The 144,179-nt window shown below is 37.5% G+C and overlaps 4 protein-coding genes and 2 long non-coding RNA genes across 8 annotated transcripts; 2 read left to right on the forward strand and 4 right to left on the reverse strand.

Annotated features, from left to right (window-relative positions):
* Window positions 1–45,234: 45,234 nt before the first annotated feature.
* On the reverse strand, window positions 45,235–49,423 carry LOC110688953. Of its 3 annotated transcripts, none has more exons than XM_021865703.1 (3): window positions 47,954–48,587; window positions 47,152–47,478; window positions 45,235–46,547 (listed from the first exon to the last, which is right to left on the reverse strand). In XM_021865703.1, exons 1-3 carry the CDS (start codon window positions 47,990–47,992, stop codon window positions 46,467–46,469), a joined length of 447 nt encoding a protein of 148 aa, XP_021721395.1. In that variant the 5' UTR covers window positions 47,993–48,587; the 3' UTR covers window positions 45,235–46,466. The 3 variants fall into 3 exon arrangements, with proteins under 3 accessions (XP_021721395.1, XP_021721393.1, XP_021721394.1); XM_021865701.1 differs by lacking the exon at window positions 45,235–46,547 and adding an exon at window positions 49,397–49,423 and having other exon boundaries at window positions 47,006–47,478; window positions 47,954–48,022; XM_021865702.1 differs by lacking the exon at window positions 45,235–46,547 and having other exon boundaries at window positions 47,006–47,478; window positions 47,954–48,022; window positions 48,337–48,587.
* A 1,190-nt stretch (window positions 49,424–50,613) lies between these two features.
* Window positions 50,614–52,066, reverse strand: LOC110689064. The gene is made up of 3 exons (XR_002504791.1): window positions 51,720–52,066; window positions 51,088–51,133; window positions 50,614–50,668 (listed from the first exon to the last, which is right to left on the reverse strand). It is a non-coding gene; the product is annotated as an uncharacterized LOC110689064 (long non-coding RNA).
* Window positions 52,067–62,977: 10,911 nt separating this feature from the next.
* Window positions 62,978–88,219, forward strand: LOC110688954 (shikimate O-hydroxycinnamoyltransferase-like). The gene is made up of 4 exons (XM_021865704.1): window positions 62,978–63,488; window positions 80,428–80,890; window positions 81,480–81,807; window positions 87,447–88,219. The coding sequence occupies exons 1-4, from the start codon at window positions 63,048–63,050 to the stop codon at window positions 87,637–87,639; spliced, it is 1,425 nt and encodes a 474-aa protein (XP_021721396.1). The 5' UTR covers window positions 62,978–63,047; the 3' UTR covers window positions 87,640–88,219.
* Window positions 88,220–88,851: 632 nt separating this feature from the next.
* Window positions 88,852–99,117, forward strand: LOC110688955. The gene is made up of 9 exons (XM_021865705.1): window positions 88,852–89,178; window positions 91,118–91,250; window positions 92,461–92,512; window positions 92,635–92,710; window positions 92,811–92,893; window positions 93,262–93,358; window positions 94,683–94,728; window positions 97,724–97,818; window positions 97,956–99,117. The coding sequence occupies exons 1-9, from the start codon at window positions 89,121–89,123 to the stop codon at window positions 98,255–98,257; spliced, it is 942 nt and encodes a 313-aa protein (XP_021721397.1). The 5' UTR covers window positions 88,852–89,120; the 3' UTR covers window positions 98,258–99,117.
* Window positions 99,118–100,950: 1,833 nt separating this feature from the next.
* Window positions 100,951–111,621, reverse strand: LOC110688956 (granule-bound starch synthase 2, chloroplastic/amyloplastic-like). The gene is made up of 8 exons (XM_021865706.1): window positions 110,882–111,621; window positions 107,361–108,024; window positions 106,104–106,168; window positions 105,581–105,658; window positions 105,381–105,488; window positions 104,387–104,431; window positions 103,230–103,403; window positions 100,951–102,336 (listed from the first exon to the last, which is right to left on the reverse strand). The coding sequence occupies exons 1-8, from the start codon at window positions 111,227–111,229 to the stop codon at window positions 101,380–101,382; spliced, it is 2,439 nt and encodes an 812-aa protein (XP_021721398.1). The 5' UTR covers window positions 111,230–111,621; the 3' UTR covers window positions 100,951–101,379.
* Window positions 111,622–123,517: 11,896 nt separating this feature from the next.
* Window positions 123,518–125,416, reverse strand: LOC110688957. The gene is made up of 3 exons (XR_002504717.1): window positions 124,969–125,416; window positions 124,178–124,410; window positions 123,518–123,851 (listed from the first exon to the last, which is right to left on the reverse strand). It is a non-coding gene; the product is annotated as an uncharacterized LOC110688957 (long non-coding RNA).
* Between the last annotated feature and the right edge of the window lie 18,763 nt (window positions 125,417–144,179).

A 144,179-nucleotide genomic window follows, 5' to 3' on the forward strand; every position in this document is an offset into this window, starting at 1 on the left:
TCCAAGGAGGATTGCTTTTAAGAGTTATATTCCAAGATGTGGATTATCGATCGTAGCAAAGTTCTTATGACAGATTGTTACGAAGCGTTCACAACTTTTCCCGAAATTGGATTTTGGCAAATATTCCGAGATACGGATTGTCGCTTCATAGTGGCAACATTTCCAAGGATGGATTATATTGTTACAAAGCATTGAAAACTTTCCCTAAATTGGATTGTCATACATCATACAAGTCTTGTGTTGGCAACTATTCCCAAAGAAAAGAGGATTGTCATCACCCAAAGCATCAACACCAAAATTCAAGCAGAATTAAGGATCAACAAGTAGTGATCTTTTCGAAGACTATCACGACGGAATTGGAGGCAGTTACTGGCGTAGCAGTTTTCAGGCGGTATTCTCTAGCTTGAAGAAGATCGTCAAAACAAACAGCAAGATGGCGTTCCCTTACTTGTGGAAGGTTGTCACAACCACGAAGCAACAAATCGGTTACCTTTAAAGACGTGTGCTCGACGGTGCAAGATACGTGTTTCTTAAATCTTTTATCTATTTTAACTAACGCTAGTTTGTAGGTATCGGCGTTACAATAATGATTTAGGATCGCAGAACGTTATGAATCAGTCTCCATCCCTATCGATACTTTGACTTTTGTTTTCGAAACTTGCGTTTCTCCAAACTCAGTCAAAGTAGGGGCTTCTGCAGACACCCATTTGTGTCTCCCAAAAACCAAACCCAGTGATGAGTACGTTTCACGTCAATCATAATCGAATGAAGTGAAATTGTGAAAAGTCTAGTGTTGCGGTTAGTTTTTATTTCTTTTCTTTCTATCTGTTTTTTGAAAACCTATTTTAAGAAAACGGCCAATATAGTTTGGTTTGGTACATAATAAGGGTCCAATAATAGTGTAGTTGGGTTGGGTTCAAAATGAGCTTTCCAACGATATATTATAAGCCCAATTTCGATGAATAATGAGGAAGTTATGGCCAAATTACTAAACTGGGTCCGGTTTTATATTTGTGTGCGGCCCAATAATCTAGAGGAGGGCCTAATATTGATTGATCATTCCTAATGCGATTAGAATTGATTATAGTTTTCTAGATTCATCTAGAAGGTTCTTTTCATTCCTAATATTATTAGCATTGATAAATTGACTTTAGTTGACTTTTTAGAGTTTTCATCAGAATAAAAGAAGTGTTTTTAAAGAAAATACGATTTTGCCTTTCTGTACGGCTAAATTTTATAAAATTAAGAAAACGCGTGGAAACTGGTTCCTAGTGTCTGACGACAGGACTAGCGCCTGGGGCTAAGCTTGGCGTCTGGCGCTAAACCTGGTGCCTGGCGCTAATGTCTGGCGTCTAGCACTAATTCATTTTATTCTCTTCGAAAATCTGATTTGTTTTTTTATCCATCCGGCTAATTTTCTCTATAAATAGCCTCTTAAAACCTCCGTTTTCAATCATCAACAACTATCAATTCTCTAATTCTCTTTAGTTTTCTCATACCCTCTTCAAGTCTCTCTTTCTTTTGTAAACTAGCTTTTGCATACTAAATTCCATATTCACAAGATCTAGAAACACCTAGCCAAATATGAAGTTGCCTTCGCCCTAGACGTGTAAGGTTTTAATTTTTGAGGGTTTGGTCCCAAATCTCTATTTCAATTATTTAATTTAATTGTTGGATTATTATTTTCCTTGAAGTTACTAACCCGTGTATTTTGTTATTAGAAAGAGATACGAGGCATCCAAGTAAGTGCTTTAATTGATTTATTGATATTATGATATAGAAATCATGTCTAGGTTGTTATTTTGATTCCTAGTATCATGTTAGGATGTTTTTCTTAATTTGATGTTTAGAATGACAACAATAAGTTCCTAGTATCATGTTTAGGGTAACAACTATAATTTCTAATATCAAATACGACCATTATGATTCCTGTGATGCTTCCTATTTTCTTTCTAATATTCTTGTTAGTATCATGTTAGGAATAAAGCATTGATCTTTATTGTTTAGTGACATGCTAGGGTTTTATTCTAATCTTGTTAGTATTTGTAGGGAATATTTCAAGCATTATCCCTAGCTTGAACCCCACTGTGATCATACACTAAAGTACGGTGGCGTCCAAAGGGAAAGAAGATAGAGCAAAAGAGTCACCAACAAGTTTTAAGAACTTGTAAACCGTTCACGAGGTGAAGGTTACATTCCTTAACGATCCAGGAGATCGTCAACTCCAATAGATCTGGAACCACGACTGTTAGTTCGGGGATGAAGGTACAAATCCAACCTAAAAGAGATTGGACCTGCCCTAATAATAGGCCTCTACTTTATTTTGATCGTATTCATGTGCGCTTTCTGACTAACATGCAATTAATGGATTTACCCTAAACCTGTTTAATCTATGTTGGTTGAATATTAATGCACAAATAAATCTATTATTGGTGATCAATTTAATTATAATCAAATTAACCAAAACAATATTATTAAATATCTTATTAAGCGAGATTACAAGTACCAATTCCCTTTACACATGCATAAAAGGCATGATCAAGCATTAACAATAAATATCAAGCAACATAATAACAATAATAATAACGATCATAATAATCATAATAATAATCATAAGAATAATCATGTTAAAGCATAATAATAGCAAGATCCTAGGCATGTTACTAACAAGATTAATATCAAACCCTAGCATGTCACTAAATAATAAAAATCAAAGCTTTAGCCCTAACATGATACTATCATGAATATTAGGAAAGAAAATAGGAAGCATCACAGGAATCACAATTGTCATATTTGATATTAGGAATTTTTAGTGGTTACCCTAAACATGATACTAGGAAGCATAATAACAACTAGACATGATTTCTATATCATAATATCAATTAAAATCAATTAAAGCACTTACTTGGATGCCTCTGCTCGTATTTCTTTTTAATAATAAAATACACGCGTTAGTAACTTCAAGGGAAATGTAAAACAAACAATTAAATTAAATAATTGAAATAGAGATTTGGGACCAAACCCTCAGAAATTAAAACCTTTCACGTCTAGGGTGAAAGCAACTTTGAATTTGGCTAGGCGTTTCTAAATCTTGTGAATGCGGAATTTTTTATGCAAACGCTAGTTTAGAAAAGAGAAAGAAATATTGAAACTAAAGAGAATATGAAAACTAAAAATAGTTCACGATTCTTGATAAGAATTGATGATTAAAAATGGAGGTTTTAGAAGGCTATTTATAGAGAAAATCATTCGGACGGAAAGAAAAATAAATCAGATTTTTGAAGAGAATAAAACAGATTAGCGCCAGACGCTGGCCATTAGCACCAAGCGCTAAGGCTAGCGCCAAGCATTAGTGCCAGGCGCTAATCCTATTGTCAGGCGCTAGAAACCAGCTTCACGCGTTTTTTTAATGTTGATAAAATGTAGTCGTACAGAAGGGAAAAATCGTATTTTCCATAAAAACACTTCTTTTATCCTGATTAAAACTCTAAACAGTCAACTAAAGTCAATTTATCAATGCTAATTAAATTAGGAATGAAAAGAACCTTCTAGAATAATCTAGAAGAATAAAACAATTCTAATTTCATTAGTAATGATAAATCAATATTAGGCCCTCCTCTAGATCATTGGGCCGCACTGAAATATCAAACCGGGACCAGTTTAGTAATTTGGCCATAACATCCTCATTATTCATCGGAATTGGGCTTATAATATATCGTTGGAAAGCTCCTTTCAAGCCCCATACAAATATTCTATTATTAGCACTTGCTAATGACCAAACCAAACTGGATTGGATTTTTCCTTAAAATAGGTTTTCAAAAACAAAGAGAAATAAAAGAATTAAATACTATCTGCAACACTAGACTTTCCACACTTGCACTTCATTCGATTATGATTCAACGTGAAAGGTTCTCATCACCGGGTTTGGTTTTGGGGAGACACATTTGGGTGTCTATAGAAGCCCCCACTTTGACTGAGTTTGGAGAAACGCAAGTTTTGAAAACAAAAGTCAAAGTATCGATAGGGACGGAGACTGATTCAGAACGTTCTGCGATCCTAAATCATTCTTGTAACGCCGATACCTGCAAACTAACGTAAGTTAAACTGATAAAAGAGTTAATAAACGCGTATCTTGCACCGTCGAGCACACGTCTCTAAAGGTAACCGATTTGTTGCTGTTGCGTTGCTGTTGTGACAACCTTCCACAATCTATGGAACATCATCTTGCTGTATTGATGTTCACTCGTCTCTGAACAATAGAGCTTTTTTTTTATATGACCACGCGTCTCTGAACAATAGAGCTTTTTTTTTTGGATATGACCACACGTCTCTGAACAATAGAGCTTTTTTTTGGATATGACCACGCGTCTCTGAACAATAGATCTTTGAATGATATGTCCACCCGTCTTTGAACAATAGAGCTTTGAATGATATGTCCATGCGTCTCTAAACAAAAGAGCTTGAAAGGAATGTCCACGCGTCTCTAAACAAAAGAGCTTGAAAGAAATGTCCACGCGTCTCTGAACAAAAGAGCTTTGATGATATGTCCACGATTCTCTGAACAAAAGAGCTTTGATACTTGAATGTTTGTTGCGATAATATTCCGAAGAAAACTTTTGAAGACCAACGCTTGTCGATCTTTAAAGCTCTCTTGAACTTAACTTCCGCTATGCCAGTACAACGGCGCTTTTGCTACTTGTAAACCATTATGTCGGTGCCTCTGCTATTGACGAACCAGTATGACGGTGTCTTGCGATGAGCCAATGTTTAGGCGCTTTAAGCTAAGTGAGACGATCTTTCGTCAGGTCGATCACTTATTGCGATTGTAATCAAGCCGACTACTTAATCATGTCAAATTGCTTATGGGGGCTAACTGGCGTAACAAGGAACCCGAAATTGCTGAAAGAGGTTAAAATAACTGCTCTGAGTCATTGAGCATTCTGTCACCGCTGCAATGCCTCTGGCGCTGCGTCTATTGCCAGACGCTGGGATCTAGCACCAGGCACTGAAATCTATTGCCAGACGCTAGATGTTGTAGTCTAGCAGTGGAGTAGGGTCTTCCCTATTTTTCTCTTGCTGCCGTTGGGATGCACTTGTATTTATCTTTAACTATAGGACTTTGCTAATCTCTTTAATTTTTTTAGGATTTACCTAAGGTTTAGTATCGCTTGACTTATTGACTTGACACAACTCAAGGTATAAATTTGATTCGCTGTGTTTGACTCGAGGTTGACTCGACTCGAAGTGAAATGATACGTGTGACTCATGACCCGTGTGTGCATTGTATTGTGATCGTGCGACTCAAAAATGCAAAAGAAAAACAAAAATTTCCCGTCATTTTTGTGGAGGGTACCGACTTTCTCCAGAAAAAGAAAGACGTGAAAAAAAAGAAGAAAGTGAAGTTTTTGAAGGTGCATGTTGAATGAGCTTAATTTGTTAATGTTGTCTCTCATAGTACAAGGATTGCAACATCTTAGACTATCCTAGTTGACTCGATAATGAAAGTATTTAGGTAACTTAGGTGCAGAGGCTAAGTAATTCATACTTTGTGATGCAATGATGATTGATGAGCGATTTAGACATAAAAAGGCATGCTTCAGCATTATGTTAAGATTTCATGACAAAGGGATCCTACGGGAAAGTATATTCTGTCATGTATCTGTGATGTGTGTGAAAGTGATACTAAAGTTAGGCCGCAAGAGCTAAGTGTGTGGGAAAATATTATTTCAAGAAGAGTCAAATGATGGTGACTCTTTAGGCTAGATAAGCTAATGATGTAAGGATCAAGCCCCCAAGTCTAGCTCTAAGTAGATAAGGATGAGCATTGGGGATCCCTTGATATGACCAATTATGAATGTAAATATGAATGCATGTTTATTACGGCCGCACCTCGATATGAGGTTGCCTACGTATCCGTTAGGAATCAGGCCGAACGTAGCTCTAGCCGAACCTTGCACAAGTGTGTGTATACCTAAAAAAGGTCTTTTTAAGGGTTATAATGTGGTTAGGTTAAAGGTTTGAAGAAGAAGGGTATAAAGGCTCAAGACCCTAGATAAGCCCCCAAGGTGTGCAACTTTGCTTTTAGAAATTTGTATTTTCATGCTTGAGGTTAAGCTCTTTTTTTTTTTTTTTTTTTTTTTTTTTTTTTTGCTTTTGCATTTTTTTTATATGTGTGGGCAATCCCGATCATGCGCTCTATCACTCACTTGGTATTCATGTTTCTCAGGCACGGTACCAAGAACTCGATAAGAAACGCAATCTGAGACGTGTTCAAATCAAAGACATGTTCATGTCAAAGACATTGGAACACTTTCTCTATTGTACACTTTTATTATTATTATTATTATTTTTTATTATTTGCTATTTTAATCTTTTGAAGTCACTCAAGCTTTTTTTTTGAAAATTACATAAGTTGCACACAATCCCATCCCAGAGTTAGGCAGATATGGGATGAAAAAATGAAGGGTCTATTGTTAGACGAGGCTCAAAGTGGTTTACCAAAAAAGGATTGTAAATTAGAAGGGTGAAAGGCAATATGATGTGGTTACAAGGGATGCCTCAAATCATTAGTGTTAATTGAGATGAACACTACAAGAGGGGGGGGTGAGTTGTAGTTGAGTTCCTAAATAATAATTTTGCAAATATAAAACAGAACAAAATAGGAACTTGCGATGCACACAGATTTTACGAGGAAACCTTCTAGTGCCCAACTAGAAGTAAAACCTCGACCCTACCTTAGGGATTTCAAACACAAATAATTCCACTATAATAGGGCAAACACCAAGTTACAACCTATTATAGTTCAGCCACTACTCTCAAGTTCCAGAATGAACTTGCTACAGAACAACACCTTGTTCTACCCAGTTTGAGTCCCACACTCAAACTCACTCGTACTCCCTAAGTACAGATCTTCCCGCTTCTCACCAGAAGCTCTCTCTGTATGCAATGATAAAAATACTCTCACCCTAATAAACCCGAAACCAAATACAAGAATTAACACCTAGTATATGATCGACAAGCTATGCATGAAACTCGAAACTAATATGACATTATGATAAGCTTGGCAAACTTACGCAACTATAGCTCTGTAAATTCTTCACGCATTAAACTCACAAAAACCTAGGCTCATGTTATTCTCTACTATTTATACGAGTATTACCTGTATAAACAGTAGGTTTACATAAAGATAAATAAGTAAAACTTAACTTATCTTAAAACACGGTTTTTTAATTAAATCCTTTGAAGAAAATCTTTTCAGAAAATAAGATACAAATATTGAATTAAAAAGCATAATATATTTTTAACAAACTGATTTTAAAAGATAAATATTTAAAGAAAATCTTTTTCCGATTTCTATCTTTTATCTTTTCCGACTTTAATTTATTTGCCAAGCTAACTGTCACGCTTCTAATAAGTTTCATGCATATCCTACTTAACATATTTAACAACGAATCTAGAAGATAAAATCTTAACTAAAACATTGATGCGCTGTACTCTTGTTCTGGTAGGTTTACTTGGACTCCACGCTTACTAAGTTCCTCCAAAGATCTTAGTCAGCAATCTTCAAGTTCCTGTGAAGGAACGTTCCTGTGAGGGAACTCAGTTCCTGTTAGGGAACTCTTCTTTTATATTGAATAACTTTCTTGATAAAGAACTCCTTCAAGTCTTCTCAGCTTTAGTTACTTCTTCCATCTCCAAGATCAATTTAACCTAGGCTGCACAAACACTTGAAAAGTCTTTATGAGATGAGTTTTCTGTAACTTAAGTTCCTCATCATCAAAAAATTTAAACATCAACAATTAGTATACCGTGTACTTAGTTTGACATGGTTTTTTTTTTTAATGCAATATAATGAAATGGTCATATATATGGAAATAAATGCTCATTTTATTAAAAGGAAAAAGGAAAAAAATCCTACAAAATAAATCTAAGGAGAATAAAAAAAGGTGCCTATGCTAGACTTATTGGGGAAAGGGTATATAAAAAAAAAAAAGATCATGAAATCTTGTCGTTGAAGCTTTCCTCTTGTCCCTTGGCTTATCACTTGGTGTTCTTGCCGACTGGAGGTATTGGAAGCCCGTTATTATCGATCAAATATTGGATTGCTTCCTTTAGCTTCCAACATCTCTCAGTAGTATGACCCCTACCTTGATGGTACTTGCAGCGTACGTTTGGGTTTCAACTAGGCAATCACTTCTCAAGTGGGGGATCTTGAATGGGTCCAATAGGAGTAATAAGTCCCTTTGCATGGAGTCAATCGAAAGCATCATCGTAGCTAATTCCAATAGGGGTGAAATCCTTTCTTAGTTGCTTTCTAAATCCCCGATAATCCATGGCTAAGATTTCATTAAGTTCGCTGTTACTAGAGTAGGTGTTTTTGGAAGAAGAAGGATAGACGTTCTTCTTTCCTTTACAACCACTGCTGTTATTGTTACTATACTTGGCCTTCTTGTTTCTTAGAGGAACATGGAGGAGACTTGAATAAATGAGGTCTTGAACACGATCTTTGAGAGCGAGACATACTTCGGTGGTGTGACCACGACATCTATGGTATCGGTAATAAGATTTTGGGTCTCAATTGGGATATCGTTTTTCAGGTGGAGGGTCTACTGGGACCAATGGGGTGAATGAGACCTTGATCGTGAACACAGTCAAATGCTTCATTGTAAGTCATTCCTATTGGTGTGAATTCTTCAATGGTCTGTTTTTCCTATGGCTTAGGAGCATTGAGTTTTTCATTAAATCCTTGGTGAGAATTTTGTTCGATAACCATCATCCGATTTGCTATTCCTTCTACCATATTCAAGAGCATGGCAATGACATCTTGCAGTTTTCAAACGTCCTCTTTTAGACTTGACGAGCTCTCCATGGTATTATCTAAGAAAAGACTTTCATCATCCTCAATCATGGCCACTTCATCAAGAGAGGTTATATAAGTTGTCTCGATCATGGGCTCACCTACAGGTGTGATAAGGAGTGAAGGATTGAAGGATGTTTGATCTTCTGCGATGGCTAGAATCTCGGAAGTTTTATTGTCATCAATCATATCTTGAATAGCTTCTTTGATTTTCCAACACTCCTCAGTGTTGTGACCCTTTCCTTGGTGATATTTGAAGTGCTTATTAGGATCCCACTTGGGTGGCCTGGCTTTTGGAACTGGATCCTTGATAGGTCCTATGGGCATGACTAGTCCTTTGTGGTGTAGTTTTTCGAAAGTTGTTTCATAACTCATGCCAAGTGAAGTGAACACTCTTTTCGACCTTTGGATTCGTGGTTTGGGGGTGATCGTAGCATGTACTTTGTTAATGGGAGATGAAGAAGAAGGATGGTCATTCTTCTTTCCTCTCGCACTATTATCTTTCAGAAGGTCATCTTTAATGTCAATGCCTATATTATACACAGCCTTGAAAGTATTCAAGTTGTGTTGATATTTTAAGTGCTTTGCATATTTTTCTTGAAGGTTTTTGATAAACATCCTTACAGAATCTGTTTTGGTAAGAACCTTAACCATATTAGCAGAAGTTTCTCTCCATTTGTTGAAAAATGAAGTGAACCCTTAGTTTTCTTTTTGTTTTAACATCTTAAGTTGTCAGTGGTCTGTTTCGTCTTGAATGTTGCCCTGATATCTATCTATGAAAGCGTTTGTTATGGAATCCCAAGAGGAGGTTTTCTCTTTGCCAAGGGAAAAGAACCATATTTGACAAACAATTTCAAGAGATAAAGAAAACAAGGAATGAAAGAATTTCCTATCGATCCCCTTAATGTAAATTATAGTTTCAAAGGCCCTTAAGTGAAGGTAAGTGTTGAGTAATTAGGTTTTTATGATTGTAAACTAATGATGATTATCTATCTAATGTGTTTGTTAAGTTGTGCATAGAAAGAACAAGTTATACTTGGAACAGGATATAAGGAACCTGAGCAATATATGATAAGCAATAGAGAAACAAGAACAATGATGAGTGTTATGGTTGATAAACATGATGATGGCTAAAGAACCATGAAGGTAACTATGTAAACAGGTGTTTGCATATGTTAGCTTCATAAGGTAAGTACACTATGCATACATGAGTTGTATATGTGTAGGAGTATTTACATAAGCTTTAAGTTTAATTAGTTCTCTCACTTGAAGTTTGTTTATGACAAACAAACTTCAATCTAATGTTTCTCTTAAGTGTTTATGTGAAGACAGGAACTGACTTAGGTGAAGTCAATGGGTTGGAACATAGAAGACTTCAAGAGGAACAAGAGAGAATTAATGAACCTAAAGCAGGTTCTCCCATGAGAACCAAACCACAAAGGAACCTGAAGGTATTCTCTAACAAGATCCAGAAGGAACTATCGGCAGGCTTTCCCACGAAAGCCGGAGCATGTTCCCTAACAGGTACATGAAGAGTTCCATGTTCCCAAACAGGTACATGAAGAGTTCCCTAACAGGAACTTAGTTCTCTAACAAGAACTATCTAAGTTCCCTAACAGGAACTTGCCCCGAGATATGTAACACATCAATACTACAAGATTCTAGAACAAGTGTTTCAAAGAAACAACATGAAGACGGAGAAATCGAAGTATGTCGCTCTAGGATTCATGTAAGTATGTTGGACATAAAAGTCAGTCTGGAACAAGCCTAAAGAACCAAGGTGAACTCATGATAGTCAATGAAATTAGAGTTACTGACTTGTCAGGAACTCAGAGACTGTCAGAGTTACGAAACCTAATTGGAACTTAGGTCTGCACGTCGTTAAAGGTCGCAGGTCGAATTTAATGATATATATTTATCTACCACGTGCATATCTTTTAAGGATTTGGTTTTACAGAATAAAGATATTTATTTTCTAATAAATCCTTGTGGAAAAAGATAAGTTATTTTTGGAAAATATTTTCAGCAAAATAAGTTTTAAATAAAATCTAATTTTATGGCAAGTATATCTTTTGTAAAAATATATGGTAATTATATCTTTTGTAAAAAGATATGGTAAGATATATTAGTATATTTGGAAAACATAAGATTTAGATAAAATCTGATTTTATGGTAAATATATCTTATTATTATTGATTGAATATATTCTTAACAAAAGATATATTTTTGGAAAACTTATTTTTGGAAAATATCTTTTATTTCTATCTTTAAAACTTATCTTTTACGAAAAGAATAATTTGGGTGTACTATAAATATGCTCATATGTATTCATTCAAAGTCGAGGCTGATGAAGCTTAGTGGTCGTGCTTAATGGTTTCATCCTTCACCACGAAGTTAAGTCAAACCTCCAGGTCGAAGTTCCAGTCAGGTTCCAGTTACAGTTCGTCCAGTAAGTTCCAGACAGATCTTGAAGTGTCCAGCATATTAGTTTTATCTCTTTATTCATTGATATGTATTTAGAGTTATTCTTTGAGAGCTTGTAATTGGGAAAAAGGGTTTTGAGTGTTTTATGTATTGGGGTGTGAGAGTTCGTGAGGATTCTCGTTATAATTGTAAGAGTGCAATGTGTAAGCTTCTAGGTGAAGCTGTGAGTCTTGTACTTAGGTGGTACAAGTATTTAGTGCTTTGGCAGTACGTGTAGTACTTTGGTGGTACGAGTGAATCTAAGTGTGGTACTTAGATTGGGTAGGTTAAGGTCCTATCAAGTAGCAAGTCCAATGAGGAACTTGTGAAATAAAGGTCCGTGTCTAATAGGTTGTAACTTGGTGTTTTCCCTATTATAGTGAAATGATTTGTGTTTGAAATCCCTAAGGTAGGGTCGAGGTTTTACTTCCAGTTGGGCCCTTGATGGTTTCCTCGTAAAATCCGCTTTGCATTGTCTAAGTTCCTAACATCAATCAGTTTTATATTCTGCGAAAAGTAGGCACTAGGAACATACTACAATTCACCCCCCCCCTCTTGTAGTATTTCATCCGAATTTACAATTGGTATCAGAGCCAATGCTCTAGATAAAACCGGGTAACCCTGAGGAGCAAGTTCCAGGCTAGGATGTATATTTACGAGAAATGCAGCAATTGGAACTCAGCCCGAGAATGTTCCCAACTCCACATTAAGACCAAAATCTTCTTGTCAAGTAGAAGTAATTCAAACATCAACATCTTTGAGGTAAGTGTTTCGTCTTTGAATTCTTTATTATATGCATGTTATTATGTGTGCGAGTTCCTTGCGGTATTTTTAGTTAAATTGTTGATTTTATTATTAATGTTTTTAAATCAATTTTGTGTAACCTCAAATCTGATTTGAGTATATTTAAAAATCATTTTTTCAGATTTATAAATTGATTTATTAATAAAGAATCTGTTTACTGGAAATAGTTTAAGGTACTTATTGTTTAGAATTATGCATATTTGGTCTTTTGGAACCTGGACTACCCTTGAATGGAAACTTAATTCTTTAGGCAAGGTAATAAACGAATATTTTGAATATTTTCCAAAGAATGACCTTATCATGTGTTTTTATTATTCTGAATATTTATTATGTAGACACATGATGTTTATTGTTAGTAAAGATAATTGGCTTAATCGTAGTTGTTTTAATTATGGATTATTGACGACTATTACTAACAAGAAGGTACCCAATATATATTGGGTAACCAAAGCCAAAAGGTGAATGATTTTGCAGGCTATGTGAGTGGAGACAACCTATTAATAATGGTGATACTTTGGTTGTTTGTATATAAGGAATTGTGTGCAAGTTCCTCTCACTAGAGAGCCTTTATAAGAGGTTTGTAGTAGGTGAAGCGATAATATGGAAAAGTGTGTAAGTCACCTGTACATTTCTCTATAAATATTGGTCATGTACTTTTGGTATATATTGATCCTTCACAAATTCCTATTAAAATTCAATTCCCAATTTCTATGAAGGTTATTAGTGAATGGATGTAAAAGAGAAGTTGTTTTGAAGCTTATAACATATATCACGACAAACTAACTTCTCTTCTAGTTTGGTGTTGGTTGTTAATGATTGTTTTGTAGGTTTGTCCATTGAGATAAATCGTTGCATAAAAGTTTGTTCCGTTAGAAACTTGGTGCTTAACTAGTTGGAACTTGATGAACTTGAATTGATAAAATAGATTTAGGATATAGGAATAACAAATCTTCTATATCAAGGTGCTATAGGAGTTAGTGTACAAGTTCCTGTTCAGCTTCTTATGCAAGTTCCAGTCAAGTTCCTATTGTTCAAAGTTCTTTGGAACCAAGCATAAATTCCTGTAACAGACTCTTATGAAGGATGATGAGTTAAGATGATTATCTTTGTCTATGTGTTGGAGATCCATAATTTCGTTTATGGAACGACATCCAAAAGGGAGTATTTTTACCGGAACTTTATGTTTTAATACTTTTATGCTTTAGGTTTTATCTATCTCTCTTGACTAACCTACTAACCTTTTGAAAGCACAAAAGAATTCTCTTGGGTTTTGATTTTTCAGGTTATATCTTCAGAATGAATATTTGAGGAACTTTGACAAGGTGTTGAAGAACTTGAGATTAAACCAACACGTTCCTCTACCCAAGATACAATGGTCAATAGGACCAGAAGGGCATGTTCCAACCTTATATCGATCAATAGGAACATGAACAGTTGAAGGTGCATAGTAGGAAGGAACTCGTAGTATCTCGACAGCAAGGTTCCAAAGGGATGATGATTGTCAAATCAAGATATTTCCTGCTATTAACCTACAATGGAAGAACTTTGACTTATAAGACTAACACATAAGGTAAAATTATTGCATAACAGGTGGTTAGTAAGTCAAGTTCCTATACCATTGTGAATATTTTTTTTTGTCGAGTTTTTGATGCACATTTTGGTGTTTTAAATGCTTGGAACTCTAGATGTTTTACGAAATAATTCTATGCTTCAAATTGTAAACATGTTAATCTTTTTATACTTGATAAACCTAGTAGGAACTGGATAATAGGTATATGTATACGTAAGTTCCAAACAGGTAAAGATTGAGAAGCATGAGGATTAAAACATGTTATATTCTCTTTCAACATCGGGTAGATGGTAAGCAACACTAATCCGTTGGATCTTAGTGATATGGATTTGTTTATCATGTGATATTTAGAGACTAATTGAAAGATATGTCTTGTTTATAAGTAATGAACGTAAATGGACACTTGGTTACTTTTCTTAATAGAAGAGATGATGAACTGTTTGTTGAAAGTCTTTTCTATCACAGGGTTTGTTTCTAAATGTTCATTATTTATGAAGTTATGGATCTAACAATGGAACCTAGTTCCAGTAATGTTTGATGTTTGTAGTAGGAACACAGGATTGACAACAAGTTTCCAACTTTGAATCATGAAAGACATGAAGAGAACAAAGTTATATGCTAATGGTCTTTGCAGGTTCTTTGGAATAGTTTTCAATGTCTCTTACTACATCATCAACACTAAAGCAATAGATCTTTTATTAACAAGAAACCCTATGTTCCCCTTAGGGATGTTTGATGATAGAAGTGCCAAGGCGATTTACCCATAAACGCCTAGATTAGTAAAACAAAAAGAGTTTACACTATCATGTTTGATGTGCAAAAAGTGAACATATTTTGAGACTAACAGGTTTGTTCTCATCAAGAAGGTTATAAAATATGAACTCACAAATTCTTGTAGAACTAACTGAGTTCCTAGTAAAGAAATATGTCACTAAGGATAACAGCAAGGGCTAGCTACACATGTTGAGGAACTTTTAGATGTTAAGTTCCAGCTCATGGAGCAAAGTTAAATGAACTCAATACAAGAAAGCAAGTTCCGACGAAGTTCCAGAGTTGAGATAATATTTGTTCCAACTAGCAAAATCTCAAAAAACTATGGAGCTACAGTGTCTTATATGCATATGTAACTAAGGCCGAGCCTCAAGATATTGAAGCATTTGAGGATGGAGCTTGAAGGTTAGATGTGTAACAAGAACTCAATGAGCTTAAAAGGAAGAAGGTGTTTGTTACATCCTGAACATATTCTAGAACACCTAAAAAGGGTCGGAGATTAAAAGGGGTGTTCTGGAAAAAGCTTGTTGAATAAGGCACATGATTGGAACAAGGCCATGTTGGTTCTTATAGGAAACAACCAATACAAAGGTATGTATTGTTTTTCAGGAACTTGTTGCTCGTATAGCTAGACTTGAAGGTAATTAAATATTATTTTATCTTGCTGTTTATATGGGATTAGAGTTGTACCACATGGATGTCATGGATGTCTTTTGTATAACTTTCTGTTATAGATGTCTATGTGGAACATACTCTAGGATAGATTGCTATCCAAGTTCCTTCTTGAAAATTGAGCTTTAAAATTGTCAATTTTTGTTTTCAAGATGGACTAAGGTTTTAGTTGTACTTATTTACATTGATTATATTTTTTGGTACAACTAACGAGCCTTTGTGCATTGGTTTTTGATGAATATATGATGAGAAAATATATTTGTAAGCATTAACCATTGACAATGGAACTTGAGTTAGAAGTGGAAGTTCATATTAGATTTGAGATCACCAAGGAACAAAACAACCACTTCAAGAAATCCAAGGTAAGCCATCATGTCAACCAATGTTTTAAAAGTTATATTTTTACTGGTTATAAACTACATAAGATATAAGTTCCTTTTCACATGTCGGCATTAAATGAATTGAATTGATATATTTTTGGTATGAATGCAATATGTGAATTTGTGAATGGATTCTCTTACGGTTTTGTCTTGACTTGTCATATTCTTGTATATTGCTTAATGGAACAAGACTTGATGAAACATAACCTGAGTATAAAGTATTTTTCCCCCTTAAGTTATGACAAGTTGGGGTTCCTATGCTTGTTAAACTTGAAGTAAAGAATGTGCGCTTATTGTTTATGTGTCACACTTAGTTCTGATGTTGTAAAAGACATACTCACTTGCCTAAGAGTATTAGAGGTCTCATAATAGAACTATGGGTGCTGTCAAACACGAAGTTCCTAAGTTTCCAAAGGAAAAATGGAAGAAACTTTGATGGAACAAGACAGGTAAGTTCCTAGACCGTTTGTACCTCATTTGTTTAAATTTCAGAGGAAACTAACCTATCTTTTAGCCAACTTTCAAGCATCCACACCATATTTCTTCGAATACAACATTATTCTACAACTTTTAGTTGTGTGTCCGTGTTGCGCTATACTTATTTCATATTTTCATATATTCGAAGATTCTATCGACCCTATTTCCTTATCTTTTCATATAGCCATACTTCTTATTCTTAATTCCCATGTGCTCTAAGTTTGTTCATCATTTATGGATCAATGAAACGTGAAGAATGGTGATTACATGTTAAGGGGGAAGTTGAAGAAAAAGAAAACAAATAAGCACTTGAAAAGGAAGAAGAATGGTAAGGAACTCAGGGGGAATAAGGTAGGAACCAAGAAATCAAAATGGTTCAAAGCTGGTTGTGGAACTCAAGGGTATGAGTAAGTATTATCTTCATTGATTTAAAATGTGTTATTCTAGGAAAGCACGCAAAACCTGTGTAATGACACCTTATGTTAAAAAAAAAGGAAGAAGAAGAAGGGTGATCCAATATTTAATTTCCTAGATATCTAAATATGAAGAATATTGACTATGTTGATGTCGTGTACTCGTATACTTGGTAAGCTAGCTAGTGAAGGAGCAATATTAAACGTTGAAGGAACTTGACTATGAAGCTGAAATCTGTTTAAGTTCCAGTAAGCAGAATGTTTCTCAAAGAAGTTGGTAGTTGAAGTAAGGGAACTTGGTTATCAATTAGCAAGATGAATATGTGTTGTGTTTAGTAGGAGGTTCAAGAGTATGAAATGAAGAACAAATGTGGTGAATCTTATCATCTCAAAAGGTCTAAACAAAGAGCACAAATTCCACTTCATGTTCCCCTCTACTTATTTTGTTCCATATGCTTCTTTAAATATCCTTTGAGCTTGCGCTTTCATTTGCCTATTCATGCAATCCATTTCTAACTTTTTAGCTTTGATCTTTACTTGATTTTTAACTTCTTATTTTTCAAGTTCAATTAAGGGTTTTGAAGTTGGGCCTTTGGATTGTGAGTTGGAAATTAGTGTGGAAATAGTATCCAGTTTGAAAAGTGAGTACCTTGAGGCTTTTAGGAACAACAAGTGTTTAACCATTATATATTTACTTATTATATGGTGGTAGGTGTGACATATGACTTTATGTGTGTGTAATTTACGGAAAACAAACTTGTGGGACAATACCCTTTTTGATAAAGACAAAAGGGGGAAGAATATGTATGATGCTTATGGTATGTAGTAGTTAAGTCAAAAGTTCTTACAACATGATCTTTGAAAGTATATATATATATATTGATAAGGATGTGTATTGCTAAGTTTCTAACTATGTGAAGTTCCTGTGTATGTTCCTAACTTGTTCTAAATGTTATTTCCTTGAAGAACTAAGGGGGAATAAGTGTACAACGATTTATATCCTTTAATGTGTGATAAGCATCATTAGTTTGTCATCATTAAAAAGGGGGAAATTGTTGAGTAATTTAGGTTTTGATGATTGTAAACTAATGATGATTATATATCTAATGTGTTTGTTAAGTTGTGCATAGAAAGAACAAGTTATACTTGGAACATGATATAAGGAACCTGAGCAATATATGATAAGCAATAGAGAAACAAGAACAATAATGAGTGTTATGGTTGATAAACATGATGATGGCTAAAGAACCATGAAGGTAACTATGTAAATAGGTGTTTGCATATGTTAGCTTCATAAGGTAAGTACACTATGCATACATGAGTTGTATATGTGTAGGAGTATTTACCTAATCTTTAAGTTTAATTAGTTCTCTCACTTGAAGTTTGTTTATGACAAACAAACTTCAATCTAATGTTTCTCTTAAGTGTTTATGTGAAGACAGGAACTGACTTAGGTGAAGTCAATGGGTTGGAACATAGAAGACTTCAAGAGGAACAAGAGAGAATGAATGAACCTAAAGCAGGTTCTCCCATGAGAACCAAACCACGAAGGAACCTGAAGGTATTCTCTAACAAGATCCAGAAGGAACTATCGGCAGGCTTTCCCACGAAAGCCGGAGCATGTTCCCTAACAGGTACATGAAGAGTTCCATGTTCCCTAACAGGTACATGAAGAGTTCCCTAACAGGAACTTAGTTCTCTAACAAGAACTATCTAAGTTCCCTAACAGGAACTTGCCCCGAGATATATAACACATCAATACTACAAGATTCTAGAACAAGTGTTTCAAAGAAACAACATGAAGACGGAGAAATCTAAGTATGTCGCTCTAGGATTCATGTAAGTATGTTGGACATAAAAGTCAGTCTGGAACAAGTCTAAAGAACCAAGGTAAACTCATGATAGTCAATGAAATTAGAGTTATTGACTTGTCAGGAACTCAGAGACTGTCAGAGTTTCGAAACCTAATTGGAACTTAGGTCTGCACGTCGTAAAGGTCGCAGGTTGAATTTAATGATTTATATTTATCTACCACGTGCATATCTTTTAAGGATTTGGTTTTACAGAAATTGTTGTTTATTATTTTCCTTGAAGTTACTAACGCGTGTATTTTGTTATTAGAAAGAGGTACGAGGCATCCAAGTAAGTGCTTTATTGGTTTTTATTGATATTATGATGTAGAAATCATGCTTAGGATGTTGTTATGATTCCTAGCGTCATGTTAGGGTGCTTTGATCTTCCTAGTATTATGTTTAGGGTAACAACTAAAAAATCTAATATCAAGTATGATTAAAAGTATGATGCCTTTTATGTTCTTTCCTAATATAGCATGTTAGTATCATGTTAGGGCTAAATATTTGATTTTTATTGTTTAGTGACATGCTAGGATTTGTTATTAATCTTGTTAGTATCATGCCTAGGATCTTGCTATTATTAAGCTTTATTTTTAAAATGAACATGATTATGATTATTATTATTATGATGATTATTATTATTATAATTATGATTATGATTATTATAATGTTTCTTGATATTGATATTTATTGTTATTGCTTGATCACACCTTATATGCATGTTTAAAGGTAATTAGTACTTATAATCACGCTTAATAAGATAATTAATAATCTTGTTTAGGGTTAATTTGATTATAATTCAAGTGGTGATCGCCAATAATAGATTTATTTGTGCATTAATATTCAACCAACATAGATAAACAGGTTTAGGGTTAATCCTATTGATTGCATGTTAGTCAAAAAGCGCACATGAATACGAGAAGAATAAAGTAGAGGCATGTTATTAGGGCAGGTTCAATCTCTTTTAGGTTGGATTTGTACCTTCATCCCCGAACTACCAGTCATGGTTCCAGACCTATTGGAGTTAACGATCTCCTGGATCGTTAAGGGGTGTAACCTTCACCTCGTGAACGATTTAAAAGTTCCTAAAACTTGTTGGCGACTCTTTTGATCTAGCTTCCTTCCCTTTGAATGTCACCGTACTTAAGTGTATGATCATAGTGGGGTTCAAGTTCGGGATAATGCTTGAAATATTCCCTATAGTACCTAAATAATTTTTGAATAGCTTCGTCTTAGAATGATTGTCATAATAAGGAGTAGTTATAAGGAAATGCAACACTAAGGGATAAAGTTATGTAAATTGGATTAAATGTAATATATATGAAAGTATTATATATTTGTCTGTTAGACTTTTTAAAGTAGAAAATTTTCGAGCGGTTCTTCTATTGAAAATTTTAGTAATTAGAGTTTGTAATCGATATGGAATGTATGAAATGAATGAGAATATCATATGTTTATATATTAAAGTTTATTTATTGGTTATTTATATATAAATCATTTTATGTACGATTTGAACGATTGTGTTTTACGCATTTAGTGTTTTACGCATTTAGTGAAATGACATTTATTGTGTACTGTTATTATCTTTAAATATTGTAGATACTAATTTATGTACTAATAATCTTTCTTTCCCTCTTCCCTTCCTCCTTTTCTTTTTCGAGATATATGCAGCTATTTATGAAATTCTAGTCAGGTAATTATGAGACATGCAAAGGCATATCTTTCTATATTCATGGCCCTACCAAATTTGACAAATCTAAGCGCGTGGTCTCCCAATTTGGTGAAATAAATTGACTTACTGCTCTCAGGAAATATTTTAGCAATTGAGCGTCTTTGGTTTATAACAATAATCACTAATTCTTGATACATGTTTATGAAAGGAATGGTGTCCTTCGAACAACTGTACTATTCCGTTAGTGGGTTCAGAATTATTAGAAAGCTAATATATTCAGTGAGGTCAAGTGATCGGAATGCCTGGGTGGAGGCCGCTTCCGATCAGTAATATTAATGAATAATTAATATTACAGCATAATCTTGACTGAACCCTTCGGGTCACACCCAAGCATTCAACAAACCGAACCGACGAATTAATTCGGAAGGAATTAATGAGTCGACCGAGTAATATTTATTTAGACGTCGAAAATTCGAGCTTAGAGCGTCGAAACCGAGCGTCGGAAGTCGAGTCGAAAAATAGTGAAAGACGAGACGAGAAATAGTAATAAATCAACAAAAGACCAAAATACCCCTAGCATCGGAATGCCCAAGCAAACCGAGTGCTAAGGGCGTATGGCCTAGCATGGTGGCTAGCATGCGCACCAAGCCGAGCCTAGGCTGGATGGTGCGTGCTAGCGCACCCATGCTAGCATCGCAAGGCTAGGCGCTGCCTAGTGCGTGCTAGCATGCTAGGCACAGCCTTGTGCGCGCAATGGCTAGCAAGCCATGCCGAAACAAGCTGCAGCAGCTAACACGCTAGGCGCGCCAGCTCGCCACAGCTAGCAACAGCATGGCTAGGCCATTGCTTGCTGCCTAGCAGCGCTGGCCAAGGCACAAGGCCAGCAGCAGCCCGCACAAGCATGCTGGGCTTGCTGGCCAGCAGCGCCTGGCAGCCCGCACGCGAGTACTGGGCCTGCTGGGCGTGGCTGCCACGGACAGCAGCACATGGCAGCCCACCTTGGCTGCCTTGGTGCCCAAGGGTGGGTGCCATGTGGCTAGTGGTCCTTGAGTGTGTGTGGAGTGAGGTGGCCGGTTATGGGAGAGGAAGTGGGGAGCAAGTTTGGTCCCCCCCTTCTCCAAGTGGTCCTCACCTAACCACTCACATGAGCTTGCCACTTATTGATTTATTACTAGCTTGATTATTAATTTTATTTTAGCTTTAAAATAAAATGGAAAAATCATACTATCCCACATTGATGGGAGAGTAAATGATACTCCCATCATTTCCTATAAATACCCAAGTATGGGCATTGGGAATGTTGCTTGAGTAAGAGATGTAAAAGGCATCACAATTAGTGAAAACCTTTTAACTCAATATAATTACTCGGGTTTTATTGGTCGGGTCTTGCTAACCCCAAGACATTGGACCTAGTCGGTTTTGTTGGTGCGGGTGGACTTCGTTGGCGGTCTCCGTGTGAGCGGGACTTGAAGCTTTCAAGTAAGAGCTCATTTTGGAGCGAAGCACGCGTCAAAGGTAATTAGCTTATCTTAATCTTGTGATTAATATAATTATATTTATGGTTTTATTTATTGCAAGTGCGGTCTTGTTTTTGGGTTTGTTTCCGCGGTGAGTCAGACTCACCAAACCCCAACAGCGGTATCAGAGCCTCGCTCGTTTATTTTTAAAATCATAATATTTTCAAGGTGTTTTTATGGCTTAATTTTTCTGGTTTTAAGTTGCTAATTAGATTAGTAACTCGTTTTTCCAATTTTTACCTCGTATTAGAGCTGTCTTCAGCTCCCGAACCCAGATTTCGACCCAAAAATAGTGAATTTTGGGTGGAAAAGGCGTTCTGGAAAAGGTTTTACCCTCTTAGGACTCGGTTTTTAGCCAAAAAACGACCAGAAATGCATTTTTCGAGGGATTTTTTGTTTTGACGAAAAATTTTAAGTCTTTCTAACCTTGAAAATTGATTGCATATTTATGGTGGTTATGAATTTGGTTCTTTCCTTTATTTATATGCAATTTTAGACCACTTTAAGCATGATTACTTGGTAGTAATTGGTGCTTGAAAGTTTGGTTTTATTTTTCACATAATTGCAAATTGATTGCATTAAGTGTGAAATTGTTATTCTTTGTTGCTTCCAAGTACTAAAGATTCAATATTTATTTATGATAAGTGATTGAAACTTTGAGTTACTAAATTCCATGAATTTTGGTTAAACTTTGTTGATTTAATCATTTTTTAGTTGATTGGAATCATAAAATTTAAAACTTGTGATTGAAATTGGTTTATCTTCATATTGGAAGATATAATTTTTCATGAAGTCACAAGTATTAAAGTTGGATTCTTTATTGAACTTATGTTCATTTTTTTCCAACTCCCTTTTATTTTGTCAAAATCTCAAGATTGATTTAAAGTGATTAAATTAATAGTGAGAATTGCCCTAATTTATTTCATTACACCAAGTTAAACCAATTTTATTAAAGAATGGTTCTTGGAAATAAATTTGGTTAATTGCTTTTGGATGAATTATTTAAGTTGGACTTGTAATTTTTCATTTTTCCTCAAAATTTATTCTAAAATTAATTTAGAATTGATTTATAATGTCACACACAAAAATCGATAATTTTCGAAGCATTAGCACGCAACACGAGGCCTAAGAGCCTCGAGCTAGCTCTCGGCCAGCTGGGCTGCTCACGCAACCCATATGTTCTTAGGTGCGTGGTGTTGTGTGTCTGTGTGTGCGAGGAAGGGCGTGGGCTGCTGCTCGCTGCCAGCAGCATAGCGCGCCAGCCAGCAGCAAGCAACAGCATGGCGCAGCAGCAGCATAATGTTGTGCGCACTGTGCATGCTGCTACGCTTCGCTGGGCTGGGCGTAGCGCATGGGAGCACAAGCAGCCCACATGCATGCTTGATGTTGCGGGGGTGCGCATGGGCATACTACGTGCTTGTTGTACGGTACGTACAATCCCATAATTGGCACAATAACCCCGGGTTATTAAGGCGATGCTATTTTAAAGTTAATTTTATCGTTGCTTAATATGTAAATAAGGGTATTTTTTGGACTCCAAGTCTTAGTGCTAGGCACTTAGACATTGTGGAATACGTAATTTTGCTTAAAATTGTCGTTTTAATTATTTTAATTATTTTGTTTATTTAATTAAAATTTTTCGAGGCTAGGCCTCGGGTTTTGAGCGACATTTGCAAAATTAATTTTGGCAAATATTGGGGTTCACCGACTTAATTAATTGGATTAGTTAAGTTGGATGCGGAATTTAGTGGGAGCGTCTCTAAGTTATTACCATAACCGGTTAAAACAACTTTGACTAGTTTAATTAGGCGTGTTAATTGGATTAACCACCTAGATTAGTTACTAGTTCTCGCACGTTTTATGCATTTTTACTTGTTTATCGTTTTAAAATGCATGGGCCATTCACAGATAGTGAATGGATGAATGGAATGTAAAATTCTCTCACAGGTTTTATGAAATGGCAACTAGTGGGGCCCGATTAGGATAGAAAATACGGACTGTGATCCGTGATGTATTTTTGTAAATCTAAATACGGTCTGCGAACCGTTGAGTATTTTTGCACCTTAATATTTAGATTAGTCCTAATCGTAGATACTAGCAATTGTAATATTTTGGTCAAGTCTTGAAGACAGGGTTCTTAGAAGACAAAGCCATAAAGTTGCAAATGAAGACCTTTTGAAGACTTGAATATCTCAAGGGGTCATGCTGTTGCCAAATGCATCTCTATTTATGTTTTCGATATATATTTATGTTTATATATATATGAATTATATGTTAGATGCATGTTTAGGATTTCGAATGTTGAGATGATTAATTAAGTTCACTTAAATCAACCAACATAGAAACCCTAGGTCCCTAAAATATTGAGTAAAACTTTCCATTCCAAAACACACTTACCAACCGAACGAGGGTAGTGGTGGGCTACGCCAAAGTGAGGCATCACTACTTCTCCAAGGAACGTAAGGCATACCGGGTATGCAAGGTGGTTTTGGTTATACTCAACAATATGAGTGATGGAGTCCTAACATGTCGTGGCAAAGTGAATAAATTGTTTAGAGAGCATTGGATGCGACGATTTATTCAACCAAGAGTGGCTTGGAGCCATTAGCAAAGCGTTGCTTACCTTAGGAGATTGAGTTTTAAGACAAGCCAAAGCATGCTTAACCACTCTTTGTTTCTTTGGATCTTGGAATCGACTTATTCTCACCTAAAAAGGGGACAATCTTTAATGTGTGAATAAGACATTTTAAATAAGTTTGATTAAAATGCATGAATTCAATCTTATTTAAGTATAATGAATGGTTTTTTATTTCAAATTCTTTCAATTGTAGAATCATGTCTTCAAATAACTCAAACAACCAATTCTCGTTACGCTCAATTCTCGACAAGGAGAAGCTGAGTAGGCCAAATTTTCTTGATTGGCAAAGGAACTTGCGAATTGTTCTCATGCAAGAGCAAAAGGAATATGTCCTTGATGAGGAAATGCCCAAGGCTCCCAATGAGGAGGTGACTCAAGCTGCCCTAAATCGATGGCAAAGTGCCAATCGAGATGTCAAATGCATCATGTTGGCCACAATGTCTCCTGAGCTTCAAAAGACTTTCTTTGAAAAAGAGACGGCTTTTGAGATCATTTTTGAATTGCAGAATATGTTCCAAGAGAAGGCCCGAACTAAAAGGTTTGAAACCCACAGGCAGATCCTTGAGAGAAAGCTCAAGAAAGGAGAGCCACTCAGCTCACATGTACTCAAAATGATTGGATTTTTTGAAAACATGGGAAGGCTTGATGCGGGGTATTCAACCGAGATGGCAATTGACATCATTCTCCACTTGCTGCACAAAGGCTATGATCAGTTCAAGATGAACTATAATATGCACAACATGAAGAAAACCCTCACTGAGCTTCATGGTATGTTGAAGCAAGCTGAGCAAACGCTCAAGGATGAGGGAAAGCATGATATGCTCATGATTAAAAAGGGCAAGCCGTTCAAATTTTCGGGCAAGAAGAAGAAAGGCTTTAAGGGGAAAGGTAAGAAGAAAACTTTTCCGCCAAAGTCTAAAGCTACCAAGGATAAGAAGGTAGCGTCTTCTAAATCTGATTTCGAATGTTTCTACTGTAAGAAGAAGGGACATTGGAAGAGAGATTGCCTCAAGTTCAAGGAAGATAAGAAGAACGGAACCGTTGCTTCTGAATCAGGTATATTCGTTATAGACTTTAACTTCACTAGCTTAACATCATGGGTATTAGATACCGGATGTGGCTCACACCTTTGTTCCAATTCTCAGGGACTAAGGAATGCTAGAAGGCTAGAGAAGGGAGAGATTGAACTCCGGGTCGGCAATGGAGCCAGAATTGGTGCCGTATCCGTAGGAACTCTCAGTTTGTCTTTGCCCACCGGGCTAGTTTTGGAACTCGATAATGTTTATTATGTTCCTAACATTACCAAAAACATTATTTCAATTTCGGCGTTGGACGCCAAAGGTTTTGAATTTCGAGTAAAGGACAAAGAATGTTCGTTTTATCTCGATAATGTTTTATATGGTATTGCACATTCTGAAAATAGCCTTTATGTGCTTTCTTTAGACAAACAAGTTTATAATGTTAATAATGATACCAACAGAGCTAAGACCATAGAGTCAAATAAGACTTACTTGTGGCATTGTCGTCTTGGCCACATCAACATCAAACGCATCAAGAAACTTCTACAAGAAGGTGTTCTTGACTCTTTCGATTTAGAATCATTTGAGAATTGCGAGGGATGTATATTAGGCAAGATGATTAAACAGCCATTCTCCAAGTTAGGAGAAAGGGCAAGTGACTTATTTATACCGATGTATGTGGACCAATGAGCTCAACCACAAGAAATGGACATCGATATTTCATCACTTTCAAAGACGACTATAGTAGATATGGCTATGTCTACCTCATGTCGCATAAATCTGAATCATTTGAAAAGTTCAAAGAATTTCAGAGTGAAGTTGAAAATCAGCTTGGCAAGAAAATCAAAGCCCTTCAATCGGATCGAGGTGGTGAATACTTGAGCCAAGAATTCGATGACCATCTGAAAGAAAAGGGTATACTTTCAGAATTGACACCTCCAGGAACTCCACAATGGAACGGAGTATCCGAAAGGAGAAATCGAACCTTGTTAGACATGGTACGATCAACAATGGGTCTTAGTGATCTTCCTATCTCTTTCTGGGGACACGCACTTCTAACTGCGGCACTAACACTGAACCGTGCTCCATCAAAAGCTGTAGGAAAGACTCCATATGAATTATGGACGAAGAAACCTCCTAGGTTATCTTTTCTAAAGATATGGGGATGCGAAGCATATGTCAAGAAATTGATTTCTGACAAACTTCATCCCAAATCTGACTAGGTTTACTTTATGGGCTACCCAAAAGAAACCAAAGGGTATTACTTCTACAACAAATCGGAGAACAAAGTGTTTGTTGCTCGCGATGGTGTCTTTTTGGAGAAGGAGCACCTTTCCAAAATGACAAGTGGGAGGAAAATCGAACTCGACGAAGTTCGTGAGGATGAGCAACAAAATCATAATGACAGTCAAAGTGCTCAAACAGCATCTGTTGACGCAGGTCAAAATGATCAAAATGTGCAAAGTCGAACCGACAATGCAAATGCTCAATCCATTACCCTACTAGGTCTCAGAGGCTGAGATCTCAACCTGATAGATATCTTGGTTTAGTATTAACCGAGAATCAGGACATCCTGATTATGGATGGAGATGAACCGGCAACCTACAAGCAAGCTATGGCAAGCACCGACTCTGCTAAATGGCAAGAGGCCATGAGATCTGAAATGGATTCCATGTTTGAAAATCAAGTCTGGGACTTGGTTGACTTACCCGAAGGTTATACACCTATCGGATGTAAGTGGATTTTCAAGTTGAAAACCGACAAAGATGGAAATGTATTCATTTACAAAGCTAGATTGGTGGCAAAAGGTTACAAACAAGTTCATGGTATTGATTACGATGAAACCTTTTCACCAGTCGCAATGCTTAAATTCGTTCGAATCCTTCTAGCGATTGCTGCATATTACAATTATGAAATATGGCAGATGGACGTCAAAACCGCCTTCCTTAATAGTTATTTGGAAGAAACTATGTATATGACACAGCCTGAAGGTTTTGTCGACCAAAACAATGCTAGGAAAGTTTGTAAGCTTAAGAAGTCCATTTATGGATTAAAGCAAGCAAGCAGAAGTTGGAATCTGCGATTCGATGAAGCCATCAGTAAGTTTGGTTTTATCAAGAATCCAGATGAATCTTATGTTTACAAGAAGGTCAGTGGGAGTGACATCGCCTTCCTAGTCTTATATGTCGATGACATATTGCTCATTGGAAACAGCATTCCGTTGTTAGAGTCTGTAAAGGCCTGGCTTGGAAAGTGCTTCTCAATGAAAAACTTGGGGAGAGGCTCAGTACATACTAGGCATCAAGATCTATAGGGATAGATCGAAAAGGATGATTGGATTGAGTCAGAGTACTTATATTGATAAGGTACTTGCTCGATTTGGCATGGAGGAGGCCAAGAGAGGTCACCTTCCAATGTCACATGGCATAACCCTAAGCAAGAAGCAGTGTCCACAGACACCTGATGAGCGGGTAAGAATGAATCAGATTCCATATGCTTCACTTATTGGATCGATCATGTATGCCATGATATGTCTAGGCCAGATGTATCGTATGCCTTGAGTGCTACGAGCCGTTACCAATCAGACCCAGGAGAAGCGCATTGGACTGCGGCCAAAAATATCCTAAAGTACCTGAAAAGGAACAAGGATAAATTCCTGGTGTATGGTGGTGCAGAGGATTTAGTTGTGGAAGGTTATACCGACGCAAGCTTCCAGACAGACAGAGACGATTTCAAATCGCAATCTGGATATGTGTTCTGTCTAAATGGAGGGGCGTTTAGTTGGAAGAGCGCAAAGCAGAGTACAACTGCAGATTCTACAACTGAAGCCGAATACTTAGCAGCTGTTGAAGCAGCTAAGGAGGCTGTTTGGATTCGTAAGTTCGTTGGTGAACTTGATGTTGTACCCTCTATAAAGGGTCCAATAGCCCTCTATTATGACAACAATGGAGCTATTGCTCAGGCCAAAGAGCCTAGGGAACATCAGATGGTCAAACATGTCAAGCGGCGATTTCACATGATTCGAGAATGGAAATCAGAGGGTGAAATAAGAATTTGCAAAGTTGGAATGGATGACAATGTAGCCGATCCACTTACTAAACCTTTGCCTCAAGTGAAGCACAACAAGCACGTTGAGGCAATGGGAATCAAGCATATAGGAGACTGGCTTTGATTTCCTTGTTTAGTGTTTTAGTTAATTTTGAGAAAAATTAATGTAAGACGCTAAGGAAAACCACTCATGTTTTTGAGTAATGTAAAATTTCATGCAATATTTTATTACTCCGTTATGCTATTTAATTGTGGTTTAGGATTAAATAATGAGTCCATTCGATTCTGAGAATATTCAAAATAGGGTATCAAGACCAGTCTTGGTAAGGAAACACCTATTAAGTGAACATTGAATATTATAATCGAAAATTATCCCTAATCAAGGTCATTTAAACTATGGACGATTAATGACCAATTGAGATTAGTGTGTAGTCTGATTTATAGCACCGTTTCATGTGCTACAAGGACATGATTGTCATAAATCATTTGCACAGGTATTGGTTTAGAACCACATTAGATCGACCTATGAGAATACTTTAAGAAATTAAAAATTTGTCATAAATATACTTCTCATTATGGCTATTGGAACCTATTTCCTCGACCATGAGTATTGTGAGTTCTTTTGTTTGAGTACTAGTTCGCTTTGATGTTGTCAAACGTCTACCGTAATAGGGGATTATAACGGCAACACTCGGGCGACTAGGTCCTCTCGGTAAGAGGAGCTACATTACAAGACTGGGAATGTCCCCCTACTAAAATAGGGAAGATGTCTTTGTTGTATACAAGGCCTCTCGTAGAGCGAGACTGTAAAATGCATGGCCGTGCTCGGATGGATTTTATAAATCATCTGTTTATTGACAGTCGGACTCGGAATCGGGAAACACTTCTGGACGTAATAAGGATGACAAAATAAATCTTACCTTATAGTTCATGAAGAGACATTAAGAGACATAGGAAAAAGGTTGTACACAAAATGTGCACTTGTCCGGAAGGACAAGTGGGAGATTGAAAGGAATGGTGTCCTTCGAACAAGTGTACTATTCCGTTAGTGGGTTCAGAATTATTAGAAAGCTAATATATTCAGTGAGGTCAAGTGATCGGAATGCCTGGGTGGAGGTCGCTTCCGATCAGTAATATTAATGAATAATTAATATTACAGCTTAATCTTGACTGAACCCTTCAGGTCACACCCAAGCATTCAATAAACCGAACCGACAAATTAATTCGGAAGGAATTAATGAGTCGACCGAGTAATATTTATTTAGACGTCAGAAATTCGAGCTTAGAGCGTCGAAACCGAGCGTCGGAAGTCGAGTCGAAAAATAGTAAAAGACGAGACGAGAAATAGTAATAAATCAACAAAAGACCAAAATACCCCTAGCATCGGAATGCCCAAGCAAACCGAGTGCTAGGGGCGTATGGCCTAGCATGGTGGCTAGCATGCGCACCATGCCGAGCCTAGGCTGGCTGGTGCGTGCTAGCGCACCCATGCTAGCATCGCAAGGCTAGGCGATCCCTAGTGCGTGCTAGCATGCTAGGCACAGCCTTGTGCGCGTAATGGCTAGCAAGCCATGCCGCAACAAGCTGCAGCAGCTAACACGCTAGGCGCGCCAGCTCGCCACAGCTAGCAGCAGCATGGCTAGGCCATTGCTTGCTGCCTAGCACTGGCCAAGGCACAAGGCCAGCAGCAGCCCGCTTTAAACAATAGATTAAGTTCAATTTTAATTTGCTTGCTGGGCGTGGCTGCCACGGACAGCAGCACATGGCAGCCCACTTTGGCTGCCTTGGTGCCCAAGAGTGGGTGCCATGCGACTAGTGGTCCTTGAGTGTGTGTGGAGTGAGGTGGCTGTTTATGGGAGAGGGAGTGGGGAGCAAGTTTGGTCCCCCCCTTCTCCAAGTGGTCCTCACCTAACCACTCACATGAGCTTGCCACTTGTTGATTTATTACTAGCTTGATTATTAATTTTATTTTAGCTTTAAAATAAAATGGAAAAATCATACTATCCCACATTGATGGGAGAGTAAATGATACTCCCATCATTTCCTATAAATACCCAAGTATGGGCATTGGGAATGTTGGTTGAGTAAGAGTTGGAAAAGGCATCACAATTAGTGAAAACCTTTGAACTCAATATAATTACTCGGGTTTTATTGGTCGGGTCTTGCTAATCCCAAGACATTGGACCTAGTCGGTTTTGTTGGTGCGGGTGGACTTCGTTGGAGGTCTCCGTGTGAGCGGGACTTTAAGCTTTCAAGTAAGAGCTCATTTTGGAGCGAAGCACGCGTCAAAGGTAATTAGCTTATCTTAATCTTGTGATTAATATAATTATGTTTATGGTTTTATTTATTGCGTGTGCGGTCTTGTTTTTGGGTTTGTTTCCGCGGTGAGTCAGACTCACCAAACCCCAACAGTTTATTAGGATTTAATTAATAGGTTTATAATAATTCTAAGTTTTATTAGCTTAATTAATTTTTATCTTCAAATTTGTTTTCTAATTACCATTAATAGGATGTTCTTGTGTTGTTTTTGGAAAGAAAGTTAAGGGCTTTAAACAATAGATTAAGTTCAATTTTAATTTGGTTGGTTGATTAAATATGTATTTTTAATTGTGCATATGTAAACATGAAATGCATGATAATGCATTTTCTTTCTTATATAACTACTTAATGGCTTTTAAGAGTACTAATTAATAATCTCTCTCTCTCTCTCTCTGTCTCTCCCCCCCCCCCCTTCATTTAAATTCTTTCTGACTTTATCTCCCCGTTCCTTTTTTATTAAGCGGCTTGGAAATTATAAGTTCACTTTCTCACATTTCACTCATCTTTCCTTTATTGATGGCCCAAACTCTTTATCTCTTTCTTTCTTCTGCCCTAATCCTTCTTGTCCTTGTTCCATTCTAAAAACAAGGCTTTTAAAACTATAGATTGTACTTTCTCGCTCTCCTTTTCCCCCAACATCTATCTTTCTTTCGTTTTCACCTAAGCATTCTATCTCTTTCAGCTTCTCTTTATCTCCCTCTTTCTTTCGGCCTCTCTGATCTCTCTCTATCTCTTTCTCTCTCACTTTCACTCTCACTCTCTTTCCCATCCTCCAATCTCTATTTAGCACTCTATCTTTATTTGATCTTTCGACCTCCTATATCTCTGTTGGCCCTTGTTCTCTCTCTATCTCACTCTATTTTCCCAACCCCTCTCTCTCTCTCTCTCTCTCTCTCTCTCTCTCTCTCTCTCTCTCTCTCTCTCTCTCTCATTTATCCTAGATCATTTTTCTCATCACTTGGCTCCTCTCCCCCATCTCTTGGTTCCTTTCTCCTAGCCCTTCTCTGTCCATCCTTCGACATGCCCTTTACTCTTAGCTCATGGGGTGCCTTTTCTCTTTCCCTTATAAACAACCTTTTCTCTCTTTCATAGCAGCTTTCTCTCTCAGGCCCTCCCCACCCCCCCCCCACCCTCTTGTGACCTTGTCTTCTATCTCTTTTTAGCACCTTCATATCTCTCTCTCTCTCTCTCTCTCCCTCTCTCTCTCTCTCTTTGTGTTGCCTTCTCTATATATCTATCCATTCTTTCTCTTTCTCCTAGACTTTTTTTCTCTCACGATTTTTCTCTTCCTCTTTTCCTGCCCTTTTCACTCTTGGCTCCCTCCCTTTTTTTTTCTCTCTCTCGACCCATAGCTTCCTTTTCTATCCGCCCTACTTTTTTCTATCCCTATCCTCCTATTTCTTCCTTTCTATCTCTCTTCCTCTCCTCTCTCGAGTCTCTCCCACTCAATTTTGTAGTCATAAATTTGTAGCTCTATTATTGTCAATTGTTCTCGTAAGGTTTTTCAAATTATATTGTTGTTTAGTAAATGTGAGTCGAATTCATTAAAATGGTGGTAATTAATTGGTGCAATGTTACATGTATAAAGTAATAACAATGCTTTTGATACATGTTTATTACATTTTAATTATAAAATTTATGATAATTATAAAGTATGTTCACCTAATAATTATCCTTAAGATTGTTTCCTATTTAACATTAATAAGTTGTTCTTTTATAGTTTTACAAAAGAGCTTCTATAGGTTTGAATAATAGTATGTTGACTTTGAATATAATCAGTTAATTAAACATGTAACTCTAATAGTACTCAAACTAAACAAAGCTTCTTTGAACTTTTTCATGAGAATTAAGTAGGTTGTAGATTCCTTAAATTTATTATTGAGGAATGAGGATACATGTGTAATTTGGAGTTAGAGAGAGAGAGAATTTAGTCGGGAATTACTTCCTCCGTTTTATTAGTTGACGTTGTTTGACTTTTACACTATTCACACAACACAATTTAATTCGTTTTTGTGGTTTATAAATACGACAAAAAATATTCATGTGGGATCTTGTTTGAATAGTTTCAATGTATATTGTATTAATATTCACTTTTTATAATTTTACAATGTTGCAAATTTATTTAGAGATATTAATAGTTAAAAACATGCGTTGGCAAACGTGGTAATAGAAAGGTGTTATAGGGATGGAAGGAGAAAATGTTGGGATTGATATCAAAAGACATTATTAGTACAAAAAAAAAGATAACTCATAAAAAAAGGGTAATATTGTCAAAAGTATTGAAATAGGTTTTTAATTTTGCCTTTCCTAAAACAGAATGCAGACTTTGTAATATAAGATAAAGGAAGCAGTACTTAAATTAGTGGTTAATTAAATAAGTCTCATTGTAACCAAGCTGAGCCAATTTTGAGTGATTCCAAAATTAATGCTATTGTTAATGACAGTAATAATTAGTTAATGATTACAAAATTGTCACTCTTATTTAAAATAACTTTGTATATGGGGTATATTTCAACCCTATTGGACATTCTAAGAAACTTATCTTTCCTGTTTGCTCCTCGAGGCTTATTTCAAAGCTTGCAACAAATATATCCGCCACTTTGTGTACAGGGACAGTCTCTAAAAGAGCCTTTAATTAGTTCTCAACCATTTGTTTCTGTCATCATGAAAAAGTAAGTTTAGTACCTTACCATGCATACATGTGAGAGAGAGAGAGAGAGAGAGAGAGAGAGAGAGAGAGAGAGAGAGAGAGAGAGAGAGAGATGAGAGAGAGAGAGAGAGAGAGAGAGAGAGAGAGAGAGAGAGAGAGAGAGAGAGAGAGAGAGAGAGAGAGAGAGAGAAGAGAGAGAGAGAGAGAGAGAGAGAGAGAGAGAGAGCAAATATTAAGACAACAAAGTTCTTCATGATTTCATTCATCCCATGTAGAATGAAACCAAAGAGCCAATAACCAATCTATCTACATTTTCTGATAATATTATGATGCTCTATATTCTAATAAGTTTGAACAACCAAAGTATATCATATACAAATAGAAAAAAAGTCGACAAATATAGATATGTTCACATATATATATAGGCTGAATAAAATCATCACAAAGGTATGATATAAATTCATCCAAGAAATGATGGTTGTCATAATATGCAACCAAGGTTTGCTAGCCCAGCCCTACCTAATCTGGTCAAAGTGCCAAAATCAAACACCAATGATGCTCATTTGCAAGCCCATTTAACTTGGTGATGCATGCATTAACTCAACCAAGAATAGGTTTCATGCGACTCTCAATGCCATGAAGACATTCTACTTAACCATGTTCCTCTTTTCATATCTTTGAAGCTATGAATATATACTTCTGATTAACTAAATATATCCAAAAATACTTTCCTACCTTGTAATTAAACATGGCAGCATGACAGAATGAAGAATGATGCATCCATGTTCTTAGCAGTGATAGGATTGAAATGATATAATGTAATGAATGTATAATCAATTCGATTCTCTTCAAGTGCAAGCCTCACCTTTTGGCTATCCACAGAGAAGGGATGATGATATAACTACATTGTATCATCAATATCAACTCCAAGGATGTAATGTAGGTAGTATCTCAAAACTTATCCGGTCAATTAGGCAATAACAAACTTCCTGTTCAATAACAAAGGGACAATCCATCACCCAAATAAGAAACAATACACAGCTAAAGGGTTTAATAAATCTTAGGACATGGAGTTCTGAATAGTTCATAAAGTCTGACATTTCATTGAACATTTTAGGCTATATATAACTATACTTGTAGACACTCAAATGTGTCTCCCCAAAACCAAACCCAGTAATGAATACCTTTCATGTCATTTGATTATCGAACAAAGCGAAAGTGTGAAAAGTCTAGTGATGAGGGTGTTTTTATTAAAATATCTCTTCTTTCTGTTTTTGAAAATATTTCTTTTCTTACCTTATTTATGAAAAATGAGTATTCCAGTTTAGTTTGGTCCATGATAAGGGTCCAATAATGGTGTAGTTGGATGGGGCTTGAAAAGATCTTTCCAAAGATATATTATAAGCTCAATTCCGATGAGTAATAAGGAAGTTATGGCCAAAATACTAAACTGGGCCCGATTTGGTTTTTATATGCGGCTCAATGATCTAGAGGAGAGCCTATTATTAATTATCATTCCTAAAGCTATTAAGATTGATTATAGTCTTTTAGAATACTCTAGGATGTTCTTTTAAATCCTAATGGAGTTAGGATTGATAATTATGTTTTAAAGAGTTTGAAATTGAATAAAACTACTCCCTTTTAGAATCCTTGTTTTGTACGAAGTGGAATATATTCAGATTTTATTTTCATGCCTCATAATCTTTATCCAAATTTTATATGGTTGTATAGATCTTGAAATTATCTTTCCAATGATATATTATAATATTAAATCCGAGCTATGAATGGGATACAAAACTCTATCCAAAACTGACACCCTTCCACTATTTCGGTCATATCTTTTTATCTACAAAATATTTTAAACTGATTTTAATTGGGTTGGAAAGTAGACTTTAAAAGCTTTCTACTTTCCAATGACATATTATATGCCTTATTTGGACTTCTAGATCAAAAGATATAATAAAAACAAAATCCGCAAAAACTGCTATCTACCGAGTTCTATTTCGAGTCGAATTCGGATTCTTTTCTTCATTTTTCGACTCTCTTTTTTCTTTATAAATAGAGGTCATATCTCCTTTTTTTTAATCATAAATTCTCAACAATCACCAATTTCCATCAATTCTTATTCTCTTCTCATCAACTCTCATCAAGAATTTCTTGATTCTCTCTCTTTTTCTAAACCAACCCTTTTTACAAACACAATTCCTCATACATTAGCACTAGACATACCTAGCATTTTCGAAGTTGCCTTCGCCCTATACGTGAAAGGTTTTAGTTTCTGAGGGTTTGGTCCCAATTCTCTATTTCAATTATTTAATAATTATTATTTTCCTTGAAGTTACTAACGTGTATATTTTTTTATTAGAAAGAGGTACGAGGAATCCAAGTAAGTACTTTATTTGTTTTCATTGTTATTATGATGTAGAAATCATGCTTAGGTTGTTATTATGATTCCTAGTGTTATGTTAGGGTATTTTGATCTTCTTAGTATCATGTTTAGGGTAACTCTAAAATCAAGTATGATTAAAAGTATGATGCCTTTTGTATTCTTTCCTAAAATTCATAATAGTATCATGTTAGGGTTAAAGTTTTGATTTTTATTGTTTAGTGACATGCTAGGGTTTGTTATTAATCTTGTTAGTATCATGCTTAGGATCTTGCTATTGTTATGCTTTAACATGATTATTATTTTTATAATTATTATTATTATTTATGTTGCTTGATGATTATAATTATTATTATTTTGATTTATTATGTTTCTTAATGCTTTTTTATTGTTACTGCTTGATCACATCTTTTATGCATGTTTAAAGGGAATTTGTACTTGCAATCACGCTTATATAAGATAATTAATAATCTTGTTTAGGGTTAATTTGATTATAATTCAAGTGATCGCCAATAATAGTTTTGTTTGTGCATTAATATTCAACCAACATAGATTAAACAGGCTTAGGGTTAATCATATTGATTGCATGTTAGTCAGAAAGCGCTCATGAATACGTTCAGAATAAAGTAGAGGCATATAGTTAGGGTAGGTTCAATCTCTTTTAGGTTGGATTTGTACCTTCATCCCCGAACTATCAGTCATGGTTCCAGACCTATTGGAGTTGACGATCTCCTGGATCGTTAAGGGTTATAACCTTCACCTCGTGAACGGTTTACAAGTTCCTAAAACTTGTTGGCGACTCTTTTGCTCTAGCTTCCTTCCCTTTGGACGCCACCGTACTTAAGTGTATGATCACAGTGGGGTTCAAGCTAGGGATAACGCTTGAAATATTCCCTACAGTTTTGGGCAACTCCGCTGGGGAGGATTTCTATTTTAATTCCTGAAATTTATTTCGGCAATGATTTAGAATGAGTGGATGAGACTCGAAAAGTTCTAAGTATTTCATGTGCGTAATTTTGATTAACATTATTTTCATATGCATAAAAAATATCTCATTGGAAAGACCATCCATAATGAGTTAAAAACATAGGATTTTTACATGTAGGAAATTTGAGGAATCTTTCACAACTAGAATCGAAATAATGTTGCTCGAAACTGGAAAATTTTATCGAGCACAGAAAGCTGCTGAGGCATGTAGGAACTAGCATCAGTAAACAAAGTCTAGCGCCACTTATTTGACTTTAGTTCCAGGCGACAGCTTCTATCGCCAGGCGCTAAAGCCAAATTGTGGCGCCGGTCTGTGTTTGTTGGCGCCAAGTTCTTCCAATATCGAGCCAGAAATATGTGTTCTAATTTTGACCAGTTTTTAGCACTGTTTGCTCGATCCTACTTCCTGATTGAGTTTTTCTCACTTTTCTGAAACCCATATGTGTTCTACATATGGACATAACCCCTGGGAGTTCATGCTCCATCTACCTGATTGAACGCTCTGAGCAACAAAGGGTACATCCGAGAATGTTGAATTCACCAAACCATGGAAGCGAGTTTTTCTAAATTCACGGTGTCCCATCCACTCGCGCCAACCCTTCACGGCTAGGCTCCGCGTGGTGCATCCGGACAATTATCCATGTACCCTCTATTGACTAACCCATATCCCGAACTTTAGAGAACTAGAGCCATGTTTAGGTTGCAAACTCATTGCATCATATTGTGACTACTTGTGCATTCTTTGCTTGTGCATACTCTGTGTTTTCCTAACCGTTTGTTTGACATGTTATTAAGCCTAAATAAACTAGTTAATGATTAAAGGACTTTTTTTAATTAATTAATTAATTAATTTGAGCTAATAAATATGTCTAAAATCGAGTTATAGTCCCTTTAAGTCAACCCGGATTTTTATTCCCGTATACTACACAAATGTCAACTTGTTTTGGTCATATCCGGAGTTATAGGAAGAATTACGAGTCGTACAACTTATGGATCTGTATCCCCGAGTTTTAACTTTAATTTGGCGTTGGTTTCATCCTAATCAGAGTCACAGATCCAAAGTTATGACTAAAATACCACAGTCTGTCCAGTATAATGCATATACGTGAGGTCTTAACTTAGTCTTTGCTTGAGTCTAGTCACATAGTCTAGCCACATGGTCATGACACGAGCCTTAACATGTCACTTGCACTCACTATAAAGCACTTCCCACTTTGAGTATATATCACCATGACCATGTCTTAGGTTCATGCATGAGTCGATTTTTTCCGTCATTTGAGTTGGGGGTACATTCTATTCCTAATTTTCCACATCTCTCCATCTACAGGCTTTCTCCATATCACCACCCTCATTTTTCTACCTTCTTCTATCCATTGCATGTTGAATAGAGTTTGAGTCAAATAATTAATAGTCGATATCCCTAATTTCCCTTTCCACAGTACTTGGTCAAGGAGAGAAGGGCGATTAATCAAGGACAACCTCCTTATTCAAGTCTTACTTTTTGATAAACCGATTCGTCAAAAGAGGAAAGCTAAAAAGATAATGGCAAATCAAGAGGAAGTTAATGAACTTAGGAGTCAATTGACTGACGTGACTGAGGCGTTAAAGGCTTTAACCCTCAAAATCAATGCCCTATGAAGCAACAACAGATAGACCTCATGCAAGAAATTTTGAGCAAGTTGTCTAGTGACTACAAGTTTCAAGGCATTAGCTCATAAGGGGTCTCGGTGGACAAAGATCTTCTTCCGCAGAAGTTCAATGCCAACGACATCCCAAAATTCAAGGCAACTGACAACCCTTATTTTCATCTAAGTGCTTTTGAAACAATAATGAGTATTAAGGGTATTGATAAGAAAGTGTTTCCCTCTATATATTCTCTATCTCTTGAAACCGTTTGTCAACAATGGTTCTTCTCCCTTGACAAAGAGAAAACCTCTACTAGGGAGTCAATAGTGAACGCTTTCATTGATAAGTACAAGTGCAATATTCAAGTTAAAACCGATTATAGACAACTTGAGATGCTAAAACAAAAAGAGAATGAATGCTTTACTTCTTTCTTTAATAAATGGAGGGAAACTTGCGCTAAGATGATTGAAGTGCCCACTGAAAAAGAATCTGTGAGGATGTTTAACAAGAATCTCCAAAAGAAGTATTCGAAGCATTTAAAATATCAACACAATATGAATACTTTCAAAGTCGTTTATGACATCGGAATTGAAATCGAAGATGACCTCGCAAAGCAAAAAGCTACTAACAATAGTAGCCACGGTGGCTAGAAAGGAAAGAAGAACGATAATCCTTCTTCTTCCGAAAACGCCCACTCTAGTAATAATGTTAGTACCTTTAACCATAATGGTGTCTTAGCCATGGACAATCAAGGATATAAAGAGAAACCCAGGAGAGAACTCACACCCATTGGAATGACCTACGATGCTGCTTTCGACCGTCTCTACGATTGAGGATTAATCAAACCTATTGGCCCTACCGAGGACCCAACGCCAGAAAATCGATCTTCGAGATGGAATCCCAACTCCTATTGCAAGTACTATCGAGGAAACGGTCATACCACTAATGAATGATACAGGTTTCAAAATCTCATTCAAGATCTCATAGAAGCAAATAAGATCCCATTGCCTCTAGCTAGCGAGAAGACTGGGTGATGATGAAGCAAACAACACAAGACAAGAGGAGAGCTTCAACGACAAGATTTCATGTCCTCTTCTTTTTCTTTTTTATTTACCCTTTCTCCAATAAGTCTAGCATAGGCACCTTTTTATTCACCTTAGATTAATTTTGTAGATTCTTTATTTTTCCTTTAATAAAATGAGCATTTATTTTCTTGCATATGATCATTTCATTACATTGAATTAAAAAAAATAATAATAATCCATGTCAAACTAAGCACAAAGTATACCAATGATTTGAGGCACCCCTTGTAGCCACATCATATTACCTTTCACCCTTCAAATATGCAATCCTTTTTTGATAAACCACTTTGAGCCTCGTCTAACGATAGACCTTTCATTTTTCAACCCATATCTACCTAATCTTGGGATGGGATGGTGTGCAACTTATGCAATTTTCAATTTCATAAAAAGCTTGAGTGACTTCAAAAGATTAAAATAGAAAAAAATAAGTAAAAAAAATATATAAATAAAAGTGTACAAAAGGGCAAGTGTTCCAATGTCTTTGATATGAAAATATCTTTGATATGAACACGTCTCAGATTGCGTCTCTTATCGAGTGTTCGGTACCGTACCTGAGAAACATGAATGCCAAGTGAGTGATAGACCGCATGATCGATATTGCCCACACATAAAAATAAAATAAATAAAGCAAAAGAGATATGAGAGCTAAAAAAGAGTTAATAGCCTCAAGCATAAAAGCATAAAGATTCAAAAGCAAAGTTGCACACCTTGGGGGCTTATCGAGGGTCTTGAGCTTTTATCCCCTTCTTCTATAACCTTTAGCCTAACCACGTTACAACCCTTTAAAAGACCCTTTTGAGGTATACACACACTTGTGCGAGGTTTGGCTAGAGCTACGTTCGGCCTAATTCCTAACGGATACGTAAGCAACCTCACATCGAGGTGCGGCCGTAATAAACATGCATTCATATTCACATTCACACACCATGATCATATCAAGGGATCTCCTATGCTCATCCCTATTTACTTAGAGCTAGACTTAGGGGCTTGATCCCTACATCATTAGCTTACCTAGCCTAAGAGTCACCACTATTTGACTCTTTTCAATATATTTTCTCACACACTTAGCCCTTGCGGCCTAACTTTAGTATCACTTTCACACACCACACAAATACATGACCAAATAGTCTTTCCCTAAGGAACCCTTTGTCATGAAATCTTGACATAACGCTGAAGCATGCCTTGTCATGTCAAAATTGCTCATCAATCATCATTGCATCACAAAGTATGAAGTACTTAGCCTCCGTGCCTAAGTTACTTAAATACTTTCATTATCGAGTCAACTAGGATAGTCTAAGATGTTACAATCCTTGTACTGTGAGAAACAACATTTGACTAAGCTCATTCAACATGCACCTTTAAAAACAAAACTTCGATTCTTTTTCGTATCTTTCTTTTTCGGGAGAAAGTCGGTACCCTCCACAAAAATGAAGGAATTTTTTTGCTTTTTTGCGTTTTTAAGTCCCACGAACACATTACTATGCACACACGAGTCATGTATGTACACATTGAGTCATGTCGTGTCATATCACCATGATTTGAGTCTAACACATGTGTCAAACACTTCGAGTCGAGTCAACCTTGAGTCAATCACAACGAGTCAAGTTTATACCTTGAGTCATGTCAAGTCAATGAGTCAAGCAACACTAAGTCTTAGGTCAACCCTAAAGAAAGATAAGCAAAGTCCTATAGTCAAAGATATAAATGCAGGTGCATCCTAGCAAGCGGGGACATTCCCGATTTTTTTTTTAAACCGCGAATATGACACAGGAGATTAGATAAGAGGAGTTACATTGATCGGTAAATTAAAGATAAAGAGCTTTAATTTACAAAAGACTTGAGCGGATTTGGTTGAAAGGAAACGACCAAGCTCAAAGTTCGGAGCAAAACCAAGCAGCAGCAGCAGCAAGAGCAGAATAGGGAAGACCCGACTCCAGCACCAGACAAACATCTGGCGTCTGGCAACAGAGTTCAGCGCCTGACTGTAGATCCCAGCGTCTGGCGACAGAGCCAATTCTTGGCGCCAACGATATTTTTGCAGCGACAGAGCTCGAAGCCTCTCAGAACGGTTATTTCGACTTCATACAGCAATTTCGGGTTCCTTGGTACGCCAATTAGCCCCTATAAGCAAATTGACATGGTTAGTAGTCGGCTCGGTTACAATCGTAGTTAGTTATTGACCTGACAAAAAATCGTCTCACTTAGCTTAAGCGCCTAAAACACTGGCTCATTACAAGCACCAACGTATCGGTTTAAAAGCAAGCACTTAAACGACAATATTTCCAAATATGGATTGTCGCGCATTCTTCTTAAATGACAATATTCCAAATACGGATTGTCGGGCATTCTTATTAAATGAAAATATTTCCAAATATGGATTGTCGCGCATTCTTCTTGAACGACAATTTTTCCAAAAATTGGATTGTCATCCCAACTGACAATATTTCCAAAAATGGATTGTCGTGCATCTTCTTCAACGACAATTTTTTCAAGATTGGATTGTCATCTCTGGCAAAGTTTCCAAGCGTGGATTATTGTGCTCCTTCTCTGTTTGGCAATGTTTTCCAAGTTCAGATTGTCAGCGCTGGCAAGTTTTCCGAGATTGGATTATCATACACCCAGTTCCCTATGGCAAAATTTCCCAAAGGATTATTGTAGGTCTCTATTCATCATAAATTTCGGCAAAGGTTCCTCAACGTGGATTGTCATTCATTTCAATAAGTGGCAAATTTTCCCGAAGTGGATTGTCGGTCGACTCTTTTTTGCAAATGTTCCAAGTCAAGGATTGTCAATTGTGGCAATATTTTCCTAAAAAGATTGTCGCATAGCGTTGGGAAATTTCCAAGGTGGATTGCTTTCAAGAGTTATATTCCAAGATGTGGATTGTCGATCGTAGCAAAATTCTTATGACAGATTGTTACGAAGCATTGACAACTTTCCCTAAATCGGTTTGTCATACATCATACAAGAGTTGTGTTGGCAACTATTCAGCAAAAGCACCGACATACTGGTTCACAAGCAGCAAAGCGCCGATGTACTGGCATAGCAGCATTAAGGATCAACAAGCAGTTATCTTTTCGAAGACTATCACAGCGGAAATTGGAGGCAGTTACAGGCGTAGCAGTCTTCAGGCGGTATTCTCTAGCTTGCGGAAGATCGTCACAACAAATTAGTTACCCTCAGAGACGTGTGCTTGACGGTGTAAGATACGCGTTTCTTAACACTTTTATCTGTTTAACTAACGCTAGTTTGCAGGTATCGGCGTTGCAAGAATGATTTAGGATCGCAGAACGTTTTGAATCATTCTCCGTCCCTATCAATACTTTAACTTTCGTTTTCGAAACTTGCGTTTCTCCAAACTCAGTCAAAGTGGGGGCTTCAATAGACACCCAAACGTGTCTCCCCACAACCAAACCCTCTCGGATTCCCATATTGGGAATTTTGTATTGCCATGTCTTCGATAACCTGTCCTGCGTCGTCCACATTTAAATTCATGAACCTCCCACTAGCTGCAGAATCTAGCACCAATCTAGAAGAATTTCCAAGTCCATTATAGAATGCTTGGATCAATTGCCATTGTGCTAGATTGTAGTGGGGGCACTCTCTCTATAGATCCTTGAACCTCTCCTAAGCCTCATATAACGTTTCGTCGGCCTCTTGAGAGAAGTTTTGAATAGCACTCCTTAGCACCGTTGTTCTCTCTGCAGGATAGTATTTATTATAGAAATTCAAAGCAAGAGTTTCCTAGTCAGTAATACCAAGTGCAGTTCTATTCAAACCATTAAACCATAATTTAGCTTTGCCACATAATGAAAAAGAATCTCCCTGATTTGGTCTTGCGTGACCCCGGCTTGTCTAATGGTGTTACAATATTAGCAGAAATCTGCGATGTGAAGATTAGGATCTTCACCCTTAGCTCCACTGAATTGCTTCCTCTCTATCGTAGTGATAAATTGGGGCTTGATCTCAAATTGAACTCCATCTAGAGCTGGAGTGGGAGTAAGGTGCGGGAAATATGTGAGCTTCGGTTGCGAGTAGTCACTGAGTTTCTTCTGGGCCGTCATCTCTGATTCTGAATCAGAAGGAATATCTGTGTCACTAGAATCAGAGGGAGGATCTCTTCGACTGTTGTCCTCCTCAGAACCCGCCAGAATTTGTCTATAGAGTTTCCTTTGCCTATGAAAAGAGCGCTCGATCTCAAGGTCGAATGGGATGTAACCTGATCTGGAACACCTGGGCATAAACAAAGAACTAAAAGACAAATATGAGAATTGCCTCAAAGAACTAACGTTCTCTGATACAAAAGGGGATAATCTAGACTACAAAAATATAATCAGAAAACAAAAATAAAACCGTTTCCCCGGCAACGGCGCCAAATTTTGACAGGGTAAAGTCGTATCCCCTGATCAAAAATAATTACCTAAATCCTCTAACTAAAGTAGATAGGGAAGTAGGGTCGAACTCCACAGGGAAACAAGTCTTTCTATTCCTAATTAATTATTATAGTCTAATTTATCTAAGTAACCAATATTTTTGTGAATAAAATCTAAACTACGAAGAATAAGGTCGAAAGAAATAAAGTAGGGGGAAAATCAAATATTAAAAGGCCTAGGGCATAGGTTCACTAATAAACAATATTCCAGGGCAAATCATAATAAGCAATCATCAAGCATTGGTTAATCAGATTATAAAGGGCTTTCGCTACGTATTATAATCACAGAGTTAATTTACCGGTATTAAATCTCATCTGTCGAATCTCGACTTAACCATTTATAAATTAATCCGCCTATTGAAACTAAGCCTAAACATCAATTCTCATCTGTCGAATCTCGAATTAATATTGCTAAACTCATACAATTAAATCTGGCCAAACCTAATTGCATAGCATTAAATCAATCAATAGGAAATCAACCAAGCTTTGATAATTAACAATCACAAAATTACCCCTTCATATCATTTATTAGATCCCCATAAACCCTAGAAATAAAACTACTCACGTATCATCATAACTAAACTAATCAAATAAATAAATAAAAGCATAATCAAATAAGTAAAATAGCTGAAATTAAAAGAGAAGAAATTGTTACCAAAAAGAAATCTGGATTAATGAAAATAATTAAGAACAAAAGTTGAGAGAGAATTTAGGAGAGAGAAATATTCTAAGTAGAGAGAGAAAGTCTAAGAAAAAAGGTAATCAAAAATTACGTACAAATCTCGTACTTAAACATTCCCTAAAACAAAAATTAAAACTAAACTAATCAGGTCCCATAAAAACACGCGCCCGATCGGGCGAAGGGCCGCCCGATCGGGCCCGCCTTTTTCTTTGCGCTCCTTCTCAGCAGCATCGCCCGATCGTGCTACACGCTCGCACGATCGGGCGCGCTATAAGCCACGCCCAGCACTAAGCATGCCGCGCCCGATCGTGCTAACACTTGCCCGATCGGGCCCTTGCTTCACTTTGAGGCTCGAACTTCGATTGGGCTTGATTTCTCGGCCCAATCTGGATTTCCTCTTCGGGTCTTGAATACTCGGTCCAAATACCTCGGAATCTCAATTACCGAGCCCTTAATCACCGGCTCGATGACTCTAACCGGCCTTGGGCTTCAAAGATGGTCGTGCACTTCTAATTCCCGTAGTCGCTCCATGAAAAACCCGAGAAAATGCTCCAAAGGCGCAATTTCCTACAAAACTCAACAAAGACTACGAAAACACTAGAAAACACAAATTAGTAATAAAAGTGGTTCGAAAGAGCCAAAAACACTGCTAATTATGACCAAGGGACGGAGGTAAATTACAATATAAAATGGACATATCAGAAAGAGCTCATGAATACGATCAGAATAAAGTAGAGGTCTATTATTAGGGCAGGTTTAATGTCTTTTAGGTTGGATTTGTACCTTCATCCCCGAACTATCAGTCATGGTTCCAGACCTATTGGAGTTGACGAAATCCTGGATTGTTAAGGGGTGTAACCTTCACCTCGTGAACGGTTTACAAGTTCCTAAAACTTGTTGGCGACTCTTTTGCTCTAGTTTCCTTCCCTTTGGACGCCACCGTACTTAAGTGTATGATCACAGTGGGGTTCAGGGATAATGCTTGAAATATTCCCTACAATACTACATCTAGTATAAGATTCAAGCAAATAATATAGTCTATATACAACTATACTACATCGAGTATAAGATACAAACAAATGGTTATGCCATCACATTGAACATTTTAGAGCTTTATCTTACTTTCACCACAACCTCGTCCATACCATAATAATAGCACAGCAATCTCAGGCAGATACTAAACATAATACATGAATTAGAGATATTTTTTAAACCACCCAAGTCAGGAAACCATGTTAGTTGTATGAAAAAATATAGGATGTTCATTGGTATGTCAATTTTAATCCATGAAGATCACATTGACTGGAAAACTGGCATAATCTCCTTTTAATTAATGAAGATCCTATGCCAAATCAAATAGAAAACTTTTAGCAATATGATATTCTACTTCTATCAAACTAATTACAAAAAACTAATTCACTTCTGCCAATAAAAAGGCATGCCTTTCTATAACTAAGTTCCTCCAATGATATTATCATCAAGCTTTAAACACAAAAATGCCTAGTAAAGCTGAATTAAACTCAGAATCAATATTAAAATAAATAAATAAATCCCCAGAAAATCCAACTGCAGAAAAAACCCAGAAATGAACAAAAATTTAATCAGTCTAACATTCAAATAAAAGGAAAAATCTAAATGAAGGGATGAACATTGAACCAATTAGAACAAGAGAGAGAAATCAGAAAGAATTATACCTGGGCATCGGATCGGGAAATTAACAAATTACCTTTCAAGTTACTTCAATGGAGAGGAAAGTTATTTTGCTTTAGTGGGGGGTTAGAGAAAGCTCTGAAGTAAAAATAAAAAAATAAAAAAGCAAACAAATATGAACTTCCCTGGCCATTTTTACAAGTAGATTCAACATAAGAACACAAAATTAAGAAATTTTGAAACCGAATATAACAACAGTGCAAAATAAACCCTAACTTAAGCATTACCAAAAATTATTGAATAAAAAACTTCTTCATCCATGTGTAAAATAACCACTCAAAACTCTCACTAATTCACTTACCAATCCACTAATAACACTTCAAACTTCACAAAAAAATTGCTGAGACACCATGAAAAATACGTCTTGATTTACCTCCGAATATTAGAACATCTCCATATTCTAATTTGATCTTATCAGCCTTTTCAGTATTTGCCTGATCACCATATAGCAGAGTCACCAATGGAGAAAGAAACAATAGGTATTCCTTTCCCAAGACTCTCTCGACTCTCATCCTTGTCCTGAAACAAGCAGATGAATGTATCAATCAAGGCAATGAGGTCCTAGAGCTTCACTTTGCTTGACATTATAGACTATAGAATCGTATAATTGTAGAACAAAAAAGCAAAGTTAATTGCCAGATAGGGAACTTACTCTTCACCTATTAAGGTGTTAGTTCCTTAACTTATTAAGCTGACACACACTTTGGCCCTGTATTATAGAGGCTATAGAGCATAAAGCAAGTCAGCAAACACCAATTTTCTAAATTTATTCTACCTTTTAGGAGATTAGGTGGTCATTACTTATTAGAGACTATGAGTAAAGAAGCTGGAGTTTTTTTACCAAACTTCAAAAGATGTTCTTTATTGTGTAATACAATACCCATTAACTTCAATTTCGGAGATCATTTACTTGTTTCTAAGAATAAACAAGATTCCATTTGACAGCAAACAAACAAGCAAGCAAACAAAAAAGGTCATAGCAACAGTAAGACAATTTCTAATAGGTATTATAGAAGAGCTGTCCAGATGTTTCTTCAACATGAAAGTGTTGGTTATCATACTCAAAGCTAAGCCATGTAATTTCAATACAAGAAAAATCAGATAAAACTTTAGAATTACAAACCTCATGTAAACTGAGCTGTCCAATTTGTGTATAATAATTTACAACTGGGGGAAGAATGTCTTCTACATTATTTGCCTTAGACTGTTTAGCTATAAGAGAGTGAGAGTCCTTGATGGCTCTTTCAACTAACATTAGAAATTCATGTGGAAGTGACGGTGGTTTTGCTTGATCAATTGGCCAATTTTTTACATATTTGCTGGCCTCGGGATCCCAAAACTGACCAAAACACATCAGGCTCAAATGCAACTTCCCTCCCTCACGAAAACGAGGCTCATAGAATCCTACAGGGCCCATTCCATGGTCACGACATTTCTTTAAAATGTTTGCCTACACAATACAGGATTTACCCATGTTAATATATTTAATTCCTTGTATTAAGTAAAATTTTAAAAATGATGCGGAGCAAATTCTGCATCAGAAGTTCCTCTCCTCCTCCATAAGAAAGGAATATTGAGTAGTGTGTTTGTAACACAACAAAAAGAAGTGAATTGACCTCATTTTAAATTAGAAGAATAGCAATTTATTATTTTTTGATGACCATGAAGAGTAAAATTTTAACCTTAGGAATAGTAACAATTTTATTAAAGCCAATGGTACAATACTACCCTATTGATCATTCAAACGGTTCTGATCATATTGGCCATGATTTTACATTCTTATAAATAATCAGGTTAGCAGCATTAGGTGGCATGGTATATTTACCTTCCAGTGAAAAACATAATTTCCAAATTTCAAAATATGGAGTGTTTCATCTCATTTAATGTGACAACAAAAACAAAGGAAGCTTAAAAAAAAGTGGCACCTGTTCGGAGGTTGAAAAGTAGCCCTTTAGTAGAACCATTCCAGATCTCAATCAATCAAATTGAAATTCCTTCAATTCCACAAAACAAAAACAAACATCAACAACAACACACAAATCACAATAAAGATAAGAAAATCATTACAGATATCCTAACATAAGAAATAGCTTTAGAATGCATAAACCACCCCAAATATTTGAACTAATTAAATTAATTCGAAAAAACTCCAATTTTAGAATGACAATACTTGAATCAATAAAACCCCTAAATTTAAAATGAACGGAACTAAAATATGGAAAACCCTGAAATTTCATCAAATTGAATTGAAAATTTCCCAAATGTACAGACGAACTAAATAAAGGAAACCATAAGAATGAAGAGATACCTTAGTAGCAAGTTGCTATGTAAGAGCCATTTGAAATCAGATTCAATCAAAAATTGCAGGAAAGCCCACAAATGAACCACCACATAAGCTACATTAGTTCGTTTTGCATTTTTATAAGGGTTATAGATTGAATCAAAACCACCTCATAATTCTGAAATAATTGTTCAGTCTTGTAGGGAATATTTCAAGCATTACCCCTAGCTTGAACCCCACTGTGATCATACACTAAAGTACGTTGGCGTCCAAAGGGAAAGAAAATAGAGCAAAAGAGTCGCCAACAAGTTTTAGGAACTTGTAAACCGTTCGCAGGGTGAAGGTTACACCCCTTAACGATCTAAGAGATCGTCAACTCCATAAGGTCTTGAATCAAATAAGGGTTCGGGGATGAAGGTACAAATCCAACCTAAAAGAGATTGAACCTGCCCTAATAATAGGCCTCTACTTTATTCTGATCGTATTCATGTGCGCTTTCTGACTAACATGCAATCAATAGGATTAACCCTAAACATGTTTATCTATGTTGGTTGAATTTAATGCACAAATAAATCTATTATTGACGATCACTTGAATTATAATCAATATTAACCCTAAACAAGATTATTAATTATCTTATTAAGCGTGATTATAAGTACCAAATTCCCTTTAAACATGCATAAAAGGTGTGATCAAGCAATAAAAATAAATATAATCAAGCAGCATAATAATAATCATAACAATAATAATAATCATGAATCATAAAAATAATCATAATCATGTTAAAGCATAATAATAACAAAATCCCAGGCATGATACTAACAAGATTAATAACAAACCCTAGCATGTCACTAAGCAATAAAAATCAAAACTTTAGCTCTAACATGATACTAACATGATATACTAGAAAGAATAGGAAGGATCACAGAAATAACAATTGTCATATTTGATATTAGAAATTATAGTTGTTACCCTAAACGTGATAATAGGAAGATCAAAACACCCTAATATGACACTAGAAATCATAATAACAACCTAGACATGATCTCTATATCATAATAACAATGCAAACAATTAAATCACGTACTTGGATGTCTCGTATCTCTTTCTAATAACAAAATACACGTGTTAGTAACTTCAAGAAAAATAATAATCTAAATAATTAAATTAAATAATAATTGAAATAAAGATTTGGGACCAAACCTTTAGAAATTAAAACTTTTCACGTCTAGGGCGAAGGCAACTTCGAATTATGCTAGGTGTGTCTAGTGCTAATGTATGAGGAATTGTGTTTGTAAAATGCTAGTTTAGAAAAAAAAGAGAATCAAGAAATTCTTGATAAGAGTTGATGATAATTGGTGAATGAAAACGGGGTTTTTAGAAAGCTATTTATAGAGAAAATCAGCCAAAAAGATAGAAAATCGAAACAGAGTTCTGACGCGCATAAAACTTGATTAGCGTCGACGCTGGCAATTAGCGCCCTCAGGCGCTAATAATCAGATTCACACGTTTTTGTTTTTATTATATCTTTTGATCCGGAAGTCTAAATAAGGCATATAATATTTCGTTGGAAAGCTCTTGAAGTCTACTTTCCAACTCAATTTGAAGCAGATTAAAATCTTTTGTAGATAAAAAGATATGGCCGAAATAGTGGAAGGGTGTCAGTTTTGGATTGAGTTTCATGTCTCATTTATATCTTTTTCGTTATAAATCGGATTTAATATTATAATATATCATTGGAAAGATAATTTCAAGACCTATCCAACCATAAAATTTGGATAAATATTATGAGTCACAAAAATAAAATCTGAATATATTCCACTTCGTACAAAACAAGGATTCTCAAAAGGAGTAATTTTATTCAATTTCAAACTCTTTAAAACATAATTATCAATCCTAACTCCATTAGGATTTAAGAAAACCTTCTAGAGTATTCTAAAAGACTATAATCAATCCTAATATCTTTACGAATGATAATTAATAATAGGCCCTCCTCTAGATCATTGGGCCACATATAAAAACCAAATCGGGCCCAGTTTAGTATTTTGGCCGTAACTTCTTCATTATTCATCGGAATTGGCCTTATAATATATCGTTGGAAAGGTCTTTTCAAATCCCATCCAACTACACCATTATTGGACCCTTATCATGGACCAAACTAAACTAGAATGCACGTTTTTCAAAAATAAGGTAAGAAAAGAAATATTTTCAAAAACAGAAAGAAGAGATTTTAATAAAAACATCCTCATCACTAGACTTTTCACACTTTCAGTTTATTCGTTAATCAAATGACGTGAAAGGTATTCATCACTGGGTTTGGTTTCGGGGAGACACAAATGGGTGTCTACAGCCTCCATTTCTGCAAATATAGAAATTAAAGCACCGTTCATAATCAAGGTACAAGAAATACAACGAAAAAAAGGGAAATGAACACAACCTTAAAGGAAGAAACAATGAAGGCCAACCATCTTCATGAAACAATTACTCATACATCACTCATACAAAAGAACACAAATAAATAAGTTTCAAACCGAATTTAACAATAATGGTACAATCGTTCAAATGTAACACTTCAGATTTGACAAAAAAAAAAGTAGCCTAACATCAAGTGAGCTTGTTTCTCAATCAATCAAATTAAAATTCCATCAATTCCACAAAACACAAACAAACATCAACAACAACACACAAATCACAGCACAGATCATAAATAAATCATTACATTTGAAATAAATAAATTAAAAACAAATCGACCATGCAATAATATTTGAGTTTCTTCACCTCAAACTCGAATCCACCAAACCTTGCTCCGTCTTACGCCTCCTGCCTATTTTAGAAAAACAAAAACAGAGAAACTGGAGGATGAGAAAAAAAAAACAAAACAAAAAGGAAAATAGAGGAGAAATAATAATAATAAATAAATAAAAAAAAAATAAAAAAAATAAAAAAATAAAAAAAAAAACAGACATTCATATATATTAAAGGTTAGATGAAAATTGAACCAATTTGAACAAGAAAGAGAAAGGGGAGCAAGGTTTTTTATATACTAACAATATAACAAAATCAACCCAAAAAACATAAATCACTCGTATTCAACCCAAAAAAAACCACCACACAATCGAAGAAGGCACTAAAATTCAACCCAAAAAACGAAAATAAATAGAACAAATAAACTCATTAAAAATCGAAAAACAATCGAACAAATAAACCCAAAATATCGAAAAGAAATCGATCAAATAAACCCCATTAAAAATGAAACGATTTTGCACAAATACACCCACAAAGATTCAACCCCAAAAAATTCGAAAACATATCAAAAACAACAGGAACATATATGCAAAAAATCCACGACAATCGAATAAGTAAAGCCCAAAAATTTGAAACTAAATCGAGAAAGAGAAACGAGATCGAACCTGATGAATGTGACGATCGAGAAATCGTCTTCCACAACCTCAGACTCGAAAAATCGAAATGCAGAGAAGAATCGAAGCACCATCGTCGAAAGGGATGATCGTCGTTGGTCTTGAGTTACAGAAGTTTCTCTCTCTAGGTTTCTCTCTCCTTGTTTTCCCTAAATACTCTGACCCTTTTTCCTTCAGACAGAGGGGGGAAGAAGGTGGGGAAGTCGGTGAGAGAGCAAGGGCCAAGTAAGTCGGTGGGAATAAGGGGCAGAATTGGCAATTCATTAATGTTGAGGGCAAGGCTGTAATAACACCACAAAGTACTATTCATAAGCTACAATAATTTGGTTTGCATTTTTATAATGGTTATATGGATTTTGACATACATAAATAATCCTGGGCACCGTGCCGTGCCGGGCCGCCGCGGGCCGTGTCTGGCGGGCCACGGGCTGGTTCGTGTCGTGTCGGTCGTGCCGGCGGGCCCAGGATTTCGTGTCGTGCCGTGCCGGCCATTTTCACAGGCCAGCCCACGGCACGGCACGACCCTCGTGCCTGGCGGGCTCGTGCCGCGCCGGCCACGTGCCGGCCTGCGGGCTGACTGCGCGGGCTGGTGCAGTTTTCATTTTTTTTTTTTTTTTTTTTTTTTTTTAATGACAACATTATAAATTAATAAGTTTATAATGTATATAAGTTATAAAATTATAATTATAAGTTTTATAAGGTAACTTATAAGTTATAAGTTATTAAGTTATGAATTTTATAATTATAAGTTGAATATTTATGTTTTATAATTTGTATATTCAATATTTATATTTATATATTTACTTTATACTATTACTTTAAAATTTAATGTTTATGATTTATTAGTAATTGGTATAATTTTATTTTATTTTAATATGAATTTACAAATTGTAACAAAACGGGGAAAAAAGGCAAATTGGACTTTGGATGTGAATAATGCGTACTTTATATTATTATTACTTGAGTTGAGAAAATTGTACAATGATAACAATGATAAAAACCATACAATGATGGTATTAAACAAAAATTGGAAAATGATAAAATTGATATTTTTAAAATCGTACAATATACAATAATTGTCTATTCTTCTTCTCCTTCTTCTTGCTCGTCTTCGTCTTCGTCTTCGTCTTCGTCTTCGTCTTCGCCTTCGCCTTCAAGGTCATCGGCTAGTTGCATAGATTGGGAACTAGCCGAACCCGAACCGGAAGCGGAGGTTCCTTCTTCGTTGTCGTTGTGGTCGTAAGAACGGTCTTGTGAGCGATTTTCCGCATCCAACCAATCTTTGAAACACACGCACATTTCTAGTGTTTCGGGTTTTAGACTTGTTCTTCTATCGTCTAAAACCCTTCCGGATGCGCTGAAAGCTCGTTCGGAGGCGACGGAGGAAACTTGGATAGCAAGAATGTCTCGTGCCATTGCCGCCAAAGTTGGATGCTTCGAGCTTTGTTGTTTCCACCATGCAAGGAGGTCGAGGCTGTTTATCTCATCGTCGTCCATGCCTTTGGTGAAGTCGTAACTCAGGTACATCTGCAACTCCGAGACGTCGCTTTGCGTTCTCCTGATTGATGAATCACCTGAAAACCTTGAAATCAAGTTAGTAGCTTGTGAAAATAAATGTTTGGCCTTCTTACTTACGTTTTTAGATGGTTGGGAAGGCCCTGAGCGAGGAACGGTGCCATATTTGGCTTCATAGACTCTATATAAAGCAAAAAACTGATCCTTCACATTAGTCTTATAGTTTTCTACATCATCGTCAAGAAACATGCATTGAAAGTAAATGTCAACTAACATAAATGTGTTTTCATACTTTTGCCTAGGATCTAATATGGAAGCAAAAATATAAATCAAAGGAATCTCACTATAATATTTACGCCACTTTTTTTCCATTGCTGGAAGATACTGATCATAATCACTTTGATCGCGATGATCAGCGAAAAGTTGGGCGAGTAAGCATGCATTAGAAAGAAAGTTTTGAGCACAAGGATTGTAAACAGTAGAAAAACAATACGTCATGTTATGTAATAACTGTAAAAATTGCATATATCTTTCACAGTTTTTCCAATCATCATCATACAAAGCATTTTGTGGAAATTTTTGGTTGTAAAATAATGTTAACGGGCCCTTGTACTCAATTGCCTTTGTTAACATGTCATAGGTGGAATTCCACCTAGTTGGGCAATCGGTTCTAATTTTTATTACCCTTATCTTTTGTTGTTTTAGAAAACTCTTCCATTCTTGGTATCTCATGTTAGAGCTATTAATAGACATAATAGCATCTCTGATTTTGCTGTAGTATGGGCCAATTGCCCGAACTCCATCCTGTACACATAAGTTAAGTACATGGCAAACACATCTAGTATGAAGAGCTTCACCGTCTAATAGTACATCGGTTAAGTTTTGTTTGATAAGATTAGCTGTGTATGTCATAGAGGTTGCATTATCAAAAGTCATAGACATCATTTTATCTCGAAGGTTGTATTCGTCTATTGCTTGCATTAAATGGTGAGCAATGTTAATGCCGGTGTGTGGGTATTCCAGCATTTTGAAATGTATTATTCTTTTTTGTAACATCCATTGATCATCTACCCAATGGCAAGTCACACATAAATAGTGATATTTATAACCACTATCCCAAGAATCGGCTGTTAAAGATACTCTACAGTTAAGGTTACTCAATTCGGCTTGTAACCGGACTTTGTACTCTAGGAAATTTTTCATTGCGGCGGAACGAACGGTTTTCCTAGAGATTCTTTTATGTTGGGGTTGTAGTGCTTTGTTAATGTAGGTGTTGAATGCGTCACTTTCCGAGAAAAGAAAAGGTTGTTCGGCGTGTACTATCATTTTTCCTAGTTCATCCCTATCCCTCTCATAGTTGTATGTAAAGCCGTATGGATGGAATTGGGAAATTTTGGGCTGGGTTGGATCACTAGCTGGTTTTGCACAAGCTTTCATGTGTCTAGATAAGTGTCCCGTCCCGTTTTTGGTAACTGCCGTGAATACACTATTACATGTTTTACATTTTGCCCATTGTTCACCATCTTTACTTAGGACAAAATAACGCCATACCTCACTCCTTCGGTTTTTCAAAAGTAGCATCTCAGTTTCGGTTAACCATTCATGATGTGTGTGATGGTTAGTAGTGGGACTAGTGGGAGTGGCAGTAGAAGGGGTAGAACCGGAGGGAATTCGGGTACTTTCTTGGCTACCTTGGCTAGAACAATAGTTTTGTTGATTACCGATATAATTAGGTGGAAATTGGTATGGTGGTAGTGGAAATTGGTTTAGTGGTGGTGCTGGAAATCCCGACGTATTATATGGCTCATAGCCCGGGGGGAAGTAAATGGGGTCATTGGTTTGACTCGTAATTTGGGGGCTCGTTGTATTTGGTGGTTCCCTAGAACTACTACTACGGATAAGTCGGCCTTTCCCCCTAGACCTAGATGATGGGTTGTTCGATGCCATAATTAACAATTAATTTTTTAATAAAAAGTGGTTAACTATAATAATAATAATTAATAACAATAATTTTAACAATAAAAATATCAATAATATTAATTAATAACAACAACTATAACAATAACAATAACAACAAAAATAAAAAATAACAACAATTGTAATAATAATAATAATTAATAACAACAATTATAACAACAACAATAACAATTAACAACAATAATAATTAAACAAGATTATTCTAATAATAACAATAAAACAATAATAAATTTAAGATTAGTTTAGATCTTACAACCGTGCTTCAACGCTCCACTAATTACGATTACGAACTTTTTAATTTTTTCCGATATTAGGAAAATAATTAGAGAATTTAAGAGAATAATTAGAGAATTTAAGAAAATAAGGATTATTAGAGATTTAGAGAATATAAGAGATAAGAAGAAGAGATTGTGATTTTGTGATTTGGGAATGAAATGGAGGTGAGTATTTATAGAATTTTTGGCAAAAAACTAGCCGTTTTATAGCCGTTGGCCCGCGGGCCGTGCCTGCGGGCCAGCACGGCGGGCCATGCCCGTGCTCGTGCCGGGCCGTGCCTGGGAATTCTCAACCGTGTCCGTGGCACGGCCCGTGGCACGGAAGTTGAACTTCGTGCCGTGCCGTGCTTGACTTCGGGCCGTGCCGGGCTGCGCCGAACGGCGGGCCGTGCCGGGCGGCACGCGGGCCAACCCGGCCCGTGCCCAGGTTTATACATAAATTTTATCGATTTCTTACACGTCATAACTTAAAATTATAATTACTTCGTGACTGCTCTTCTAAAAAACAAATAAAACAAATTAATAAACACGTAGTATTACTTTGATTACAAATTTTTGTATGTGGCTGGCCACATGGTGCGGCAAGGGTTACTTTTGTAGGGTGTTACTGGTTTTGTTAGGTGTTACTTGTATTATGGGGTTACTTATATGGGTGTTACTGGTTTAAATCAGGGATACTTATAGGGTGTTACTGGTTACTTGTAGGTGTTACTTGTATTCTGGGGTTACTTGTATGGGTGTTACTGATTTTGGTCGGGGTTACTTGTAGGGGGTTACTGGTTTTGTCAGGTTACTTGAAGGTGTTACTTGTATTCTAGGGTTATTTGTATGGGTGTTATTGGTTTGATCAGGGGTTACTTGTAGGGTGTTACTGGTTTGGTATGGGATTTTGGTCTAGAGTTACTTGTAGGAGTTACTCAGAATACAAGTAACACATACAAATAACCCCACGATACAAGTAACCTCATAATATAAGTAACACCCTACAAGTAACCCATACAAGTAACTCCTGAATACAAGTAACCCTAAAATACAAGTAATCGTGCCGCACCATATGACTTGCCGCACTGAAAAACCTCTGTAATTTGATTAATCAGTTTAAAAAATATATATTAAGGCTTTAATTTAATTTGTCATCAAAACTTTCAACCTATCGAACCCGACAACTAACCTTTGGGATATAGTAGATAGGAATTATCCAATTCCACTATGTTAGTTCATCAAATCATCTACGTCCAATAGGAAAAAAACTAATTAAGGTATCAAACAAAACTAGAATCACCTTAATAAAATTTTCTAGGTTGGTTAGTATATGGTAAGACGTTCATACATTCTTAAAGTATCACCAATAATCTTCCTCACTTTTTTGAAACTTTAGGCTTAATAATCCATCTCATTTCAGTAGGCTTTGCTTTGTTTTTATCACCCTAATTTGCTTTATCCAAGACTTTATATTAACGATACATGAAAATGAGCAAGAATTGATAATTAAGCTAATTGAAATTAATAAGGTAATAGCTAAAATTAATAAGGTAGTAGTTTGTCACGAAATAAAAAAGTAGTTGTTGATTGCATCAAGACATAAGGTAGTTCATTATTTGGATTATTTGGATGAAATTCATTCCTTTACTTAACTTCTTCCAAAAAAAAAAAAAAAAATAATTAATAGAGATGATTTAGAAAGGTAAATATAAAAATTAATTTTGATATGGTACTCCAAGTAACATTTATTTGAATTTAAGTCTCTTTTATCTGCTTTAAACAAGTTATGACCTGTTGGTAACATGTTTAAATATGGACACATTTCATCGTTTTATTGGTTTGACAATTTAATATTTTTTTAATGTTTTTAATTAATATTGAAAAAAAATTAAATAATATTAATTATTATTATTATAAAAAAAAACCGCCCACTATCATTTTTTTTTAGGAAAACCGACAGAGAAATATTATTAAAGGAGATCAATTTCCGCAAGAGTTAACAAACTCTGAGGAAAAGGACCGAGGCATACAAATTCATCACAGTTTCTAGTATCCCACCTAGCTACCATATGAGCTAGAGTATTCCCTGCCCGATTAACATGAGAAACGAAAAAAATAACTAAAAGGCGAAGAGTTAGCAATAGAATCATCAATCAAAAGGAAAAAAGGAGTAAGGCCAGCAGTCTTCTGTCTAACTCCCACAACCACCTTCAAAGCATCGCTTTCAAGCTCCACCCTTGAGTAACACAGCCTCCTAGCAATACACACACCGAAGAGCATAGCAGCAGCTTCAGCCTCATCTGCGGACCAACCCAGCCTCCCTTTTTTGACAGCAGCAGCCTAAACATTTCCCTGCTCATTACGCATCACCACTCCCAACTAGACATTGCTGCCTGTAGACACCTAAAAATGTCTCCCAAAACCAAACTCGATAATGAACAACCTTTCACCGCCATTATTGGTCGGGTTTAGTATTTAATCTTTGGAGTGCTTAAATCCATATTCAAATCCATATTTTCATTTCATAAACCAACTCAATTCCTAGCCCATTTCCCAAACCTTCACTTATTTTCCTCTTTTCGTGCCTTTAAATCCAAAATAATTCATTTCGTGTCCTTTAAAATCATTTATTTCGTGTCCTTTTTATAAAAACATTTAATCTTGTTTATTTTGGTCCATAATCTGGGTCCAATGATTGAATAGTTGGATGGGGATTTAAAAGAGCTTCCCAACGATATATTATAAGCCCAAATCCGAGTTATAACGAATAAGTTATGGCCAAAATATTAAACTGAGCCCAAACCGAACCTAAGCCCACCTTGCCTACGACCCAATGATCATGTGGAGGGTCCAAATTATTTAATCCTATTCCTAAATCAATTAGGATTAATTAGAAGCTTCTATAAGTTTCTAAAAGATCCTAATTATCCTTTTTGAAAAGATAAGATTAAAGAGTTTGAAATTGAATAAAAACTCTTTTTTTAAAAAGTCCTAATTTTATTCGAATTGAAAGACATTCAAATATAGACAGATATTATTTTCGTGCCTCATAGTTTTTATCAAAATTTTATATGGTTGGATAGCCCTTGAAATTATCTTTCCAATGATATATTATAATATCAATTCCGAGCTATAACGGAAAAGATATGAATAAAATGTCAAACTCTATCCAAAACTGACACCGTCTCACTATTTCGGCCATATCTATTTTAATCTGATTCTAATTGTGTTAGAAATTAGAATTCAAGATCTTTACAACTATATCTTATTCATCTTATTTCGATTTCTAGATCAAAAGATATGATAAAAACAAAAACCGCAAAACTGCTGTCTATCGAGCTTTATTTCAATTTAATTCGGGATCTTATCTTAATTCTTCGACCCTTCTTTTTTTTTCTCTATAAATAGAGGTCATATCACCCCTTTTCCAATCATCAACAAGCTTGATCACAAAATAATTCTTTTCTTCCTCTTTAGCCTACATATTAGCCATCCTATTCTTCCATAATACTTCCCCTAAGCACTCCAAGGAGTTCATACAATACCCAAAGTTCTATACTTCAACCAAGGTGTGAAATGTATAATTAACTGAGGGTTTGGACCAATTCAACTCTAATTTTTATTTAATTTAATTTCAATTTGATTTATATTTTTATTGAAGCTACTAACAGTTTACTCATGATGTAGCAATTCAAGGAAACGCGGAAAGTGGGTAATTAATCACGTACTTACTCTTATTATTTTATATTGTTATTATCATGATTAGGGTTATGATTTGATTTGACTAACGATATTATTGTTAAATGGATTCCAATATTAATTTTTATTATATTATTGTTATTATGATCACCACATTGCATGTTTAAAGGGAATATGTAATTGAAAACCACGCCTAATAAGATAATTTGGACAACCGGTTTAGGTTCCTTTTTAATCTTGCTGTTTAATCAACTGATCACCAATATTTTAGAATTATGTGTTGCATTAATATTAAACCAATTTGGCCTAATAATAGTTTGGAGCAAATTGAATCTTTGTTTTCATGCCTTTGAGATCGCAAGAATAATTTTTCACTATAAGAATCGAGTAGAGGTCAATATGGGCGAATGTGACTCCATGACTCACTTCGTACCATCATCCCCGATCCTCCTTTCGTGGTTCCGAACCATATGGAGTTAGTAATCTCATGGATTATGAATGGGGTGTAACCTTCACGGGTCAATCGTTGTTGCCTATCGTTGTCCCTTTATTCGTGGTTGCCTCAAATGATCCGTGAACGGTTTACAAGTTCCTTAAAAACTTGTTGGCGGCTCCCTACTTTGCTTTGTCCCTAATCATTGTCCCTAATCGTAATGTCAATTCTCACTTCCTATGAGTGCCAAGCATATTCACCACATGCTTTTAATGTTGGCGCACTTCGAACGACGCCTACACTGCCCACCATTGCATCGCAATTGATTTTCATAACTCCAGCAATTGGGCATCGCCATGAGTTATTTGTTGATGGAGCAGCTCGGTTTACTTGCGGAAGGACTTTCACAGCATAAATATTGTAGTCTTGAACCATCTTTGTCATCCCAGTTGCCACCATCGTAGGATTAAAAGGCTCATTCTCAAAAGTCGCTTTGTTTCTACAATGTCAAGCTGCCCAACATAGGGAAGCTAAGACTGTCAGTTGCTCCTTTGTGACTCTGTCATAGAGCCACATCAGTCTGGTGGTGAAGCTCTCACTCGGTGCTTGCTCAATTAAATCCTTGAAGTTGCTTGCAACCCATATCTCCTTTGCTGCCGAACACTCGAACATGGCGTGAAGAACAGACTCATCACCATTACCACAAATAGCACACATTTTGTCATCAATTACATGGCGATAAACCAATCTTTCCCGAACCGCGAGAAAACCTTTACAGGCTCTCCACAAGAAATGTTGAAGCTTTGGCGGTGCCTTCAAATTCCAGATTACTTTCCACACCTTTTCCCATGTATCACCCATATCAAAAAAATCCCCCATTTTTACTTAGCCAATACCCCGAACGAACATTATATTCTCCATTTTTATTTGGCCACCAAAACATGGAGTCAACTAGATTTCTATTTGACAAGGGGATTGATAAAACAAGAGCACGTTCATCAGCAATGAACGTGTTGAGCTTCAACATTCTAGCAGTTACACGAGTGGTCAATCAGATCAATGACTCGTAATTACATATCACTATCAACCGAGGGAGTTGGAACCAAAGAGGAAGTATTACCTGGTAACCAAGCATCACTCCAAACGTTAATAACGCTCCCATTTCCAACCTTCCACTTCAAGCCCTCCAACAACAAAGATTTAGCACACCACATACTCCGCCAAGCATAACTAGGATCACAACACGAACACATCACCACTCTTAAAATATTTTGCTTTTAACACCGAATGTAGCAGGGAGCCTGTATTATTATTATTATTATTATTATTATTATTATTATTATTATTATTATTATTATTATTATTATTATTATTATTATTATCATCATCATCATCATCATTATTATTATTATTTAAAATGAAAAAACCTTTTTTCACAATAAAAAAAAGAAAAAAAAAACCCACCCACCACCACGGCCAAGCCTAGCCACCTTCTCTCCCACCACCACTCACCGCCTAGACTCCCTCCGTCCCACTTGTGTCGGCTAGTCGGTCATCCCCACCCCTTCCTTTGCCCCGATTCGACACATCTCCCCTTCCCTTTCCCCGATTCACTCCCCTAACCCGAATGTTGTACCCCTCCCTTAACCGGAATGTCACAGCCCCTTCCCCTAGTTCCACTATAAGCCGTGTGCGACCCAAATTTGAAACCCCAACCCAAACCTGATATCCCATAGCCCAAACTACCCCGAATTCATTAGGGTTTAGGTTTCTGATTTGAGTTGGGAGTTTTAGACTCCGATAAATGATAGGGGGGAATGAAGGGGTTGTGTGTGGAGAATCGGGGAAGGGAAAGGGAAGGATAGAGTTGTTCGTCCGGCAGGCGTAAGGGGTAGATAGGTGGTTTGGTGGCGGTAGCTAAGGCTGGGGATGGAGTGGCTAGGCTGTTGGGAAGGATGGTGGTGGTGGCGGCTTTTTTTTTTTTGTAATAATGATAGTACTAATTTTTTTTTAAAAAAAATAATATTAATAGGACTTAATCAATTATTTTCTATTTAACAAAAAAAATTAATTAATCTTTTAGTTAAGATTTATTTAATTATTTAATTAAGAGTTGCATGAGAAATTAAGCATGATTAAAGTTTTTATTAGAATTAAAGTATATTGTTAAAGGAAAAAAAAAAAAAGAACCGGTCATATAAGTTGTAAGTAATTTATCTTGTTTAAAGTGGATACCCCACAAAATTTGTATTTTTAAAAATAATTAAAAGTTTGACTTGTTTTTGGCGGACCGCTCAAAGTTTGTATTATTTTTGATAATTTTTTCTATATAAAATTACCAAACCCTCAAATTATAAGAACTAATTGGTACAACCTTCTAAAAGCCTACTTCTTTCTTTCTTTTTTTTTGTTTTTTTAAACCTTCTAAAAATCTACTTCATATTTCTTATAACACTTTATTCTTAATTTTAAATCAGGGCCGGCTATGGGTCTGTGCAAAGAGACCCATAGCACAGGGCCCTGCAATGGAGAGGGCCCCCAATTAAAAAAGAAAATTATTACTGATATAAGAAAAATTAATGTCCAATGTGTTGTGTAAATGAAATTTGCTGAATTGATAGTAGACATATTCTTAAAAGATTTAGTCTTGGATTGTTGTGCAGGGTTCAAACCCCATGTCTCTCTTTTCTAAAAAATTTTGCCATTCTCTTTTTTTTTTAGCCTTTATTTTACTTTTTTTTTTCCTTTTTTTTTCTTATTTTTTGTTTGTTTAGTCATTAATTAGTCTAGGGAATTATGAGGCCAGGCCAGGCCAGTTTTGCTATTTTTTTTTTAATGTAATAAACAAACTAATCAAACTTTACATTTTAGGTTAATTAATTGATAAACATATTTATTCAAAAAAATTAATAAATATATATAGTTTCTCTAAAAAAATAAAAAGGAAATATATGGGTTAAACCTTAAACTTGTGAATGAAATGCTATCATCAAATTCATAAACTTAATAATACAAACATAAGTTTTATGTGTTTTATCATGTAAAAAAACGAAGACTAAAAGCAATGAGTTAAAAAACTATAAAGCATAATTTCATATTTAAAATTATACGTTCTAAAATCATCGGGGCCTAATTTAAAAATAGCACGGGGCCCCTAAATTGGTTGGGACGGCCCTGTTTTAAATTATACTACCTCCGGTCCAAATTACTCGAAACTTTGGGGTATTATTTGTGAGATATAAAATATTCCAAAGTTACGAGTAATTTGGACCGAAAATAGTATTTTTGATTGGATAAATCAAAACCTTATCCTTAGAAAGATGTTTATATATAGACCTATAGTTCTGGTAAGAAAATATAAACTCAACCTAATATCATACCTTTCTAAACTACATATCTTCCTTCTTAGCTTTCTCCTTTCCCAATATCTCTTAGCTAATGGATGTCCATAGACACTTCAATGTTTCGACGAAGGCTAAGCACATCGTGGCAGCGGCCGTGCCACTGCAGGATCACCGGCTACCCTTAACAAACTTGGACTTTCTGTTACCCCCATTAGATGTTAATGTTTTTTTCTGTTACAAAAATAGTGTTACTACGATACTTGATGACGAAGGGCAACAAAATGATACGTTCAAGTTTAAGGTGAGTGTACTAAAGAAAGCCTTAGCTGAAGCACTTGCGTACTTCTATCCCTTTGCAGGTGAAGTCGTTAAGAACTCCGGTGGCGAGCCGGAAGTTCTATGCAACAACCGCGGTGTCGAGTTTGTTGAAGCATTTGCGGATGTTGATCTTTTTGAGCTTGATTTGTATAATCCGGACCAAAGTATTGAAGGCAAATTGGTGCCTAGGAAGAAAGATGCCGTGTTCTCGGTTCAGGTCATTGCTTAGCCCCTATGGATTCACATTTTGACTTTTGATAATATTCATAAATTCTATAATCTGACTAGCTTTTGTGATTTGAAAAAAAAAATAGTGATCTGTGATTTTTATTATTCCCTTCATGTTTTTTTAAGTGTTACAGTTTGACCGACACATAGTTTTAGGCAATTAATTGACTTAAATAAAATAAGAGGTGAGTGAGATAGTTGGAGTATTAAAAAATTATAAAAGAAAGATAATGAAGTTAATAATTTGTTTATCTGATCCAAACGCTCCGGATGGATCCATCATATTGAGTTGGTTGGGGCTCGGGTTGGTGGAGAACAGGCTAGGCTAGTTAAGGCGGGAGAGCAACATAAGGGAATTAATTGAACACATTTCATATAAATAAATTGTGTAAATATAATTAAAATGTGATATTATAAAATTATAAAGGAAAAATTGTCAAGAATAATCCCAATTTTTCTCCGTCCGTCCAAAATAATCCTAACTTTTGATTATTTTTTAATAATCTCAACTTTATACTTCATCCGCCTAAAACAATCCCAAGTGACCGGTGACTCGTTAAACATGTAATTTTTTTTAAGGTTTAATTTTAGTTTTATAAAACAAAGAATTAAAATATTAATAGTATTATTAACTATTTAATAATAATAAAAAAAAAAAAACACTACATCCACTCAGCACCACCCAATCTCTCCTCCGGCCGGCGCCACCCCCTTCCCCCATCCTCTCGTCGGCGCCGGACCCAGCGAACAACGATTGGCGCCGCACCTACCCTCTCCCTGCCGTCATTCCCCACCCCCTACGATTGAAATACCTAGATGGAATCATCGATTTTGATTTCCAGGTCAGTACCATCGTTCGGGTTTGCCAGTTCTCGTTGTACATGGGGCTGCCAGAAGAAGGGTTTCATTCGGCGGAAGAGGTGACGGGGATTTCAATGACTGGTGGTGGGGGTTGTTCCGCTAGCTGAGCTTCTTGATTAAGGAGAGAGAAAGTTGAGATTGATTTGAGGGTATTGGAAATTACGATTGAGGAGCTTCGTGATTTGGCAAGTATCACCATTTTTTATTGCATCTGAAGTAGAGGGGGAGAGAGAGAGTGAAGGCAGTAGGAGTGGATGGTGGATTTTTTTTTTTAAACTTTTTTTTTAACTTTTTACAAAAAAACAAAAAATCTTTTTTCTAACCAATTGTAGGATGACACGTGTCCGGTAACTTGTAATAACAAATTAAATGACCGGTTGAGACTAATTTGGGCGGATGTTATACAAAGTTGGGATTATTAGAAAATAATCAAAAGTTGAGATTATTTTAGGCCAACGGAGCAAAGTTGGGAGTATTCTTGACAATTTTTCCAATTATAAATTAGGGAGAATAATCTAATATATATATATATATATATATATATATATATATATATATATATATATATATTGTGTGTTTTACATTCGATTCACCCTTTAAGCTAATCCGGATTCAGGGATCAGTGGTGGTTAGATTCCACTTCCCTCCCAATTTTTTTATAAGTACATTTTTTTATAAGTACATGACTATATATCTTATGAACTACAATTATCGATACTAGTTATATAAATCAAAGTGTTACAAGTAAAAAAAAAAAAAAGAAATATTAGAAGTATATATAAGTTGACATATAGGCCTTGTTTGGCAAGTGGTTGTTGGCGGTTGGCTGGTTCACTTTGCTTGTTTGACCAGCTGGTATGTTTGGCTGTTTATAATGACTTTTGAAATTGGCTATTAAAGCTGGCTGTTTATAAAAGTGTTTGGTAAATTAATTATTGGTAGTTGGTTGTGTATTAGATAATTTGTGGGTCAACAAGCCAAAAGCCAACAAAAAAAGCTACTCAAAGCAGCTTTTTCATTTTGGCTTAAAAGCCAGATTTTTCACTAGCTAAAAAGCCAATTACCAAACACATTTTTTGGCTGTTTGACCTCATACAAAAGCCAAAATCTAACCAAAAAGCCATTTACCAAACATGGCCATAATTTACAAATTTACATCAAAACTCTTAAAGAATATGGTACAAATACCTATAATGATTTCAATACATGATGCAAGAAATTTAAATTAGTAGACAATAAATTCAAGTAAAACTTTACTCCGTACAATTTAATCTTAAAAAAACAACTTTGTACGATTTGATATGGTGGAATTGGGTTATAAGAATATGGTATGATTTTTTAAGATATGGTGGAATTGGGTTACAAGAATATGGTACGATTTACATCAAAACTTTACTCCGTACAATTATTTGCACGAGTTTTCCTCGAGGAACATACACACGTTATTGATTAAACGTCAATCTCATAGATTAGAAATTGTACTGAAAAAGTGAAATTGCATAGTCCCCACGAGTAAGTATTACCCACTACCATGGTATATTGGTATGGGTAATGATTAGGGGATTTTTATCCACCAATCAGCATCCGACACGTGGGCCAGCCAGGCTTCGCCACGTGTCCTTCATGTAGGCCAATAGGAGCCTGCCACGTGTCATCAAGAGATTCGCCCTCCTTGGACCAATTGCAATGTGACACGTGTCCACCCATGCCAAGTGGGAAAACCGGCCAACAAGGCCCAAATCATTGTGGGAGGCCCAGTCAGCCTTAGGTTTAACCTAAACCTAGTACTGGCACGCATCCCAAGACATATAAATATGCCCATTAATCCTCATTAAGGGGGATTACGCACATTTAACACTCTCACCTAGAGAGACCCAATTACTTTTATTTCCGCATCAATTACTCCTTAATCAAGTACTAACTTGACCGTCGGAGGCGGATCTCCAATCATCCGGAGCATCCGTTTGTTTTGCAGGTACAGGCGTCCGGTTCTAGTCTCAGAATTGTAACTCTCCCGCAGGACATCAGAAAACCCCGAAACATTTTGGCGCCGTCTGTGGGGAGAGTACTTCTGAGATGACATCCACGTTTGTACCGACTCCTGAAGAGAGGCGTCCCCTGGACGACCCTCAAGTTTAGTCGGACCATGATACTGAGGAAGAATTTGAAGTTGAAGCTCACACAGCTTCAGACGGGACCCTAAGGGCCCGACGCACCCGTCATACCGAAAGGAGAGAACGGGAAAATCTTCAAACTGGACTCAGTGATCCAGCCGGCGCACCGCCTGTTCAGCAGCAGCCAGCTGATGGGTCTGCTCTCATTACAAGAAACGAACTCATGACCTTCATGAGGGGCTTCAAGGGAGAGATTCAAGAGTTGCTCAACAAGAAGCCGCCTGCTCTGGCCAAGGAGCAGTCGGCTAAGAAACCTTCCTCTTCAGGGAAGAGGAAGCCTGTTCAAGGGCGAGAGGCGACCCCTCATCCTAACTCTAGGAAGTGGGAACCGCCTGTCCTTGATTTCACAAAGTACCGCTTTCCTACTCCAGGAAAGAGGAAACCTGTTCGTCATATTCAGGCGGACGGGTCGAAGAAAACATACACAGATGCTCGGCTATTGCTAGAGTAGAAGAAGAATGATCGATTGTCAGAGTCGGCCTCTACTTCAGACTTCCAAGACAGTCTACGCAATACCTCGATGAGGTATACCCAGTCGCATCATGAGAGTCAGTCAGGCGGTACCTCCCGTCAGTCCGGCTTTCATAGTGACCAGGCGGTACCAAACTTACCATTTGTACCGCAACAACAATATTTTTTGCAGTCACCTCTGTTTGGAGGGCATGCAGCAAAGAATATCCAACCTATGGACTGGCAGCTACGGTTGCTTAGACTTGGGGAACAGCCGTCGGCCTTCTCCAAGGAAATTACTGAAGCCGCTCAGCCGACCAAAGTGAAAAATGTATTAGTAGGCGCCTATGACGGCACTACTAACCCAGAAGACCATTTGATGGCAATCACCAACCTGATTTACCTTCAAGGGTTGGATGATCCCACTTGGTGCAAGTGTTTTCCAGCGACTCTCAAAGGAATCGCACAACAATGGTTCGGCAACCTGCCGACTGGTTGTGTGAATGACTTTAGGACGCTTGCTTACTTATTCACCTCCAACTTTGCCATGAACATACCTGCGAAGAAGACAACCCTTGATTTAGGAACGATTCAGCAGGGCGAGAAGGAGGGGCTTCGTTCTTACATCAGGCGGTTTAACCTGATGAGAATACAGATTCAAGGGTTACCGGATGAGGTAGCCTATATTGACTTTTTCAGAGGCCTCAAAGACGGGTCGACATTCAAATTTGATTTGGTTCGAAAGAGGGTGGCGACTCTTCAAGAGGCCTTGATTGAAGCGGAAGCCTATATACAGGCGACTGATCTTTGTAGTACGGGAAAACAGTCGGACGGGAAAAGGTTCGACAAAAGAGAAGGACGACAGAAACAGTCGTCGAACAAAGATGAGAAGAAGAGAAAAGAGGTTTGGGCGGCTGATTCCTCTAAACAGCCGGCCCAGAAGAAGAGGAAAGAATTCAAACCATACTCCCCAAAGTATGCGTTTAACAAGGATAGCCAAGCTATCCTAAAGGAAATCAATGGACGGATCTCAATTGAGAAGCCGGCCCCCATGAAGGGTTCTGCGAGCAACCGGAACCAAGAAAAATTCTGTGATTATCATGAAGATGTTGGTCATCACACCAACGAATGCATCAGTCTCATGCGGTATCTGGACCGCCTGACTGAGCAAGGCGATCTTGACTCTTATATCAAGAAATCTACGGGGAACACTTCCTCGAAAAAGCAGTCGGCCAAAAAGAGTCAACAGGCCGACAGATCTGATACAGATGATGCAGTCGTCTACACCATTGCAGGCGGCTTCTCAAGAGGCGGCCCCACTATTAGGGGCAACAAAGACAATATCAGGCGGCTAGACGTAAATTCCGTTCACCAAGAACGGCCCTCCAAATATTCATTTCCTGAGATTGTCATCACTGAAGAAGATCTAGGAGGGGTAAGGGGGGCGCGTGACGACCCTATCGTTATTGAATGTAAAGTGGCCAACCAGAGAGTTGGCCGAATCCTTATAGATACCGGAAGCTCCTCAGATCTTATCAGTAGCAAATGTCTGTCAAAACTCAAATATCAGACTGATTGCATACATCCGACATCCCACCCTTTAGTAGGGTTTGGAGGAGGAGTCGTCCACCCAGTGGGACGAGTGGATTTACCCATCCGCCTAGGTGAAAAAGGGGAAGGACGACACATGGTAGTCCGGTTCCTGGTAGTAGAAGAACTCTCGGCCTACAACATGATTCTGGGACGACCAACCCTGAATAATTCCAAGGCTGTTATAATCCCATCTCTTATGTTGCTCAAGTTTGAGAGGGATGATGGAACAGTCGGGTCCCAAAGGGGAGATCAGAGGATGGCCCGAGAGTGCTATCTCTCGGATATCAAGCCCACTGTTATGGCCGCTGGGTCAAGTGGTGGAAAAACAGACCTTGACAATGTCAAGGAGAGTGCGCCTGTTCAAGAAGCAGGCGGCAAGAAGAGAAAGGCAGCCCAGACGGGGGCCGCAAGAAAATACAGAAAATAGCAATCATTGGCAGAGGAGCGGTCGGATGAATTCCGCCCTCAGCCGGCTGGTGAGCATACGGACCTGATCTTAGACGACTCGCGTCCTGACCGAACAGTCAAAGTTGGGACGACTGCTCTGAGAGTCCTGGGTGACGACTTTCACAAACTATTGAAAGAATACAAGGACATCTTTGCATTCGAAGTCCACGAAATGCCAGACATTAGTCCTGACCTGGTTTATGGATGAAAGATCAGGAGAAGACGGCCTTCGTCACTGATCAAGGGTTATACTGTTACACAGTCATGCCGTTTGGTCTTAAGAATGCCCCGGCCACCTTCCAGCGAATGATAAACATTGTGTTCTTTGATCAGATTGGGAGAAACGTCGAGGCATACATTGATGATATGATTGTCAAGTCTAAGCTTCAGATAGATCATCTGTCGGACCTCCGAGAAACTTTCGCCACACTCAGGCGGCACCATGTCATGCTCAATCCCAAGAAATGTGTATTTGGAGTTGAGTCTGGGAAATTTCTCGGATTCCTTATCAATCAGAGAGGAATAGAGGCGAACCCTGAGAAGGTGCAGGCGGTCATCGACATGCAGTCGCCTCGTACCGTCCGAGAGGTTCAGAAGTTAACATGTTGTCTGGCGGCCTTGGGAAGATTTCTAAGACGATCAGGCGACAAATGCTTATACTTCTTCCAGGCCATTAAGAAGAAGACAAGGTTTGAATGGGGGCCGGATGCTGAGGCGGCCTTCCAGAAATTGAAAGTTTACTTGCATTCCTTGCCAAGGCTGGTCAGCCCTTTGCCCAAAGAAGTACTCTACATGTACCTGGCCGTCTCTGATCATGCGTTAAGTGCTGTTCTTCTTGCTGAAAGAGACGGCTGTCAGCTCCCGGTCTACTTTGTCAGTCATGTACTGAAAAATGCCGAGTTGAGGTATCCCTTAGTGGAGAAATTTGGTCTTGCACTCTTCATGGCTGTTAAAAAATTGAAGCCCTACTTTTTGGCACATGCAGTCGTCGTGTATACAGATCAACCTATCAAGCGGCCACTGACCACCATGGAGTCGTCAGGCCGAATGATCAAATGGGCCATAGAAATACAGAGCCTCGAAGTTACTTTCGAGCCTAGAAAAGCAGTGAAGGGGCAAGCCTTTGCTGACTTTATTGTTGAGATGACTCGTCCCCCTGATTCTCGAGATCCAGACCAAGTCTGGAAGGTATATGTGGACGGAAGCTCAACTTCAAATGGTTGTGGAGCAGGCGTCATATGTCAGTCGCCAGAGGGCGACAGGTACGAGTATGCTCTACGCTTTAGTTTTCAGGCCTCAAACAATGAGGCAGAATATGAAGCTTTACTAGCCGGAATCCGCATGTGCAAGGCGGCAGGGGCACGAAAGATAGACGCCTGTTCCGATTCACAATTGATAGTGAGTCAGTATAATGGCGAATACGAAGCAACCCATCCGGCCATGATCAAGTATTTACAGGCGGTACGACAAGCAGTCGGATCCCTTGAAGATTTTCATCTGACTCAAGTGTCGAGATCAGAAAACAACCAGGCGGATGCACTTTCAAAATTAGCATCATCCGCCTCTTGTGATACTCCTCGAACTATTTTTTGGGAAGTAATGGAGAAGAGAAGAATCGAGGATGACCCTATTGGAATCCTAGACAGAAGCTCAACCTGGATGGATCCAATCAGGGCATATCTGACAGATGGTACCCTGCCGGATGATCATCACCAGGCGGCTGCGCTGAAAAAACGGGCAGCCAGTTTTGAAATGATAAGGGGAGAACTTCACAAAAGAGGGTACCTTCAACCCTACTTAAAGTGTGTTACTCCAGAAAAGGGACGAGAGATACTAGACGATCTTCACTCTGGTTACTGCGCTTCCCATATAGGCGGTAGGTCGCTTGCTCAACGGACAAGGCGGCAGGGCTACTTTTGGCCTACTTTAGAAGCAGATGCAATGGAGATGGTGAAAAAATGTGACAAGTGCCAAAGGTTTGGCAAACTAATTCACCGTCCGGCTACTGACCTCACTACCATTCATAGCCCACTACCGTTTGCTAAGTGGGGCATGGATATTCTGGGTCCCTATACGCCTGCTACAGGCGGAAGGAGGTACATACTTGTTGCAGTCAACTACTTCACTAAATGGGTGGAGGCGGAGGCTGTAAAGGGAATCAAGACGAAGGATGTAATTTCATTCATCTGGAAAAATGTCATCACTCGGTTCGGGGTTCCCATGTCTATGGTTTTTGATAATGGTCCCTAATTTGAGACGCCTGTTCTCAAAAGTTGGTTGGGTGACCAAGGAATTGCACACCACTTTGCATCAGTCGGCCGTCCACAAGCAAACGGCCAGGTAGAAGCCTTTAATAAAATCATCTCAGACAGTCTCAAGAAAAAGGTTAAACGAGCAGGCGGCCTATGGGCGGATGAATTACCACATGTTCTCTGGGCCATTAGGACGACTGAAAAAGGGGCGACTGGAGAAACTCCATTCCTCCTAACCTATGGTGCGGAAGCTGTTCTTCCAATTGAACACTACGAGCCGACTCTTCGAGTAATGCTATATGACGAAGAGGCAAACTGGGAAGCCATGCGCCTGGCATTAGACTCACTCCTAGAAAGGAGGGGCAATGTTGTCTTGCGCCATGAAATTTACCGCCTGAGAATGACCAGATCATACAACAAAAAAGTACACAGGCGTCCACTCAAAGTGGGGGACTTTGTACTTAGAAAAATGGAAGCAGTTGGTAGGGCTAATGAGTCTGGAAAATTAACTCCCAACTGGGAAGGACCCTACCGAATCTATGAAGAGGTCAGGGACGGTACCTATCGTCTGGAAACACCAGACGGCCAACCGTTGCCTCGAACCTGGAATGTAGATAATCTTAAGAAATATTTCTTTTGAATGATGTAAATAGTCGAGGGCTGTTTCATTCAATTTTGTACTAAGAGGGGCATGCCTACTGACAAACAGTCGGCTACTCTCCATGTTTAATTTTCATTCTTACTTAAGAGGGGCACGCCGCTTGTTCCACACAACCGGCTACTCTCCCAAAACACATTTCACCAAGAACTATCAAAGGCTCATGGCTGAAATGATCAGACCAGGCGCCAAGCCAACTGATCCAAATATAAGTTTAATTCGACCTGTCCCAACATTATAGCAGGCGTCCGACGGCATCCATCCGGATGAAATTTGTCGCAGAGAGCAGCTCCTTTTTGGGTGGAACATTGTTCTATAAAATCATTACACTACACCTATACGACTGTCTAACCAAGACAACCACGTAGCCGTTTCTCGGACAAGGATACCTCTCACTTAACTGACTAATCAGGTCAAACAAGTGTTCGCAGTAACCATCCGTGTCAACCAACCGACTGAACTACTTGGGATAAGAACAGTCGGTATCTTATGAGTTAATAGCCAACAAACATTGACGAATAAAGGGGAACAACCGGTACCCACCGCTTGAAACCTCTACTACTCAGTCACTCGGCGACTAGGTAACAATCATGTTTACTTGGTCACTCCTTAAAAATTTAGTATGAAACTAAAAAGGTGTTCATACAGCGCCTGTTCACACTAGATTAAATGTGGCGAGGAACAGTCGACCTGGACCGACTAGAGTCTCTAGCCTAAAAAAAAAAACAAACAAGGCAGGTAGGAAACCACCTTCCTACTTGGTTGAAGGGGATCTAGTCTTTAAAGTGGCCGACTGATCGCTTAGCCTGGAAACAGACAACTAGTCGTCCAGGGGCATAGGTGGCGTGACTAACTACCTCGTACCTGTCCGCAACTATCGGCCATGCAAAACAGTCGGTGTAGTATGCAATTGGATATCAGAGTTTCGATACGTAGCAAAGTCGAAACAAATTCGAAACGAAACAAATTCGAAACATTTTGGCAAAAAGGCGACCTAAAATAATGGTCGCCTGAGTTATATTAACAGCCGGCCAGAAGGACCGGCATAAATATTCATACCCCCGGCCCCTTGGCCGGGTAAAAGATACAAAAAGAAGCCGGTCATTAAGACTGGCAAAATATTCAAAACCCCGGCCCCCTGGCCGGGTAAACAGAAACAAACGGCACGTAGGCCGTAAAAAGAAGACATAAAGCTTAAGAAGGGGGCAGATCTTCAATAATAGCAGCTGCCGCCTGGTCAGCACTCTTTTTGCTAGACTCGGCTTCAGCTGCATCCTTCTTGATGCATCCACCCCTAGCGGCACAAGCGCCACTACCGGCTCCTCCTCCTCGAACGCCTCGTCCTCAGCAGCCGCCAGGATCTCTTGATTATATCTATCAGAACACTAGCGGTACGTTTTTTCCCATGAGGAAAAGTCGGCATTAGGGAAGCGGCAGCCCCAAGTCAGGCGCTGGATCTGAGCAGAGTCTTCCATCATCTCTCGGACCAGCTCCTTCTTTTCTTGCTCGGCCTTTGCCGAGAGCTCCTGAGTAAGACTCTTCTCCTGGGTCACCAGGCGTTCCTTAACGTGTGCCTAGGATTTCTCCAAGGTGTCGTATGAGGACATTTTTTGGCGAAGAGGTCTCAGCTCGACCTTGAGATTGTTGATGGTCGCCTCCAGCTCATTATTTTTCTTCTAGGCCGCCTCCAACTGAGCCCGGATAGCAGAAGTAGCCTACGCCTGATAATAAAGAATATCAGTTGTCAAAATCTCATTTTGGGCAATTTGAAACATTGTCTTATCACAGTCAGAGGCGACCATAGCTTTTGCAGCCTTTACCTCTTTGTTCTTCCTGTCAAGCGGCTTGCGAAGGCCGTTCACTCGGAGCAGGGCCTAAGTAAAAGGGAACAGGCGTCAGTTTTCAAACAAAAAACAAGCGTCCTGGAATTTAAATAACCAAAAATATGCTAAGTATACCTCAGCAAGGACCCCTGCAATCCCGTCTAGGTCAAGGGTGCCGACACCCCTGACCGCCTCCCTCTCAGCCGGAGGGACGACTTTGATCATAGACTTGTCCACCTCGACCAAGTCTGGCTCCTGAGGGCCGGCTGCATCAAGCATAAACAAACGGGTTAGACCTAGTAAGGAAGGGAGCAAGTCTAAATTCACAAGGACAACTTCATACTTCTAGGCGGCCTGATTGGAGTTTTAGAAGGAGTGGACGGTTGTTTCTCAGCCGCCGCATGTTTCCTGGCAGTACCAGGAGAGCTCGCAACAGTCGTCCTCCGGGTCTTGGAGTCTGGCTGTTGGGAAGAAGAGGTTCTTTGAGTACCCGTCTGAAAAAAGAAAAAAAAAACACTCGGTCAGTATATGCATAAACCCAACTCCAAAAAGAGAGTGAAAGGTTCGGAGCTCACCAAGGGCGCCCCCTTGTCGGGGGAGTCGGTTGAGGATTGTTGCATAATAGAGGCTCGCAACATGGCCGCCGCAGTCTTGGAAGCGGTGATCTTGCTCATGGCGTCCGCTACAAAGACAAGATACCAAGTTAATAAAAAGATAAACAGTAACTCATGGCAAAAAAAGAGTATTCGACAGGCCGGCTACCTCTTGAACACCGACTGCTAAGGCCACAGGCGGCCAGAAAGTACTCGTCATAGAGCCATTTGAAGCTCGGGACGCAGTGCAGGGGTACTTGCTCTCGTACCCCTGTAGTAGAGTCAACCCTCGACTCTACTTTAAAGAGTCCTTTATCCAGGATCTCTTTCTTGGCTTTGGGGGGAACAGGCGGCATGCTGCGGCCGCCTGCAAGAAGAGGCGGATCCCTGTTCCACCTGTTGAAGCGCTTGTTCAGCTCTGTGTCTGAACCTTCAATGATAAGGAAGGTGTTTCGCCAATCCTTCCACTTGTTCCCTTTACCTCTTGTCATGAGGTAGCCTCTGTGGCTCGTCAATTGATACCAGCCGGTACCGCCTGCCTTAGGGGTCAGGCTGAGGTAGTTCATGTGGGCGAAAGCCTCGAAGTTTGGCTCCACCCCTTGCAGTTCGCACCCGACCACATAGCCGAGTACGTTGACCCAGGAGTTTGGGGCTAACTGCCATAACCCCAACTCATACCCATCCAAGATCCGCTGAACAGCCGGATGTAGTGGGAAGCGCAACCCAGCCCTGATGGCCGCCTCGTAGCAGCCAAAGCAGGCGCTATCATAACTAGTACCAGCCGGCCAGACGACTGTGTCTTCTGGATCCGGCACGAAAACTAAAAAGTCGGGGCCCATTGTGTGGTTCGCAATAAAGCTCCCCACTCTCTCTTGCATGGCCGTGATCCGGCCCCGTGGGACAGTACAGTAGTAAGGGGTATTTTGCTCTCGGTAAGAGGCGGATGGCTCCGCCCAATTGTCCCCCTTCTCAATTGCGTGAGAAAGTCTCGCCTCTTGTAGGCGGTTGTTTTTCTCTTCCGTGTCCAGAGAAGCATGACCAGAAGAACTAGACTCGGATTCGTCCTCTAATGAGTCCGAAGAGGACGACTCCTCCCCTCTCCCAGAGGGGCCAGCCTTCTCTCCTTCAAAAGGAGTAGGAGAGAATGTAGACATGTCAACTGTAAAATGGGAAGGGGTCACCTTGACCCCTCCCTTAGAACTGTCGGCTGTCAAGCCGCCTTGGTTCACTTCCACATCTGGCGCCTGGTCAGATGTTTCACTAATCGGCACCCTGTGGGAGGATCCGTCTGAGTTCGAGATCCTAGCAGTTCTTTTTGTTCTGGCCATCATGTTCTGCATAGACACAGAGACAGTCAGACTTTGTATAAAGGGCAAAGATGGGTCCGGAAAAGGGCAGGCGACACTCCTAGTCCTAGATTCAGCCGTCCCCGGTGACCGGCTGATCACTAACCTAGGTCGTGTCGTGTGCTTCCGTGGTGCCATTTCAAAAAAGAATAAAATAAAGAGAAAATTAAGAGTAAGAGAACCGACGGTTACCTGAACGAGTGAAGTTGACGGAGTTCTGAAAATCCTGAGTAGCCGGCTTGTCAGAGCAGGCGGTAGGCAGAAAGAGTCCGGAATGTCAGAGCAAGTTCAGGGGTCCGAATGTTCTCTCTAAAAAGTTCTCAAGTGTGAAAATGACTGAAGTCAACACACCCTTATATAGGCAAAGTGAGAAGGCGAAGGGTCACTTTCAAAATTCAAAATTTGGGCGGGAGAATCTCTCGACCTTTCACCGAGTAACACCTGTAGCAGGTCGTCGCCTGTCACGGTGCGACACCTGTCACAGGTAACGCGTGACCAGTCACGTGCCACCTGTGAGGGGCAAATGATTAGGGGATTTTTATCCACCAAACAGCATCCGACACGTGGGCCAGCCAGGCTTCGCCACGTGTCCTTCATGTAGGCCAATAGGAGCCTGCCACGTGTCATCAAGAGATTCGCCCTCCTTGGACCAATTGCAATGTGACACGTGTCCACCCATGCCAAGTGGGAAAACCGGCCAACAAGGCCCAAATCATTGTGAGAGGCCCAGTCAGCCTTAGGTTTAACCTAAACCTAGTACTGGCACGCATCCCAAGGCATATAAATATGCCCATTAATCCTCATTAAGGGGGATTACGCACATTTAACACTCTCACCTAGAGAGACCCAATTACTTTTATTTCCGCATTAATTACTCCTTAATCAAGTACTAACTTGACCGTCGGAGGCGGATCTCCAATCATCCGGAGCATCCGTTTGTTTTGCAAGTACAGGCGTCCGGTTCCAGTCTCAGAATTGTAACTCTCCCGCAGGATATCAGAAAACCCCGAAACAGGTAATACTACCCAATACCACAATTTTTTTTTTCTTTTTCCTTTTTTTTCCCCTTTCCTCTTCATCTTCTTCTTTCCTTAAATCATTTTCCCCACCTCCATGGATACCTCCCATTGCCGGCCAAATCTCCGCCCACCGCACCTTCACCTTCGACAACAAGAAGCCCACCCACCCCACCGGCTACTACCTTGGTCGAAATCCAAAAACATGCAACTACCTCCATTAAAAATCACCGGAAACCACCCAAAAAAACATAACCGAAAAACAAGAGACACAAACTTATGGCTCTAGCCATTAAAAACAGTGAGTTCTATGCTGGAAATCGCTGAGTTCGGTTGAAATTGACGCCGGCAGTTTTTTGTCGGTGCTCAGTTATTATTAATTTCTATACTGTTATTATTGGTTTGTATACTGTTATTCTTGATTTTTACACTGTTATTCATAATTTATATACTGTTATTGAGAGGAGAGAGACTGCATTTTTACAACATGGGTAAATTTTACGTGAAATTACATTTTTGCCCCTGGTATGGGCCCAACGAGCCCATACCTGGTAGTGGTCTATCACTACTCTTGACAACACATGTAATAAGGGTCGTCTCTGAAAGCCTACAAAAGTAGGCCTCTTAAAATTTATTAATAACCATTTTTAAAATATTAAAGAAAAATTATTTGTAATAATCCTACCCTTTAAAGCGTTCGTTAAAAATTATCCTACTTTTGGGTTATTTTTAAATAATCTCACCTTTAATCTCAATTTTGTTCAAACGGTCTCAATTGATTAGTTATAGCAAGTTATTTGACACGTGTTGGCACCTAATTAGTCCAAATAATAATTTTTTTTTTTTAAAAAAAAAAGTTAAGAAAAATCAATAAATTTTAAAAATCACGTGCTGCATCCACCAGCCAAACCACCAACCTTGTCGCGCTAACCTCCTTTGTCCTTAGAATCTGGTCGCCAAACTTTCTTGTCCTAGGAATCTGGTCGCCAAACTCCTTTGTCCCAGGAATTCGGTCGCCGAACTCCCCTGTCCAAGGAATCCGGCCACGCGCGAACTCCCTTGTCCCATGAATCAGGCCACGTACAAACTCCCTTGTCCCACAATTCCGACCATGCCGACTTTTGTCGTCCTCCAATTTCAACGTCGCTAACAACTACCCCCATCCCCCAATTCCGGCCTCGCTAACCTCCCCCATCCCCAGTCCTCTGATTCCAGTCACGTTGAACTCCCCCACCCCGATTCCGCATTGAACCCAATTCAGATTTGATATGGTGGGTTTTCGAATGGTCTTTTTTTTTTTTGAGAACATGGGTTTTCGAATGGTCTTAAGTTAATGGGTTAATGGGTTCTGGGGTTGGGTTAGCTGCGTGGGATTTTAGTCGTGAGCGCAATCAGCTTTTAAGTGGCGGTGATTTCAGGTCTGGGTGGAATATAGTGGTGGTTCGAGTTTGGGTTTGGGTGGTGGTGGCTAGGGATGGCGATGGCTGAATTGGTGTGGCGTTGGTGGTTTTTTTTTTTTTTTTTTTTTTAACCAACCAAATAACGACACGTGTAAATTAAACTTTAAAAAAAACCTACACAACCCATTCTAAGTACAATGAGATCATTAAAAAAGATTGGAGGGTAAAGGTGAGGTTATTTTTAGTGGACGCCCCAAATGTAGGATTATTTTGGGAAATTTTTCCAATGTAAAAAACATGTGGCGACTTTTTTGTGCAAATTACAGAGCCAAAATGTCAGTAATATTACTCAATTGATATTGATATAAATAAAAAAAAAATGGAATAGACAATAAATAGATATTTATTTTTCCAATTTACTTGTGAATTGCCAGTAAATTCTCCTCTTAACACTAAAACAAGAATTATATTAAATGTTTATATGCAGCTCTCATGTAGATTTATCCTTAAATTAAATGGCCCATTGATGAATTGATGGCATTTCGCCAATAAAAAGAGAGATAACTAAGGGAGTTTTATTAGTTTTGGAACTAGAAACAAATGTCTAAAGTCTTAGTATTATATTTTGGAGAAACAGAAGAATATGAAGAGTTTGGTTTGAAAATGGTAATTACCAACTTTTACAAGGTAATTTGTATTTTTTTAAAATTAAACTAGCTTTTATGCTCGTTCAATGCACAGCTTCTTACTTGGTTATTTTATAAGTAGGTATACTTTTCAATAGTTGAAACTTTTTATATGAAAAACGAAGTAATTATTTCATTACTAAAACTTAAAAAGAAAAAAAAATGAGTGATGGTAGAACTCTTGAAGAAGAGGAAGGAATTTAGTTTGGTATATATACATAAAGATCATGGGATATGAAAATGACATATTGGTTTAAGTTATATTAAATCTAGGAGTTAAAAAGACATTTTTTTATTATTATTATTCATATGTTTATGTGATGTGTATTAATTGGTGCAACTTGAGTGGAAATAAAACACTTTATTTTTTTACTTGAATTTGCAAGTTATATAATGCATAATGACTTAAAAAATGAGAATTGACATGTATCATATGGGGATAATGAATGAGTAGTGACTAGTGATGACATGTATCATATGAATTTGTAGTTTATGTTTCTAGATACTAACTAGCATTCTGACCTGTTCCATGCACGAGTTATTACTTAGAATAGTTTCCTTATAATGTGTTGCTTATTTGTGTTGTATGAGTCAGCATTGTTTTATTGTACTTTCTATGTTTATATGATGTGGACTAGTAACTCAAATTTTTTTTATTTTTTTTTTACTATTACTTTATTTTAAGTTTAGGATATGAAAAGATTACGACTTTATTTTGGTGTAGTTGAAACATTTAATTTCCTTACTTATATTTGCAAGTTACGGAACGCATAAAGACATGATTTTTTTTTTTTTTTGATAAAGAAGGTGACATGTGGCATATGAGTGATTTGTGATGACATGTGGCATATGAGTAATGTGTGGTTTGTATTTTTAAATACTAAGTATAAACTAAGTATAGATATAGATATAGAAGTATAGATTATAAATTATAGATTTAATTGGTAACTTTCTTAATTTTGGGCCCTTGATTTTTTGGACCTTTTTCTAAAGCTCATAGAAAACCATGTAATAGACGGCCCTACATGTAATGGAGTGTTTGCTTTGAAGTTTTTATAAAAATGAAAAAACAATGAATCACCATGAATTCTTTTCTAATACTCCCCGTCTCGTAATATAGTTCTTATTTTTCTATTTTGGAGTATCAAATTGTTGTTTTTATTTCTATTTTTGAATACTATATAAAGACCATTATACCCTCATTTTTTTAACTTTATTCATTGCACTTTCTATATTACCCTTGAATTTTGCATATGCCTTGTACTTTTTTTTTCCACTTTTCTCTCTATAACTTTTGTCTATAATTGTACTTTTTACTTTTATTAATGTACTTCATCCACTTTCTCCTCTTATTTCTTAAATACCGTGAAAAAATATAAAGAAGAACTATATTCCATATTTGTTTGATTAAATAATCATTTCATTTAACCCAATCCATTAACACATACTTCCTTCATTTTTAAAAATATATTTTGTCCCACTTAAAATCTTAAGATAATGCAAATAAAACCTAATACTACATCATACAATATTGTTTTTCCTACACATTAATTTATTTATTTATTTTATTTTATTTTATTTTTATTTTTTTTTGACAACCTTGTTGTTTATACTTTATACTTGTATTAGGTGACCGAGTTGAAGTGTGGGGGAACATTAGTGGCTTGTGCATTTGACCACCGAGTTGCAGACGCCTACTCAGCAAACATGTTTTGGGTCACATGGGCCGAAATGGCAACCTTAAAGCCCATTTCAACAACACCTTATTTTCACCGATCTATTGTTAGCCCAAGAAGCCCACTTAACTACAACTCCACATTTGATGAAATGTATATACCCATTTCATCCCTCTCAAATTCAAATCCAAATCCAAATCCAAATCAAAATATGGACCCACTTATTACCCGAGTTTATTATGTCTCAAAATACCAACTTGATACCCTTCAATCATTGGCTCAAAATGAATGTTGCAAGAAAATTAGCAAACTTCAAAGTTTTAGTGCTTTTCTTTGGCAAGTTATTGCTTCTCATGCTTGTCAACTTGGAATGGATTATGTGAACAAGATTAGTAGGATGGGCATCGTTGTAGATGGTAAGCATGCTCCATTCATAAGTGCATACATTTCTCAATATTACTTCTGATCATAGATAATAATAATCTTATTTTTCAACCCCACATAATATTATGGTAAAACATCACCGCAAAACATTATTTGAAGTCCTAATATTAAATACTCTCTCCGTAACATATTACTCGCTATAAAGGAATATCTTATGTCTCACAAATAATACTCCATTGTTGCGAGTAATATGCAACGGAGGGAGTATTATACTTCCTGTGTTATTTTATAATTGCAACACTTCTCTTTTCATTTGCCGATACATGATTTCAATCGTTAATATCTTCAATTACCAACATGTAAAAATTATAAATATTTGATATTACAATAGTATAAATCGAGACGGATCTAATAAGATGTCACATGACTATATATTTGCTTAACTGTAAATCATCAAAACTATTCAAAAGTGAAACACATAAATAGTCTAAAAGTCAAATTGTTGCAACTAAGAAAAACGGAGGAAGTATGATATTTGACTTAAGACATGAAAATATGTGACTATTATTTCTGAATGAAGTATGTTCTAACCTCCTCTAATTCGCTTATTATTTAAAACAGGCAGAAATAGATTAAGCAACGAAGAAAGCAAGGAGAAAGCACAAGCTTTTAATTCATACTTTGGAAACGTGTTATCAGTACCATTTGGTGAGCAAAAATGTGGTGATTTAAAAGACATGCCAATAAATAAAATGGCAAAATTGGTGCATGACTTCCTAGCAAAATCAGTAACAAAGGATCACTTCTTGGGCCTCATTGATTGGGTTGAGGCACACCGCCCCGTGCCCGCCATGACAAAGATCTATTGCACCGAGGACGGTGATGGGCCGGCCTTTGTGGTGTCGTCGGGCCTAAGGTTTCCGGTCTCTAAAGTGGATTTTGGATGGGGCAAACCAACTGTTGTGCGACAGCGGAAGCAAAGGTCGAAAACAAACAAGAAAACAATAAAGAAATTCAATGCAAACAATAAGAACAACACCAAGAATTTACGTGGTTCACTATCGATGTGATAGCTACGTCCACGGGCACCGAGATCGAATGATTTCACTATAAACTGCAAAGATTACAAAGATGATTCTTGTATTTCTCAAGAACGGCTTTCACTCTGTCTCTCTTAACCCTAATACTGATATTAGGGAGGTTTTATATTAATCCCTAAAATAAAAGATACTTGGGCAAAAAGATAATAAAATAAGATAACCTAAAACCGCAAAATCCGCGTTCCGTATTTTTCCTTCTCCGCCCGGTCAGACCGGGCAAGGTCTGCCCGATCGGGCGCGAGAAGAAAACTCCATACGAATGCTTCAACGTATCCAACCCCCACCGCCCGGTCAGACCGGGCAAGGTCTGCCCGATCGGGCGAAGGCTCGCCCGGTCGGGCGAAGGCTCGCCCGGTCGGGCGCGAGAGCAGCTTCTTCAACGAATTTGCCAGGCACCTCTTCTTCTTCCGCCCGGTCAGACCGGGCAATGTCCGCCCGATCGGGCGGACAAAGCTACGAAGTACGAGTCACCTAATATACTTATCAACAATCTCCACCTTGACGAGAACTCGTAGTCAGCAAACGACCCCATCAAGACATAGTGAAAAAACATCTCAAGCCAAACCCGATGCAGGACTCATGCATAAGCCATACATCCCGATAAGTCTTCAACCAAGACCCATCACATACTCGTCTCCAAGTATAACAACTCATAATGCTCCACCTGCATCACAAGCCCCGGGCAAGCTCCACCTTAATGCCAACACACCTACACCAGGAGCTCCCCAACTTCGCCCCTCAGGGCCTACTACATCACGTAGTAATCAATATTTAGCAAGTCTAAGCAATGTTTAAACTTGCTAAACGGAACAGGCTTAGTGAAGAAATCAGCCGGGTTGTCAGCAGTCCCAATCTTCTTCACCTTAATCCTCTTGTCAGTACGCAAGAAATGATACCTGACATCAATGTGCTTCGTCCGATCATGGTGTACTTGATCTTTAGCTAAGCAAATCGCACTTAGACTATCACAATACACTGTAGCAAAATCCTGTGCAATACCCAGTTCACCTACTAGGCCTTTGAGCCAAATAGACTCCTTAGCTGCAGAAGTTAGAGCCATATACTCAGCTTCAGTAGTTGACAACGTAACTGATGACTGCAATGTAGACTTCCAACTAACCACAGAACCACCCAAAGTGAACACATAACCAGTCACAGACCTCCTGGTATCCACATCAGCTGCATAATCAGAATCACTGTACCCAGTGACCAAGCATTCCCTACCATTCCCGTACACAAGACCAATATCAGTTGTCCCTCTCAGGTAGCGAAAAATCCTTTTCACCCCTTGCCAGTGTTCCCTCCCAGGTCGAGCCATAAACCTGCTTACAACACTAACAGCATGCGCAATATCCGGCCTAGTACAGACCATAGCATACATCAAACAACCAACCGCGTTTGCATATGGAACTCTAGACATATAAGACAACTCCTCCTCTGATTGAGGTGACATAGACAAAGACAACTTACAACTAACAGTAGTTGGCGTACTTATAGGCTTCGATTTTTCCATCCCAAAACGAGACAAAATCTTTTCAATGTAGCTTTTCTGAGTCAAGAAAAGCTTACCTCTAGCCCGATCCCTGTAGATCTCCATACCCAAAATCTTCCTAGCTGCACCCAAGTCTTTCATGTCAAACTCCGAGTTAAGCATCTCCTTTAATCTAGCAATATCAGATTTATTCTTTGTGGCAACCAACATGTCATCAACATATAACAAAAGATAAATCATGGAACCATTATCCAGCTTACTATGATACACACAGCAATCATATGAATTCCTGTCAAAACCTTGTGAAACCATAAAAGAATCAAACCTTTTGTACCACTGTCGGGGGGATTGCTTAAGTCCATACAATGACTTTAGCAATCTGCAGGCATAGTGTTCCTTTCCAGGAGCTTCGAATCCTTCGGGCTGCTTCATCAGAATCTCCTCCTCCAAATCGCCATGAAGGAAGGCCGTTTTAACATCCAACTGCTCCAGCTCAAGATCAAAATGTGCTACAATTGACAATAACACACGGATAGAAGTATGTCGAACCACAGGTGAGAATATCTCAACAAAGTCAACCCCTTCTACCTGACTGAACCCCTTAGCAACTAGCCTAGCCTTAAAACGTATTTGCTCAGTTTCCGACAACCCTTCTTTCTTCTTGTAAATCCATTTACAACCCACAAGCTTCCTCCCTTCCGGTACCTTTACCAGTTCCCACACTCTGTTCTTGTAAAGAGACTGCATCTCTTCACCCATTGCGGCAAGCCATTGCGCAGACTCACTACAACTAATTGCTTGTTTATATGTGGCAGGTTCAAATGACTCTACATCATCAGCTACACTCAATGCATAACCTGTCATCGCATCAACACAGCAATTTCTTCCCTCCATCTCTTCAATCAATCTAACAGGCTTCTTGATAACTCGTTTAGGCATCTCAAGAATGGTGTCAGGTTGACTAGATGACCCCTGATTAGATTGCTCCACCTCATCCCCAGAGTTAGAATGAGTAGGAGTAATCTCAGGTTCAGGAGTACCCGGCACTGGAACATCAGCATCATCATCAATATATTGTACCCGAGGTAAATCAGCAATGGTAGACTGATGTACCTCAAGTACCCCATCTGTCTGTAATAAATTGTCTCCTTCCCTTCTCAAATCTGAAATCTCTGCATTTTTAATTGAATACATGGTGTTTTCATCGAAAGTAACATCCCTACTAAGAATGACCCGACCCTCCGAAGGTGAAAAAATTCTAAACCCCTTCACACCATCCCCGTACCCAACAAAACACCCCTTCTTGGCTCGTGGATCCAGCTTACCCTCAATAACATGATAATAAGCAACACAACCAAAAATCTTCAAATTCGAAAAATTAGGCAACTTACCACTCCAGATCTCAAACGGAATCTTGGAATCAATTCCAGAATGAGGACCCCTATTAATGACATAACAAGCTGTTAACACAGCTTCACTCCAGTACCTCCTCCCAAGCCCTGCATTAGAGAGCATGCATCGAACTCTCTCTAGCAGTGTCTGATTAACCCGTTCTGCTACACCGTTCTGCTGTGGTGTCTTCCTGACAGTATGATGCCGACCTATACCCTCATCTGCACAGAACTGATTAAACTCGTCTTTGCAAAACTCTAGCCCATTGTCCGTTCGTAGCTTCTTGATCTTCCTTCCTTGTCGATTTTCCACCAAAGCTTTCCATTGCTTGAAAACTTTGAAGGCCTCATCCTTTGACTTAAGCAACCTAAGCCATGTGTATCGGGACTTGTCATCAACAAATGACACAAAATAGTGGTAACCTCCCATACCTTCAACTCTAGATGGACCCCAGCAATCTGAATGGATGTAATCGAGCACTGCATCAGTAATGTGAGCACCCTTGCTGAACTTTGACCTGTGTTTCTTACCAAACACACAATGCTCACAAAATTCAAGGTTGGCAACCTTGACCCCGGATAGAAGACCCCTCTTGGACAATAGCTGCATCCCCTTCTCCCCCATATGACCAAGCCTCATGTGCCAAATCTTAGTCATCTCCTGGTGAGATACAGATGCGCAAACCGCAGAACTAGGCAGTGTAACACCCTCAAAAACATAGAGGGTGTTCCTTTTGATACCCTTAAGTACCAACTCAGAACCTCTGAAAATACACAACTCCCCATCTGAAAACACACCATTGTACCCCAATTCATCCAGGGTACCCAATGAAATCAGATTCTTTCCTAAAGCAGGAACATGCCGTACATTAGTCAAAGTTAACCTCCGCCCATCAACAGTCCTCAACCTCATGGAACCAATACCTGTGACCTTACATGGAGCATTGTTACCGACTATAACCATACCCCCATTGCGAGGTTCATATGTATCAAACCAATCTCGACGTGGACACATATGGAACGAACACCCCGAATCTAGAACCCAGTTATCAGATAAATCATCAGACCTAGCAGAACTGACTAATGCTAAATCTTCCTCTGAATTATAGCTCTCATTCGGTTTCTCTTCAACTACAGCAGCCTGGGACTTGTTTTTCCTCACCGGACAATTATTCCTAAAGTGACCCGGTTCTTTACAGTAATAACATGTTTTAGTAGTAGTTTTACTAGATCCATCCTTGCCGTTTCCAGCACCCGACCCAGCATTGTTCCCCTTGTTAAACCCCTTATTCTTTTTAGACTTTCCGGACTTAACAAATAACCCACTACCATTATCCCCATTATCACTCGTAGCTTTCATTCTGAGTTCCCTAGTATGAAGTGCTGCCTTCACTTCTTCTAAGGTTATAGAATCCTTACCAACAACAAAAGACTCTACAAAATTCTCAAAGCTAGACGGTAGAGATACAAGTAAAATCAACGCAGCATCCTCATCATCAATTTTAACATCTAAATTACGTAAATCAAGCAAAATAGAGTTAAGTTTTTCTAGATGTTCCCGTAAGGAAGTACCTGACTGCATCCGGAGGCTAAACAACCGCTGTTTCAGTAATAATTTGTTGGTCAACGACTTAGTCATATACAATGACTCCAGCTTCAGCCACAATCCAGCCGCCGTTTCCTGATCAGCAACCTCCGTGATGATTTGATCATCAAGACTAAGTAATATGGTAGAGTGTGCCTTCTCTTCCATAACTTCTAACTGCGAGTCAGTCGGTCCGTCTCCTGACTCCGAAGTAGTACTCTTTGGAGCCAACGGACGCCATATCTGCTGTTGTTTTAACAGAGCCTTCATCTTAATTTGCCATAGCCCGAAACTATTTTTCCCGGTAAACTTCTCAATTCTTATTGTTGAATCTCCTGCCATTGTTATCTTCAAGAAACTCTCCAAGGATTGAACCTGAGCTCTGATACCAATTGTTGTGCGACAGCGGAAGCAAAGGTCGAAAACAAACAAGAAAACAATAAAGAAATTCAATGCAAACAATAAGAACAACACCAAGAATTTACGTGGTTCACTATCGATGTGATAGCTACGTCCACGGGCACCGAGATCGAATGATTTCACTATAAACTGCAAAGATTACAAAGATGATTCTTGTATTTCTCAAGAACGGCTTTCACTCTGTCTCTCTTAACCCTAATACTGATATTAGGGAGGTTTTATATTAATCCCTAAAATAAAAGATACTTGGGCAAAAAGATAATAAAATAAGATAACCTAAAACCGCAAAATCCGCGTTCCGTATTTTTCCTTCTCCGCCCGGTCAGACCGGGCAAGGTCTGCCCGATCGGGCGCGAGAAGAAAACTCCATACGAATGCTTCAATGTATCCAACCCCCACCGCCCGGTCAGACCGGGCAAGGTCTGCCCGATCGGGCGAAGGCTCGCCCGGTCGGGCGAAGGCTCGCCCGGTCGGGCGCGAGAGCAGCTTCTTCAACGAATTTGCCAGGCACCTCTTCTTCTTCCGCCCGGTCAGACCGGGCAATGTCCGCCCGATCGGGCGGACAAAGCTACGAAGTATGAGTCACCTAATATACTTATCAACACCAACTTTCGGATCATACCATTTTCCATGGGGTGGTAGTTGTGGTTATGTGATGCCTATGCCAACTCCATTAGAAAATGGAGATTGGGTTGTGTACATGCACCTTCACAAAGACCAACTTGACTACATTGAAGCTCAAGTTCCCAATGTGTTCAAACCCTTTTATTTGGAGATGATTAAGTTCAATTAACCATGTCACTTAAGTAGAATTAGGCAATATAAATATAAATATGTACTTTTTTTTATAACATTTCACAAGGATCTTATAGGGGATTACATGTTGTAATAGGTATTAGGGGATGAAGTTATTAGATTAACCATCCTCAAAATTGTGTGTGTGTGAAATTGGATAAGTATGTATGTAGTATAGCATAATCTCGTATTAACACTTAGTTTCTCTTAGAAATGGATTGTTAATTTTTATTATTTATTTTTTTAAAGGTAATTAGAAGTTAGGAAATGTTCATTTAAGACTAAACCCTAACTTGTCTTAAAAAAAAAAAAAAAGATAAAATTTACCATCTTAAAAAGGTTCAGTATCTTGGTGGGCTGAGTTTGCATTCAATAGCATGATGCTTCTCTATGGATGTAGAAAGAGTTGACAATTAGATGATTTCAAAACAACTGTTTAACGTCCTCTATCCATTAGCAAATTTTAATTTTCTAAGGGCACCACTAATCTTTACCTTATAAAATATTAATGATATTTAAGTAAGTTATTATCTTCAGTGAAAAACACACATGATACTATGAGCTTTTGATAAGAGCAAATCATTATGAAGGGTCATAACTTTTGCATTAGAGGAGTGATCATTGGTTAATGTTAATCTAAGATTAAAAGAAAGACTGCATTTATTATTTCTCTTTTTTTTTTTTTTGAAACAAACGCATTTGTTATTTCTCAGATATTTAATCTATAAGCCTCAACAATAAGAAAACCCTTAAGCATCCTTTCAGCAGCTTCCATTGTTATTGTTTGGTGCTAGAAGCCCATATGCATTCCATTAGTCAACGACAATTTCTGTATACATATACGATAATCCTTTTCTTTAAGTTACTTCATTTGTTCTCTACTCTCCATTCCAAACTCCGCGTAATGACAAGCCTGACATAAATTCTACTGCGATCATTATCCACACGAGTAGGAAGAGCAATAGAATGAATTCCATTTCAGATACAACAACGTAAAATGATTCTGAAAATAATCTGTAATAACAAAAATGACTGCATCATAATATTAACTACTGTATATATATACTTCACACCAATTCAACGATAAAATATTAAAAAATACATTTACAACTCGATCATTAAACGGGCAATTCTTACATTCCACTCTTGACTTGATTGTATATTAACACTTACATAAGAAAGTGATGATGATCAAAATACAACCTAAACAACGGTTATATCATCGTCCTCTCATAATACACGCAATGCATTTTTATTTTTTATTTTTTATTTTCTATTTTTTTGCTTGTTCAAGTCGACTCCAACTTTAAGCGTTAGTACTTAGTAGTGTAAAACAGTAGGAGAGGAGAGAGAAACTCAATTCAACTCTGAAAACTTTGAGAGCGAAATACAGGTGACGTTGGCGTGCTTGGGTTGCTTAGGGTTTCGATTTTTACTCCGATTTCTTCATGAAATTGAAACCCTAAGTTTAATCTCATCATGGATTACTCTAATTCTGCCCAATTTGATATCTTTCATATCTACCGGCAATTCTGCGGTAATTTCAATTTCATAAAATCATTTTTTATTTTCTGGAATTTATACTGTTCTTTGTCGATTTTCTTGTTGCTGATGATTGGGGTTTTACTTGATGATTGTTTATGTTTCCATTATTTTGATGTTGATTTTATTGAGATGATTAATTCTGCTTAATTTGCTGATTGTTGGTTTGATTATTGATTTTTCTTTTTTAAAGAATTTTGGGCTGATTAGCGTTTCTTGAATGTTGCTGAATTTGTTTGCTCATCATGGAGGGTGAATTGGTGAATATTTGATTGTTTGGAAAATTGATTGGTTGAGTTAATCTTTTTGTCAAATGACATTCATTGGTTTTGTATTTTAAGATTCGCGGCATTTCTGAATCGTTAATCGATCAGAGTGAAGTGTTCAAGAGTGTTAAAATTACATAGGAATTTAGGGAAGTTTAAAGTATTATTTTTTATATTCTTCTAACGTTCCAAGAACTCTTCCGTAGTAGTCATTGATGGATTAGTGAAATCTTTCCGAATCTCTTGGTGCGATATACTAATTATCAACCAAGAAATTAAGTTATTGATGGATTAGTGGAATCTTCTGTAGTAGTTGTCGATGGATTAGTGAGTTCTCTCCGAATCTCTTGGTGCGTTATACTAATTATCAACCAAGAGATTAAGTTATTGATGGATTAGTGAAATCTTCCGAATCTATTGGTGCGTTATACTAATTATCAACCAAGATATTAAGTTATATAATATGTTAACTTCAAAATTAGTATACAAACCACAATGCTGCCATGAAGCTAGCCCACTTGATTGACCAAAGTATATCACTGGTTCTTTCTCTAGTGTGTAGTAGAATTTGGCATAAAAACAATTCAATACGGTATTTCTGTTTCGAATGGAAGCTTTGTTTTGTCATGCGGGAGGGAATATTCTAATCAATGATGTTTACGTGGAACTTTTATTATTACGGTGGGACAGCTGGGATTTTGGAGATAGTATGTGAACCTCAGTAAGGTTTAGTGGAATTTTGGACTGATTATCGTTTCTTGGATGTTTTTGAATTTGTTTGCTTATCATGGGGTTAATGGAGGGTGAATTAGTGAATATTTGATTGTTTGGGAAATTGATTAGTTGAGTTAATCTTTTTGTTAAAATGGCATTCATTGGTTTTGTCTTTTTAAATTCGCGGCAGTTCCAAATCGTTATTTGATCAGAGTGAATTGCTCAAGAGTGTTATCATTTTTTAGGAATTTAGGGAAGTTAAAAGTATTATCTTTTATGTGCTTTTAACGTTCCAAGAAATCTTTAGAACTCTTCCATAATATAATTTATTATATACATCCGGGTGCATCCAACTAACTCAATGTTAGTTTTTGCTCTTCATTTGATGATTGAATGAAAAACAATCATCAGAATGAGTACAAAATACTCATGGGTGTACGCTGCGCCCGAGAACAATCTCTCCTTCCATAATAGATATTGATAAATTAGTGAAATCTTCTGAATCTGTTGGTGAGCTGTACTAATTATCAACCATCAACCAATAGATTAAGTTGATGATATGTTACCTTCAAAATTAGTACACAAACCACAATGCTGCCAAGAAGCTAGCCCACTCGATTGACCAAAGTAAATTACTGGTTCCTTTTTCTAGTGTGGTAGAATTTGGCATAAAAACAATTCAATACTGCATTCCTGTTTTGAATGGAATTTTTTTTTTTTTTTTTTCCCTCTTTTCTTTTCTCCTGCAGGAGGGGATATTCTAATTTATGATGTTTACGTGGAAATTTTATTATTACGGTGGGACAGCTGGGGTTTTGGAGATAGTATGTGAACCTAAGTTCGTGACAGCCCAATCCATCTTTATAGAATGTGCAATGTTATTTATTCATAAGGGTTCAAAGGTTATTTATTGCTTCCAGCTTTTATTATTATTAATATTAGCTTGTTTGTCAGATATCAGATCAGGAAACGTATATTCTTGCACTGAAGCGAGCAACATGTTAGATAATGATTTAGAAAAGGCCAAGAATATACGGGAGGCAACATTCCATCTCTCAAAAATGGTGGAATCAAGCATGATTATGAGGTATATCTTACAGAGTCTTTAATCAATAATATGGAATAAAGTTGACTGAAAACATCCTTGCCCAAGCATGATTTGAACAAAAAAGATTATGAATTCTGTAAATTTAAAATGTGGATGCATTGTGTTGCATTTCTCTGTTAATAATATCTTACTCAGTTTTTGTAACTGTTTTTTTGTTTTAAATTAATTTCTCTGTAAATTAGTCATGAGCCAATATTTGTAACTGTTTTTTTTGTTTTAAATTAATTTCTCAAGTAAATATCTGAATATATGCTTTTGCTGGCTTTTACCTTTGAGTTAGATGTTAATGTTTGAGTCCTTGTAAAATTATTCCACTACTACATTTAATATCTCTTTAGCTGAATTGTGAAGGCCACTAATATGCTGAGTTTAGGAAAGAAATTGACGGTTGTCAAGGACCAGGGTGTACATTTGGTTTTTTTTTTTTTTTTTTTTTTTTTTTTTGGAAAAAAAATATGAAAGATGTCATGTTCTTTCATCACTGCAAATTGCCTAGTTCAGATGAGATTATGAATTGGTCTATTTCAGTAGAGCCTGAATACCAATTAAAGTAGATTATTACTGATTTGGGTCAAGAAGTTGATTGAAATAGCCTTTTTGCATTGTAGCAGCGATGATTTAAATATACTCTTCTTTATTTTAGGGTTGGAACCACTTTAGTGGCATTGAAGTAATGTTGATCTTGGTGTTGTGGATTAGATCATGGATTCGAGGGAATCATCTTAATTTTGTCGCTGGTCCTTTATGGTTGGGTGTTAGATAGTGTTAAGGGCTTGATATATTTTCTCTTTGCCCCTCAGGGAGGGATCATGGATGACACCTTACAGTCATCCTAATGGATATTCCTAACACAGAAATGATGCTGACATGCCAAATTTGTGTCTACCAAATAATTGGTTGAATATGAATGAATACTTCCACATGTTGAATTCTTGTCCAGTATTGTATCTATTTTCCTAGCGATACCAACAACGAAGGTTACAATGTTTCCAATGTGGGTCATTGGCTCAAGGAATGTATAAAAGTTGAATTTACTAATTGCTCTTTTGCTTCTACTAAGGTGAATTGGCTGCATTTCAATCAATTTGTTTTAAGTTCACTCAATGGTTTTGATTGCTTTTGTAATTCTGTTCACCCTAGTTAGTTATTCAATTATTTCCCTTATCGTGCTATAAACTTCTGCTGGCAGCTGTTCGATTTTGGCTGAATTATACAAGCTCATGTCCCGTTTAAATATAATGGTAAGATTTAATATTTGCATTAAATACACCCCCCAAATCTTAAAGAAAAGAGCACTTTATTGTCGTTAGGGATTGTTTTTAATACCTGCATATGATAATATATGTTTCTCTATTCTTTCTAGGGGGATTTTTCAGAATTTTCTAATTTCTATGATTTTGTATTCTTCATGTGTCGTGAAAGTGGTCAAAAGAACATCAGTAAGTACTTCTCCTGGTCCTTAGTTCCATATCATATTGTATTTCTGATGCCTTAACAGATAGAAGTATTCCTCGTGGATTTTCTTCTGTTGTCTTTTAGCTGTAAGAAGGGCAATAGATGCATGGAAGTTAGTCCTTTCTGGAAGATTTAGGCTACTTGATCAGTGGTGTGACTTTGTTGAGGTAGGATGATCTTGCTTTGACATTTTCGAATTCTAGATGTATAGATCATTCTCATCTTTAAGTCCAGTAGTCATTTTTGAGGTCTGTTATTCTGTGTGTCAGATTTACTGTGGTCTTGTGATGTCTAATGGAAGCTTATTCACTAATGTCTGTGTATATACTTAATTACTTTTGTTGTTAGTTGTTTAATTTGCTTGTCATTGTTGAAGATCTGCCGTGAAAAGAGCATGGATCTATGTAAATCAATGTACATTCTAGTATTTTACCTCCTGCTAAGCTTATTTATCTTGGGCTTGATTTTCTAATTCCTATTGGCATGAAAGTTGTGGATTTCATTTTATGTACTCATGTTAAATGGGTAATCTCAGAAGAACCAGAAGCACAATCTCTCTGAAGATACCTGGCGTCAAGTTTTGGCTTTCAGCCGGTGTGTACATGAAGATCTGGAAGGGTATGATCCTGAAGGTAGTGGTTTCCGGAATTCCTTATTTAGCTTAACTTGATTTCATTATGTTCAGTTTTTGAAGCATTATCAGGAAGAATTTATGGGGTTTTGTCTTTTCATGAGGCTGAGATTGTTAAAGTACTTTGTGTGGTGGACTTTACGTAGTTGTGTATTATCCTACATTGTGCTGCATAGTTATTAACCTTGTTACACATTCTATGTCTTAAATTAGTAATTCAGTTTCTAGTTATTTTTCTACGTTTATTAAAATTTAGATAAGATCCAAAGGGGTTCTTTTAGTTGTGTGAGATTGCAATCTTGGAGGCTTGTAAGGCTGTGATGGATTTACTGAAGCTGATACTCAATGGTCATTTGTTCAGTTGATGGCTTCACACTTAATCATACGCAGATTAATGGTTTTGCAATGTAAATTGGTAGCCGATGTTATTTGTATATGCTAGAAGTTTAATCTTTGAGTTGATATAGCTTCATATTTAGTGTTTAAGTATGATGATTTGTGACATTTAGTGTTATGGAAGTATGAACTACGAATGACTTGTTTAGTAATCAAGCAAATCTAATCACTAAGTTAGACAATACTTCTATATATGAAGAGAAGTTCTTCTCAATTGAGTTAGGATCTATTATGGGAATATTTCCGTGTTTAAATCTTATTTCTTAGATACCTTGTCCCAAATCATATGCCTAATTTTAAATTTATTAATTCACATCCGTTTCTTTTTAGCTGCAACAAATTTATTGATTCACATTTTAATCCCAAATTTATTGATTTACAACAATATACTACCTCCGTTTCTTTTTAGTTGCAACAAAGGCGTATTATTTGTAAGACAAAAAAAATAATCTTTTGTTGCAATAAAAAGAAACGGATGTAGTATTCTAAAACTTAAAAGCAAAGAACACACACTGGTTAACCCAAAAACTATATCAGAGTGAGAGGTTTATTTGATTTAAGCTATGAATGGAGGCTTCTCGAGCTCAGATTCTAGCGCACTGAATGATTCTCTCTATTAATGGTGGGAGAAATAACATATTATTTGGGTAGGAAGATTGTTGGAGGAATTTTACAGGTTTTGTTGAATGAAATTATTCTATGAAAGTAGTCGATCAAGGATGCAAAGTCTGTTTCCATTACTTACTCTACATAGAAATTATGACTAGGATTAATTAGAAAACAGTCGAGGCTAGAACAGTCTTATATTATTAGTTGGCTTTTCGTTTTCTATTTTGTTTGATAACTCTTGTTCATCAACATTAATAATTCGTATTTTTCAGAAATAAAGTTATATTTCAAAATAACTCTCTCGGCTAATTTATTTTCAGGTGCTTGGCCTACATTGATCGATGACTTTGTTGAGCACATGTACAGGTTTGATATCTATCTCAATATTTACTTTGTGATTCGTAAATGTGTTCTTTCATTCATTTTGTAAGTATGAAACAGTCACTTATATTATGTCAATTATGTGGTATTTGGGGCGTATTGATACTGGTGAAGTGGTGAAGGAGCTGGAGTTGCTATTGACTCCCACAAAGTTGGCTGGTACTCTGGTAGTAACGTAGTGGGTTTTGGTGTTATCAGACTATCAGTCTTGTAATTATACCATACAGCGCTGAATTATTTTTCCTCGTCTAAGACATTATGTTCCCCACACAACCCCAAACGTACTGTATTCTGTTTTTCATAATATCACTAGATTTATAGAGTTATGATGTGTTTTTATTCAGCTATTACAAACCAGTTGAACCTAGATGGCTAGATCGAAAGGAATCCCATTCTAAAGAAATACTTTCTTTTGCCTATATTAAACTTCAAAGTTGGAATTGACTCAAAGATTAAGAATAATATATAGAATAGAGAAATGAATATGGGTATAGTGAATATGAAAATTAAATTTACGTGCCGAAAAAGGGAGAATTCTAGGACAAGATGGTGTAGATTTTACATTTTCCTATTTTGAGATGCAAGTCACGTTACAAAATTTTTCTTTCTTTCCTTTTTTTCCTTAAAAATATTCTAAGTCATCATACAGTACCACAATGTAACATTGGTCGGTCAATTTATGAAATCATTGAAGGTTTTAGGCTATTTTTTATTAGGTAGTACATAAATTCTTCACATGGTGTGGCCAACAATGGCCCACTTCACATACTTCCTCTGTTTCTATTTAGTTGTCGCGTTCAATTTAGGCACACATGTTAAGGATATGAGAGAAAATGATGAAGCAAATGGGGTTACTAATAAATGCAAGGTATAACACTTACCCAAAATGGAAACATGTCAAATAAAAATAAACTTCCTAAAAAGGAATACGTGTCAACTTTAAAAAACGGAGGTAAGTTTAAGGCAGTAAATTAAGTAATAGGGGTCACGATGATGAGCAAATGGTTTACCTTGATGTATGTAGGTTACTTAAATGGTAAAAAGGGTTATTTAATAGAGTTATTCTTTCATTTTTTAAAACAAAAGAATAGGGGTTACTTGAATGGACAAATGGGGTTACTTATTCTTAAATTGCTTGATATTACTCGTATAATAAATTGGGTTACTTTATGGACAAAATGAGTATACTCTTATGAATAAATGGGGTCACTCGGTCACTCATACATAAATGAAGATTACTCTTATAAACCAATGTGGCCATACGTATAGCTAGATACGTACAAGGCTTACCGCATGGAAAATGTTTTTGGGTTGTGCTCCTCCCCTTTTCTTCATTTCTACATTTTGAAGCCTGTTCTTACCCTTTATCTCATTACTGTTGGCCACTTTTGCTGCTTGTGACTGTTGTTCGTGCCTCTGAATTTATTGGATTCTGCATGCATGATCAGATATGGTGACCATGCAGTGGCCCTGCAATCTTATTATTGTTCTACTTCCCACTTTTAGACGCCATTGTTTTCTTGCAACCTAAACTTGTCAATCGGCAAATTGGATATGTTAGTTCTAGACTGAGGATGGGTTTAGGGCATCATTTTTTCATTATGGTATTTATTGGAGTCTGTTTTACCCGGTTAGGGCTTATCGTAATACCAAATGGTGCTTTGTTACAAATTGCTTTAAATCGTCATTTGATGAGATTAGCAAATAGTGAGGATTCTGCCTTGGGCCCTCATGTACTATTCTGCAATCTTGCTTCCTTATCTTGATTACTAAACTTTTTGATTAATTTCCAAACTATTGTTTGTGTATGCTTAATAAAACTAAATTTGTCCCTTACGAATCCACCCCCCCCCCCCCACCTGGTGGTGTGTTAGCATACCCTTTAAAAATCATCCAATAATGTCCGCTAGTACAGACAATTTAGAAAAATATGTTATCCCCCACAACCATTCCCTTCCTTTTTTTTTATTACTACCTCCGATTTTTATTAGTTGCAACTTTGGAGTATTATTTGTGAGATATAAAATATTCCAAAGTTGCAACTAATAAAAATCGGAGATAGTATTATTATTTTATCATGAAAGATTTTTTGAAACATATAAGCTGTTGTGAACCAGATGTATTCTAGATTTGTTTCTTTTTTTTTGCCAGATTTGAATTAGGAATGTCGTGTGAAGATATAAGGAAAAGGATACTAAAGTGATTTTTAGAAGGTGGATGAGAATTTTGAGAAAATTGAGTGCATGTGTGTTGGGGGGGACCACACAACCAATACCTGGCTAGCTAATGGCTAGGTTTGCACAAAGGAGGTTGCCTAGATTTAGTTTGCCCAGTGTTGATGGTTGAGCTGTACCAATGGCCTGAATACCCCTTGTTATATCTTTTCTTGATATAAGTTTATATTTTGATGCAATTAATTACTCTATATGTTTTTTTAGCTGACATTTGCACTTGAATAGGAATGTTATAGAATTTCAAAGAGGGCAATTTGAATGGAATAGGTTAATTTACAGCAGGAAAGTTTATTCGTTCAGGGTACCGCCAAAAAGTTGCTTAGAGTAGGAGCTTACCTAATCTAAGATGATAAATGCTTTCTCGGGCCTTGTTCTTAGTCTTCTCACATTTGATTTATTAAGTTCAGCAAAAATAAGCAAGACAATTAAAGGTAAACTTGATATATTTTAGAAGTTCAGATCAAAGCTACCAGTGTCATCCCAAACCAAAAATGGTCAAATAAGATCTTCAGGTGAAATGAAGCTTTAATTAGAAGAATCATGATCGAATTTATCTACAATGCCATTTTTTAGTATATTCTTGGTGTACCATTCTATGGGTTTTCTTTGACTTATCTTTAATACCCATTATAGGGAGACTGGTTCATATAGCTCTTTTGACTCTTTTTTGTTGCTTATAATATCATTCAAAACTTTTTTTCCTCCTGTATATTTTTGCTCACCTTTACCCATTAAATGCTGTGTAGAATTACTGGATCCAATAACCACACCCGTCACAACATCACCTGTGATTGTGATGATCCTGAGGGCAAATCATCCATGTTCGAAGAGCCTCTTCCAGGTATAAATGCATTTGCAATCAGTATAAATTAATAATGAAATAGCCAAGAGACCCCCCCCCCTCCCCAAACCCAATTCCTCTTTTTATATTCCCTTTGTAGCTTAATCTCGATGCATTATTAATTGCTTGTGTTGCAGGATTAAAGAACTTGCCTGGTTTGAAGAGGAAATTCCGGCTGGACTTAATGGAAACTGATTTGGATATCAACTCCCTACCTGCAAAAATGAAAAATGCCAATATAAGCTGCAAGCGAAGGAAGCAGCCGCAGCCGCAGCAGCACCAGAGATGTGGAGACCATCCGACTGCAAATGGCTTAGATGAAGGGTTGCACACTGCTACAGTTAATCCATTGAGTTCGTCAAAATTTCTTCACACAGCTGAAGGCCGACTTTCAAAGGGCTTCTCTGCTCTTTTTTCATCTCCTGTGCAGAATCAGTAGCAGAGGGTATCATATACTTGAAGTACATAGTCATGATAGAGGGATGCCTTCATATTTTTGTCATATTCATATTAACGAAACTAGTGGCACTGGTACTGGCTATAGGTTTGTCTATGAGTTTTCTGGGATAGAATTTATTACCTTCACAATAGGCAAAATACTGAAATCTCTTAGTTTGCATTGTGGATAGTTCTATCTTTTCTAAATTTCAATTGGTGAACTTATGCAATTGGTGAAGGCCAGTGATAGCTCCCTGTTACTAGCAAGTCCCTCAGTTCCTCCCCAATGATGATCAAATCTGTGGAGACATGGCCTGGTGAAGTAATTGCAATACCCTGCCTGCTGTATGTTTTTATCAGAATTATACATTATACTACATCTCTTACATATTATTCGCCTCAATGTTATGATGGCATGGAAATTCTTGAGCTCATATTCATCATTGAAGATTCACATGTGGTGTCAATGCAAGCTAGAAAATAGAGGTCCCTGAAGCACGAAGACTGCCTGCTTGCTCGCCGGCAATTGGTCTTCTGCACTGCTGACAATACCCTTGTGTATTTTTCTTTCTTGTTATTAGGTTTGAGTCAAAAAGTTGTTATATTGTTCAGTCTTACAGTTAAGACTGGAGTGATATTTTAGTAAAATTTTTGGTGATGATAGTGAGTTTTTAGGAAAAAAGTTGTTATATTGTTCAATATGTTTTTTTTTTTTTTTTTTTTTTTTTTTTTTTTTTTTTTTTTAATCTCAAAGGATAAAACTAGGTGAGTAATCACCCTTTTGTATTAGTATTATTGCTTGTACATTAATTTTAGAGTTTTGCCTGAGGTAGTCCTTGAAATTCACTGCAGGCTGCATCATTTCGTGCATTTATTAGAAGCTTTTTATTTTATTATTTTTTTTATTTTTTTAATTTGGACAAAAGGCAAACAAAGATTTTCAGAAGTTGATCATCTATGTTTTGTTCACTTGTCAAGCGTTGATCTGTAGATTGACTCTTAGTATCACTTTTACAATATATATACTAATATACTAGTATATTTTCTTTACTACTTGGACATCATAAAACATAGGGGTGTCAAACGGGTCGTGTCAGGTTTGGGTTCGTGTCGATGTTAAACGGGTTGAAAAACCCTTGATCCAAATCTAAACCATTTATTTTAAACGGGTTGAAAAATCTTGACCCAAACCTAACCCATTTATTAAATAGGTTACACGTGTAACCTTTTACCCATATAATATGTAATAAACTATAATACCACATCCGTTAAATGTTATGTGCAACTTTGGAATATTTAATATCTCACAAATAATATCTCAAAGTTGCACATAACAATTAACGGAGGTAGTATTCAATTTCAAAATTAAAATACTACAAGAGTTTAAAGTTAGTAATTTTAGCAAAAGTACTATAGGAATTTAAATTGGTTGCTTTAGCAGCACAACCATACATAAGAATTGTCCCAAATTAACAGCCAAATTTTAATTTACAAAAGTTGGAATCTATTTTATTCGCCAAATTAACCACCAAAAATTACCTAAATGTATACATGGTGCCAAGGCAATTTACAAAAATACAAGTTTAGAATAAAATTTTTGTTCTTTTTTTTTTCTACTACTTAATTAATAGATTAAGCGTGTCGGGTTTGGGTTAGCGGGTTGTCGTTCAACCCATTTAAATAAATGGATTATGCGTGTCGGTTTCGGGTTGAAAATTTCAAGCCAAACCTAACCCGTTTAATTTCGTGTCGGGTTCGTGTTGACCCAATTATGTAAACGGGTTGAGAATACTTGACCCAAACCCGCTTATTTCTTGTCGGGTTATCGTGTCGTGTCAGCCCTAATAAAACATACTTCCTCCGTTCTATTAATATTGCAACAATGAACTTTTTCCACTATTCATCACTCTTGTTTGACCATATAATATGATTTATACGTTAAGCTAAATATAGTTATGTGAGATCTTATTGGATTCGTCTCATAAATAATTTCACAATATCAACTTTTTAATTACTCTTACACAATTATAGATAGGAAAATTTTTGAATTACCATCCGAAAATGGAACTATTTTCGAACTAACCACCCGTTTTTTTTTTTTTTTAAATTATCACCCCTTAAATTAAATAAATGCTCAAATTACCATTTATTTTAAAAATCCCCGCTTATTTTGATCCTTTTGACTGATTTTTTCCTTGATTTTTCTTTTTAAAAACGCTCTCCTTAACTTCAATTCACATTTTTCTCTTTGAAATTTGGTAGAATTTGGTGAAGAAAATGTGAATTAAAGTTTAGAAATATTTTTTTTATTAGGTGAGTAGTTATTAACGTCTTTTGAAAAAAACTTTTAGGAAAGTAGTGGGATAGGTTTGGTAGGTTCTTATACAAGTATATAAATATATAAATAAAAACTAAATAAATAAATTGAGGAAAAAAAAAAATTAGTATTAGAGTTTTGGAGCATGGTGGTGAAATGTTAAATTATAATATAGAAAATCATAATGTCACTACTCACCAAGTCACTAGTATTAGAATTATCATCATACCATGGCCCAGATAAGAATCATTAGCAACCAAAAACGGAAAACTGTCGTCTCCCATCTACTCATAGTGCTTCCCATCGCTCCACCACCTCACGTCACTATTCTTTCAGTCACCTTCCACTTCGCCGGAGCCAATTTGATACAAAAGAAAGGAAAAATAACACCAGTAGGGGATTAATTGATGTCAAGACTGAAGGTCTTAACATTGATTTATACAAGTATTACAATTTATTTATAGAACAATGGGATCAACTGACAAGGGCAAGCACTAGACTTATTCAACTGTATTTAATGTCTGCTATATGATGTTAGTTCTACAATAGACTAGTGAGCACATTACACCGCTGTTAGCCACTCCCATTTGTAATTTTCAGTCTCTAAAGATCTGAATACTCTCAGAATAAAAGATTGCAACCAGATACGTGGCGTGGAACTTGTATATTAACCAGAAAAATATTTACCTAAAACTCCATATATTCAAGTTCCTCCATGATCAGAAACAACCGCCTTTCACTCTGAAAGAGTGTTGACAGAGCACCTGGACTGAACCAAAGGGGTACTCCAATAGTAACCCAACAGTTTACCAGTGGTACTTGGCTGCAACAAGGACTTCCTCATAAATCTCGGCAGCATGGTCCCAACTAAGATCTTGTGTCATCCCTCGTGTTTGGATACCTTCCCAACTGTCTTTATACTGACGGAATGTCAATAAACAGTTGCCTAAAGCATGAATCAGGCGGTGTGCCTCGGCCCGATCAAATGTCCAGCCAAGACCAGAGTTGCTATATGGATCAAAAGGTTGGACAGTATCTTTCAGTCCACCAACAGCATGAACAACAGGAATAGTTCCATACTTCATTGCATATAGCTGATTAAGCCCACAAGGCTCAAACCTCGAAGGCATAAGTAATATATCTGCTCCAGCAGTGATCCTGTGAGCCGTCTTCACAGAAAACCCAACCCATCCTCTTACTTTATCTGGGTATTGGCTTTCAAATTGCTTGAGCATCTGTTCCAGATCCTGCCTCCCTGTGCCTAACATGACTAGCTGCACATCTAGGCCCATTAACCAAGGAATTGATTCTGCTATGATATCAACACCTTTCTGGTTATCTAGCCTTCCAATAAAACCAAGCAATGGAACATCATCTCGAACAGGCAAACCGAGCTCCTTTTGCAGAGCTGCCTTACACTGTGATTTGCCAGGTTTCAGAGTCTCAAGGGAATAGTTAATGTACCCGTCAGATTGTAGATGAACATCCAATTGTGGGTTCCATTCATTCACATCGATCCCATTCACTATGCCTCTTAATTTCCAATCATTCTCGCTGATAATCCCATCTAAACCCCAACCGCCTTCCTGAGTTTTCAGCTCCCATGCATACCCATGACTTACAGTCACTATGCGATCAGCAGCCTTGAGACCAGCAGCAAAGATATTGAAATGCTCTCCGCCAACTGGATCATACATCTTGAAGTAGTCAATGTAGTGTGGTGGAAGATCCACGCAGGAGAAATCATCTACAGGACCCCGACCCTGACAGTGAACAATTGGTTAAATAACTCAGAAGTCAATACAAAATCAGATCTTAACTCGTCTAGCATGGAAAGAGTAATGTTTAGCATTGTTTATAAGTGGACCTTGTTCATCATGACACACAAAGTCAAAGATGATGACATGTCTAGGGTTGGGTTGCAGCACATTTGGGCCAAAAGGAAGGAGCCACTCACATAATGATTTGTACGGAAAACTTCATGTTTCCACAAAAATAAGATGCTGCAAAGCAATCATCGTGAAGAACACGAATATGTTGCATCCAGCTTAGATATGAGAATTGGAGAAACCGATTAAGTTACAATATAGACGCTTCTAAATGCATATATGGATCATGGAATAGTTAAGGAAGCAGAAGGCCTATCTTATTTTTATTTTTTTTTCTTTTTTTTATTTGGATTACTCCTCTTTTCAAGTTTGCCAATGCATGTTTTCAACAATTAATATCTTTAATAATCTATAAGTAACAGAATATTTTTTAAAAATTGATATTTTGATATTGTACAATGATAGAATGAAAGAAGCAGAGTGTTTAAATAGTGTAATGATTAAAGTAATTTTATCTTAAAAACAGAGGAAGTATCAAATAAAGATTTTGAAATGCTTCCCAGAATGTGCAAAGAAACTTCAGTGAGAGAAGCCATATATTATGCAGCATTATTTTACACTATGTAATAGGCTTTAAATTCTCTGGAATAAACATCACCATGCAAACATTGCGACTGTTTTAAGATTGACAGAATTACAAACATTGAAAGAGGGTGGCAACAATGTATTGACAAGCAGAGGTATACAATATTACAATTATGGGTGCAGCTGTAATAATCAAACTTCAAAAAATTAGTTAAATTTCAAGCCCATCAATTACAGCATACCTGATGTGCTATGTTGTGGATGACAAGGACTGATCGTGTGTACATCATCAGGCCATTGTCACGATAGTATGCTTTCAAATACACTGGTAGCAGTGCGGTATGCCAATCATTTGCAATAAAAACCAAATTGCCATCACCATAGCACACTCCTCCACAAGGGACATGCCAAGGAACCTGGAAAAATCAAGACTCTGCTCATCAGAGTTATATACAATCAAAGGCAATCTCTGTGGATCAATCAGTTCCAGGAGAGGTTATGTAAACATTGATGTTACTAGACCTACCAACAAGAAAATCTTCACTTGTAGGCTGTAGCTGCCTTAGGTAATAGTGTGATACATTAGTGGTAGGCTAAATAGGTATCACGTGTCGACACGTTTTTAAGCATAAATAGTGAGTTTCAAGCTCAAATTTGAGCTAGGATAGGATTGGCAGTAAATAATACTCTATTCATCCCTCAATAATCACTAATACACACACAAACTACCTCTATTCTACATGTACCCACTTTTGTTTTAAGCCATTCTATCAAATTTTATCCTTCTTGAATCTTTCCATTCTTGGTAAACATTATATAATATTAATGGATCTCTCTCTCTCTCTCTCCCTCTCAAACTTACATTAAAATTCATATTTAACTTACTCTCTTTTCTTTGGATAAATAAACAAGCATGCTTTCCACAAAAGTTGCACTCTTAAAACCAACGGCACAAAGATCCATAATATACGTGCACACACATTAAATAAAAATGACTTACAAATATATACATAGAGCACAAAATTTTTCTCCAGACTCCAGACAGAAAAGATAGTGTTGCCATAGTTTAGTTAGATTCCATTCACTTCACAGTGTTTGTCAAGCTGAGTTTTGACAAAATTTAGTTCAAAGAGAAAAGAGAATATTTGGAAAATAGACAATAAAAACAGCTTAAGTGGAGTAATGGAAAAACCGCTTAGTGAGATCATGGATCATTAGTATCGCTAAGTGAAACTAACTGCAATGTTAAAAGAAAATTTCATATTAAATTAGATATATTACTTGCACCTCCAACTACTGCTTTATATAAGGTCCAGCTCACAATATGCGTATCCTTCATTACAGCCAAAACAGGAACAGCAGAAAATGAAAAGCGTAAAACAAGGCTATTGAATTATACCTCAACGGCAGCCTTGCAAAATAAAGCCATACGTTTCAAAATGTCCTACAAATACAGTGATATGAATGAAAATCAGGAACATCATATAACAAAGCAGGAAAATAATATAAATTCAACACAAATATCAGAAATGATTATTCTAACATTCAAGTAATTGGAAAACAGGGTCTAATTACTCTAATTAACCACTAACCAGAACACATTAACGGTGAGTTTGGATGGAAGGAAATGGAGGGAAAGGAAGGGAAGAGAAATGGAGAGATGAAGTATCTTTCATTTGGATAGCAAATGAGGAAGGGAGGGAATTGGAGGGGAGAGAAATGGAATGATTAAATTGTAGGAAATTGATCCCTCCAACAATGGAGAGATTTGGAAGGAAAATTCAACATTCTTCCCTCCCCTTCCTTTCCCTCCCCTCCTCTTCTCCTCCTCCCTTTCTTTTCCTTCCCCTTTATTTATCCAAACAAACTGTAAGTTCCATATGTGAAAGTTCTGGAAAGAATATCCAGTAACTGTCTACTTGAAAACATTTCTATGTACTGAAATAAAAGCTGCATGAGATAATTGATTGACTTAGAGACATAATGGAAAAATATCACTTTGGGGAACTATATGTCGTTGTTTATAAACATTCCTATGTGCTGAAACAAAAGCTGCATGAGATAATTGATTGCCTTAAAAGGCATACTGGGAAAATATCACTTTGGGGAACTATATGTCGTTGTTTATAAACTGACTCAAACATGCATGTCCAATTGTTTACTGAAGTAAAACCTTCTTATTGTGTTCATATTCTTTATCTTAAAATATTTTGCATGGTTGTATGGATCAGTAAGCAATTAAACAGCTGTTGTGAAACTGAATTAGAGGGCATTAATGCAGAGGATGAAATAAAATACATAATAGAATCCATCTCTTAAAAACCTTAAAAGTACACACCAAACACTAGAAAGTAAAATTTCATGATTGTCTGAAACAGCATCAATTTCTTTACCTGTCTACTACCCCCATATATATCATTCAGATGACGAAACATTGGGGCTTCAATAAATACAAAGTCCACACCATCAATGTATGTCTGGAAGTAATTTACTTCTATGTCCTGCAAAAACCATAATCAATTGAGTTGAAACAGCATAAGAACTAATTGCCATAGTTTCTGAAGGGCAGGCTACAGCTTATCCATATTTCTACCTGGCCATCCACCCGATATCTCCTCATCACTCCCGTATGGTGAGTATCAGCATAGTCACCATATCGAGGTGTCACAACCTGAAAAGTAAAATAAAAAACTTTAACAGAAGTATAAAAAAAATAAAAATAAAGGATTGAAAAATAATATCCGAGATATGTAATTTTCTACAAAATTTACACTTCCACAGACGCAGGCATGTCATTATGGAGTATAACTTGTTGAATTTCCAAGTCTGAATGGAGCTTCTTTAAGACCAAAACATGAGACAAACTACCCCCGCTTGATAGAATGTATGAAAGGTCATAGCTCATAAAATCAATCTATAGAACTGAAAAGAGTTGAGTCTAGAATAGTATACACTCTACAGTAACTTCTGGAATTGAGAATTTAAGGTTAGAGAAAAGAACCTTCTTCATCAACTGAACATAGTCCTAAAACTTCAGCACAAATTTATAGAATTAGAATTAGTTTCAATGAAACATCCAATACATTTTACGAGTCAGAGAAGGAGGATTGTCTCACCATTACTCGATGCCCACGCCTAGCCAAAGCTTTTGGCAAGGACCCAGCAACATCTCCAAGACCACCTATGAGAACTCATTGCAATTACTTTATGCAGCCAAAAAACATGCACACACAAGCATGCGAACGTGAAAACAAGAATATTTGTGAAACTGATTACAAAGAAATTCAGCAACACTTATTACTATTAAAAGATATAAACCAAGAATATATTCATACTCCCTCTGTCCCATAATATAGTTATTGTCTTCCTTTTTGGGTGCCCCAAAATGTTAGTTCCTATTTCACTTTTTTTTTTCCCTTTTTTAGACACTACGAAATATCTATAATACCCTTATTACTTTTGTCTTTATTCAATAAACTACCCAAAAACCCTCACATTTCTTATTATTATTTGTGCCCTCACCTACTTTTATGTACTCTCTTCATTTATGTATTTATTATTTGTCCAACTCACATGTCTTGCACTTTTCTCCTTTTTTCATGTACTTCATGTATAATTATAATTTTCGTGAAATTACACAAATGAGAACTATATTATGGAATGGAGGGTGTGTGTGTGTGTGTATATATATATACTCCCTCCATCCCATAATATAGTTCTTGTTTTCCTATTTTGGAAAGCCAAAATGTTGTTCCTATTCTTATTTTTGGATAATATGTAAAGGTCATTATACCCTCACTTTTTTAACTTTATTCATTCTACTTCCTTCATTACCCTTGAATTTTGCATATGCCTTGTACTTTTCTCCACTTTCCCTCTCTAAATTCTGTCTATATTTGTACTTTTCACTTTTATTAATGGACTTTATCTACTTTCTCCTCCTATTTCTTAAATACTATGAAAAAACATAAACGGGAACTATATTATGGGACGGAGTGTGTGTGTGTGTGTGTGTGTGTGTGTGTGTGTGTGTGTATACTCATCCTATTACATCAACAAATATTAGTCATGCCCATTAGAAAAACTAAATATACAGAAGTACGGGTTCTCACATATAGACCTATTCTAACCTGATCGCTCCCCTATTTTAAATTCCAGATGTTCAGATGTTCTAAATGATTCTCAATACTACCAAGAGTTCGGTGCACAATAAAATTAAGTATACTTGGTTGAGGCTACACAAGTTCACGGGCACTCACATACTACATTCCATGTAAAATTTGAGGGACCTCCATTTGCAATTTATATAGGCTTGTGCCAGATGCAATAATGTACAAGTACTTTTAGCTTAAGTTCTCAAGGGAAATAAAAACCTGTTTTACACCAAGGCGCACATTCTGCAGCAACCAAGATCACATTCATCACATTTGCTCCGGCAAGAGGGGGTGGCTTTGTTTCTTCCCCAACAGGATGATACACTTGCTCATTATTTTCTAACTGTTTTTCCTTCTCATCCTTAACACTAGAAGGAATGTAACTCCTTGACAAAAAATTTGGCTGCATAGAATTTTCTTCAGATTTCTTTAATGTATTCAAACCATTTGAAGTTCTTTCACGTGATGAGCTTTCAGTGGTTTCCCTTTCACCAAAACGTGAGCTTACAGAGGGAGATTTTTCTGGTGTCCTAGGCAAGACTTGAGTATCCACTTTACCAAAACTTGAGCTTCCATCAGACTTAGATGGAGATTTTTCTGGTGCCCTAGTCAAGACTTCTTTTCGCACGGAGGAACCCATGTTTGATGGGGATTTTCCCTGTTCTTTTCTATCTTCACACAAATTAACAGGAGTTGGCAGTTGGTCTTTACTAGCCTTGCTCGAAACAGTGCTGCTGTTATTCTCATTATTGACATGCGTTTGACTTTTGCTATCATCATCAACCTTTGGAGAAGAGTTGTCACTATTTTTGGTGAAGGGTTCTCCATCATGGTTGATCATAGTACTTTTGATAGAAGAAACTAGCTTCTTCCTTTCAGCAATCTGCACATTAGGAGGACAATATAGTGATATACTCATCCTATTACGTTAACAAATTTTAAAGGGATGAAGGATATATTAGTTAAACAGTCATGCACAATAGAAAAAGTAAATATACATGCCAATCGACAATACCTGAGGCTAAATATAAGTTCCTTCAATATTTTTGCAGTATTACAGATATACCAATCAAAGAACAGATACATAAACAAACACAAATTTTAAGTTCAAGGCTTCCAGCTTCAGCCATCAATGTCTAGTTTGTAACAGATTTTCGTCTTTTGTTCATGGTTGCATGCAGATTATTCAGGAGTGGTTTGAGTTCCAAGGGTGGATTGAGTTGCTTGAGAATCATGTTTGACAAATCCTGAACTTGTGAGACAGTTCTACACCCATAGTGGTGTTCCAAATAGGTCAAATACAATGATTATTTCCTTTTATTTCAACCTTCATACATAAAATCTTTATTTGAAAATTTGACCCGTTAAGGTTAAGATCAAAATAGATATATGTAAATCAGCAATATCTAAAAATACAGCTGTATTAGATAAGAGCGGCTTAGTCCACTAATTGAAAATACTAATTACTAAGCCACAATGTAATGGAAACAAATGGCCATATTCCCTCATACCAGAAATGCGTTGTCAGTGGAGGACCTACATTGGGGCTATCCCTCAAAAAAATAATACGTTGAAACATACAGCAGTACAGATTCTACATAAATACTATTTACTATTAAACATAAACAGCGTCGCTCTGGTGGAGTGGGAAGTATGACACTAGTTGTTGTATGTGTGCAGGTCAGGGGTTCACCTTTAGGCTACAAGTTTAGTTTTTTTTCTTTTTAAGAAACCTTTTTAGTCATTCATTTCCACACTTTAAAAAAGAAAACTAGCTTATTAATTTAGAATACTCCCTTATGCATTGTAATTCATGTTTTCAATTGAAACCCATTGTAAACCCGCTTTGTGAGTGTCCCACATTGGAGAAAGAGGAGGGATGGTTCCATTTTATAAGGTAGAGGATTACTCCTACTATCACCAATTGGTTTTAGTATGGAATCTCCTTAGCCTTGTTTATGGACCAACTCTCCTCCTCTTGGTTTGGGTTGGTTTGGGTTGAACAGGTCCATTTTGTATTCTCTCAAATTTAACATTTTCATAACACCTTTTACAATAAATTTCTTCTCATTTTCATAACATGTTTTCCAATGCTCGTACTTAGCCATTAATATATTCAGTTATATATTAGTAACAATATTTATGAAAATTTACATTGAAATGCTGATAAAAATATAACATGTGATAATTTTTATCTTACAGACAAGTATACAACGGTAACCATATAAAACTTTGACTTATGAATAATAGGGAGTACTTTTTAATTTGATTGTAGTATATTGAAAACTAGAGTATTCATTATTTGCAAACCGAAAAAAAAAAAAAAAAAAAAAAAAAAAAAACTAAATGCAAATAAATGCTACAACATTCAAGTATGACTAGTACATGTGCCAACAAAGAACTTTAACCGATAATATCTTACAATATAACAAGTACAAAATATAAAAGTTGATATTGGGAAACTATACATTGTTATGATTATAAAAAGTATTCACATAATTTTGTTTAATTGTATGGATAAAGCACCAATATTAGTCAAAATGATAACTTTTTCAAAATAAAAAAACAAGTCAAAGTAGTATATGTGAATAGTAAAAACTCAAAATTAGGCACTTGGGAGTATAGTAGTATACGACAAGACAGGCATTATAAAAAAATTAACCCATTTTGTTCGGTTGATAGCTGTATGATGCAATAACCTAGCTAAATAATTTATAATGAGTTTCTAGCTATTTAAGTTTTTTTCTAGTTATCTAATGCGTAGTGCTAACCCTAGTTAGAAATCCTAAATTCGCCACTATGCAACATAATCATCATGGCTCGGCTAATACCTTCAAGAACCACATAGGTGAGTCAGAAGGAATGCACTAGCATACCAAAATAACTTCAATATTCCAAGAATCTTCTCAACTCAGAATCTGAGCCCAGTCTCCGTGTTAAACTAGGAGTACAGGTTGGAATTTTAAGAGATTGGTTTCCGAATGAGAGTGGTGTTTAACTTCACACAAGAATGGATGGTTGAGAAACAAATTCCAAGGGCAGGAATTCTAACATTAAGGCATTCAAACCAATTGGATAAGTAAACAATTCTGTTTAAGGTGTAGTAGCTAGTAACCTAGATCACTTTTACTTAAAATTAGATTACATAGAATAGTACTAACTAATTTCACTCTTACACTAGGATTATAGCATAAAACCAGTTATTTAACCAACTAAGCCGCATAACTGCAAACAAAGTTCATTCACCAAATGGTCTTTCTTATCTCATGGATGTCACAGTATATTTTTCCAAACCATGTTTTTTATTCTCACGGCCCTCCAACGGTGTGATAGGAGGCATTCATAGGTCATGACAAATGAGGTTACCAACATTGTACTACCTTTGTTACGTAGTATATATTATGCGCAACTTTTGAATAGTATTTGTAAGATATAAAAATTCAAAAGTTGCACATAATATGTAACGGATGCAGTAACCATTATCAATAATCAGTCACACAGAAAACAAGTTCCACTACGATATAACCTTTACGCTACCTAATCTTACAATAACATATGTAAAAACCTCATTATTAGGTACTCACTCTCTCATCACCATCAAGATAGCACAAGACTAGAACAAAACCGACTTCAATGAGGATTCAGTAGCTTTAGTAAACGAGGTATAAAAGTCTAAAACTAGGCACCAAAACCGACTTCAATAACAATAGAAATGTGAACAAAGCAACAATAACTTATACCTGTTGAAGTAGCTCTTTCTGCATAGCTAGAACCTTATTGCTCTTCTCAATTGTAGCTTGGACAGCATCATCAGTCTCATTGCTATCTTCCCCTTCACCCGAATCATTCGAAACCGCCTTTAACCGATTAAAACCCCATGAATCTCCTCTCCTACACCCATTCACTGATTTCATACAGCACAAGGATGACCTCCCATGAGCATAATCACCATTATGATCCAAAAACTTCAGAAAACCACCGCAATCCAAAGGCTTTCGCCGTTGATAAGCCAAAGGGTGAGGCCCAATTGAGTTATGGCGCAAACACCTCGTCTCAATGGTAAAAGGAAACGAATTTAGAGACGCCATCTCAGTGTTCGACGAAATGCGTGAATGAAAAGTTCAGGGTTTTGGGTAAAATCACAGTGACCCAGTTCAGAAAAATGGAAATGGAAGTAAACCCAGAAATTGAAATTTCGATTGGAAGTGGAATTTGATGAAGAAGGGAGGAGAGAGAAAGTGGGTGATATTGGGAACAGTGAATTGCAGAAACCAAGAAGAAGAACGAGTTAACTCAGCAGTCACGAACACGTTGGTTAAGAAAGGAGGACCCACAACATTAGAAGATCATGAAAAACCTGGGAATTTATGAGGTCGATTTTTGCAGGAAGAAAAAAAGTACATTGATTTTTTTTATAATTTGTGAAAAAAGAGAAACAGAAAAATTGAAAAAATGTACTGTGTGATTGAGGAACAAGTGAGGAAGAAAAATGAATTTTCAACACTCTCACTCTCTCACTATCACAGTCATTGTGGGTCCGTATAAAGGAATACCAATGAATCTAGGTATAGCCAGCCCAATGATGATGTTGTGAGGTAGCCCAATATGATTGTTTGCAATTCATGTAAAACTACTACCGGTAATAGTAGGGCTAACAAAAGCTGACCCGACATAAACCCGACCTTAAAATAGTGGGTTAGGGTTGAGATTTTTGACCAAAAAAAGTTAAATAGGTTGACACGAACCCGACCTGATAAATAAATGGGTTAGGTAAAAGTTGAAAATTCCAACCCGAAAATGACCCACTTAACCCGAAAATATTTTTGGGTCATGATAATCGAACATTGATAAGTAATTTTTTTAAAAAAAAAAAACCTAAAAGAAAACTAATAAAATCACCCCCAAGCCCATATATAGCCATATATGTCCATATTAAAACTAAAACCCTAAGGGGTCGTTTGGTTGGAGGTATTCAACAAAGGAAATGGGAATCAACTACCATGAATCCCTTTGTTGATGTTTGATAGACAAAATAAATCATTCCCTTTACCCCTCCCATTACCCCATTTTCCTCTATCTTCATTCCCCCCCCCCCCATCCCCCCAAGGGAATCACTCAAACCCCCAAATTCCTCTTCACCCAACTACCTTGACCAAATTTCTAACTACCTTGACCACTCTTGAAAACACCAACTGACTACCGACACCACCGCCTAATCACCATCTAACCACCATGACTCCACCAGAACCACCGCCTAAACACCATCCAACCACCTGACACCATCAGAACCACCACCTAGACACCATCCAGCCACCCTAACACCATCAGCACCACCGCCTAGACACCATTTAGCTACCCTAACACCATCAGAACCACCATAACATCGTCGACGCCCCTGCTGCTACCAACAAACCACCATCGAAACCACCTAAAACCACCGAATCCACCCAAATCCACCCGGAAAAAATTCATCTTCCCCTAATTACCCAACTTCATTGGAATTAACCCTCACACACCACGTTCACCACTCATTACCCACGAAATCACCACACCCACCATGAAAACCACTACAAGAACTACTCCAAAAACCACCCAAAAACCCTAACCATTTCAACAAAAAAAACCCATAAACAACCCCCAAACACCCAAAAAACAACATATGGCACTCTATTAACAAACAACCTACTTGATCTATCAAAAAATCACTTAAAAAAGAGAGAGAAGAGGGACAACATCAACAATTAGAAGGAAAAGGGGCGGCGGCGCGGTGGACGAGGGAGGGCGGCGGTGTTGTAGGAAATTAGAGGGGAGTAGGTTGCCGGCAGGGAGGGGTGGGGACCGACGAAGGGGGTGGGGGAGCTCGGCGCCGCTGGGAGGAGGGTGGTTGGAGTTTCGTTGTTGGCAGTGAGTTGGTACTTCCAAGTGAAGTTCAATCTTCATTCCCTTTCCCCTTTGTGAAGTGTGAACAAACAACCTATAATAAATAAGGGAGTTGCTTTCCATTCTCCCTCTTTCCCTTTCTCTTAGTCATTCCCTTTCCCCTTAGTGAACCAAACGACCCCTAAATTCTTTCAAACTCTACTCCTCTCATCACTCATCAGCTCATATTTCATTTTTTTCTCTCTCTTCAACTCTCAAGCAATCAATTCCTAAAATCCTTTGCAAGTTGCAAGTGTTCCTCCTTCATGTCTTCTTCTCCTTCATGGACATCAAGTTTCAAGTTGCTAGTTTTACAGAACCTTCATCAATTTTTATTGGAGTTTGCTGATTTTGATTTTTTTTTAAATGTTATTGTATTGTTTTGCTTTTAAATTTTTGTTGTTGTTCATGTTAAATTGCCAGAAAATACACTTAAAAATCTTGTTATTAATTTCTATTATTGTTGTTGTTTTTTTGATAAAATTTTTACGGTTTTCCAAATTTATACAGTCTCTAATATCAGATTATTATTTGAATCACTGAACCTAATATCAGATTAATATTTGAAGAAAAAAATCAAGTCAATTTCAAATTAAAGCAACCTGATTCAAAACCAAACAAAAAATCAGGTCAAATAAGGTTAATATCGGGTTGACCCGAACCCGAAAATATTAGGTTCGGGTTGGGTTTTTCAACCCAAAAAGTTAAATGGATCAGGTTCGGGTTGGGGGTAGCTGACCCAAAAAATCAGTTGACCCGATCACGAACCTGACCCGACCTGATCCATTTGCCAACCCTAATTACTAGAATATTGATGATAACTAAAGATACGAAGTATTACTATGAGTGATAATATCTTTAATTATCAAACTTTAAGTGATAACATTTTTAATTATTAATAAAATTATAGCAATTGAATAGCAATAAATTATTTAATGAAAATTTTGTATAAAATACCTTTTAAATCTTTTTTTTTTTTTTGCATATAACCACCTTTTATTAAAAAAATTTGCAAAACACCACCAATTTTAAATATTGTGTTGCAACTTCCATTGCAATTTCAAATAATCACAAGCAAATGAGTCATCTGGAATCCCAATCGGGTCATTACTTTATTTTATACTGTCATATCTATCAATTCTGATAATAGCTGCTGCACTATAGATAATAGAAGTCAAACGTCCTGTGTAACTAAAAATAACTTTATAGTTATTTTTTTATTTATTTTTGTGACATTTTTTATGACTTTAAAGTGTTTCATATTTACTTTAATTTGGAGGTAGAAATAATAGAGCTGAAGTCTCTAATCAATCTTGGTATTGTGATCATGAAAAGATGGTTTTTTTTTTTTTTTTTTTTTTTTTGAAATTATCAAGTTTAATGATGACAAAACAAATCAAAAGCCAATTAATTTTCAGTACACTTTTAAGCTAAGTTGATTTACTTTTTTATTACTTTAATTTACTTTTGTGTTATTTTGAATAATTTCAGAGTGTTTTATATTTACTTTTAAAGATGACCTGTGTAGGAATCGAACCTACACCCCTATGCGTCCGCATAATGCTCTACCATTTAAGCTAATAGATTTTACTTTATAATTTGTTTTATTAACTTTATATTCATTTTTATTTACTTTTAATTATAGCTGATTTATTTCTCATCATGAGATCAATGTTGATATAATAGAGCTATGAACATATGAAAACAATGTCACTTAATTATTTGTTTGTCTCCTTTTGGTGAATCTCCTAGCTGGGATAATTGGGATCTATCTTCCTTCAAAGGATTTTATTTTGACAACACATTTGATGCACAAGCTACTTGATAATTAAGTTCAAAAGAAGGAATCAACATCAAGATGCAAACAACATCGATTGCAAAATAATGACTTGTATAATAAAAAATTAGAAAGTAAAAGCTTGATTGACTTCATTGACTAGAACACAAGGAGGAGGGGAGGAAGACTGAAAAGGCAATTACTAGCCTTCATATTTGTAGCATATAAGACGAGCAACTCTGCTCACAAGTTACCACTAGTGGTTTAGATAATCATGCTCCCATTAATTGCACCATTATCTAAGAAGAAATCAAAGAAATATAGTAATACGGTCAAAAAGGATGGAAGTAACCCATAATCTATTATCAATGACATAAACAAAATGAGTAACCATTAGCAAGGGAGCAAGGGATACTTGATGAGATGTACACATACCTTAAGATCTTCCATATCCATTCCCACGTATCAAGTCAAACATATGACAAGCTTGTTAGCACCAGGAATTCTGTTAAGATCCTTCACAGACCAAATTTTAATTTAACATTCATTCACAATGTCACTTAATTATTCACTTAAAATTATACTCAAACTTACAAAATATCTCAAAAATGAGCGTAAAATTATCTCGACAAGTTTAAATAAGCAGCTCAAATTCATAAGCGTCATAATGTTAGTTTTTCGATTTACTTTACCATATAATTGATTTACTTTTACTTATTATCTATCTACTTTCACTACTAGAAAAAGGCTTATTTCCGACGGACTTCTTCCGACGGACCATATTTTCCGTCGTAAAATTTAATTTGTTGTTGAAATCCGTCAAAAAAATTATTTTTTGACGGAATGTCCCTCGCAATGGTGCGAGACCCAGCACAAGAACATTATTGTACGTGAAGTAAGAAGTGAATAGCCTAAATTAGCAACTAGGCTTGTGAATCTTTAAACCAGACACCAAAACAAGCTCACAGAGGGATAATATTTGCTCTTACCTGATTGGAAAATAAAGCAAAGTGTAAAGACCTAGAGTAAGATACATAAGTGAGAAGAGGACATTGATTATTTAGTTATTAACCTCAAACCACTAATCCCTATGTGATTTCTTGTCACCATAAGAAACAAAATTGCACCTGCCACATCCAAAAAAGGAATATATATATAGGTTCATATGTGAGAATTCATACTTATATGAGAACTGATTTTAAATTTAGAACACGTGAGTAAAAGTTTAGAACATACGAGTAAAAATTTAGAACATGCGTCTGAAATTAAAATTTAGAACGTCTGAGTAATAATTTAGAACATCTAAGTGAGTAATATGTTTAGAACATTTGATTTAAGAATTAGAACAAGTGATTAAAAATTTATAAAGTCTGCTTTATGAAATTTTAAACATATGAGTACAATTTAGAACATTTGATTTAAGATTATGAACATGTGAATAAAAATTTAGAACAAACAAATATAGAATATAGAAAGTGTGAGTAAAAAATTTAGAACATACGAGTAAAAATATAGAACATACGCTTTAAAATCTGGAACATATAATTAAAATCCTTAGAACACACATTTTAAAATTTAGAACATATAAGTTAAAATTTTGGAACAAGTTATTTAAAATTTATGATATTAAACTTAACTAATTTATGGTTTAGAACATGTGAATACTAAATTAGAACATTTGATTTAATTTAGAACACCTAAGGAAAAGTTTAATTTAGAACATCAGATTTAAAAATAAAGAACATACAAGTAAAAATTTAGAACATAAAGAGTGTTCTCACATAAGAAAAATTCTCACATAAGAAAATTTCTCACGAGAGCCTCCCCCTATATATATATATATATATATATATTAAATTGATTAAATAATAGGATTAATTAAGGCATTTTGTCAAATGCCTAGTGTGCATTAAGAAATCAACGATAATAATTGAATAATCAAAATTAATTCAATGTAAAATAAAAAAAAAAGACAAATTCAGGCATGAAAATCTCACTAGTGTTTAGAGAGCCACGTAAGATTAAATTTTTTTTAGCGCGCCAGGTAAAATAATAAATTTTAGTGGTAGCCAATTAAATACGAGATTATGAATTTCTTTTAGAATTAAATAATTTAAACGACACATAAGTAAAATTGGCGAATGAGATTTTCCAATTTAAATTAATTAAATATATAATATTATGTTCTGATATTAGGAATTTTATCTAAATATATAACAAATTTTAGCACATAAATATTGCAACCAAATATACAAACAAAAATCGAAAATAAAGAGAGAAAATTTACCTATGTCTCACCATTGTTGCAATTAAACACAATTCGAAGCAAAAAAGAGAAAATGAAGATAGTAAACAGTATTTGAAGCATAAAATAAAAAATGCAAATGAACAATTTTGCATACTAAAGACATAGAAAGAAGAAAGGAAGAGAGAGACAGAAGTAAAGATGGGCATGGGTCGTGCCGGCACGCGGGCGGCACGGGCCCGACACGATTCCGGCACGGCACGATCGCCGGCACGGCGGCCCACTTGTAGGCCGTGGGCCGTGCCGTGAACAAAAATCTGGGAACCGGCACGAGGCACGGTGGCCGCCCCGTGGGTCGGCACGCCGGCACGACACGTGGCACGGTCTGACACGACAGTGGTAATTTAATTTTTATCATATGTATTGTTGTTTTTTGCTAAATTAATAAAATTATTTATATAAACTTAAACATAATTAGATAAATAATTTTTATAACCTTAATTAAAATAAAGTTTGTTCAAAACAAAATGTATTAACATTATCATAAACATAAATTAATAACATTATTTATATAAAATTAAGTTGTACTGAAAAAAATTTATATATCGTTTTTTTTACGTTCATTTAAAAAAAAATGGCACGGTTTGGCCCGCGGCCCGGCACGGCACGGCCCGTCAGGCACGTGGGTCGTGCCGTGCCGTAGGCCGGGGTGTGCCAAATTTAGGCACGCACGGCACGGCACGCCCACCACCGCGGCACGGCCAGGCACGGCCCGTTGCCCATGTTTAGACAGAAGAAAGGAAGAATTTTGTAGAAATGATGAAACCTTGAAAATATCGCGTGCAGGTAGGGCTTTCCTCCTCTAAAAACCCTAGCCTCTATTATTGAATTTTGGAGGGGCTTTAATCAGATTTATTGGTGGAAAACCCCAAACTTTGTTTTTTTGTGTGCTTTTTCTCTTTGTTTTTTGTTTGTTTTAGATTTATAATAACTCTTCCTCTTTTAGAAGAACGTTTCTCCCTCGAAAGAAAGGGCTTTTCTTCTTGTTTAGGAGGATTGTTCTCCTTTGAAAGAAATTTTTTTCTTCTTTCTTTTTATGAAGGATTTGATTTTTTGTTTCATGGATAGGTGTAGAGTTCTTTCATGGGCAAAGATTTATGCAGGATCGAAAAAGAGGTTAATATTTCAATTACAACAAGACAAATCAGACAAAAATTTTCTTCACAGCTACAATAGATCGATAGACCCTCGTCAAAGAAGGATGTAAATCACATGATGTGAAAGAGGGTATAAAAATGTACGATTTGCAACAACTATGGTAGATTTTCCGAAAGGATGTTTTTATTTGATTCAATTGTCATGTATATGTTTGATATATATATAAATTCATTTGTAGATTTCGTATGACTTTTATTTATGAATCAATTCAATTTTTGTTAAAAAAAATCATAAGTAAAATGACAGTTTTCACTCCGAGTGTACCAGGGTTATAATGTTACTACTAGTAAAACACCCGTGCGATGCACGTCTTACAAATCTTGATACTCATATTCATTTCATAAAAATTTAAAACAAAATGATTTAATTAGTAATAATAAATTTACTTATAATATGTCTTAATCATATATTTTAACCCTCAAAATATTGATATACGAAGTACTACTTGAAATTAATTTTTTTTTAATTCTTAAATTATATGGAAAGATTTGAAAAATAATTCAACTCAATGAACTTACAATCAATACCCACATTAAGTCATATTTTTTCCCTCGTTTTTACTTGAGCCACTGGTCACCTCATTTTCAAATGGTTTAGGTGGATTTTTTAGTGTGCTTGGTCACATCGTGTGTCCGGGTTTACTCGAGTTACTCCTGACCAAGTACCCCAAAGTAACCCTAGACCAAGTAACTCGTAACCCTTTACCAAACCCATTTAATAACCCCTAACCGAGTAACCCCTCGAGTAATCCTTGACAAAGTAACCCCTCAAGTAATCCATGACCAAGTAACCCCTAACCGAAGCTTTCAAGTAACCTCGCAAGTATCCCATAACTGAGTAACCCATGTCCGCCCTCAAGTAATCCCCCAAATTAAACCCTAACAGAGTGACTCTAGTAACTCATGACCAAATAACTAACCCTTAACTGAACCTCTCAAGTAACCCCTGACCGAGTAACCCCTTACGTAACTAACCCCTGATCGAACCCCTCAAGTAACTCATGACTAAATAACCCCTGAGCAAACCCATTATGTAGCCATTGATCGATTAACTCGAGTAACCTCTCTCACACGGTGTGACTAGCCACATATAAATATTTGTCTTTTAAATGACTATCTCCGTCCTCTAACTCGATAAATTTTTGGAAAAGTTTACCATTATAATAACAACATGATCCTTGTATATTGTATTTTTTATATTACAAATCATTTCGTATCTTTTTTCTCCTCTATGGCCTCTAAAAACACTTAAAATTTAACATGAAACTTTTAAAATAGGATTTTTTATCCCATCACTTACTACTTTAATTTTATTACTTGATGAATTCACCTGATCATCACCACACCCTATCGCACCTTTTACAACCAAAAATTTACCCGTCAAAAATCTACAAAGTCACTAACTTAAAGCTTAGTAAAAAAAATATATAATTTTTTAATTTTTTTTCTAAAATTTTAACCTCGAAATGATGTTTATTAGGCTTGTCAATTGTTTGATTATCTATTTTTTTTAAAATTATATGTAATCATTTAATATTTTTTATTGCATATATATAATAATAAATAAAAAATTAAATATACAAGCATATAAGTAAAGCAAAAAAATGCATATCATTATTACATATCACCCGTGGCGACATATACAAAATCTACAACATATTTTAATTTATGTGCGGTTGGTCACACCGTGTGCTTGTAAAAAAAGGAGTAACCCCTATAACAGTAACAAACTAACTCCTATTATATTGAAAGAGTAACTTCTAAGACCCTGTTCACTTCACCTTATATTTGCTGAAATGAATTTAAACCAAAATAAAATTATTTTTGCTTAACACAAATTATTTTATGCTTAATTTTTTTTTATTGAAGAAAAACAACAATCTCAAAGTTCGTTAAAAAAAAAAGGGGAAATTCCCATTGATACACTCCAGGTTCTGACTTTTCCCAGCGGTACCACATTTTTTTTGGACTTCCTAATGATACGCCCAAGTTTTTGACTTACTAACTCACGTGATTAAGTCTGTTAATCAGATGTTAATAAGTTAGTAAATCTAGGTTAAAATATAATTTGGTAAAAAAAAATGAAAAAGACTAAGGGCTTGTTCTCATCGACTGAACTCAGTTGAACTGAACTGAACTGAACTGAACTGAACTGAATTGAATTGAGCTGAACTGAACTGAACTGAGCTGAACTGAAATGAACTGAATATTTTATAAGAGAAGGAAATTAGGAGCTGAGTTGAACTGAACTGAACTGAACTGAGCTGAGCTGAACTGAACTGAACTAAACTGAACTGAACTGAATTTCAACGTAAGAGAACATGCCCTAATTACCCCCTTTTAAACCCTTCCCTCCAACGATCAAAACCCCTTCCCCTTCCAATTATGTCGATTTGACATAAATCAAACTCACTTTCAAATTCATTTCTCCCTCCTCTGCTCTCTGTTGAATTCACGAAGGGTTTGCAAGGGAAAATTTGCTAATTTCGTTGGTATACAAAGCCATTAGAGGGAAATCTTGCATAATTCAGGTACTTTAGCACTACTACTGTTCATTTATGCATGATTTGGTGCATTTGTTTGATGTTCTGTTTTTCTATGCGATTTTAGGTTTAATTCATGATTTTAATGATGCATATTTGTGCGATTTTAGGGTTCTTTCATGTATATTAGGTGGGGGCTTATGTTTGTTCAATTATTGGTTTAAAATATGGAATTAAATTGAATGAAATGCCATGATCATGTTTGATTGATTGTAGGATAATTGAATTGGAATTAATTTGCATGTTGTAAGTGTGTGCATTGTTTACCTTATTTTGCAGAATGGGTAATGTTGTGATAAGGTGTCATTATTGGGATAAAAATGTTGATATTGATGTTGACTTAGATAGATGTAATTTGATGGACTTGATTATGGAATTTGAGGACACTACTACATTAGACGCTGAGTATCCCTTAATTTAGGCGTCGTTCGAAGTGCGTCTTCGTTAAAGCATGTGTGAATATGCTTGGCACTCATAGGAAGTGGGAATTGACGTATACGATTAGGGACAAGGAAAGTAGGGAGCCGCCAACAAGTTTTTAAGGAACTTGTAAACCGTTCACGGATCATTAAAGGCAACCACGATAAAGGGACAACGAAGGCAACAATGATTGACCTGTGAAGGTTACACCCCATTCATAATCCATGAGATTACTAACTCCATATGGTTCGGAACCATGAAAGGAGGATCGGGGATGATGGTACGAAGTGAGTCATGGAGTCACATTCGCCCGTATTGGCCTCTACTCGATTCTTATAGTGAAAAATGATTCCTGCGATCTCAAAGGCATACAAACAAAAATTCAATTTGCTCCAAACTATTATTATGCTAAATTGGTTTAATATTAATGCAAACATAATTCTAAAATATTGTGATCACTTGAATTAAGCAACAAGATTAAAAGGAACCTAAACCGGTTGTCCAAATTATCTTATTAGGCGTGATTTTCAATTACATATTCCCTTTAAACATGCAATATGGTGATCATAAAAATAAAAATAGAATAAACATTAATATTGGAAGCAATTTAGCAATAATTCCAACAATATAAAATCGTTAGAAAAATAATAGAAATAGAAGGAACATAATTCTTACTTTGATTCTGTTTGTTTGCAACTACAAAATAATGAATGAGTTAGTAACTTCAAGGAAATAATAATAAAACAATAATTAAATTAAATTAAATTAAGTAGAGTTGATTTGGGGCCAAACCCTCAAACAGTTCTACCTTTCACGCCTTGGCTTAAGGACAGAACCACGAGTATAGTATGGACTCTTTGGAGTACTTGAAGAAGGAATTTTGAAAGAAAAAGGGTAGGCTAGTGTTAAGGCTAGAGCATAGAAGAGAGAAAAATCAACTAGAGAATTAATTGATGCCCCGTACATCAGAAATGAGGGGGTATTTATAGAGAAAATGTGCTGAGGGAGCACACGAAACCCTAAAATGATAAAAACCCTAAAAAAATATCCCGTGACACGGTGCATTTTTAGTGTGACGCGGGAAATTTTAAGTAAACGGGGAAGAAAACGCGTTAAGGGTTTACGCAGAAAAGACACGGAATTTCCCGTGTCACGGCAGATTTCCCGTGTCACGGGGAATTCCACCGTCAGACGGGAATGATTCCCGTGACACGGTGGGTATCTGCCGTGGCGCGGGAATTCCCAGCCCGCTTTTCCGTCTAAATACATTTTTAACCCTAATTTCATTCGGCATTTTAAGTGCCGATTGATAATTTCGGGCCTTTTCTGACTTATTATTATTTGGGCTAAAATAAGAAAATAATTAAATAAAATAAATAAAAGGTTTGGGCTAAAATTAAATAATAAAACAATAAATAAAAAAAAAAAGGTTTGGGCTGAAATTAAAACCATGCTTTTACCAAACATCGAGACTAATCCATGGACTATTCAAAAATATGAATTTAATCAAATACGATTTTTTAAGCACTCTCGGGATTAAATACTGAACCCGACCAATAGTGGCGGTGAAAGGTTGTTCATCATCGGGTTTGGTTTTGGGGAGACATTTTTAGGTGTCTACACTTAATCAACCCTACCTTTGGTTATGGTCACAATGAAAAGAATCACCCTTTACTAGATGATGCTGATTTTTTAAAGATGATTCATACCCTAGATGACTGTGAGATGTATCACATTTGGGTTGGGTTTTCCAAGAAACCAAGTGCCTTGAATAGAATGATCAACAGGTTAAGGAACAAATCCAAATCTGCACAACCAATTGCTGCACCTTCCCAAACTGTACCACCCCATAATGATGAACCTTCCCAAACTGTACCACCAACTGATCCACCCCCTCAGAATGAAACACTCCAAACAGATCAACCCACTCAAAATGAAACAACCCAAACAGAACCATTCCAATTTGACCCTTCCCAAATTGAAAAACAACCTTCTATTGATGAGATAATTAATCCTAAATAATGAGTCCTCTCCACCTAGGTATACTGAGGGTTATGATTCACCCCAAGAAGAAACAAATAATCCTCAATCTACTTCCAGTGGCGGACCCAGGAATTTCCGACTGGTGAGTCACAATCGATAATCAAGTATCTAAAAAAAAAAATTTACCGAACAACCAAATAATAGTACTAAAAAATACATCCAAATATTCAAAACAGTACAAAATACAACCAAATGTATGTGGAAGATTAGCAAATTCATGTTCACAATCGATAATCAAGTATCCTCTTTCCTGGATCTTGTGGAAGATTAGCAAATTCATGTTCACTTAATCTTTCACCAAAGATTGGGGCATTAGGAGAACATTGGCCTTGTTCATTTTGAGGGGAATTTTGAGTGGAATAATTAGATGGAGATGAATGTTGTTCACTTTCTTGAGGTGGACATATAGTTTGTTCACTCTGTTGAGGTGGAGATATAGTTTGTTCATTTTGTGTGGGATGTGGAAGAGAAGTTGAAGTAGGATTCTTTTTAGCAAAGAAGCTAGTAATGTTTTGCAGTTCATTTGGAGTGCGTTTTCTCTTCATTCTGAAATTTGAATAAATAATCAACTAAAGCAAGCAAAATTCCCCAGAAAAATTATTTACAAAGATCATTTTACCAAACAAACCACAATTCACATAATCACATATTCACATGGTCAAAAAGGTTCAAACTTCATTTAAAACCCAACAACATTATTACATTAAGGTCATTACTCATTAACAAAAGGTTCAAAGTTTACCAAACAAACAAGTGATTGAAGACTTGAAGTGAACAACTAACAAATCAACCAAAGTTTAATAGAATTAACTAATTAGACTTGATTAAATTGAAGATTAGAATTTTAAACTAAAAATTAGAAATCAACTTACTAGCAAAATGAGAATAGGAGATTAGACTTTAGAAGAAGCGACGAAGCGAAGAGCGGTGAGCGCAGAGCACGCTCTCGACTCTCGAGCAGTGGAGCAGGGCAGCAGGCGACTGCCGACTAGGCGAGCAGCAGGCCAGCAGGCAGTATCACAGCTTGAACAATTAACAAATTCACCATTTCACAGCTTGAAATCACAAGCTCACAGGGCAGCAGGCCAGCATCACAGCATCACAGCTTGAACAAGTATGTAAAGTGTCAATTGTCAAACATTTCACAAATTCACCATTCAGAATTTCATTGAACAATTCACAAAATCACAACAATTAGGGATTATTGAAATTGAGTTGATTATTGAACAATTGAGTTGATTATTGAACAATTAGGGATTTAGGGTTCAAAGAATCAAATTTAGTATTACTAATTCATAACTAACAAGTAATATCAATTATCAACAATTAAACAAATTTAGATGAAGACTAAGTTAATTAATTAATTTATGCGAAGAGGAACTGAGGAAGACGAAGAGGAACTAAAGTGTCAAACATTTCACAAATTCACCATTCAGAATTTCATTGAACAATTCACAAAATCACAACAATATATAACAAAATTAACAATTAACAATAATCAGTACTCAGTAGGCGTCTAGGCAGCGTCTAGGGCCACTGGGCGTCTAGCGATTAGCGAAGCAATCAAGCAATTATCAAGACAATCAAGTTATCAAGTTATCAACAATTAAACAAATTTAGATGAAGACTAACTGAGGAAGACGAAGAGGAAGACTAACCTCACCTGAATTTATGCGAAGAGGAAGACGAAGGGTCGAAGGCACGAACTGCGAGTCTGCGAAGAGGAACTGACTAACTGAGGAGTGAGGAAGATGCTTACTTGCGAAGTTGCGAGTTGCGAACTGCGAAGAGGAGGACTGGAGGAGGCGATTATGGAGGTGAATAGGTGATTGATGATGGCGAAGGATTGAAGCCTTGAAGGGAATTAGGGAAGAGGCGAATTGGCTAGGGCATGAAGGATTGAAGGCCATGAACTGAAATACTGAATTCGTGAATTTGGGAAAACTGATTTTTTTTTTTTTTTTTTTTTTTTAAAATTAACTTAAAATTTTTTTTTGGGCCTGGTGAGTCACTTGACCCACCAGGTCTAAGCCCAAGTCCGCCACTGTCTACTTCTGAGTATACCAAGGGTAGAATAGAGTTTGAGAAATCTATGGACAGGATACAAAAGTCTAAGAAGGTTAAGGCTACAAAGAATAAAAAGATTAGTACCACCAAAACAACCCCAATGCAACCACCATCTCCTAGGTTACCAACTACTCTTTTCAAGGGTTTAGCACTAAGAAAGAGTCCTAGATTCTCACCTTTGGCAGTCACTGAGACACCTAAAACTTTTGATGTTGAACCATTAGCTCAGACCTCTGTATTTAGAAGAAAGATTCCTAGGTCCACGGCTATAAGAAAGGGTTTAAGGATAGGTTCAACTGTGAGTGAGAGAAGGATGCTAGGTGTTGGTGACACTGTGAGTCAGATTCATGGATAAGCTTCTAGGGTGAATGTGACTGTGACTGAGGGCAGTTTTTTAGGGGTAATTTTAGTCAAGTGCAGGGCAGTTCTTCAGCAGTGAATTTGAGTTAGGTGCATGGAAGTTCTTTAGGGGTGAATATGAGTCAGGTGCAGGGCAGTTCTGGTTCTGGGCTGAGAAGAAAGATGCAATTTGTTGTCCTAAGATCTGATTCTATGGAACTGAGAGATCAGGTGGTTATAATGAAGTTGAAGAAGACTCTGATGGAGAAGTTGCACCAACAGGTGATATTTCAGAAGATGAGCAAGAGCAGCTTAATAGGATACCAAAAGTGAAGGACACCTGGAAACCAACAAAATGGTTTGACTTCTTTAATGATGAAGATGATGAAGATTATTTTCAGAGATTGTACAAGAATGGAGAAATGTATGAGGATGCTAATTTTTGTAAAATAAAACTCAGGCCTTGGATGATTTTTAATGACAAAGCTCACTTTAAGGACACTTTGAAGGATTTTGCTGTTCAAGAAAGATTTGCTATCGATGTAGAGTATGCTGACAATAAAAGGTATAGTGCAGTTTGTCAATCTGAATATTGTGATTGGAGATTGCATGCCAGTAGACTGTCAGATGGCAGAACTTGGGCAAGAAAATATGGCCTAATGTACACACTTGCAGGGGCTCACTTTAAGGACACTTTGAAGGATTTTGCTGTTCAAGAAAGATTTGCTATCGATATAGAGTATGCTGACAACAAAAGGTACAGTGCAGTTTGTCAATCTGAATATTGTGATTGGAGATTGCATGCCAGTAGACTGTCAGATGGCAGAACTTGGGCAATCAAATATGGCCTAATGTACACACTTGCAGGGGCTTAGAGACTTACAACCCCATAAGCAATGCAAAATGGGCATCACAAAAAGTCATGGAAGACATCAGGGAGCCGCCAACAAGTTTTTAAGGAACTTGTAAACTGCTCATGGATCATTAAAGGCAACCACGATAAAGGGACAACGAAGGCAACAACGATTGACCCGTGAAGGTTACACCCCATTCATAATCCATGAGATTACTAACTCCATATGGTTCGGAACCACGAAAGGAGGATCGGGGATGATGGTACGAAGTGAGTCATGGAGTCACATTCGCCCGTATTGGCCTCTACTCTATTCTTATAGTGAAAAATGATTCTTGCGATCTCAAAGGCATTCAAACAAAAATTCAATTTGCTCCAAACTATTACTATGCTAAATTGGTTTAATATTAGGAAAATTTGTAAATTACCACCCAAAAAGGGGTCATGTTTTGAAATTACCACCCTTTAAAACTTTTATTTTAAATAACCACCCATTAAATTAAAAGGTTTTCAGATTACCACTTTTTTTGTAATTTCGGTGGTAAATCCGTTTGAAGGCCCTACATATCGGCTAAAAACGGCAAATTTGACTCTTTTGAATGTTTCCCTCCTCGATTTTTTTTCTTTATAAATTATCCATCATCAATTCACAACTTTTGCCCCAAATTTCATCCAAATTTTCTCAAATTGCAGCTGGTACATGTCTTAAATTTTGGAATTAGGGTTCTTAGGGCAATAAAATTGGGTGTTTTTTGCAATTTTGGAATTAGGGTTCTTGGGGCTTTAAAATTGGGGTTTTTTTGCAATTAGGCTACATGTCTGAAATTGTAAAGGGTCCCAATTGCTTACCTCAGGCGTCGCCATTGACTTCACCATTTGACAGGAGCTTTACCTACATGGTTTTGGTCCCCAGAAAACACACCAAGATGGCGACTTCAACAGCAAATGCAAGTACAAATAGGGTCCCAATTTACAGAAAAAAAAAGGTTAGGGTTATGATTCAACCCTTAAGGGGTAGTTGCAAATTTGACAGAGAATTAAAGGAAGAAAAAAGGGAAAGATTAATTCTTTTGGATGAATTAATTGAAGAAATTGATGAGAGAAGATGTTTTTTTTTTAGTTTAATGTTTCAATAAGAAGGTTAGGTCGAGGGAAATGAAAAAAAAAGGGAGGAAAGTTAATAAGGTGGGGCCCTCAACCGGATTTTCCACTGGAATTCCAAAAAAGGTGGTAATCTGAAATGTTTTTTAATTTAATGGGTGGTTATTTAAAATAAAAGTTTTAATGGGTGGTAATTTCAAAATAGGACCCCTTTATGGGTGGTAATTTACAAATTTTCCTTAATATTAATGCAACACATAATTCTAAAATATTGTGATCACTTGAATTAAGCAACAAGATTAAAAGGAACCTAAACCGGTTGTCCAAATTATCTTATTAGGCGTGATTTTCAATTACATATTCCCTTTAAACATGCAATATGGTGATCATAAAAATAAAAATAGAATAAACATTAATATTGGAAGCAATTTAGCAATAATTCCAACAATATAAAATCGTTAGAAAAATAATAGAAATAGAAGGAACATTATTCTTACTTTGATTCTGTTTGTTTGCAACTACAAAATAATAAACGAGTTTGTAACTTCAAGGAAATAATAATAAAACAATAATTAAATTAAATTAAATTAAGTAGAGTTGATTTGGGGCCAAACCCTCAAACAGTTCTACCTTTCACGCCTTGGCTTAAGGACAGAACCACGAGTAAAGTATGGACTCTTTGGAGTACTTGAAGAAGAAATTTTGAAAGAAAAAGGGTAGGCTAGTGTTAAGGCTAGAGCATAGAAGAGAGAAAAATCAACTAGAGAATTAATTGATGCCCCGTACATCAGAAATGAGGGGGTATTTATAGAGAAAATGTGCTGAGGGAGCACACGAAACCCTAAAATGATAAAAACCCTAAAAAAATATCCCGTGACACGGTGCATTTTTAGTGTGACGCGGGAAATTTTCAGTAAACGGGGAAGAAAACACGTTAAGGGTTTACGCGGAAAAGACACGGAATTTCCCATGTCACGGCAGATTTCCCGTGTCACGGGGAATTCCACCGTCAGACGGGAATGATTCCCGTGACATGGTGGGTATCTGCCGTGGCGCGGGAATTCCCAGCCCGCTTTTCCGTCAAAATACATTTTTAACCCTAATTTCATTTGGCATTTTAAGTGCCGATTGATAATTTCGGGCCTTTTCTGACTTATTATTATTTAGGCTAAAATAAAAAAATAATTAAATAAAATAAATAAAAGGTTTGGGCTAAAATTAAATAATAAAACAATAAATAAAAAAAGGTTTGGGCTAGAAATAAGTTTGGGCTGAAATTAAAATTATGCTTTTACCAAACATCGAGACTAATCCATGGACTATTCAAAAATATGAATTTAATCAAATACGATTTTTTAAGCACTCTCGGGATTAAATACTGAACCCGACCAACAGTGGCGGTGAAAGGTTGTTCATCATCGGGTTTGGTTTTGGGGAGACATTTTTAGGTATCTACAGAAGCCCCCACTTTGACTGAATTTGTAGAAACGTAAGTTTCGAAAACAATAGTCAAAGTAGTCGATAGGGACGGAGAATGATTTAAGACGTTCTGCGATCCTAAATCACTCTGTATATGCCGATACTTGCAGAAATTTTTTAGTTCTACAGATAAAAGAGTAAAGGGATAGAATACGTATCTGACACCAGTGTATCGGTGACAAATGATGCTTGGTATCTTCCTATGCTTGAAGGAATCCACTGGATGATGTTTCGCTGAAATGCTTTCCATGCCTGAGGAAAGCCGACTGATGAATTTGGTAGCTTTCTATGCTTGAAGAAATCTACCAGATAACATTTTCCATGCTTGAGGAAAATCGACAGATGATTTTGGCGATTTTGTATGCTTGAAGAAATCCACCAATAATGCTTTCCATGCTTGAGGAAAGCCGATTGATGAATACTTTCCATGCTTGAGGAAAGTCGATAGATAAAAACTTTCCAGGCTTGAGTAAAGTCAATGAATGAATACTTTCCACGCTTGAGGAAAGTCGATGAACGATATAATCGCTGACTTCTTCATGCTGAGAGGTGATAACGACTGACAATTTTCCATGCTTGAGGAAAAATTTGTCTATTGAAATTACAAGCCTTTGTGTATCGAGAACTTTGCGCTGGAATAATAGTGGCTCGATTGTCCCCGAACGTGAGCCGCAGATGATTCACACCTTCAAGTCGATTGTCCGACCTTATTAGGTGTTTAAAATGTCGAAAAATAGATTTTGATGCTTGCTAGGGGTAAAAGGGTAATTTTAGTCCCCTTTAAGTATCAGTTAGAATTTTCCGCGTAATTCCAGCGAAAAAATAACTGCCCAAAAGCCTCGAAAAATCATTCAAACTGGTCAAAAACGCCAGGAATATTCGCTGACAACACGCAGAACCACCGTGCCACGTGGCATTATGCCGTGACACGGTATCATCCCCTGTCAGACGGGATATAACCCCGTGTCACGGGGCTTTTTTTGCTGTTTGAATTGGTCAACGACGTGGATTTTTATGCTTTTGACCCGCAAATTCCAGCGTGCCACGTCATCAAAGTACCATTAAACGGTAACGGGTACCGTGGCATGAGAACGGGGTTGGGTAACGGTCATATTTTGGCTTTAAAATCAAGCTTTTGCTTCACCATTTTCGCCATTTCGCCATTTTCTTTATTCATCTCCTCTCTCTCTCTTCTCCATTTTTCATTTTCTTGCTCACACAGATCACCGCGCCACGGTTAAAAGCACCGGCGCTCGTCTGGCGTCACTGTGACACGGGATCAGAAACTGTGACACGGCGGATTTCTTCGCCTGTCTGCTTCGTTCTAGCTGCGGTGTACTGTTGCTGCTGCTGCTTGAGGTCGACTGCTTCTACTGCCTGCACTCCGCTACTGCTGCCGGAGCTCTGTCATCGTCTCAGAGGATCCTTGACACGAACGACAGCCACCGTGTCACGGCGTTTCTTCCCGTGCCGCGGTGAGTAAGCTGGGTTGCCGGAGTTATTTTCGAGCTTTTGTTGCTCGATTTTTCACCAAATTCACTCCAATTTTTTTTGCTATACTCCTCATATTTGAACCTCTACAAGGATCTATGTAAGTTCCTCTTAATTTTATCTTGAATTTGCCTCAAATTTCATGTGAAAACCTTAAAAAATCAAATTGGGGATTTTTAATTTTGAGGTTATATGTCACAATTATTGCCATGAATTTGCTTGCATATGTACGTATGCGTGTTTGTGAGCGATTTGAGACAAAAATTGCATGATTTGGTGAAGAATTGAGCAAACCATTTTTGATACTACTTGTGGTAAATGGTGTTCCTTGTTGTTCATGTTGTTCTTTTGCACTTGGATTGATGACATGTTGGTTGTAAATCTTGTAAAATATGCTATAATGCGTCGATCTACTGTTTTTGTGCAACTTTGAGACATGTTTTGTATTGTGTATGTACTAAATTGTCATGGAGAACATAGTATCATGCAATTAGGGGAACATAGTATTAGTTCGTCATGGAGAAACTAAATACTATAGATAATTCCATTATTTTGCCAATTTTTAGCCTTGAGGTAAAAATTTAGCGTATAACGCGATAAATAACTAAATAACTTAGGAAGTGATGCTAAGCATTTAGATTTTTTTATCAAAATGCAACTCGAACCAAATGTATTAGGAAATGATACTAAGCATTTAGATTTTTATTTTTATAATAGCATGCCTAGGCGACGAGATCGCGATCTTTTCACCCGTGGCCGGCGTCAGGCTTTTCGGGAGGACACTCCCACTATTCCCGAGGGTATGGAAGACGATGTCTTAGAGTCCGAGCCTCGGGCTTCTACGAGTAGAGGTAGGTGGGTTCCACCTCTGTGGACTCCAGACCAGTTGGTTTTCTGTCGTGAGAACCACGTTTCTCATCGCCCACTTGCCGGCATAGTTGACCGTACGCTTCGCCACCACGGTTCTGGAGCAGGAGATTTGATTCCTCGACTTCACCAGATTATCACGAGGGATCCTGCTACGAACGCCTTATGGGAATCGGCTGGTTTAGTGGATTTTTATTCGGCGGTCGTAGGGTTTTGCAGCCCCCGGGGTTGCAGTGCGATGGTTGTTCGCGCATTGTTGGAGTATTTTTGGGATACTACCAACACCTTTCACTTTTCTTGGGGGGAGATGACAGTGACCCCTCTGGACTTTAGCATGATTAGCGGGTTGCGCTTCACTGACCGGGCCGTAGCTCAGATGTCTGATCTTTCTTAGGGAGCGGCTGAGGCAGTCGATTTGTTAGGTCCGATCGTTCAGCATATCAGGACCCGGCCAGTGTCTCGAGGTGGTCCTAGGAGCGGGCGATCGGAGCTGGCTTCAGTTCTAGCTCGTGGCTTCGACATGGAGGAGACATCGGCTGAGCAGTGAGTGCGGATCTTCGTTCTGATTCTGATCTCCATGACTCTTTCTCTTGATAGGAGTTCACGCGCACTCCTTTGCTACCTCCCTTCTTTAGTCAGGATCAGTGAGATATGATCCTTTAGCCGGGCCAGCCTCGGATACGCCGACCTTCTCTTGTCGTTACGTCATGGCTGTCGGCAGCTAAACGACGAGTCTCCCATCACTGTCTACGGTCTGTGGAGAGTCGTAGAGGTGATGATCCTTTCCTCTTCTTGTTTTATTTTAATTTGTTCGACTCATGTGCTCAAAGATTACTTTTCATTGCAGCTATGGTTCTACGAGTACTTCCCAGGCTTGGCTCCTCGACGGTGTCATAGAGCGGTTCATGATTTCCCTGTCGGGGCCAGCTTGCGTGACCGAGGAGAGTCACGGGTGGAGTCTGTCTCTGTGCTGCGCGGGTTGCTACGCCGAGGCACCTCTTCTGTTGGCGTAAAAATTAGTTTTGTTGCCTGTGATTTTCTCTCTGACGTTATTTCCAATGTTTCATGCCAACTTTTTATGGTTTTCAGGTTGCCATTGATGTCCAGTATCGTCCTTGGGCCGGGATGACTAATCTTCTCGAGGCCTTGCATTTGTCAGCGCACCGCACCATTTTGGTTGGTACCGGACGCTTTGTCTGTTATTTGGGGGAGTGTGTCGTTCGTCAGCATAGCGGTGATCGCTTTGTGGTGCCCTCATCTCCACCGGAGTCGATGCTGGACTCGCGACTGCTTAGGGAGTTGATAAACAGGGGAGAGCGCTACACTTTTCCTTGGCAGGAGCTTGTGCACATGGAGGGTGATTACGCGCAGGACTTGCTTCCCTCTTTGGCTCCTCCACCCCGCCTTCCTGAGGTATGATTTCTTTTGAGGATTTCTGTTACTAGTCTCTGTTTAAATAGTCGAATAACTTGATTATTTAATCGTATTTCAGACGATTGTTCGCCCTGTGGGGAGGATCGAGATTCCGCCTCAGTCTGTCCGCTACCTAGAGCCGATTGGTATTACTGAGGACCATATTGCTGATGCGCCAGAGGGTTACACACAGGCGCAGGAGTCTCTGCCCGAGGTTTTTGAGCCGGTAAGTTTTTTATGCATTATTCATCCTTTTAACACCGCTTATTATTGATTTTTCTTTGTTTTGTTCTCAGCCTAACCGCTCGGAGATGATGGGATTCATGAAGCTGGTTGACGGTCTGAAGTACTGCATCATCAAGCTTCGGCGTGGTGCGAGTTGTCGGAGCAGTTCTAGCGATGTTCTTGAGGTATGCTCATTTTTTCCACTTCTACCATTTGTTTTATTTTTCATTTGTTGACGCCTTTTGATTTTGTATCTTTCAGGAGCAACGGAGGTCCCGCTCGCGCTCGAGGCATAGAGGCTCGGACGAGGAGGAGCTTGGTCGTGGTAGACGATCTCCTGTGGTTCATCGGCATTCTTAGTCTCAGCGAGAGCCTCAGATTACTCAGCCGTTTTAGGAGGCTCAGTGGCAGCAGCCTCAGTCTTCCCAGCGCTTTCAGGGCCAGGGTCAGGGGCAGCGACAGTCGTTTTCACAGCCTTCACAGCCTGATTTTAGGCCTGTTTTGACTCCCGTGGATCCTGGTTTATTTTCAGCTCCATCTTCTGGGATTCCTCCACCGGTGTCGGGCTTGTTCTCAGTTCTAATGTATGGGATGATGCCTCCTCCGACGATTCCCGTGTCTTTGAGTCAGTCTACACCGTTTGCCAGTTGGACGGGTCCTGCTTTGATTTTGACTGCTGCTGGAGTCACAGGGACTAGTAGGGATACTACTCCCCGTACTCGGATGATGGCGGGACTCTTTGGCTCACCGTTCCCGTATTCACAGGCTGGAGATGATACAGATTCTGGTTCTGCAGACTTTTGACCGAGGGTCTTTATTTGTACATGCTGTGATGACACTTGACGCTGTTTATTTATTATGACTCATTTTGTACATTATTCACAGTTTATGTATTTATTAGTGTGTGTTAGTGTGTGCTTGAGACTCATTGTGTGTGATCGTGTATTTATTAATGACGCGACAAAAAACGTAAGTGGAGTAAGTGGAGCGTACCGACCTTCCCCAAAAGAAAGAGAAATAAAAAGACAAGAAAAAATAAATAGAATAAATAAGTAAATATATAAATGATAAAGAGAAAATAGAAATAAAAAGGATGAAATACTAAAGTAATGAATAAATAAATAAATAAAAATAAATAATAAAAAAGAAATGATAAAAAAAAAATTTGAGAATTTTATTAGGAATGAAACTCCCAGAAAACTGAAAAATAAACAGTGAAGATAAATTACTAAAAAAAATCCGGATAGATAAGGGAAAAGATAAAAAAAGAAAACGCGTCGGGTGCCGCGACACGGCATTGTACACCGTGTCACGGCAAGAACTGTCGTGTCGCGGCAAAAATTCCTGTGACACGGTGGGATTTCCTGTGTCACGGTACGCGTATTATACAACGGTGTGGTTTACGCGTATGGAAAGATAATTTCTGAGTAGTTCCGAACGCTTTTGCTATAAAATAGGACCAGTATATTCATGATATGCATAATTACGAAACACAAAATAATTAGAATTTCATATTTCAATAATAATGTCTCAGAATTTTGATAATACATTGCGCGACTGGTCTTATTCTTTGACTAATGCTGACAAAAGAGAGTTAGAATTGTTTCATGTCAGGGGTTTACTAGCCCTGCAGCATGTAGCGATTGAACATGATTTTCTTAGGGCAGCATTAGATTATTGGAGTCCAGAAACACATTGTTTTAAATTTGATTATGATGAAATATGTCCCCTGTCGGAGGAATTCGGTGCAATCTTTGGATTTCCTGCTAGAAATCTTATTGCCATGCCTACCCTACGTGAATATTATTACCAAGATTTTGAACGCCATCTGAATCTAACAGATCCAGATTTAAATAGAATTGTGTGTGGTAATGAGGTAGACTTAGAAAAACTTGCAAATTTATATTTTAATCGCCCTATCTCTAAGTCTTATCATGTATATCGTAGAAGAGCATATATTTTTTGCATGTTTAGCAAGCTTTTATTTGTAAACGGTAGGGTAGGACATGCTTTTCTAGCATCTGTGCTTGAACATGTCGAATCTGGGAGATATCCTATGCCTACGTGCCTTGGAGAAACATTTCGTGGCCTTGACGAAGCAAAAGCTGACCGGAAAGCCATCAGGAAGGGCTCTCTGGTACTGCTGCAGGTAAAAATATGCTCCGAGTAGCTCCCGTGACACGAAACAGGCACCGTGTCACGGTGGCTCTCTGCCGTGACACGGTGAAATCTGCCGTGTCACGGGAATCTGCACTTTTTTTTTTATCAACGGCTGATTTTTTTTTTTTTTTTTTTTTTTTTTTTTTTTTTTTTTTGCAGATTTGGTTGATGGAGCGTTTAGAACTATTTGAAGCCCCCGACGATGTTGAAAAATATGGCCCTAACGATCTAGTCCGCAGGAAAAAGAATTACTCTGTGAACATGTCGTATGAAGACTGGAAAAATTTCTTTGCAAAGAGGGAATTTTCCATTCGTTGGGTAGTGCCTTGGTGGAGTCTTACTAGGATGGTTGGTACGAACGATACTCCATATTGTCGTGTTCCTAGTATCTCTAAACTGACTTTTTATTGTCCTTCTCGACTGATGCGGCAGTATGGACTTGAACAAGTAGTTCCACGCTATAACTATAGTCCTCGTGAAGTATCGTTGCATGAAAGTAACGTTCACAAGTACGAGACTTATTTGATTGGAAGACCTTTGTGACTGTTTCTGCAAGTGACCAAGCTCCTCCTCCTTTATCTAGTGCATACAAGGCATGGTTGAACCCTAGAAGTAGGAGGGAACGATTCGGATCACGCAAATCTGATGTGAAGAGTCGTCTTGGCAATAAGAAAGCACCTCCTAAAGATCGTCTAGATCCAAGAACACAAGAGATTGAGTTTAAGACTCCTATAATGCCGAAAAGGAAGAATTATGTGAAAGGGAAGGGTAAAGAGAAGGTGGTCTATAGAGAGAAACAACTGAAGAATTTTAAGAAAGGTGAAAGGGGTGAAATTTCGACTAGGGGTGTGACGATTCGGGCTACAAAAGACACATTAATGGTGAAGGCCGACCTAGTTGAAAAAGAGAATGAGGTTCCTAAGGTGAAGAGGGATTAGATCAGTATTGCTTTGCTTTTATGATTTATAATTTTTTATTTAAAATAAGGCGTATGATGCCAATAATTGTAGTCACATTTATTTCAATAATAATAGCATATTTATTTTAGCCTTAAATAAAAAATTACAATGACTTTTTTTTTATCCGGGTCAAGGAGTCGGACACAATGGAAGAATGAAAATAAAAACCTCGAATAAATAATGAATTCGCAAAGAATGCGTCACTAAAAAAACGGAAAACTGAAATTCCATCGTGCCACGGTGAAAAACCCCGTGGCACGTTGGAAATTCCCGTGTCACGGCGTTTTTTTTTTTTGCCAGGTCCACCGTGCCACGGTGGACTGTCCCGTGTCGTGGCAAATCCCCCCTATTTTTTTTGTCGTGACGCAATGCTGAACTGATGCGTATACTTGATCGACAGAGGGAGGATTTTATTTTTTTAAAAGTGGTCGGGCCCTCTTGAGGGGTTGCCTACGTATCCTTAAAAAGGAATCAGGCCAAACGTAGCTCTATTGGGTCATGAACCCATGCGACTAGGCGTAGAATTTCTTGAGTTGATCCAAGTTGGTTAAATTGTGGAAACCGTTACCGTCCATGTCTACCAATTGTGCCGCTCCGCCAGACAAGATGGCTTTAACAATGTACGAACCTGACCAATTCGGTCTGAATTTTCCTCTTGGATCTAACACATTTTTACGAAGTGCCTTAAGCACCAGGTCACCCTCTTTGATGTTCCTAGTCTTGATTTTTTTATTAAAATGTCGCGCCATACACTGTTGGTAGGTTTGGACATGATGCAAAGCTGCCAAGCGTTTTTCATCAAGTAAGACTAGTTCATCATATCTTGCTCTAATCTAGTCGACTTCATCTAGTTGACTTTCCAATGCGATTCGAAGAGACGGGATTTCGAGTTCTATTGGTTGTACGGCTTCAACTCTATAAACCAGAGAAAAAGGGGTAGCCCCTGTTGATGTACGAACAGAGGTTCGATAACCCCAAAGGGCGAAATGTAGCTTACTTGGCCAATCCTTGTAATTTTCTGTCATCTTTTCGATGATAGTTTTCACATTTTTGTTGGCCGATTCGACCGCACCATTTGTTTGTGGTCTGTAAGGTGATGATCTGTGATGCTTGATATGATATTTCTCTAATAATTCTGCGCATTCGGCTTGGAAGTGCGTTCCATTATCGCTGATCATCTTATGTGGTACCCCATAGCGGCATATGATATTTTTCTCAATGAATTGAGCTACGTGCTTCGCCGTCAGCTTAGCATATGAGGCAGCTTCGACCCATTTGGTGAAATAGTCGATCGCTACAAGGATGAATTCATGCCCCCCTTGTCCTGGTGGTGTTATCTTTCTAATGATGTCGATGCCCCAAGTGGAGAAAGGCCATGGAGAAGTATATGTGTAGAGAAGCGAAGGTGGAACATGCTGTAAATTTGCGTAGACTTGACACTTCATACATTTCTTGACGTATTCGTGACAATCTCTCTCCATAGTAGTCCAATAATAACCTTGTCGTTGAATCTTTTGGACTAACATCTTTGCATTCATGTGTGTTCCACATATACAGGCATGAAGGTTTTCCATGGTTCTGTGTGCTTCTTTCTTGGCTATGCATAAGAGATTTCTCCCTATTGCAGTTCTCTTGTGGAGTTCTCCCCTGATGAGCACATACTGTGAGGCCAGGAGCCTCAAAGCACGGCGTGCCCTTTTATCAGTATTGGGAGGGTATTCTTCTCTTGTCACATAGTTAAGGATATCTGTATACCATGGCTCTTCATCTTCTTCTTGTGATTCTTGTTCATCGTCGAGTGCGTGAACATAAGCCGGCTCATATCTTCTTTCTATGGTTAACGACATTCTGATTGTATCCGTTGGAATTCGCACCATTGATGCTAATTTAGCTAGTGCATCGGCGAATTGGTTTTCTTCTCTCGGCAAATACGTATATTCCACTTCATCTAGTTACTCCGTGAGAGTTTCTAAATGAGCTTGATATGTAGCGAGACTTTCACTTCTCACTTTCCATCTCTTGGAGATTTGGTTAATGATTAGTGAAGAATCACCGTAGATTCTGAGTTTCTTAATTCCCAAGGCGGCAGCTGTTTCTAACCCGCCCCAAAATACATGCTTCATATTCTGCGGCATTGTTGGTGACATCAAAGTCGAGCTTCATGGAAATTGGGATGTGCTCTTCATTGGGTGATACAAGCAAAACTCCTACACCACATCCTTTTTGGTTTGAAGCTCCATCAAAATATAACGTCCAGCTATCTTCTTCGATCATGAGTAAATCTTCGTCAGGGAAATCATACTCATCTTCTTCTTTCTCAACTTCTTCTAGCGGAAAGTCTGCTAAGAAGTCAGAGACCGCAGAACCTTTGATGGCTTTTTGTGGTACAAATTTCAAGTCAAACTGAGCAAGATTGACTATCCACCTTGATAATCTACCATTGAGTGTTTCTTTTTCAAACAAGTATTTGAGAGGATCCATCTTGGACACGACATGCACTATATGAGTGAGCATGTAATGTCTTAGTTTCTGTGTGGCCCACACAAGTGCGAGACACAACTTTTCAAGTGGTGCGTATCGCGTCTCGTATCCTTGAAGCTTCTTACTCAAGTAGTAGATTGCATTCTCCTTGCTTTCAATCTCTTGTGCTAGCATTGCCCCAATCGTTTCTCTTGTGACCGTAAGGTAGAGTCGAAGAGGAAAGTCAGGTATTGCTGGCGCTAGCACGGGTGGGTTTGCCAGGTATTCTTTGATTTTGTCGAAAGCTTTTTGGCAATCGTCATCCCATGTAACTGGGACATTTTTCTTGAGCTTCTTGAATATAGGTTCACATATCGCTGTGAGCTTTGATATGAACCTACTTATATACTGCAGCCTTCCAATGAAACCTCGAATCTCCTTCTCATTCTTGGGCGGTGGCATGGCCATGATCGCTTTTACTTTTGTGGGATCTATTTCAATCCCTCGAGAACTAATCACATATCCGATTAATTTGCCTGACGTGACTCCGAATGCACACTTCGCTGGATTTAATCTCATGTTGTACTTGCGGAGTCTTTCAAAGAACTTTCGAAGTGCAACGATGTGGCCTGGGCGATCTTTAGACTTAACGATCATATCATCGACATAGACCTCCACCTCTTTGTACCCCATTGTGTGATGAATGTGGTTTTCTCCATGTCTTCTTCAGCCATTAACACTTGATTATATCCAGCGTAACTGTCCATGAATGATAGGAGTGCATGGTTTGCTGTGTTATCAACCAGAATGTCGATGTGAGGTAGAGGGAACCCATCTTTCGGGCTTGCTTTATTGAGGTCCCTGTAATCAACACACATTCTGACCCTTCCATCCTTCTTTGGAACTGGAACCACATTTTCTATCCATTCTGGATACTTGGATACTTTGATGAAACCTGCGGCCAACTGCTTTCTGATTTCTTCTTTGATTTTGAGAGCCACATCCGGTTTCATACGGCGCAGCTTTTGTTTGACAGGCTTCATACTTGGAATGAGTGGTATCGTATGCTGAGCTATATCCCTGTCAATTCCTGGCATATCTTGGTATGACCAAGCAAATACATCAACAAATTCACTAAGCAAGTTAATTAGCTCTTTGTGTTCATCTTGACTTAGTGTTAATCCAATTTTTACTTCTTTAACAGTCGTATCATTGGAAGTGTTAACTGTTTCTGTATCTTCAATAACTGCTGTTTTATTTTCGTGTTATTCCATTGCTTTTATTATTTCTTTGTCATTTTTATCATTATCAAAGCAATATTGATCAGGGTTAGGGGAATGACACGCATCGTAAGCAAAGGTACTCATTTTATTGAATTCATTGGCTAATACATCGAGAGGGGCAAGGTCAGCTGCGACCTTACCGGGACTAGAAAGAGATGACTCAACAAGAGACTCGGGATTGAACTCTATACCAGAAAGAGGGTCGGCCTCAGACTCTAAGGACTCGTCTACAGACTTAGACTCAAACTCGGACTCGAACCTAGACGACTCAGACTCATCAAACATAGGACCTTCGCCAGCGGTTATTTCCAACTTCTCTCCACTTGGCGTAGTGATCCTCAATGTCTTGCGCCATCCCCTTGAAATATTATCAGCTTGGACGATTAAATCGGAAGGGTCAAAATCCATGTTTTCTGTAACAGCTTGAACGAGCTCGGAATTATCATTGCAGACGGGCTTAGACTCATTCTTCTCCATTCCAAAAAGCAGGTTGATGCCTAGATCATCAGATTTCGGGCTAGCTGGTTTCTCAGTTGTGAAGAGCTCTTCGTTTTCATCAAGAAAGTCACAATCGAGGAACATCTCGAATCCTGGTTCACGCTTCCCATCGTAGACGAATGGCTCGGGGAATTCATAGCATGGGAAGTCTTCCCCTTCTTTGATGTACTGGCCATTGAGGGTTAATGGATATGGATCCATGGTCATTTCCGTATTCTTGATTCGAGCGTTGTTGCGAGCCTTCATCTTCAAGAGGGCTTGTTTCACATCTTCTTTTGTTGGTTTGAATCTCAAGCCAAAAGTATCCTTCTTGAGTGCACCAGGATGGCCCCAAAATTCAGCCATTTTCTTTTTGAGTCCGAGGGTCATTCCAGGGAAATGCCCTTGCTTCTTCAGAATGGCATTAATGTTGGTGTTTGAATAGGGATCAAAGTCGAGATGGCACTTTTCCTCTTCTTCAATTACGAGAACATCATCGAGTGAAAACCCCCAAAGATCTTCGTCTTCTTCGTCATGTTCGACATGGACAATAGGAGTGTCGATAACTTGAATGCGCATAGGAGAGGTATCAATGGTAATTGGAACCCCTCCAACTATGGCTTTCACTTTTTGATGCAGCGATGATGGAATCGCCTTTAGCTCATGAAGCCAAGGGTGTCCTAACAACAGATTGAAGGAGGCCTTAATGTCTACCACCTGAAACTTAGTGCGACGTTCAATGGCCTAGTAGTTATGTTCAGTATGATAGTACCCACGGATTGACGACGAGTATTATCATAAGCGCGAATCCCTTGAGTGGAGGGAGTCAGATCTTCATTCTTTATGCCCAACTTCTTTGTAGTACGGAGTGGGCACACATTGATTGCAGAGCCATTATCAACCAGGCTCATAGGAACATTCATCTGCCTACACACCACAGTGAGGTGTAAGGCCTTATTATGTTGGTCCCCTTCCGGGGGCAGATCCTTGTCAGAAAACGAAATCAGATTGCTAGTACTTGGCAATTCAGTAGTGAGAAAGTTGACCAGTCCTTGAGGAGTCATGTCATCATCAACTCCTATTTTCACCAGAGCATTCATCACATCCTTTCGATGCTCGTGGGAGGTGGCTAAAAGCTTCCATACATTCATCTCCACCTTGGTCTTTTGCAATTGTTTGACCACATCGCTGTTCACGGGGTTGATGGGATCAACTATCGGATGTGATTGTGGCGGAGGTGGACTAGGTTGTTGCAACCGTCCACTTCTGGTGAGAACCTTGACCTCAAAGTCTCCCCAAACATCTTCACTTGTGCCAAGAGATGAACAGGCTATATCCTTGAGATAGACGTCTTCATCGTCACTATCCCAAATTCCATTCACTTCTTCAGGACTCGAGACAAATACAACTTCCGGAAGAGGTTCATTTACAGGTTGAATGAGTATTGACGGATCAAAGGAGACTTCATCTCCCATGATAGCCAAAGCATCAGAAAGAGGACTTGTTTGAATGTTAGGCTTCTTGCCCCCTGGAGGACAGGAAGTTGATCAACATCAATTAGGTCTTGGATTGCATCCTTCAACCTCCAACACTTCTTAGTATTATGACCCTTGCCTTGATGAAACTTGCAATAAGCATTAGGGTCATAACTAGCGGTCCTATTCTCTGGTCGAGGTTCTGGAAATGGTTCAATTGGCATAATCAGTCCTTGACCATGCAAACGGTCATAAGCAGCATCATAAGTCATTCCCAAAGGCGTGTAAACTCTCCTTTGCCTTTGGAATCTTTGAGGAGGAGCATTAAGGGCCAGCAATCATTGATATTGATATTTTTGGTAGCATTATTGGGCTTGGAAGACGAAGAAGAAGGAGTGTCGTTCTTCTTGTTTTTCCAAGTGCTGTTATTATTGTTGCTACCAGCAGTCTTCATTAGTTCGTCCTCGATATTGATTCCAATATCGTATACAGCTTCAAAGGTACTCAGAGGCAGAAAATTCAAGTGTTGTTTGTACTTATGAGTCAGATTGGCAATGAATAAGCGAACCATCTCTTTTTCTTTGGGGGGATCCACTAAGAGTGCGGCTGTTTTCCCTCCACCTGCTTAAGTAAGTGGTAAAGCTTCATTCTCTTTCTGTTTGAGAATTGAGAGTTCACGTTTAGAAGTCTTGGCCTGAATGTTACACTTGTAGCGATTCATAAAGCTTTCAGTAACATCCTCCTAGGTCGCGACATGCTTGGATTACAAAGAGTAGAACCACTGTTGACAGGCATGCTCAAGGAAAGAGGGAACACTGTAGGGAAGAGTGTCACATCTACTCCCTTAAGAGCCATGGTTGCAAAAAAAGCATTCAAATGGAAAAGCGGATTATCAGTAGGCTTGAATTTGGGAATGTCAGCAGTGGAAAACTTCTCAGGAAGCTTGTCCCTTATGGACGAAGAGGTGACAGGCTATTCCACATAAGTGAATTCTTCATAAATTTTGCTCATCTGTTCCTTAATCTTGTCCATTGCAGCGGTTGTGACATTGTTTTGATTGTCTTGCTCTACGTGATGACTCTAGTGGTGAGTGTTTGCATTCATGTTAGACAACTTTTCAATTGTCTTTTTGAGGTTCTCGATGTCTTCTTAGTAGCCATTGGTTGAAAGTAGACTGGAGATGGATCTTGTGGAGATGATTGAGGTGGTTTCCTTGTACGCCTCTTTGGTATAAGAGGTTGTTGAGGTATTGACTCGAACCGTAACAATCTACCCCTGCTTCTTGACCAAGTGCTGTGACACCGAAATAAACACACCTTTAATGACCAAACTTAACTTAACCCATCCGGATTAAAAAAGAATTTTTTTTTTTTAAAAAAAAAATCTATAATTTTTGAAGTTCTATTTGTTTATTATTTTTTTTATTATTTTAAAAATATGAATGATACTATCCGACTTACTCCGAAAAAAAAACGACACAAAAAACAAAGACTACCCTAAAATACGGTCAAAAAAGTAGTGCAATGACTAAGGGAAAAAAGTGTGTGAACACGATATGTGAGTGATTAAGTGAGGTTATGGACGCGTGTTTTGACCGTACAGCTAGACATGACACCGAACTAGACACAGCAACCACATACGTACGCACAAAATTGAAAAAAGACTGACAGGGAACTTTTCTGGCACCGTGTCACGGTGCTGACTGTCGTGACACCGTGCAGTCTACCGTCAGACGGCAGAAAGCCCCGTGTCACGGCACTGTTCACCGTGGCGCGGCAGAATATGTCGTGACACGGTGCGCAGTTCCAGGTCATTTTGTGTTTTTTCAGATTTTAATCGATTTTAGGTCCGTACTAATTACTATGTGAAAAAAACCCTCGGTCATGGGTTAAACAAAAGAGTAAACACATGAAGGTTAGCACCAAACAACCACATAGCATTTAGGCACGATGATGTAAAAAAGTTCGCAACCTAGAGTCAAGATCTATGTTCAACTATTGGTCAAGCTTTGGGTGTCAAAAGGGTACCATGGTTAAGAGTTTGGACGCGTTAGCAAGGCAGCCTCCCTTGAGGGTGTTGCCAACGGGCGGCTCCGCGAGTTCGTGATGAAATCGAACTCGACTCCATGGTTTGGGTGGATTTAATAACTCGGATGAACCCTTATTCCATGAGCGTTTTTGGGTTGATAGAGCTTAAATCCCCCGGGCTAAGACGCATGTAGAACA

The sequence above is a fragment of the Chenopodium quinoa genome, unplaced genomic scaffold (assembly GCF_001683475.1).
Source record: "Chenopodium quinoa cultivar QQ74 unplaced genomic scaffold, ASM168347v1, whole genome shotgun sequence".
Classification (NCBI taxonomy): Eukaryota; Viridiplantae; Streptophyta; class Magnoliopsida; order Caryophyllales; family Amaranthaceae; genus Chenopodium; species Chenopodium quinoa.

Bases quoted from the DNA above. Each gene is read 5' to 3' on its own strand.
- LOC110688953 (XM_021865701.1), bottom strand. From the start codon at position 47,992: ATGGTTCTACTAAAGGGCTACTTTTCAACCTCCGAACAG. The intron at 47,479-47,953 runs GTGCCACTTTTT...TGTATTGTGTAG, and splicing joins ACTTTTCAACCTCCGAACAG to GCAAACATTTTAAAGAAATG.
- LOC110688954 (XM_021865704.1), top strand. From the start codon at position 63,048: ATGGATGTCCATAGACACTTCAATGTTTCGACGAAGGCTAAGCACATC. The intron at 63,489-80,427 runs GTCATTGCTTAG...TACTTGTATTAG, and splicing joins ATGCCGTGTTCTCGGTTCAG to GTGACCGAGTTGAAGTGTGG. The intron at 81,808-87,446 runs CAAACCAACTGT...AATATACTTATC, and splicing joins AAAGTGGATTTTGGATGGGG to AACACCAACTTTCGGATCAT.
- LOC110688955 (XM_021865705.1), top strand. From the start codon at position 89,121: ATGGATTACTCTAATTCTGCCCAATTTGATATCTTTCATATCTACCGG. The intron at 91,251-92,460 runs GTATATCTTACA...TTCTGCTGGCAG, and splicing joins GAATCAAGCATGATTATGAG to CTGTTCGATTTTGGCTGAAT. The intron at 92,711-92,810 runs GTAAGTACTTCT...GTTGTCTTTTAG, and splicing joins AAGTGGTCAAAAGAACATCA to CTGTAAGAAGGGCAATAGAT.
- LOC110688956 (XM_021865706.1), bottom strand. From the start codon at position 111,229: ATGGCGTCTCTAAATTCGTTTCCTTTTACCATTGAGACGAGGTGTTTG. The intron at 108,025-110,881 runs GTATAAGTTATT...CCTAATGTGCAG, and splicing joins AGAAAGAGCTACTTCAACAG to ATTGCTGAAAGGAAGAAGCT. The intron at 104,432-105,380 runs GTAAAGAAATTG...CTGTATTTGTAG, and splicing joins TATATGGGGGTAGTAGACAG to GACATTTTGAAACGTATGGC.